The 144,179-nt window shown below is 41.9% G+C and overlaps 3 protein-coding genes across 5 annotated transcripts; 2 read left to right on the top strand and 1 right to left on the bottom strand.

Moving 5' to 3' along the window:
* The first annotated feature begins 15,314 nt into the window (after positions 1 to 15,314).
* LOC110494320 (beta-1,4 N-acetylgalactosaminyltransferase 1) lies at positions 15,315 to 46,792 on the top strand. 2 transcript variants are annotated; one of them, XM_036950400.2, is made up of 12 exons: positions 15,315 to 15,417; positions 31,449 to 31,541; positions 31,801 to 32,023; positions 32,131 to 32,307; positions 32,596 to 32,702; positions 33,271 to 33,308; positions 33,455 to 33,635; positions 33,772 to 33,864; positions 34,000 to 34,187; positions 34,372 to 34,512; positions 40,170 to 40,410; positions 41,007 to 46,792. In XM_036950400.2, the coding sequence occupies exons 3-12, from the start codon at positions 31,809 to 31,811 to the stop codon at positions 41,222 to 41,224; spliced, it is 1,599 nt and encodes a 532-aa protein (XP_036806295.1). In that variant the 5' UTR covers positions 15,315 to 15,417; positions 31,449 to 31,541; positions 31,801 to 31,808; the 3' UTR covers positions 41,225 to 46,792. The 2 variants fall into 2 exon arrangements, with proteins under 2 accessions (XP_036806295.1, XP_021424951.2); XM_021569276.3 differs by lacking the exon at positions 15,315 to 15,417 and adding an exon at positions 15,756 to 16,251.
* A 10,757-nt stretch (positions 46,793 to 57,549) lies between these two features.
* Positions 57,550 to 60,013, top strand: LOC110495185 (transcription factor Sp5-like). Its single transcript, XM_021570502.3, has 2 exons — positions 57,550 to 57,960; positions 58,347 to 60,013. Exons 1-2 carry the CDS (start codon positions 57,886 to 57,888, stop codon positions 59,502 to 59,504), a joined length of 1,233 nt encoding a protein of 410 aa, XP_021426177.1. The 5' UTR covers positions 57,550 to 57,885; the 3' UTR covers positions 59,505 to 60,013.
* A 1,244-nt stretch (positions 60,014 to 61,257) lies between these two features.
* On the bottom strand, positions 61,258 to 143,516 carry LOC110494319 (rho guanine nucleotide exchange factor 25). Of its 2 annotated transcripts, XM_036950397.2 has the most exons (16): positions 142,908 to 143,516; positions 113,506 to 113,825; positions 113,125 to 113,229; positions 92,048 to 92,175; positions 91,589 to 91,655; positions 91,224 to 91,327; positions 90,648 to 90,717; positions 86,834 to 86,923; positions 86,521 to 86,613; positions 85,986 to 86,036; positions 85,670 to 85,747; positions 69,910 to 70,101; positions 69,528 to 69,708; positions 65,812 to 66,017; positions 64,713 to 64,820; positions 61,258 to 62,640 (listed from the first exon to the last, which is right to left on the bottom strand). In XM_036950397.2, the coding sequence occupies exons 1-16, from the start codon at positions 142,999 to 143,001 to the stop codon at positions 62,524 to 62,526; spliced, it is 2,004 nt and encodes a 667-aa protein (XP_036806292.1). In that variant the 5' UTR covers positions 143,002 to 143,516; the 3' UTR covers positions 61,258 to 62,523. The 2 variants fall into 2 exon arrangements, with proteins under 2 accessions (XP_036806292.1, XP_036806294.1); XM_036950399.2 differs by lacking the exon at positions 64,713 to 64,820 and having other exon boundaries at positions 142,908 to 143,511.
* Between the last annotated feature and the right edge of the window lie 663 nt (positions 143,517 to 144,179).

Below are 144,179 nucleotides of genomic sequence, written 5' to 3'. Positions count from 1 at the left end.
ACTGAAAGTAAAGGGGCTGAATAATTTTGCACGCCCAATTTTTCAGTTTTTGATTTGTTAAAAAAGTTTGAAATATCCAATAAATATCGTTCCACTTCATGATTGTGTCCCACTTGTTGTTGATTCTTCACAAAAAAATACAGTTTTATATCTTTATGGTTGAAGCCTGAAATGTGGCAAAAGGTCGCAAAGTTCAAGGGGGCCGAACACTTTCGCAAGGCACTGTATACAGTACTGTGAAAAAGTATTTTCCCCTTCCTGATTTCTTATTTTTTTTGCACATTTGCCACACTTAAATGTTTCAGATCATCAAAAAATTTTAATATTACACAAAGATAACCCAAGTAAACACAAAATGCAGTTAAGTGATAATAAATTAAATTAAGGGAAAAAGCTATCAAATCAAATCAAATTTATTTAAATAGCCCTTCGTACATCAGCTGATATCTCAAAGTGCTGTACAGAAACCCAGCCTAAAACCCCAAACAGCAAGCAATGCAGGTGTAGAAGCACGGTGGCTAGGAAAAAACCTAGGAAGAAACCTAGAGAGGAACCAGGCTATGTGGGGTGGCCAGTTCTCTTCTGGCTGTGCCGGGTGGAGATTATAACAGAACATGGCCAAGATGTTCAAATGTTCATAAATGACCAGCATGGTCGAATAATAATAAGGCAGAACAGTTGAAACTGGAGCAGCAGCACAGTCAGGTGGACTGGGGACAGCAAGTAGTCATCATGTCAGGTATTCCTGGGGCATGGTCCTAGGGCTCAGGTCCTCCGAGAGAGAGAAAGAAAGAGAGAATTAGAGAGAGCATATGTGGGATGGCCAGTTCTCTTCTGGCTGTGCCGGGTGGAGATTATAACAGAACATGGCCAAGATGTTCAAATGTTCATAAATGACCAGCATGGTCGAATAATAATAAGGCAGAACAGTTGAAACTGGAGCAGCAGCACGGCCAGGTGGACTGGGGACAGCAAGGAGTCATCATGTCAGGTAGTCCTGGGGCATGGTCCTAGGGCTCAGGTCCTCCGAGAGAGAGAAAGAGAGAAGGAGAGAATTAGAGAACGCACACTTAGATTCACACAGGACACCGAATAGGACAGGAGAAGTACTCCAGATATAACAAACTGACCCTAGCCCCCCGACACATAAACTACTGCAGCATAAATACTGGAGGCTGAGACAGGATGGGTCAGGAGACACTGTGGCCCCATCCGAGGACACCCCCGGAGACCTCCGAACCTTCATGGCCCTATGTGACAAAGTAATTGCCCCCCCTTGTTAAATCATGAAAAATAAATATGGTTTTGGAGTGGCCTAGTCAAAGTCCGGACTTGAATCCGATTGAGATGCTGTGGTGTGACCTTAAAAAGGCGGTTTATGCTCGAAAACCCCCCATTGTGGCTGAATTAAAACAATTCTGCAAAGAAGAGTGGGCCAAAATTCCTCCACAGCGGCGTGAAAGACTCATTGCCAGTTATCGCAAACGCTTGATTGCAGTTGTTGCTGCTGAGGGTGGCACAACCAGTTATTAGGTTTAGGGGGCAATTACTTTTTCACATAGAGCCATGACGGTTCAGATCGCTTTTTTTCTCTTAATAAATGAAATCATCACTTAAACTGCATTTTGTGTTTACTTGGGTTATCTTTATGTAATATTTAAATTTGTTTGATCTGAAACATTTCAGTGTGACAAATGTGCAAAAAAATAAGAAATCAGGAAGGGGGCAAATATTTTTTCACAGCACTGTATATATATCCAGTCATGTGAAATCCATAAATTAGGGCCTAATGAATTTATTTCAATTGACTGATTTCCTTATATGAACTGTAATTCAGTCAAATCTTTGAAATTGTTGCATTTATATTTTTGTTCAGTGTACTTACCATGTTTGCTAACCCTTTAACCTTAACTTTATCCCCCAGCCTAGCTAATGTTAGCCACCTTGCTAACATTTGCCAAAACAAATTGAAATTTGTAACATGTCATACGTTTTGCAAATTCATAAATTGTACAAATTGCAATTTTGTAACAGATCGTATGAATTGCAATACAACATGGATGATGGACAACCACAAATTATTCATACCATACGAAACACATCATACTAATTAGAGTCACAGATATACATTTACAATGTTACGTCGACCCCTGACTCCAAGTTGGTTCAACCTACTCTCTTTACATAGAACCAAATGCTTGTAGGCCTAACCAAAGCAACTCCGTTTCCATAAGGGTGAGGGATGTACCTTTTACTCAAGATTGTAAATGGTTTCAGTGCCCTCAAGGTTCATGCACCTCACCTGGATCAGGTACTAATTATTTTGCTTACTTAGACACATCCAATGCTTTTCACCATGACACAAAGGGAACCCCTGAGAGCAGTGTGTGTGTGTTTTGCATAATGCCTACTCAGAGGTGGAGTGGTTGTTCTGCTTTGCATAGCTGCCTAGTTCTACTGGTTATTGGGGATGGAAATTAGGTGTGTCAGAAGTGTTCATCTCCATGTCTGGACTGCTGGAGTATATAGCAGTCCATTTTCATTGTGTGCTTTTAAGGGAGAGGAAGATCAGATGCATTTTATTTACTTAGTGGAGCTAATTATTCAAGCATGGTGATTTATAAGAACAGATGCTTAAGATAGGGCTGAATAGGCTAATAGCAGGCCTGTGGTGTAATGCTGTATAATGTGTAGGCTATAGTGAAATGTAGGCCACTGTTAGGGCAAACATGGTCTCAAATCACTGATGCAAAAGAGGTGCTGTGCATATTGACTGAGAATATGGCATCATGGGAATCCTCTCCATATTTCAAGGTTCTGAAAAAACATTTACAGGCTAGGCTAGCGCAAGAACAGTATGGCTACCTGAAAATAGTTGATGGCTATACAGAATCAAACAGCCAAATGAAAAAATGTAGGAAGGTGGGTTGGCTTCATCAAATCAAATTTTATTGGTCACATACACATGGTTAGCAGATGTTAATGCGAGTTTAGCAAAATGCTTGTGCTTCTAGTTCCGACAGTGCAGTAATATCTAACAAGTAATCTAACCATTTCATAACAACTACCTCATGCATACCAATCTAAGTAAAGGGATGGAATAAAAATATGTACATATACAGTTGAAGTCGGACATTTACATACACCATAGCCAAATACATTTAAACTCAGTTTTTCACAATTCCTGACATTTAATCCTAGTAAAAGTTCCCTGTCTTAGGTTAGTTAGGATCACCACTTTATTTTAGGAATGTGAAATGTCAGAATAATAGTTGAGGGATTTATTTGATCTTTTATTTCTTTCATCACATTCCCAGTGTGTCAGAAGTTTACATACACTCAATTAGTATTTGGCAGCATTGCCTTTAAATCGTTTAACTTGTGTCAAACCAAACATTCCTCCTGACAGAGCTGGTGTAACTGAGTCAGGTTTGTAGGCCAGTTTTGCCCACACATTTTTTGTAGGTTTGAGGTCAGGGCTTTGTGATGACCACTCTAACACCTTGACTTTGTTGTCCTTAAGCCATTTTGCCACAACTTTGCTTGGGGTCATTGTCCATTTGGAAGACTCATTTGGACCAAAATTTAACTTCCTGACTGATGTCTTGAGATGTTGCAGCATATACAGTTGCAAACCGTAGTCTGGCTTTTTTTATGGCGGTTTTGGAGCAGTGGCTTCTTCCTTGCTGAGCGGCCTTTCAGGTTATGTCGATATAGGACTCGTTTTAATGTGGATATAGATACTTTTGTACCCGTTTCCTCCAGCATCTTCACAAGGTCCTTTGCTGTTGTTCTGGGATTGATTTGCATGTTTTGCACCAAAGTACATTCATCTCTAGGAGACAGAACGCGTCTCCTTCCTGTGCGGTATGATGGCTGTGTGGTCCCATGGTGTTTATACTTGTGTGCTATTGTTTGTACAGATGAACGTGGTACCTTCAGGCGTTTGGAAATTGCCCCCAAGGATGAACCAGACTTGTTGAGGTCTACAATTTTTTTTTCTTAGGTCTTGGCTGGTTTCTTTAGATTTTCCCATGATGTCAAGCAACGAGGCACTAAGTTTGAAGGTAGGCCTTGAAATACATCCACAGGAACACTCAAATGATGTCAATTAGCCCATCAGAAGATTCTAAAGCCATGACATCATTTTCTGGAATTTTCCAAGCTGTTTAAAGGCACAGTCAACTTAGTGAGTGTAGAGCTACTGAGTTTGGACGTCACACACAGAGTGATGGAGTGCTGCATCAGATGACATGGCCTCCACAATCCCACAACCACAACCAAATTGAGATGGTTTGGGATGAGTCGACCTGCAGAGTGAAGGAAAAGCAGCCAGTGTTCAGCATATGTGGGAACTCCTTCAAGACTGTTGGAAAAACATTCCAGGTGAAGCTGGTTGAGAGAATGCCAAGAGTGTGCAGCTGTCATCAAGGCAAAGGGTGGCTATTTGAAGAATCTCAAATATAGTTTGATTTCTTTTACACTTTTTTGGTTACTAAATAATTCCATATGTGTTATTTCATAGTTGTGATATATTCACTATTATTCTACAATGTAGAAAATAGTACAAATAAAGAAACCCTTGAATGAGTAGGTGTGTCCAAATTTTTGACTCATACTGTATGCCAGCAGTGACAGTGGCAAATAAAATCTAACTACATGAATCCAGCATATTGAAGCTATTCTATAATGCCTTGTAGAAAAGAGTAAAAATAAAAGAAAAACCCTTAAATTAGTAGGTGTTCTAAAACTTTTGACCGGTAGTGTATACAGTAAAAAAATGTGTTGAATTAGTAAAAAAATCTTCACGACAGAATTTCTTGAAGTTTTTAATTAATTAATTTGCAGAGTAGCATAAATATTATTTATTCCATGACATCTACACATTTGTGACAGCCTATAATATAATTTCCCTTAGAAATGCATAGTTTTGGATAGAATTACAATAATAAATAGTCAATATAGTAGATAGTAGGCTTTTAACAATGAGACCAACGTTGAGGAAGGTGGTCATGATCTCGCTGTTGGACCAGTCTCGCCAAAAGCACAGGTCTATGTGGGTCTAGGGATGGTTGAAGTCCTGAAAGCAGGCAGGAGAGTTCCACCGTCTCATTCAAGAGTTTTGACTGTTTGGAGAGGAATTCCATGGCTACTTCTGTCTGGACTGAAGTCAGTTTGATTAACTGCTCCAGATGGATTGATTGCCAGGATGGATACCATCAGCACAGTTGAATGCCAGGAGATGTCTCCGGTAAGCTAAATTCAAGTGAATTTTTAGAGTTTGATACCATAATTGGTAAACCCAGCTGCGAGTTGCCCAGTGACGCGAGCCTACCAGATGAGCTAAATGCCTTTTATGCTTCGAGGCAAGCAACACTGAAGCATGAATGAGAGCACCAGCTGTTCCAGACAACTAACTGTGATCACGCTCTCCGTAGCCGATGTGAGCATGCCCTTTAAACAGGTAAATATTCACAAGGCTGCGGGGCAAGATTAATTACCAGGATGTGTACTCAGAGCATGCACGGACCAACTGGCAAGTGTCTTCACTGACATTTTCAACCTCTCCCTGACCGAGTCTGTAATACCTACATGTTTATAGCAGACCACCACAGTCCCTGTGCCCATGAAATCCAAGGTAACCTCCCTAAATGACTACCGCCTCGTAGCACTCATGTCGGTAGACATGTAGTGCTTTGAAAGGCTGGTCATGGCTCACATCAACACCATCATCCCGGAAACCCTACAGCCACTCCAATTTGCATACCACCCCCAACAGATCCACAGATGACGCAATCTCAATCGCACTCCACACTCCCCTTTCCCACCTGGACAAAAGGAACATCTATGTGAGAATGCTGTTCATTGACTACAGTTCAGTGTTCAACACCATAGTTCCAACAAAGCTCTTCACTAAGCTAAGGACCCTGGGACTAAACAATTCCCTCTGCAACTGGATCTCAGGTGGTAAGGGTAGGCAACAACACATCTGCAACGCTGATCCTCAACACGGCAGGCCCACAGGGGTGCATGCTTAGTCCCCTGCTGTACTCCCTGTTCACCCACAACTGCGTGGCCAAGCACGACTCCAACACCATCATTCAATTTGCTGACAACACAACAGTGGTAGGCCTGATCAGCGACAAGAATGAGACAACCTATAGGAATGTCAGAGACCTGGGAGTGTGTTGCCAGGACAACAACCTCTCCCTCAATGTGAGCAAAACAAAGGAGCTGATTGTTGACTACAGGAAAAGTAGGGCTGAACACGCCCCCATTCACATCAACAGGGCTGTAGTGGAGCGGGTCAAGAGTTTCAAGTTCCATGCTGCCCTCAACATTAGGCCTATTAATTTTCCTAAAGTTGGTTTAAAATCCTTTTTTAATTATAAAATTTTACAAAATGAAAATAAAGTTGGGGTGCCTTCTGTCCTGATGAAGGTAGGCAAGTCTTCTCCAGGACCCCTTGTTGTTCAAGACAACCCTTCTAAGAGTATAGAGGTCTACAGTTTATTGCTACAGTCATAGACTGCATTGTACTGCTACAAGGCATTGTTAATGATGGTGGTTGTTGAGTGAAGGGCTTAGGGTCCCAAAGACCCTCCCCATTACTGATTAAGGGGACCTTAATTGTTAAGGTCCCCTTAACTTCCAGTGAAACTGGAGGGCCCGCAATTCAAATAAATAATCAGAAAAATTATGGATATTAAGCATTTAGGAACATACTTATATATATCAGTTAAAAGCTTAAATTCTTGTTAATCTAACTGCACTGTCTGATTTACAATAGGCTTTACAGTGAAAGCATGCCGTGCCATGAGGACGGCGCCCCACATCAAAATATTTTTCCACCAGCACAGGTTTCATAAATTCACAAATAGCGATTAAATATTCACTTACTTTTTGAAAAGCTTCCTTGATTTGTCATCCAAAGGGTCCCAGCTACAACATGTAGTGTCATTTTGTTAAATAAAATCCTTCTTTATATCCCAAAAAGTCTGTTTAGTTGGCGCCATTTATTTGAGTAATCCACTCATTCAACATGCAGAGAAAGGAATCCAAAAAGCTACCACTAAATTTTATTAAAACAAGTCAAAATACGTTTCTATAGAATCCTCAGGTACCCTAAAATGCAATTAAACTATAATATTTAATACGGAAAGAAGTATGTTCAATAGGAAAACGATATTAGCAGGTGCGCGCGCGCATAAACTAATTTCCAAGTCTGTATAACAGTACTAAAACTCATAATTTTTCCTCGTTTGGGAAGAAACAAGCCTGAAACCTTGAACAAAGACTACTGACATCCAGTGGAAGCCATAGGAAGTGCATACTATGAGCTGGATTACATTTTTCCCTATACGTTCTAATGGAAGAGCATGGACTCTCAAAAACAGAACATTTCTGGTTATTTTATCTTTGGATTTTCTCCTACCATATCTATTGTGTTATAGTCTCCTACATTATTTTAACAGTTCTACAAACTTCAGAGTGGTTTCTTTCCAATGGTACCAATTATATGCATATCCTGGCTTCAGGGCCTGAGCAACAGTCAGTTTACTTTGGGCACGTCAGTCAGGCAGAATGGAGAAAAATATACCCTAGCCTGAAGAAGATTTAAGATTTATTTGTTTAACTGCAGGTATAATAGATAGATAGTTACTGTTGCTAAACTCAGCAAAAAAAGAAATGTCCCTTTTTCAGAACCCTGTCTTTCAAAGATAATTTGTAAAAATCCAAATAACTTCACAGATCTTCATTGTAAAGGGTTTAAACACTGTTTCACATGCTTGTTCAATTATCTATAAAAGCAATTATGAACATGCACCTGTGGAACGGTCGTTATGACACTAACAGCTTACAGACGGTTGGCAATTAAGGTCACAGTTATGAACACTTAGGACACTAAAGAGGCCTTTCTACTGACTCTGAAAAAAACCAAAAGAAAGATGCCCAGGGTCCCTGCTCATCTGCGTGAATGTGCCTTAGGCATGCTGCAAGGCGGCATGAGGACTGCAGATGTGGCCAGGGCAATAAATTCCAATGTCCGTACAGTGAGACGCCTAAGACAGCGCTACAAGAAGACAGGATGATCGTCCTCGCAGTGGCAGACCATGTGTAACAACACCTGCACAGAATCGGTACATCCGAACATCACACTTGCGGGACAGGTACAGGTTGGCAACAACAACTGCTTGAGTTACACCAGGAATGCACACTCCCTCCATCAGTGCTCAGACTGTCCGCAATAGGCTGAGAGAGGCTGGACTGAGGGCTTGTAGGCCTGTTGTAAGGCAGGTCCTCACCAGACATCACCGGCAACAACGTTGCCTATGGGTCAAATCCACCGTCACTGGATCAGACAGGACTGGCAAAAAGTGCTCTTCACTGACGAGTCATCGTTTTGTCTCACCAGGGTTGTTGGTCGAATTTGCGTTTATCGTCGAAGGAATGAGTGTTACACGAAGGCCTGTACTCTGGAGCGGGATCGATTGGTAGGTTTAGGGTCCGTCATGGTTTTAGGTGGTGTGTCACAGCATCATCGGTCTGAGCTTGTTGTCATTGCAGGCAATCTCAAAGCTGTGCCTTACAGGGAAGACTTCCTCCTCCCTCATCCTCCCCCCTTCAGCACGACAATGCTACCAGCCATACTGCTCGTTCTGTACGTGATTGTCTGCAAGACAGGAATGTCAGTGTTCTGCCATGGACAGCGAAGAGCCCGGATCTCAATCCCATTGAGCACTTCAGGGAACAGTTGGATCGGAGGGTGAGGGCTAGGGCCATTCCCCCCCAGAAATGTCTGGGAACTTGCAGATGCCTTGGTGGAAGAGTGGGGTAACATCTGACAGCAAGAACTGGCAAAAAATGGTGCAGTCCATGAGGAGGAGATGCACTACAGTATTTAATGCAGCTGGCTGCCATACCAGATACTGACTGTTACTTTTGATTTTGACTCACCCTTTGTCCAGGGACACATTATTCAATTTCTGTTAGTCACATGTCTGTGGAACTTGTTCAGTCTCAGTTGTCTCATACAAATATTTACACATGTTAAGTTGCAGAAAATAAACACAGTGTAACGCTCAATGAGTGAATAGGTGTGGAGTCAGGCGCAGAGAGCAAAGGATGCGGGAAAAACACGCTTTAATGTCCAAAAATAATCATAGGAACAAAAATAGTATACCACACCAGGTATAACTACAGAACAAAAAGTACCCTATCGTGAAAATACAAGGACAGCGAGAAACCCAAATGAAAACACTAACCACTCTAACACATACAGATGAACAAGCCCACACAAACAGAAGCGGGCTGAATGAACTTAAATAACCCAACCCTAACAACCAAACAAGGAACAGGTGAAACCAATTAGACAAAACCAAACGAACACAGAACAAAGGATCGGTGGCAGCTAGTAGACCGGCGACGACGACCGCCACCCGAACAAGAAGGGGAGTCACCTTCGGTAATATTCGTGAGTATCCCCCCCCCCCCCGACGCGCAGCTCGCCGACGCCGGCCTCGGGGACAACCCGGGGGCCGAGGCGCAGGGCGATCCGGATGGAGGCGATGGAACTCTCTCAACATAGATGGATCCAGAATATCCCCCACCGGGACCCAGCACCTCTCCTCCGGACCGTACCCCTCCCAGTCAACGAGGTACTGCAGGCCCCTCACCCGGCGTCTTGAGTCCAGAATAGCTCGTATCGTGTACGCTGGGAACCCCTCGATGTCCAGAGGGGGCGGAGGGACCTCCAGAACCTCACCTTACTGCATGGGACCAGCTACCACCGGCCTGAGGAGAGACACAGGAAACAAGGGGTTAATGCGATAATACGAAGGAAGTAATAATCGATAACAAACCTCGTTTATTCTCCTCAGGACTTTAAATGGCCCTACATACTGCGGACCCAGCTTCCGGCAGGGCAAGCGGCGGGGCAGGTTTCGGGTCGAGAACCCGACCCTGTCCCCCGGTGCAAACACTGCGGTGACGGTCAGCGCTCTTCTTCTGCCGTCCACTCGCTTGGCGTAATGACTCCTGGACGGCCCTCCAGGTCTCCTTAGAGCGCTGCACCCATTCCTCCACCGCAGGAGCCTCAGTCTGGCTCTGATGCCATGGTGCCAGGACCGGCTGGTACCCCAACACACACTCAAATGGTGACATGTTGGTAGAGGAGTGGCTTAGTGAGTTCTGGGCCATTTCTGCCCAGGGGATATATCTCGCCCACTCCCCTGGCCGGTCCTGGCAATACGACCGCAGAAACCTACCCACCTCCTGGTTCACTCTCTCCACCTGCCCATTACTCTCCGGGTGATACCCTGAGGTCAGGCTGACCGAGACCCCCAGACATTCCATAAATGCCCTCCACACACGGGAGGTAAACTGGGGACCACGATCAGAAACTATATCCTCGGGCACCCCGTAGTGCCGGAAGACATGGGTGAAAAGGGCCTCCACAGTCTGCAGGGCCGTAGGGAGACCGGGCAACGGGATAAGACGGCAGGACTTAGAGAACCGATCCACAACGACCAGGATCGTTGTGTTCCCCTGAGAGGGGGGAAGGTCAGTAAGAAAATCCACCGATAGATGGGTCCACCACGGCCGTTGTGGAACGGGGAGGGGTTGTAAATTCCCTTGTGGCAGGTGCCTAGGAGCCTTACTCTGGGCACACACCGAACAGGAGGAGACAGAGTCGCACACCCCTCACCAAGGTGGGCCACCAGTACTTCCTCCTAAGACCTCGTACTGTCCTTGAAATACCTGGGTGACCCAACGAGGGTAGACTATGAGCCCATCGAATCAATTTATCACGAACAGCGAGCGGCACGTACCTACGACCCTCCGGACACTGTGGAGGCGCAGGTTCCTCCCTTAGCGACCGCTCGATGTCCGTGTCCACCTCCCATACTACTGGTGCCACCAGCTTAGCCGCCAGAATGATGGGAGTAAGATCGATGGACCGGTCCTCAGTGTCATAGAGGCGGGACAGCGCGTCGGCCTTAGTGTTGAGGGAACCTGGTCGATACGAGATAGTAAAACGAAATCTGGTGAAATACATGGCCCACCTTGCCTGACGAGGATTCAGTCTCCTAGCTGATCGGATATACTCCAGGTTACGGTGGTCAGTCCAGATAAGGAAAGGGTGCTTAGCCCCCTCAAGCCAGCGTCTCCACACCTTCAGGGCCATAACCATAGCCAACAACTCCCTGTCCCCCACATCATAATTCCGCTCCGCTGGCCCGAGCTTCTTCGGAAAAAAAGCACAGGGGCGGAGCTTCGGTGGCGTACCCGAGCGCTGTGAGAGCACCGCTCCAACCCCAGCCTCGGATGCGTCCACCTCTACTATGAACGCCAAAGAAGGGTCCGGATGCACCAACACCGGCGCCTCAGTGAACAGCGCCTTCAACCTACGGAAAGCTCCGTCCTCCTCTGCTGACCACTGCAAACGCACCGGCCCCCCCTTCATCAGTGAGGTAATGGGAGCTGCTACCTGACCAAAACCCCAGATAAACCTCCGGTAGTAATTGGCAAACCCTAAGAACCGCTGCACCTCCTTTACCGTGGTCGGAGTCGGCCAATTACGCACGGCCTTGATGCGGTCACCCTCCATTACGACCCCCGAGCTGGAAATGCGATAACCCAGGAAGGAAACGGCTCGTTTGGAAAACTCACATTTCTCCGCCTTCACATACAGGTCATGCTCCAGCAGTCGCCCAAGAACCTTGCGCACCAGAGACACATGCGCGGTGCGTGTAGCGGAGTAGATCAAAATATCGTCAATATACACTACCATACCCTATCCGTGCAGGTCTCTGAGAATCTCATCCACGAAGGATTGAAAGATAGCTGGAGCATTCTTTAACCCGTACGGCATGACGAGGTACTCATAATGGCCAAATGAGTGGAAAACCGCATTTAGCACTACATCTCCCTCCCGAATACGCACCAGATTATACGCACTTCTGAGATCCAGTTTCGTGAAGAACTGCGCTCCGTGAAATGATTCCACTGCCGTAGCAATGAGCTTCTAAAACCGTTGGAATTATGTCTGTAAGTATAGCAGAACTCACAGGGCAGGCATTCTTCCAAACTAGTTTTGGGATCATGAAAGTTGGGGCAACTTTGACGTGATCGCCCCCACCCTTCCCAACCAGCTATGGATCTGGGGACACTTTCTATGTCTTCCACTAGATGTCCTCATTCAATTGAGCGTTTAATCGTTCAAATCCCGCGAGTTTTGGCCATATGGGAGTGAATTGAGTGCGTGTCGCGAGAAAATCCCTGTGCGTTAGGGCGCGAATTGGTCCCATTCATTCCTTTGTTCCAGCACTCCGGAGGAGAACTAACAATGACCGGTTGAATTGAAAATTGTTTTGTACGTTTAGAACATCCTAAAGCTTGATTCTGCACTTAGTTTGACCTGTTTAGTCGACATATAATATGTAATTTTGAAGTTTTGATGCGCAACTTTTCGGGACCAGAGGCCATTTTGGGTGCATTTCAGCTGATATTGTTAGCAGATGCTAATACAAAGACACAAGACTTGAAACCAAACGATGTTTTGGGTAAGTATGAACCCTTCCAGTACATTCTGAACGAAGACCATCAAAGGTAAGGGAATATTTATGCTGAAATTGTGTGTTTCTGTTGACTCCAACATAGCGGAGAAATATTGCTTATGTCTGAGCGCCGTCTCAGAATATTGAATAGTGAGCGATTTCTGTAACGTTAAAAATAAATGTAACAAAGCGATTGCATTAAGAAGCAGTGTATCTTTCTAACTAAATGTAGAACATGTATATTTAGTCAAAGTTTATGATGTCTATTTACGTTATCTTGCGGCGCTATCTATATTTTCTGCGGACATTTTTCAGTATTTTCTGAACATGAATTCAATGTAAATGGACATTTATGGATATAAATGGCATATTATTGAAAAAAAAATGTACTGTGTAACATGTCCTATTACTGTCATCTGATGAAGATTTTCAAAAGGTTAGTGAATGATTTATTTTTTAATCCTGCTTTTATAATTTTATATTTTCTGGGACAAAATGGCTGCCTCTTGTCTTCGTTTCGGTGGTGGTCTAATATAAATATGTGGTGTGTTTTCGCCGTAAAACATTGAAAAAATCTGACATGCTGGGTAGATGAACAAGGTGTTTATCTTTCATTTGAGGTATTGGACTTGTTAATGTGTGGAGGTTAAATATTTCTAAGAATATTTTTGCGTTCCGTGCGCCACGTTCCAGCTGAATGTGGGAGGGGTCGTTCCCAAAAGGAAACCCTCACCAGTCAACAGGATAATCAATACACGGACGCAAACCACCATCCTTTTTCTTCACAAAAAAGAAACTCGAGGAGACGGGTGACATGGAGGGCCGAATGTACCCCTGTCCCAGAGCTTCGGTGACATATGTCTCCATAGCCAACGTCTCCTCCTGGGATAAAGGATACACATGACTCCTGGGGAGTGCAGCGTTTACCTGGAGGTTTATCATGCAACACCCCTGTCGATGGGGTGGTAATTGGGTCGCTATCTTTTTACTGAAAGCGATAGCCAAATCGGCATACTAAGCGGGAATGCGCATGGTGGAAACCTGGTCTGGACTCTCCACCGTTGTCGCACCGATGGAAACTCCTACACACCTGCCTGAACACTCATCAGACCACCCCTGGAGAGTTCCCTGTTTCCACGAAATCGTTGGATTGTGAATAGCCAGCCAGAGAATCCCCAGCACCACCGGAAACGCAGGTGAATCGATAAGGAACAGACTAATCCGCTCCTTATGATTCCCCTGCGTAATCATCTCCAAAGGAATTGTGGCCTCCCTGACCAGCCCTGACCCTAATGGTCGACTATCTAAAGAGTGCAAGGGAAAAAGGGGGTCTACTTTTACTAACGGAATCCTCAACCTCTGAGCGAGTCCGCGATCTATAAAGTTCCCAGCTGCGCCTGAATCGACTAGCGCCTTATGCTGGAGAGAGGGAAAAAATGTAAGGAAACAAATTAATAAAAACATGTGACCAACAGGAAACTCTGGGAGAGTGTGGTGCTGACTCACCTGGGGTAACCGAGGAGTGTTCTGCCTGCCCTCTCGACTCCCAGATGAACTCCTCCAGCACCGACCTGAAGTGTGCCCTCTCCGGCCACAACTGGTACAGGAGGAGCCTCTTCCTCCGATCTCCCTAGATGCGGCCCCTCCTAGCTCCATCGGGATAGGAGCGGGAGGGTCAGGAGGTGGAACTAACAGGAACCTTTCAGAACGTCCGTGAGCAGCTAGCAGATGGTCTAACTGGATCAACAGGTCTATCAGTTCATCCAGGCTAAGCGTAGTGTCCCGACAAGCCAGCTCCCTGCGGACATCCTCTCTCAGGCTACACCTGTAATGGTCTATCAGGGCCCTGTCGTTCCACCCTGCTCCAGCGGCCAAGGTCCGGAAATCCAGCGCGAAGTCCTGCGCACTCCTCGTCCCCTGCCTGAGATAGAACAACCTCTCACCCGCCGCTAGGCCCTCCGGAGGGTGATCGAACACGGCCCGGAAACGGCGGGTGAACTCTGGGTAGTTGCCCCTCGCTGAGTCGGGCCCGTTCCAGACAGTATTGGCCCACTCCAGGGCTCTACCCGTAAGGCAAGAGACGAGGACACTCACGCTCTCCTCCTCCGAGGGAGCCGGCCGAACGGTGGCCAGGTAGAGGTCTAGTTGAAGCAGGAATCCCTGGCACCCCGCCGCTGCACCATCGTACTCCCTCGCAGGCGTAATGCGCAGAGCGCTGGAACCAGATCCCGCTGGGGGAGATGGTAGAGTTGCTGGTGGGAGGGTAGGTGGGGTAGTAGGGAGACCACTCCTCTCCCAACGATCCATCCTCTCCATCATTTGATCCATCGCTGATCCGATGCGATGGAGGATGGACGTGTGATGAAGGACTCTCTCCTCCATCGTGGGGAGAGGGGTGGTCGCTGCTCCTGCTGACTCCATCATAAAGGTGTGGGCTTCTGTAACGCTCAATGAGTGAATAGGTGTGGAGTCAGTCGCAGAGAGCAAAGGATGCGGGAAAAACACACTTTAATGTCCAAAAATAATCACAGGAACAAAAATAGTATACCAAACCAGGTATAACTACAGAACAAAAAGTACCCTATCATGAAAATACAAGGACAGCGAGAAACCCAAATGAAAACACTATCCACTCTAACACATACAGATGAACAAGCCCGCACAAACACGAAGCGGGCTGAATGAACTTAAATAACCCCACCCTAACAACCAAACAAGGAACAGGTGAAACCAATTAGAAAAAAACAAACGAACACAGAACAAAGGATCGGTGGCAGCTAGTAGACCAGCGACGACGACCGCCACCCGAACAAGAAGGGGAGTCCCCTTCGGTAATATTCGTGACACACAGTTGACAGTGAGAGGACTTTTCTATTTTTCAAGGCGTTAAGCCTCGATCACATCACACCACACCGACAGCTATTCTTTTTGTGGTACACCACAAGTACATTCAGTTCCAATGGAACGCAGCCTTCTCTTGAAATAGCCATCAATATGCTCATAATGCATGCGTAAAATAATTGTGTAGAAATCTGCTTACATACCACTTATTTGAATCCAACAGTCACACTGTTTTAATTTCTATAGATGATATACTTAACATTCATCTTCTGCTACCATTTCTGTCAAGCTGTCTAGCATACAGTTTGAGCATATGTTCAATTGGAAATGAATGTACTTCTGGTGTACCATAATGAAAATGGTGTGGTGTGATTGAGGCTTAACGCTGCTGCATGGGTTGCATGCGGGTTGCATGCGGTTGTGGACGCATGGAGGAGATACGCTTCGATCACACCGACTTTAGTTCAACATTTACCTTATCCTACCATTTCTGTCAAGCCGTCTGCACATACAGTTTGACGCATACGTTAGATAAATTCAACGTATGCACCACACCCAATGAACTACAACTACCTCTGCAACGCAATGCTGCAAGGTAAACGCAGCGTTTTATTGGAAATGAATGTCATTGCAAAGCAATGCAAAGACACTGTCGGTGTGATCGAAGCTTTACCTTCATTCTGCTGCGATTCCAATTGGGCGCTCGTGGCATATCCCTCTCGCGTCCTTTTAAGCCACGAGTCTTGTCGGAAAAACGCAGAGGCGAGGTGCAAGTACACAGCTGCTGGGACGAAGTATATAATCTATTGGAATTAAAACAGTGTGACTGCCGGATTCAAATAAATGGAATGTAAGTAGATTTTTACACAAATATTTTACGCATGCATTATGAGCATATTGATGGCTATTTCAAGAGAAGGACAATCTGATTACTAGAGATGTTAAGGTAAGATTAATGTTTCATTTCGTCTTTTTCAATGTGTCCTTTTAATTAAAATGTTGTAACGAGACAATCATGAAATGCGTACCTTTCAAAGCATTTATGTGTGTTATACACAATCTACCCTATCTATCCTAAATATAGCTTTAATATCATAAGAGGCGTTGGCGACTTACGAGCGCAATTGCAGCAATATTTTATTTGTAGTGAGGAAATCTCCATTAAAGCCTAATAGACAAGCAGGCTAATCAGACCTGTATTTGTCTACAGTATGTGCAGTCACCACCCGGTTAGCTGAGAGGCCTGTGAGAGAAAGGCTGAATCAAATCATATTATATCTCAATACTGGCCATTGACGTGCGTTGGCCTGAAATTGCTCCACATTATGATTAGATCTGAACGACACCATAAGTGCGTTTTTCCTCATTTGGGCTGTGGGTTGCGGCGTTGGAAGAATATCGGAGCGCAAGGATAAGATGTTGTCGATGATTGAAGGTAAAATAAGCATCCTGTAATTTAGTAGGGAGGAACACAGATGGTGCTAGACATCGCACCGGCATGGATACAGGTAGCCAACCCACCTTCCTACATTTTGTTTCATCCCTGTTTGATTCTGTATAGCCCATATGCTCTTTTTCAGGTAGCGGTCCTGTTCTTGCGCTAGCCTATAAACTGTAAACGTGTTTTTAAGAACCTTGGAATATTGAGAGGATTCCCATGCTGATAATCATATTCTCAGTCAATATGCAGAGCACGTCTTCTGCATCAGTGATTTGAGACCATGTCTGTCTAGATAATGGCTGCACAGGAGGATGCTGCGGGGAGAACGGCTCATAATAATGCCCGGAACGGAGCAAATGGAATGGCATCAGACACATGGAAATCATGAGTTTGATGTATTTGATACCATTCCACCAATTCTGCTCCAGCATTTACCACGAGCCTGCGCTCCCCAATTAAGGTGCCACCAACCACCTGTGAGTGGCCTACATTTCACTATAGCCAACACATCATACAGCATTACACAATAGGCCTACTATTAGCCTACTCTACATAAGACTGTTTGCAAGAAGGTTTGTGTCTCCTAATTAGCCACACCCTAATAATGCATATGTTCTTATAAATCACCATGCATGCATAATTAGCTAAACTAAGTAAATTAAATGCACCTGTTTTTCCTCTCCTCTCTCTTAAAAGCACACATAGGCCTACAACACTAGGCTATATACTCCAGCAGTCCAGTCCAGACATGGAGATGAACACTTCTAACACACCTAATTTCCATCCCCAATAACCAGTAGAACTAGGCAGCTAAGCAAAGCAGAACAACCACTCCACCTCTGAGTAGGCATTATGCAAAACACACACACACTGCTCTCAGGGGTTCCCTTTGCATCATGGTGAAAAGCATTGGTAATTGGATGTGTCTGTAAGTTAGAAAAATAATTAGCACCCAACCCAGGTGACGTGCATGAACCTTTTAGGGGACTAAAACCTTTGTCTTGAGTAAAATGTCCATCCCTTATGGAAACCGGGTTGATTTGGATAGGTTTACAAGCATTAGGTTATATGCAAAAAGAGTTGGAAAATCAAAACTTTTTCAAATCAAAATCTAGGACACTCCAATTAGAATAATATTATGTTTCAAATGGCATGTTATATTTTGTATATGTATTAATTTTGGTATGTCCATCATCCATTTTGTATAATATGTCACAAATTACAATTCGTACACTATGGTATGAATTTGCAAAACGTCTGATATGTTACAAATTCCAATTTGTTGTGGCTAACGTTAGCTAGGCTAGGGGTTGGGGATTAAGGTTAGGGTTATGAGTTAGGTTAAAGGATTTGGGGAAGGGTTAGCTGACATGCTAAATAATTGCAAAGTAGCTAAATAGTAGTAAGTTCATGCAAAGTTGCTAAAATGCTAATGTTGTCCGAGATGAGATTTCAACAAGGTTGAGATAGAAAGAGCCCAGCGCATCTACTCGGGATCTGGAACTAGTAATGATTCAGACAGACAGAAGACGCTGATCTTCAAGGTCTTCCGGTACAACGACTGCCAAGCCATTCTACAAGGAGCCAGAGCAGCAGAGCACATTCACCACGTCGGTAAGGTACTACCGCACGCACACCTCCCAATGCCGCAAAACCTTCAACGAGGTCCGGAACAAACTCAGACTAGGGGCATCCAGTCACTCCTCGTCTATCCAGTAATGCTACGGCCCACAAACAGGACAGAGTGCCTGTCATTCACCACAGCACAAGACGCCGAGGAGTTTGTGGCATCACCGGGAGAGGACAACCACGAGCACCGCAGTGAGCACCACGCCGCTGGTCCTGTTTAGAGGAATACTAAACAACGGGGCCATGCAAGCACCGGGGAATAAGTGAACTGGTCAAGAGGATTTATCCACAACTTCAAGGAGTTTTAAGGAACATTTGATTGAATTACTTGTGATCATTATGAACTTCGACAATGGAGCACCAGCAAGCTAGCTAGCTAGTGAACTAGCTTTCGGGCTAGCTGGATGATTGGGACAGTAACGTTAGCAGCTAGCTAAGTCATCATCATAGTGTTCAGTGTCAGTGTTCAGTATAACCTATGTTGTTGAAAGTTTATATAGATTCTATAAACTCATTGTATTTTACAACTGAGTTACGTTTACAACGTTTGTGTGATAACTTTATCTGGTGGTAGCTGGCTAGCTCACTTGTCTCATGTTGCTATGCCAACAAATGCATAGCTAGAGAAGTCAGCAATCGCTATTACCACATAATTATTTTTCCAGTTAGTTCTTCATGTTTGTGCTACGTTAAGGCTTAATCATTCAGTCAATTGAGTATTTCTTGCCGTTCTCATATCTCTATTGTGTCAGTTAACTAGGCAAGTCAGTTAAGAACACATTCTTATATACAATGACAGCCTACTGTAGTAAGGTGACCAGATTTCTGAAATGAAAACCGGGGACATTTCCAGTTCGGCGGTCAATATATAATTAAAATATCCAATGTTATTATCTATCAAATAAAAAAAGGGGGACAATTCCGGTTTCATGTATTTAGTCTAACAGGCACACTGATCGACAGAGAAAACAACTATATTACAGAAACACACCGACAAGACAGAACTGTCCAATTTGAACAGCCATTCAGTGGTCCTGGTAGTCTGGGTAGTATAAGTGCAGAAGAGAACATGAGCAAAATTGAAAAAACAGACAATAGTATATGTGAAATACTTAACAACATAATAAAGAAATAAGATGCTGATGAGATTGGTAACTACATAATATACTTATACCAACCTAATCTGTATATTTCTCAGAATGTATTTTCTTCAGGATTGCTCTGTCTTTGGCCAGTTTCTCCATGAACTTCAACCTCCCCTGCCAGGAGTTCATCTTCACAATAAGCATGGCCTTGATGGTAGGAACAGTGAACCTATTTCATGCTGCTGTCCATAGAGTATTCATTTGGGAGAACACTCTCGACTGGTGTGTTACTTCCAGACGCTAATCTAGCCAGGTTAGTGTGTGGGATGTCATTCTCTTTGAAGTCGGTAACCACCGTGCTCCATCTCTGACTGAGCGCTGTCTCAGATGTTTTCCATTCTTCAAGCGATCCCCCCTTTAGGAACTCTTGCAGGCCAGTAACCTCGTTACACAGTGCCTACTGCCTTCACGCAGAAGTTGCCTTTTTAAAAGGAGACGATGTAAATCTTTTAGATTATCTGTGTGCTTTCCCCATGCTTGCAAGTAGTTCACAGCCATAGTGAAGAATGATTGGGATGTTTTGAGAAAGCTGTCTTTAGACTTGGCTCCATTTTCCTCTAGCTCTCTCAGAAGTCCTCTGACCAAAACTGGAATGAAGTTGTCATCAGTCAATTTTGCCTCAACGTTTCTCAGAATTGCAGCGGACTCCACAGCACAGTGGTCCTGGTCTCCAAGCATCTTGATCGTGTCACTGAATACGGTCAAGTTTCCATGGACAAAGGCCAGCCAAAGTTCAGTCAGTGGATCTTCGAACATTGTTCACAGGACAACAGGGCATTTGTCTTCAGAAATAAAAAAGGATTTCAATGGCACATACATTTTCAGCACTCTTTCTAGAGCAGGGAGCATGGACATCCAGTGAACATTGCTGTGTCCTAAAATGTTATGGTACTCCTGGCCAACAAACTCACAAAAGCCCTTCATTCTTTCTACTCTGACGGTGAAAATCTGAACATATTCCAAATATCTTTGTGATCAGGTACTCAACATCATATCCAAAGCTGTTCTGGCCGTGTTATGACAACCTAAGCCAACCACAGGACAACCTAAGCCAACCATCTCCCGCTGCAGAGCATTTTTAACTTTGGTATGGACATTGACCCTTCCCAGCCTATTCAGTCCTCCAAAGCTGGTATTTGTTGTCGGCAGAGAATGTTTTCCAGGTTACATTTTTGGATGACCACCAGGACCTCAGCTGCAATTTTCTCTGCTGTTTCTCCATTCAATTAAACAAAATCAAGCAGTTTTGTTTCCACAGATGTGCTGCCATTGTAACAGTACAAGTTTAGACCGTCCCCTCGCCCATACCCGGGCGCGAACCAGGGACCCTCTACACACATCAACAACTGACACCCACGAAGCATCGTTACCCATTGCTCCACAAAAGCCACGGCCCTTGCAGAGCAAGGGGAACTACTACTTCAAGGTCTCAGAGCAAGTGACGTCACCGATTGAAACGCTATTTAGCGTGCACCGCTAACTAAGATAGCCGTTTCACATCCGTTACACCATCATATATCTTACATATATCTGACTACTATTGGCAGCAGCTTTACATGTCCATGATTGGACACATCAATGGACAGGGACACACAATCAACCTGGTCTAGGTCCTGTGTTACCAAAGTAGTTGCCCATGTTGCTAACACGTTACTCACTATGGTGTCACATTTTGTCCTAGCACATGTAAACTTTGGCTCATAAAGCTTCCGTGTCAGTTGTGCTGTGCAGTCCATAGATCTGTAACTATGATTGTGTCACATAGTGTGGTATGCAAAGACACCCTCCTGCACTGCTAAACCATATTTTTCTTGGGAAGGCTCTATCTTCTTGAAGAATGTGGTGACAGAGGACATACCAACACGTGCAATGAGAGGCTTTATGCTTTTTCATCTGCTGATGTTCTACCACTGCCGTTCTTCTCCGGCTGCCAATTGAAAGAGAGGAATTACAAAGAGTGCAGTGAACCATTTTATTGTCTTGACCTGAGCGTATAAATGGAAATTCTCTCATGTTTTTCATAAAGTGCATTTTCGTTTCTTGGAAAGAGTCATTGTATCTCCTCTCTGTTCTTCACTCTCCTTGTGTCACTCTTCTTACTCTCAACTTAAATAGCATACTATTAGATCAAATACTTTGGTTAACAGATTCCCATTGCTTGCCTCATTTCTGTATTCTATCTCAAAAACATTGTTTGGAATAATAAATTGGCAGGCTCTGTAATCATCTTTACCTTTCTTCCTCTGTCTCCTTCACTCTTCTTCCCATCCAGTCTTCCTCCTCTCCTTCCTCTCCACTGCTAATGTTATCCATGAACATTTCTAACTATATTTCCACACTACTTATTATAATGACAAAGCATTAAAATTGTAATCTACAAAAATATTCTTAGAATTCATTGTGCATTCATTTAATACAATCATATTTTCAAAATAGCCCGTCCACTGCATGTTTACATGTGAACGTTTTTTAACCTAGCTATAACAGTAGCTAGCAAACTTAGTCTGCATAGTTAACGTTAGCTAGCATAACTTATTTAAAACCTTACAGTGCAGATCATCTATCTATTTAAAAAACTATGACATAATAACGTCACTAGCTAGTGTCTCAAACGATTGTAAGTAGTTAGTAGAAGAATAGTGAATGAAGCTGCTATAGCGAGCAGCCCCCTCTGCTGGACAAAACAATCACAACGCAGTTGAGACGTCAACCGGTAGTCTCTGCTGCCCGGTCTTTCTTGCCAAGTAAAATATTTCACTTTGCGGTCTGTTTTTAACGCGCAGTTAAAAACGTGGACATTTCCGGGGACGGCTCCAGCTCCAAAAACGGGGACTGTCCCAGGACAACGGGAACGTCTGGTCACCCTATACTGTAGGGATGGTGCCAGGTTTCCTCCAGATGTCACGCTTGGCATTCAGGCCAAATAGTTGAAACTTGTTTTTTTATCAGACTAGAGGTGTCATGCCCTGATCTGTTCCACCTGTCCTTGTGATTGTCTCCACCACCTCCAGGTCTCGCTTATTTTCCCCAGTGTATTTATCCCTGTGTGTCCTGTCTCTCTGTTTGTCTTGTATGTTTCCAAGTCAACCAGCGTTTTCCCCATTCTCCTGCTTTTTGCATTCTCCTTTTACTAGTCCTCCCGGTTTTGACCCTTGCCTGTTTCTGGACTTTGTACCCACCTGCCTGACCATTCTGCCTGCCTTGACCACGAGCCTGTCTGCCACTCTGTAGTCTGATCTGGTTTTGACCTTTTTGCCTGTCCACAACCATTCTCTTGCCTACTCCTTTGGATTAATAAACAATGTAAGACTCCAACCATCTGCCTCCTGTGTCTGCATTTGGGTCTCGCCTTGTGCCTTGACAAGAGGATCTTGTTTCTCATGGTCTGAGAGTCTTCAGGTGCCCTTTGGCAATCTCCAAGCAGGCTGTCATGTGTGTTTTACTGAGGAGTGGCTTCCTTCGGCCCACTCAACCATAAAGGCCTCATTGTTGAGGTGCTGCAAAGATGGTTGTCCTTCTGGAAGGTTCCCATCTCCACAGAGGAACTCTGGAGCTCTGTCAGAGTGACCATCGGGTTCTTGGTCACTTCTGGGCCCTTCTCCCCCGATTGCTCAGTTTGGCCGGGCGGCCAGCTCTAGGAAGAGTCTTGGTGGTTCCAAATTTTAGAATGATAAAAGCTATTGTGTTCTTGGGGACCTTCAATGCTTGGAAATGTTTTGGTATCATTCCCCAGATGTGTGCCTCGTGACACAATTCTGTCTCGGCGATCTACAGACTATTTATTTCAAACTCATGGCTTGGTTTTTGTTCTGACATGCACTGTGTGCCTTTCCAAATCATGTCCAATCAATTGAATTTACCACAGGTGGACTCCAATCAAGTTGTAGAAACATCTCAAGGATGATTGATGGAAACCGGATGCACCTGAGCTCAATTTTGAGTCTCATAGCAAAGTTTTCTGAATACTTATGTAAATATGGTATTAACATTTAAAAATTAAATAAAAAATGTCTTAAAGTTTCATAACCTGTTTCGCTTTTTCATTATGGAGTATTGTGTGTTGATTGCTGAAGATTTTTTATTTAATCCATTTTAGAATAAGGCTGTAATGTAACAAATGCTTTTGTTCTCTGTGGCGTTGCATGTTTAATCTGTGGTCTCATTCTCCCCCAAATTAACTTCTTTGTGACAGGCTATTGGTCTAATTTTGACTATCGGAGGAGGCAATGGTAACATGGAACTCATAAAATGTATAGTTGGGAGGACATATATTTTTCTAATTGAGATTCAAAAGGCACTCACATCTGAGCTATCTTTTTTGCAGGTGCATGGTAACAGTTGAATAAAATGAGAAAAAATAAGAAACCCCCACACTGCTCTTGAGAGTAACACTGCTCTTTAATAAGCTTTAAGTATTAGCCTCCTGGCCTTCGTCAATGCTCGGTTTCTAAGTAGTTCTTCCTGCAAGTAGTGTGAATAGAGGGGTATATGGTAATGCTTAAGTAGGTGGTTTGTTTCTTCACTGGGATCATGGGTGGTAGTTGCACACTTCCCATAGCTGTGTTAAGAGGTAGTATAGCTGATTTGGACCAGTTGATCTTGTAATCAGGCCATGAGCTGAATGCTGTGAAAATATACATTATTGGCTGGAGGGTTTTCGGAGTGTTTGCAACAGAGCAGTATGTAATCTGCATGCAGAGAAATTGCTTGTTAAGTTTGTTTGATTTTGATATGTGAGGAAGACATTTTGACTGATGCTTTGTGCTAGCAGTTCAAGAGAGAGCAAATAGCATAGGAGAGGTGGGACAACCTTGTTTTATCCTCATTGTATGGTAAATGGCTTAGAATGGATAGTGCCAGTACAAATAATAGAAGGATTCACATACATATGTATAAATCTAGCCCCATGACTAAAATGTTAAAGAACAAGCCATACATTTTCCCATTCTAAGGGGTGAAAGGCTTTCTCTGCATCTAATGATAACACAGGGTATCCAGATTGGAAGACTCGGCAACGACATGAAACAGGCGGAGCATGTTATCGGCTGTCAGACAACCCTTAATAAACCCTGTTTGGTCAGGATGTATGAGCTTGTCAATAACTTTCTCTAGGCGCATGGCTAGAACTTTGGCATACAACTTATTTCCTGTTCCGATTAAACTGATTGGCTGAAAATTTGCACAATTTGTGAGGTATTTTCCTTTCTTAGGGATTAGGGATATAATAGCTGTATTAATGTCTCTGTGGATTAGTCCTTTTTCAATAGCAATGTTAAGCAATTCAAGAATAACTGGTCCTAGCTCATCGCAAAAGTTGAGAATGAGTTCAGGAGTTATTCCATCAATACCAGGCACTTTATCTTTCTTCATATATTAAAGAGCAGCTTTCAGTTCAGATAAAGTGACATGTTCCTCTAATAAAACTGTTTCTTCCTGAGAGAGTTTGGGCAGCGTAAGGTTCTCCAGAAACTGCTGACAAGCAGAAGTATCAAAGCTATGTGAGGAACCGTATAAATCGGAATATTATGCTCTAAAAGTTGTTTATTTCTGTAGGATCCTTAGTAGGGGATGAGATCAGCTGTATTGACGTTGTTTTAAGCTGTAGCGCCAGTAAGTGGCTAGGCCTACTCTCCTGAAAATTGTATTTTTGTCGCACCCTCTGCATAATGAATTCTGCTCAACGTCGCAACAGGTCATTAAGTTCAAGTATACTTGTTTTTAGCTCAATTTCTCTCTCTGAATAGTTGTTTTTGACAGTCTTCAAGCATTTTACAATGACTTTACAATTTACTGATCTCCTGACATCTTAATTTATGTAAAGTATTATTAAACCTCCATTTCATTGCATACTTTTTCATTGGGAAGATTTGAATATTTACAAAAAATGTGATTATTTTCAGATAGAACGGCCGGTAATGTTTTTATAAATTCCATGTTACCTGTAATATCAGTCTTAAATCTAGCAGAAAAGCGTATATTGTCCTTAGTTGTGGGATTATGAAATCTCCAACAGTCATTAAGATTAAGATACTTAAGAAATTGTTTAAGTGCATTGGAAGCATTCACTCGTGATGAGCTATGAGATAGATCTGGACCTTCTATCTTAGAATCAATAATGACATTCATGTCAGTTCCAATAATAAGCGTATAATCTGGTAAATTGAGCAGGCTTCTGGTTACAGAAGGGAGAAAATATTTGTCATATGAGTTAGGAGCATAAATAGATACAAATGCTATTTCCTTCCATACAGTGTGGAACATATGTAAGTAAATCTGTTTTATCATTTCCACTTTTTTTCAATTGTAAGGTGTAGAATGCGTTTGTAGAATGAGCACCCCTTTTGATTTAGATATGAAGCAGGAATCAGCTTCCAGTTTGTAGTATTGGTTTTGACGTCTATGGACATCACCCTCCAAAAGATGTCTCTTCCAATAGAGCACTGTCAACTTTATTCCTATGTAATAAGTCAAGACATTTCATTCGCTTATTTGGCTCATTAGAACTGCTCAGATTACAGGAAATGATCATTAAATTAGCCAAAATCCATCTGTGGTGATGTGAATACCAGTTTGATGGATAAAAGAGAAAAGTAACTTATGATAGCTATAAAATGACTGTCTAGTTACCAACTAAATAATTGTAAACCAGATATTCCAGAAAAAACAGCAAACATATCTACTATATATAACATTACAAAACTCTTCAGATTGCCATTCCATCCCAATGACCCTGCAAAATGTATTACAACAATTGAAACAAAGAATCCCTCCCCTCCATGACAGGTTAGGACACAGTCCTCAGTCCTCCCGCTCCTCTCAATATTAGACCCGTGACTAAACACAGCGGTGTCTCACTAAAACCCTCCCAATACCTCTGAATGTCTCACTCCATTTCCTAAATATATTGCATTAGGTGTTGTTTTGGGGTATCTGTACTTTACCATTTATATTTTTTACAACTTTTACTTTTACTTCACTACATTCCTAAAGAAAATAATGTACTTTTTACTCCATACATTTTGCCTGACACCCAAAAGTACTCATTACATTTTGAATGCTTAGCAGGACATAGAAAATGGTCCAAATCATGCACTTATCAAGACAACATATGGTCATCCCTTCTGCCTCTGATCTGGTGGACTCACTAAACACAAATGTGACTTTTGTAAATGATGTCTGAATGTGCTCCTGGCTAACTATACATTTTTAAAAAATGGTGCCGCCTGCTTTGCTTTAATAGAAGGAATTTGAGATTATTTATACTTTTAGTTATACTTTTGATACATAGGTATATTTTAGCAATTACATTTACTCTGGATACTTAAGGATTTTTAAGAACCAAATACTTTTAGACTTACTCCAGTATTTTACTGGGTGACTTATACTTGAGTAACTTTCTATTAAGGTATCTATACTTTTACTCAAGTATGACAATTGGGTACTTTTTCCACCACAGAATAGTAGGCAACACCCTCACCTATTGCACCTATTATATGTGTGGTTTTTAGTCCTACTTATGGGTGATGCTGATAGTGGCTAATATTTAACATGATAGAAATAGGAGACAGAGAAAGTCGTGGTAGCCTATAACTAAGATATTCAAGACTGCCCATCTCTTAAGGATCGTACCCATTTTTTCAATTTACGCCTAAAATTTGGGTGTCATTTAACTGCCTGTAGCGTAGGACCTGAAGCAAGGATATGTGTATTCTTGATACCATTTGAAAGGAAACACTTTAACGTTTGTGGAAATATAACACATTAGATCTGGTAAAAATAATATATTAAAAAAAACAATGGTTTTCAAAAAATGTTTTGTTCCATCATTGAAATACAAGAGAAAGGCCATACTTTCAGATAGGAATCTAGGTGTCATTTAAATGTTGTGTCTGTGTGTATGCAAAGTTTCAGACTGATCCAGTGAAGAATTACGTTACTGCACAATATTTTGTGTCAAGTCTGCCAGGAGTTTGCCCAAATGTGCTGAATTGGTCAATTGATACATAAGTACATAACTGTAGAGAACATACAAAAATACTGTGGTAATATTTATTTTTTAGTTTACACACTCCTAGTAATGTCATACATGATGGCTCATTAGCTTATACACTAACTTTCACACATCTAAATGGCAGGGTGGGGTGGGTGGGAAGCCAGTGACAGCAGTGGGATCAAACTGTAGAACCTAGTTCCTACATTTGAACATTAAAATTAATTTTATCAAACAAAATGCTACATTTTATCTCTGGGACCCTCAGGATGACAAATCAGAGCAAGATTACTGAATGTAAATATATTATTTACCTTCAGAGGTGAATGTATCAAACCAGTTGCCTAAGTTTTTTGTTGTTGTGCACTCTCTGCAAACAATAGCATGATATTGTTTTCATTGTAATAGCTACTGTTAAATTGGACACTGCAGTTAGATTAACAATAATTTAAGCTTTCTTCCCATATAATACATGTCTATGTCCCGTAAAGTTGGCAGTTGTATACAACGTCATTCCAGTCACATTAGCGCACGTTAGCAACAACTGTCCCGGTTTAGAGGTTAAAAGGCCATAGATTTTCAATTCTGCATAATGGCACAGCATTTCATAAACCTTACTGTTGGAAAGTTGATGGGTGACTTTTTCAGTTTTCTGTCATATGGCTGGTTTCACATTTGTCTCCAGCAATTATAATGTAAAATAGATCTAAATAAAGTGTCATTTTATATTTACAATTCCCTTGTGGAAACAGATTCCCTTATCAAAACAGATTACTAATTTACCTAGCTCTGATCAATAGCTCTTAACAAGTTGTAAATTACAGTGCATGGAGAATTGTGTTATTTCTATCGGGGGAAAAATTAAGTAGATGCTTTTTCCACTTGGAACCGGGAGGTTGGTTAGACCTTATTCATGGTTTTCTTGCACGTAAAGATGGTGGCATTATTAGGGAATTCAGTCAAGGTCAGAAATCGGGTATCTGTAGACACCTCCGCCACACCTTCATCTATTTGATCTTCACCCAAATGAATAGCGGGTGAATAGCATGCTTTTCACATGCTTAAGTTCAAGGTCAGAATACTCATAGGGAAAAAAGGCTCATAGGGAAACAAATTACGTTCCATTTACGCACGCTTAACTCGGGTCGGAATCTGCCCCTAAGAGCGTTGGGCCAGTAACTGAAAAGTCGCTGGTTTGAATCCCCAAGCAGACTAGGTGAAAAATCTGTCTGTACCCTTCAGCAAGGCACTTAACCCTACATGTAAGTCGCTCTGGATGAGAACATCTGCTAGATGACTAAAATGTAATGGCCTTTTCCCTATTTTGATCTCTTCCTACTGCCCACACTAAAGGCAGGATGGGCATCCCTGCTCAGTCCCACCGGCCATACCATTCCCACAGGAACAATAAGAACCTGACAGCTGATGGATCTCCCACATTATTGACTGTTCCATGTCATCATGCACTTAGAAAAAAAGGAGATATCTAGAACCCAAAAGGGTTCCCCGGCTGGCCCCATAGGAGAACCCTCTGAAGAAATATTTTTGGTTCCAGGTAGAAGCCTTTTGTCTTCCATGTAGGACCCTTTCCACAAAGGGTTCTACATGGAACCCAAAATCAAAAAGGGTTCCAACTGGAACCAACAAGGGTTTTCCCTGGAACCAAAAAGGGTTTGCTTATGGGAACAGCCAAATAACTATTTTTGAACCTTTTTTCGAAGAGTGTGGTGTAGAGGATTCAAGGTGCTGTCCCACCTCTCCCCAGAGGTAGACTTGGAGCAAGAAAAACTCTCAACTCCTCACCTGCGGTTTGGTGTTGGGATGTGATGGTGATCTATGTCCTCTCCCTACCCCCTCTACACACTCTCGCTACCCCCTGTGTACACACACTCTCGCTACCCCCTGTGTACACACACTCTCGCTACCCCCTGTGTACACATACTCTCGCTACCCCCTGTGTACACACACTCTCGCTACCCCCTGTGTACACACTCTCGCTACCCCCTGTGTACACATACTCTCGCTACCCCCTGTGTACACACATTCACTCTCCCTCACTTCTATACACACACTCCAACCAAATTAATCAGTACAGCTATAGTCTAAAGGGAAATCTGTGTGCTCTGTGATAATGATCACTGAAATGAATGACTGGCCGACTGCCTGGCTGGTTACAGTATATTACATCATTCGTTTCCATTGGAAACATTGTTGTGCCTTCTTAAAGTAGAAATATTCATAGTGTCAATAAAATGCCCCTGACTTATTTGTCTACATTGAAAGTTAAAAACAGGTATGGACTTCTGTTTTTAATTTCATAGACTATATAACTTTTTTATCGTGCTTTGTGAAAAATGTATTTTAAAAAACCAAGCCTAAGCCTAATGGCAAGGGGTCAGGCTACTTCCTTTACAGCCCTTCTGTAAATCATTTAGACCAGTCAAGGTACCACAAAGTAGGATTATTTGTATGTCCTTTGTTTGGATGGATGTACAAGGTACTCTTCCTTAAAGCCACACTCTATAATGGTGTGCATATCATTAAAGAGTGGGTTACCAACAAACACATAAACAATGAAGCAAAAGGCATTCCATGAAATTTTACATGAAAATAGCACTTGATTTTTATGAAGCAGTATGTAACGCTCAATGAATGACATTCTACATTAGAGCAACATTATGTATCTGAACATGATTTAAAAGCTTTTTGTTATTTGATAAAGTACTATTTTTTTTTAGGATCCTAATTTGCCTCTTCAAAAGCATCAGCTACTCTTCCTGGGGTCCACATGAAATGTGAAATAACACAAAGTACAGAACATTATTAGTCAAGGACTGAGATATATATATATATATATATATATATATGACATTTTAGTCATTTAGCAGATGTTCTTATCCAGAGCGACTTAGTGAGTCATCTTAAAATGGCTAGGTGAGAACCAAATATCACAGTCGAATATACAATATACAAACATTCCAGCTAAACGATGGATATGTAATATTTTGCAAAAAAACAAACATTTTAATACACACCTAAAATCTATAAATTAAAAATTGGAGAATAGTAATATTTTACACACATGTGAAGGTACCCATAGGCAATCATTTCTGGTGAAAAAAACGTGAGGAATGGGTGGCTATATCATTTTAGAAATAAACTGTTCATATCTCTCATGAATAAAAATACTAAAATCTTAGTAATATAATTCACCGCCACAGAGACATGATAGTCTGACAGACGATTATGACATCCAAGCTTCATATGAGCCAATTCAATGAGGCTTGTATATTTCATCATCAGTCGGTGCTTCAGTGACAGTCGCAGCGACCCCTGAATTCACTGCACTGGTGTCAGAAGTGGCATATCGCTACAGTAGATGCATTCTTCAAAGGAAGTAGGTAATGTAGCGACCTAAGTATGACCCAGAGTGATCTTTCATTTCTGTTTTTAAAACTGAGTCATTAGAATTGTTTGATTATCTGAACACTCTAGGAATTATCATAAAAACTATCACCAACCTGGAAAGTGTTATCTCTCCTGTGTAGAGCCTTATCTTTCCCCCTGCTGTAGATGTTGCTCAGCATCTCTCTTGTGTTAGCTGAATGGTTTTGATGACGGTTGTGTTAACAGCTCTTTATCACTATGAAAGGCCATCATATCTGCTAAACATCCTTACCTTTGATGTACCTACATGTTGCAGTTTCCTCCCACCTAAATCTATTGTTTTTATTTTCACCAATGTTAATATTATTCACTGGGCCATTTATAATACAATGTCCTGAGAAGTTACTTCTGTTATACTGCTGAAAAAACATAACTGATTTGTTATTGCTTTGCAGATGGGGAAAGTCCTTGCCTGTTCATTATGGGATTTTGGGGAATGCTATGGCCTACAGGAGACATCTTCTCTCTGAGTGGATACAGGCAATAGGGTATGATACCAGCTCTCTCTTTTCCTGTAATGGGTGTATAACAAATACAAAATTGTTTAGAATGTTAAATCAGATGTCATGTGATACTCTCAGCTGCCATTTGCTGTATCTGAAGATAACTGAATCATGGCAGCATTCAATTCATCCAGCAATTAGGCTAATCTTGTCACCTCAGATATGGTCACATACTGTTGGACTTCACCACCAAAGCAAGTGGTGACCGCAGCACGTTCCTGTTTGTCCTTGTGTGCTTTGCCAGTTTTTAGGATGCGTTCCCTGAGGAAGACAGTGTTGTTGGCCATTGTGGCATCAGTGGTGTTGGTGGTTGCCCTCCTCCATTCTTGGCCCACCAGGGCCTACACCACAGTGGATGTCCGCCAGAGACCAGGGCCTATAGTAGAGAGGCACCTGGAGGAGAGGCTCCCAGAACCGGACCAAAGATCTGCCAACATCCCCTATCACCTGAAGGAGAGTGTTGCAGGGTCAGTTTGAAATAAGGCCTTTGAAATAATTCCGATATTGTATTTCATTGTCATTTTCATTGTCATTTAATTGATGGAGTCCTATTGTCCCTTTCATCTCTCTCCAGTCTGTTGGCACGTAACGGGTGCGTGTGTGAGGGTGAGAGTGGTGGCGTGACCCTGCCCTTTGCCCAGCTGCTGTTCCCACGGGTGTCGGCCCACCCCCTGCACACTGCTTTTGATGCCTCTGAGCTGGAGGAGATGAAAAGACGGAGGGCCAAGGAGTACCAGGGCTTCCAGATGAGGTGAGAGCACAGAACTGTATACCAGCACAGAACTGAAACGACATCCCATATATCATCTCAGTTATTCCTTACACTAGGGGAAGATGCTGTGTCCTTTCATGTGATTTATTTCCAAGCTTGTACATTCTTAGGCTTAGGTTAAAGTTACTGTAGTTTTTTTGAAGGATATGATGTCAACATTACCCCATCTTTGAAACAAATAGCCTAATAGAGTTCATGAAGCTTCATTCTAGCTGTAATAGCTGTGAATACTGATTATTCACCTGATGTGTATTTGTCCCCCTCCAGGTCTCAGACTCCGGTAGATATGCTCATTGTGGCCGAGGCCAACAATCCTCTGCAGTACCCAACACAGGGGGTGGAAGTACGGCCCCTCAAAACCATACTCATCCCAGGTCTGATTTCTAACAGGGATTAGTTTAGTTTTACCTTGATATAAACGGGAAGGTTCCTTGATATTTAAAACCTCAATTGTCAAGGAAACCTGATATAATATGGGAAACACAGAAAGTGAAGTGTAGTTAGATGAAGCAACACATTCAGGGAAAGACTGTCCTCTTACAACAATACATAATAAAAAAAAACTAATGTACAAGTAATCTCGATGCTTACAACAATTTAATAGATCTTATTCACCAACGTATCGGTCTCAAATTACCTTTATCAGGGTATTCTTACAGGGAGGTAAAACTCAGTCTTTTAAAGAGGCTGACAATAGGTGTTCCAACCATCTAACATGTACTATTATTACAACCGCTGACAACTCCTATTTCTACCATTACCATTATTACTACCTTGATAACCTGCTGTTCTGGAAGACTGTTTTAGAGCAGAGAATAGGATTTTGTTGCACAACAGAGAAAGAGTTTACTCCAGCTGACAGTTGATGCAGTGTATTTGGATTGGATGAACATCCAGCAGCTTCATCAAATATGCCAGTAAATATATGCCAAATGTTTTCAGGGCTTGCCTTACAAGACCTTCCCAGAGAGCTGTACACAGTAAGTAGACAGATAATTTTTGGTTTGAGTTATCATTTCCAGTACTATTTCATCTGTCTGGTCTTTGTCAAGTAAAAAACGGCATATTTCCTTATTGCTTTATCTTCTTTGTTCCCTGTCTCCCTCTTAATTATTTTCCTTCTTAGGTCAACTTCACCTCCACCCTGGGAGTGTTAAATGTGGCAGCGGAGGTTGAGGGGGTAAAGGTCAAAGGTGACGGGGAGATGCACATGACCCTGATGAGCAGCCTGCTGCCCAACCTGAACCGGCAGTTACAGTTTGTCTCCTACACCAACACACTATTCCACCCTAGTACAGCAGACACAGGTGAGGCCAGACACACCTGACTTTCTGCTGTACTACTGCTTTCTGGGTTGTGTCCATTAACAAAGACCTACACCAAATGCTGTCTGTAATATATTTGTGGTAATGAGGTTGAAAATACTCTCGCTATGTCTTTCAGTGCAGTTTGAGACCGAGGGACACCAAGCCATGTTCACCATCAAGATCCGTCATCGTGTAACTCCAAAACTCTACAACACAGGACCCAAAGGGGGTATGTGGACAAATACAACTGTCGACTGCATCTCACAACAGCACAACACTTAACTAAAAAATAAACTAAATCCCATCGGAGATCAACGTGTAATGTCAAAGACCCTAACTTTGTCTCTCTCTGTTCCCAATCTAGAATACAACATCAGTGCCCTTGTTACGATAGCAACCAAAACTTTCCTGCGCTATGACAAGCTCCAAGATCTCATCGACAGCGTGCGACGATACTATCCCGCTGTTACCATAGTAATAGCTGATGACAGCGAAAACCCCAAGACTGTCTCTGGCCCCTACATCGAACATTACATCATGCCATTTGGAAAGGTATTTTTTTTAAACATTGCTGCCTCTTTTTAATGTATAGGAACCAGTGTACCTGTCACATATTGTTTTTTGTCTAGCAATAACATTGTTTGCTTAAATAATAGTTGACTAAGATTTCCTTAGTTGTCTTATCGCAGCTTTGGCTTCCTCTGTCCCACATCCTGTTCTCTGCCACAACAACTAGGGATGGTTTGCAGGACGGAACCTAGCTGTTTCCCAGGTGACCACTAAATATCTGTTGTGGGTGGATGATGACTTCATCTTCACGGCCAACACCAAGCTGGAGAAACTAGTGGACGTACTGGAGAAGACCACCCTGGATCTGGTGAGGGGGCACAGGCCATGCCATACTGTATTGCTGACCTGGGTTCAAATACTATTTGAAATATTTCAAATACTTTGAGCGTTTGTGTTAGCCTGCCTGAAGAGAGAAGGGTTTGCCCTTTTGAGACTTTTCAGTTGCTTCCATTGCAACAGGTAAGCTCAATTAAGCACAGGTGAAACCATTTCAAATAGTGTTTGAACCCAGGTGTGTTGTATTGCTGCTAGTGATTTTAATATAGCATGGGACTGTTCAATCCTACCCTCCTTTTATGAGTTTTTTTGGTGGTGACATAATTTGCTGACCCTTCTGTAAAAAACACAAGAATTTCACATGAACACATGATCTCGTGTGATCTAATTTGATCACATAACAACATGTGAAGCAACATGTGAAGTAACATGTGATAACATGAAACTACAGTCGTGGCCAAAAGTTTTGGGAATGACACAAATATACATTTTCACAGTCTGCTGCCTCAGTTTCTTTAGATATTTGTCAGTTGGTACTATGGAATACTGAAGTATAATTACAAGCATTTTATAAGTGTCAAAGGCTTTTATTGACAATTACATGAAGATGCAAAGAGTCAATATTTGCAGTGTAGACCCTTCTTTTTCAAGACCTCTGCAATCCACCTGGGCATGCTGTCAATTAACTGACTGATGGCAGTCCATTCTTGCATAATCAATGATTGGAGTTTTTCAGAATTTGTGGGTTTTTGTTTGTTCACCCGCCTCTTGAGGATTGACCACAAGTTCTCAATGGGATTAAGGTCTGGGGAGATTCCTGGTCATGGACCCAAAATATATCGATGTTTTGTTCCCCGAGCCACTTAGTTATCACTTTTGCCTTATGGCAAGGTGCTCCATCATGCTGGAAAAGGCATTGTTCATCACCAAACTTTTCCTGGATGGTTGGGAGAAGTTGCTCTCGGAGGATGTGTTAGTACCATTCTTTATTCATGACTGTGTTCTTAGGCAAAATTGTGAGTGAGCCCACTCCCTTGGCTGAGATGCAACCCCACACATGAATGGTCTCAGGATGCTTCACTGTTGGAATGACATAGGACTGATGGTAGCGCTCACCTTGTCTTCTCCGGACAAGATTTTTTCCGGAAGCCCCAAACAATCGGAAAGGGGATTCATCAAAGAAAATGAGTTTACCCCAGTCCTCAGCAGTCCGATCCCTGTACCTTTTGCAGAATATCAGTCTGTCCCTGATGTTTTTCCTGGAAAGAATTGCTTCTTTGCTGCCCTTCTTGACACCAGGCCATCCTCCAAAAGTCTTCGCCTCACTGTGCGTGCAGATGCACTCACACCTCCCTGCTGCCATTCCTGAGCAAGCTCTATACTGGTGGTGCACCATTCCTGCAGTTGAATCAACTTTAGGAGACGGTCCTGGCGCTTCCTGGACTTTCTTGGGCGCCCAACAATTGAACCGCTCTCCTTGAAGTTCTTGATGATCCGATAAATGGTTGATTTAGGTGCAATCTTACTGGCAGCAATATCCTTGCCTGTGAAGCTGTTTTTGTGCAAAGCAATGATGACGGCACATGTTTCCTTGCAGGTAACCATGGTTGACAGAGGAAGAACAATGATTCCAAGCACCACCCTCCTTTTGAAGCTTCCAGTCTGTTATTCAAACTCAATCAGCATGACAGAGTGATCTCCAGCCTTGTCCTCGTCAACACTCACACCTGTGTTAACGAGAGAATCATTGACATGATGTCAGCTGATCCTTTTGAGGCAGGGCTGAATGCATTGGAAATGTTTTTGGGGGATTCAGTTCATTTGCATGGCAAAGAGGGACTTTGCAATTAATTTCTATTCATCTGATCACTCTTCATAACATTCTGGAGTATATGCAAATTGCAATCATACAAACTGAGGCAGCAGACTTTGTGAAAATTAATATTTGTGTCATTCTCAAAACCTTTGGCCACGACTGTACACGACAACAGGTGATCACATGTGAAAACACAATCTCGTGTGAAATAAATGTGACAACATGGTTAGGCAAAATTTCAACATGTGATACCATGACACTGTATTTTTACAACTAAATGATGTGAAAGGACAGTATGATGCTGTATGTTGATTACTTGGGACTCAACCTCACTTGGGATTTGAACTCACAACCGCTTGGTTGCTAGCTACCTTAAGTTCCTGTTGCGCCACCAATTATGTGGATATAATGGAAAGTATTCAGAGCCCTTGAATTGTTCCACATTATAAAATTGATTAAATAAAACAAAAAATCCTCAGCAAAGGAGAGATCCTTGATGAAAACCAGCGCTCAGGACCTCAGACTGGGGTGAAGGTTCACCTTCCAACCGGACAACGACCCTAAGCACTCATCTAAGACAACGCAAGAGTGGCTTCGGGACAAGTCTCGGAATGTCCTCGGTTGGCCCAGCCAGAGCCAGGACTTGAACCCGATCAAATTTCTTTGGAGAGACCTGAAAATAGCTGTGCAGCAATGCTCCCCATCCAAACTCCCCAAATACAGCTGTGCCAAGCGTCATACCCAAGAAGACTCGATGCTGTAATCGCTGCCAAAGGCACTTCAACAAAGTACTTAGTGAAGAGTCTGAATATTTATGTGAATGTGATATTTCAGTTTTTTTATTTGTAATAAATTTGCTAAAATTTCAACAAATCTAATTTTGCTTTGACATTATGGGGTATTGTGTGTAGACTGATTAGGGGGGAAAAAACTGTTTAATCAATTTTAGAATTAAGGCTGTAACAAAATGTGGAAAAAGTCAAGGGGTCTGAATAGTTTCCGAAGGCACTGTATATTTATTGCTAAGAATACACTGCACTTTGCCCAAAGTTACAGTAAAAACAAAGTAAATGTATATGAAAACATGGTGTTATTTCTATAAAATTACAGTATGCTGCTGTATTTTGATTTAATTTACTGTAATTGTATAATTTTGTACCGTGACCACAACAGGGTCATGTTACAGTGCAGCTACACTGCCAGATGTGTCAGCATGAAAGAGTTATAGGCCACAGACTTATTGGCAAGAATGAATTTCTGCACTTTGTTGAAAGCCTCCCAGAATCAAGTAAATAATTGTCCAATTATCACAACCAACGTAACAGTAATGTAAAACTAGCAGTCCTCAAGGACACTTTACATTGTAGAGCATACATTCATTCTTTGGGGATTAAACATACATTGTAGAGCATACATTCATTCTTTGGGGATTAAACATACATTGTAGAGCATACATTCATTCTTTGAGGATTAAACATACATTGTAGAGCATACATTCATTCTTTGGGGATTAAACATATTGGTTGGGAGTGCATCAATGTTTCTGCAGTGCCAGCAGGTTCATACATGTTATGGTTAGAGTACACTAGTGTTCTCTGGGATACAAAAAGGTCAGAGATGCACTTCACAGTTCGGTACCTTGTAGGTATAATGGGACATTTTTTTACATAATATTTTGTATATAAAGTATGATCATCACTGCACTTTAAGTTATAGGTGGGGGTAATGTACTGGAGGGGCATTAGCATATTTTTCGGGCATGGTCAAATATATGCATTTGTGCGAACTGTCAGTTATTCTCAGTTCTGACTATTGTCTCATCATTGATTACATTTATTTAATTCCTCAATTTGAAGGTTTTCTGTGTAGCTGTATAATGTTGGTGGTGCATATTAATCTGCTTTACTGTTACACCTGAATCACTATGATAAATCTAATTAATTTTTTTAGTTTATTATTAACAAAGCTGAGATGTACTTTATAGTCCAAACGGTAGGAATATAAGTGAAATCAGTTACTGACACCGACGTGGTGGTGTAGCAGGATGATCGGAATACTGTTAACCAAGAGGTTGTGAGTTCAAATCCCGAATAAGGACATGTTGAATAATAATTACTGTATAAAATGAACACACACAGTGTAGTTGTGTGTTAAAATCACTGTGTGTGAGTGTATCATAATGAACATTTTAATCCACAAGTGACTCTTCATGTGAAGTGTTCCATAAACTGGAGAGGAAGAAAATCCCATGCTACAGAAGGCTATATCCGTCTGTTAATACAGTACTAGTAAAGGCCCAGTGTACAACTTCTAGGGAAGAAAAACGATATATTTTTTTAAATGTGTATTTTATTATGATTTTTCAGGGGGTGCTGCAGCACCTTTGGCATCCCTATTTCCCGTGACTATGAATGATCAAAATAGTTATACTCTTTTTTTATTTTTTATTTTAGTTGGTGGTGTCTGTGAGATATTTTACTAAGACATAATTCAACACTTTCTGTGCAACAGTCAAGGCCAGTTCAGGAGCATTCTCTGGACTCACTGGGAGCTACTCTGCAGAGCCAAAAACAGCTCCTACTCGATTCAGCACATTCCGACTTGGGTACTATGAGGGAACACAATCAGCACTCCAGTCGTTTGCCAGACACACACAAGTTCAATTAACGTTTGAAAATGATTTGAGTTTACAGTACATCATGAAAAGAGTATTGAAATAAACTCCTATAGTAGCTGTCTTGTGAAGATGACAAATTAGGAAAATGAGGAAGTGGCGTTCCCCTCTGTTGATGACCTAACTAGCCACATCCTGTCTCTCGAAACACAGTAGCTTTGCCTTTAAAAGCTACAAGCGAGAAGATTGAATCCCGGCCTTGTTCTCCAGTTACAAAAGAAAACAAACCCAGACACTAGCCACTTTAATAATCTCTCTGTATCTTGCATTACTCATCTCATATGTGTATACTGTACTCTATACTATGCAATACTTTATCTTAGTCCAATGACGCTCTGATGTATGTGTATATATATATATATATATATATATTCATTCATAATCCATTCCTTACTTAGAGTTATGTGTATTTTGGGTATATGTTTAGGAAACTGTTAGATATTATTTGTTAGATATTACTGCACTGTTGGAACTAGAAGCACAAGCTTTTTGCTACACCCGCAATAACATCTGCTAAACACGTGTATGTGATCAATAACATTTGATTTGATTTGAGATGCAAGCAATTTTGACAACACACTCTCCATCTCCCTCTATTCTTCACGGGCATATTCTTGCTTTGTAGCACATGCACACCACAGCAATATTATGCATGAACAAAAGTAAAAAGTTAACAAAGTAAACACAAAAGCCCCAAAAATCGGACATCCACATAAGGATGAATGAAGGGGGTTTTGTTTGGAGCCCGAATCCAACTCTGATACCTTACTATGGGCTGGGGGAATAGAATAGACCTCTTGTGTGCCACAGACTGGGACTCCAGCTCTTGAGCGGGAAGTCTATGGGTTACACATGTCAGCAGCTGGTCTGGTGTATACGTTTAATGAGTTCTTTCTTCGGCCCACAAAAGCACAGCCAGAAAAACATAAGAGGCAGATATTTCTCCGTTTTCTGCTTCTTATTTTAGTTTTGTTTGTTGATTGTGTCCTTTGGAATGAAGTGATCCAACGGGTCCAAAGGTTTCCATCGGTTTCCTTGTATATCAAATCACTACAGCATGCACTCAATATCAATTTCAGACTATTGGAAGTATCCCTGATGTTCGTTTATTCATTGTACACACTACACAGTATTTGTGAAAAGCTGGTGTGTATGTGTGTGTCAGGATCAGTTAATGCATTGTGTGTGTGTGTTTTAGGTGGGTGGTGCAGTGCGGGAGGCCACAGGCTACACTGCCACCTACAGGCAGACCATCTCCATTGAGCAAGGGGAGGAGGAGGAGGGCGACTGCCTTCACATGCGGAGGGCCTTCCACCACATCATACAGGGCTTCCCAAACTGTGTGGTCACTGACGGGGTCATCAACTTCTTCCTGGCACGCACAGACAAAGTCCAGCAGGTGGGCTTCGACCCCCGCCTGGCCAGAGTGGCTCACCTGGGTGAGTATGGCCCCAAAGCACAGCACCACACAGGGTGTACCTGTCCATAACATAAGCTGCACCTGTGGTTAAATTGAGCAACCTGGAGCTGGGCTCCTGCACCTTACTGGTCCAAAGAGGAGTAGGATAGAAAGTAGGATAAAAGTACTAGCCCCAGCCCTAATCCTAGCTTCATGTCTACAACCTGGTTCAACCCTAGCCATAACCTTAACACTAATCCTGACATAACCCTAACCTTGTGTTCAACACTGGTTCAACCCTCATCCTAACCCCTCCAAATAGGGCTCCTCCACCCCTGAATTCCCAATTTAACCCCTGAGCTGCACCATCTACATTTGGAAGAAGGTCATATAAGTAACAGTACTTCAAAACCAAATGGAAGAGAACATTTGGATACTTGGGCACAAAACCACAAAACCCATTTTTGCAGTCTTAATAGTCATTAACAGTTATCCAAAAGGTTGAGGAGGGAACAAAATAGCTTCTTCTCATGTTGGTGAGTTGCATTTGTTCATATAAATTGTGTGATACCTGAAGTGCCCTCAGCATAAAAACAAACCTCTTTCCTTTTGCTCTGACCCATTGGTTCTTTTCAGAGTTTTTCATTGATGGCCTTGGCTCGCTTCACGTGGGATCCTGTGATGATGTCATCGTAAATCACGCCACCAAGATCAAGCTTCCCTGGGTCAGCCAATCAGAGAGTGACAAGACTTACGCCAAGTTCCGCTACCCACCAGCCTCCTCGGACGCCACACACACCAAAAATGGCCTCCTCTATTTTAAGAACCACTTCCAGTGTTTGACTCACAATTAAATGTCATGTTTTTTTACCTGTAGCTTCTCCTCTCGTTCGAGATTCCTGCTCTTCCTGAGTTGCCAAAGAAGCCCTTGCCCGATGTGTCCCATCAGATAAGATTTTAGACAACCACATTAATGCTTTCCCTTAAAAACAGCCTTGCTTGTTTCACTCTAGAGGGATTGTCATTCAAACAGAGCAAAGCCGTCATTTCTCGTAACTTTGCTCTTCACTTGTGTACTCTTGATTGTAAACTCAAGGTAGAGATAATTTTAAGGCATTTAAGGTGCATTCGCCCCTTTGACATTTTCCATATTTTGTTACATTACAGCCGTATTCTAAAATGTATTAAATTGTTTTTCCCCCCTCATTAATCTACACACATCTTGGGGCGGCAGGTAGCCTAGTGGTTAGAGCATTGGGCCAGTATTCGAAAGGTTGCTAGATTGAATTCCCGAGCTGACAAGGTAAAAATCTGTCGTTCTGAACAAGACAGTTAACCCACTGTTCCTAGGCCATCATTGTAAATAAGAATTTGTTCTTAACTGACTTGCCTAGTAAAATAAATATTGACATAGCAAAAACAGGTTTTTTAATTTTTTTTGCAAATGTATTAAAAATACAAAACTGAAATATCACATTTACATATGTATTCAGACCCTTTACTCAGTACTTTGTTGAAGCAACTTTGGCAGCAATTACAGCCTCTAGTCTTCTTGGGTATGCTGCAAGCTTGGCACGCCTGTATTTGGGGAGTTTCTCCCATTCTTCTCTGCAGATCCTCTCAAGCTCTGTCAGGCTGGATGGGGACTGTCGCTGCACAGCTATTTTCAGGTCTCTCCAAAGATTTTTGATCGGGTTCAAGTCCGGGCTCTGGCGGGGCCACTCGAGGACATTCAGAGACTAGTCCTGAAGCCACTCCTGAGTTGTTTTGGCAGTGTGCTTATGGATGTTGTCTTGTTGGAATGTGAAACTTCGACCCAGTCTAAGGTCCTGGGCGCTCTGGAGCATGTTTTCATCAAGGATCTCTCTCTGTACTTTGCTCTGTTAATCTTTCCCTCGATCCTGACTAGTATCCCAGTCCCTGCTGCTGAAAAACATCCCCACAGCATGATGCTGCCACCACCATTCTTCACCGTAGGAATGGTGCCTGGTTTCCTCCAGACTTCACGCTTGGCATTCAGTTCAAAGAGTTCAATCTTGGTTTTGTCAGATCAGAGAATCTTATCTTATCCTTTAGGTGCCTTTTGGCAAGCTCCAAGTGAGCTGTCATGTGCCTTTTACTGAAGAGTGGCTTCCGTAAAGGCCTGACTGGTAGAGTGCTACAGAGATGGTTGTCCTTCTAGAAGGTTCTCCCATCTACACAGAAGAACTCTGGAGCTCTGTCAAAGTGACTATCTGGTTCTTGGTCACCTCTCTGACCAAGACCCTTCTCCCCTGATTGCTCAGTTTGGCCAGGCGGCCAGCTCTAGGAAGATTCTTGGTGGTTCCAAGCTTCTTCCATTTAAGAATGATGGATCCCACTGTGTTCTTGGGGACCTTCATTGGTGCATAAATTCTTTAGTACCCTTCCCAGATCTGTGCCTCGACCCAATCCTGTCTCGGAGCTCTATGGACAATTCCTTCAACCTCATAGCTTGGTTTTTGCTCTGACATGCACTGTCAACTGTGGGAACTTTATAGACAGGTGTGTGCCTTTCCAAATCATGTCCAATCAATTGAATTTAATAAATGGAAACAGGATGCACCTGTGCTCAATTTGAGTCTCATAGCAAAGAGTCTGAATACTCATGTAAATAAGGTATTTCTGTTTTTAATTTTTTTTTTATACATTTGCAAACATTTCTGAACCTGTTTTCACTTTCACATTATGGGGTACTGTGTGTAGATTGATGAGGGGGAAAACGAATTGAATACATTTTAGAATAAGGCTGTAACGTAACAAGATGTGGAAAAAGTCGAGGGGTCTGAATAGTTTCCTAATGCAGTGTATGTGTGTTGTGTACCTCAAATCTTATCTGACGCTTTGCCACTGAGTCCTTTTGTTAAAGAGACAGAGAACAAAAAGATGCTGAATTCCTATCGATGGCACAATTGGTTGACATTTAGGAAAAGGAGCAAGAAGTAGCATTAGCCGCTTACAGGACTTAATGAGGTGAAAAAGTTTCCATACTGTTGCCAAGAGATCAGAGATGTGTGTAGTCTGTCATTCCTGTTGTACTACACAGTTTGAGCTGGACTGAGCTCTATGGGTCAGCCAAATGGGGACTTAGGAGACTGAGGATGGGATTGACAGTCAGTAGAGAGGACACTTCTTAGCATGTGAGAATCTCTCAGACACAGCACATGGAAGATGAACACATTCAAGACTCTAAATGTGTGGTTAATTCACCCTGGTTGGTTGTGCCAAAGGGTTTCCAGGTGGTTTGAGGTTGAATTATATTTTTGTTTGGTTCGTTTTCCTGCCCCTTACCAGTGGTGTAAAGTACTTAAGTAAAAATACTTTGAAGTACTACTTAAGTAGTTTTTTTTTGGGGGGGGGGGGGTATTTGTACTTTACTGTTTATATTTTTGACAACTTTTACTTTTACTTCACTACATTCCTAAGGATAATTATGTACTTTTTACTCCATACATTTTCCCTGACAACCAAAAGTACTTGCATTTTAATGCTTAGCTGTACAGGAAAATAGTCCAATTCACACATTAATCAAGAGAACATCCCTGGTCATCCCTGCTGCCTCTTATCTGGCGGACTCACGAATCACAAATCCTTAGTTTGTAAATGATGTCTGAGTGTTGGAGTGTGCTTCTGGCTATCCGTAAAAAAAAATAATAATAATTGTGCCATCTGGTTTGCTAAACATAAATTATTTATACTTTTACTTTTGATACTTAAGAATATTTTTAAGGATCAAAAGTAAAAGTTTTCCACCACTGCCCCTTACCCAGAACCCTCTGTGTCACTGTCACCCCTGACTGGCCCATGCTTGAGGAGAATGAGGCTCATCCATCTGATCTGGGATCTAACCTCGGAACAATATCCCTATTTCTCCTGGTCTGCTGCAATATGTCTATCTGGGTTCTATCCCACTCTGTTTTCTACTCCAAGCATCATAAAAAGGAACACTTCTGTCCATGCATGCCTTTTAATGGGAGTTGAGATTGATTGATTGCATTTTTACAGTGCCTTCAGAAAGTATTCATACTCCTTGACTTATTCCACATTTTTTTACAGCCTGAATTCAAAATGGCTTAAATATTTTTTTCTCACTCATCTACAGTACACACAATACCCCATAATGACAAAGTGAAAATATATTTTTTTAAATTTTTGCTAATTTATTGAAAATTAAATACAGAAAATATCTCATTTACATAAGTATTCACACCCCTGAGTCAGTAGTTTGTAGAAGCACCTTTGGCAGCAATTACAGCTGTGAGTTTTTCTGGGTATGTCTCTAAGAGCTTTCTACACTTGGACTGTGCAAAATGTACCCATTATTCTTTTCAAAATACTTCAAGCTCTGTCAAATTGGTTGTTGATCATTGCTAGACAACAATTTTCAGGTCTTGCCATAGATTTCCAAGTAGATTTAAGTGAAAACTGTAACTTGGCCACATTCACTGTCTTCTTGGTAAGCAACTCCAGTGTAGATTTGGCGTTGTCTTTTAGGTTATTGTCCTGCTGAAAGGTGAATTTATCTCCCAGTGTCTAGTGGAAAGTAGACTGAACCAGGTTTTTCTCTAGGATTTAGCCTGTGTTTAGCCCCATTCTGTTTATTTTTTTATCCTGAAAAACTCCCCAGTCCTTAACGATTACAAGCATACCCATAACATGATGCAGCCACCACTATGCTTGAAAATATGGACAGTGGTACTCAGTAATGTGTTGTATTGTTTTAAAAACAAAATGTGCTTTGTCACATTTTTTGCAGTATTACTTTAGTGCTTTCTTGCGAACAGGATGCATGTTTTGGAGAAAAAAAATTATGTTCAGGCTTCCTTCTTTTCACTCTGTCAATTGGGTTAGTGTTGTGGAGTAACTACAATGTTGCTGATCCATCCTCAGTCTTCTCCTATCACCCGCCATTAAACTCAGTAACTGTTTTAAAATCACCATTGGCCTCTTGGTGAAATCCCTGAGCGGTTTCCTTCCTCTCTGGCAACTGAGTTAGGAAGGACGCCTGTATCTTTGTAGTGACTGACTGGTTGTATTGATACACCATCCAAAGTCTCATTACTAACTTCACCTTGCTCAAAAGGATATTCAATGTATTTTTTACATTTTATTTAGGGCACAGAGATGAGGTAATAATTCAAAAATCATGTTTAACACTATTATGGCACACAGAGTCCATGAAACTTATGTAACTTGTTAAGCAAATGTTTACTCCTGAACTTACTTAGGCTTGCTATAACAAAGGGGTTAAATACTTATTGACTCCAGACATTTAATCTTTTCATTTTTAATTAGTTAGTACAAATTTATACAAACACAACAGCATTTTGACGTTATGGGGTTGGGTGTGTGTGTGTGAGCCATTTTAACTTCAGGCTGTAACACAACAAAATGTCTAAATACTTTCTGAAGGCACTGTATATGCTGCCTTGAACAGAAGGGTTGGTTTGGCCAAAGTGCTCAATTCTATATGGAAATAAACACATATTGAAAGAGTAATGGTAAGAATGACACAGTTTGAGTTTTGAGACTCAGTAAGGTACAGTAGAAACACTGTGCGTATAACACAGAAGGAAATGTTTGGAGAGACAATGTTAGGATGACACACAGTGTGATGATATGAATGATAAGGAAATGGTCACAGTCACACCAAAGTATCAAGGCAGCAAAACCTTTTATTTTGACAGTTCTTCTACCAAGGGTAGAAGTGGTGTATCTGTGGTGTGGCCATGCCCATGCCGACAGCAGGATCACATGATGTTATTTTGTACCATGACCACAAGATGGCCCCCTTGCATGGGAATATTGTTTCTTAAAATCAAACAAAATCATTTCTGTGGACAGTCATTTGTTATGAACTACCACTGCCAGAAATAGATTAGATAACTTTTTATTTTGTCCTTTTTGAATGGAGGAATATTTTAACAGATAATATTTTGTGTGATATGTCTGCTTTAGATTTTTCTTCCCTGAAGGTGGATATTTAACACTCAGTGAGATCTCAATTCAGTCGAACTCTGATTGCAGTAGCCTATTTGGGCAGTAGCTCCTCTTCCATGAGTAATGTCTGTGACTCATACCAGATAGTCTCCCCAAGCAGATGCTTCCAGTTTTCAATATGAGAAGTGTGCTGCATGTGTGTGGGGGCAGTACTTCGTAAACAAAGACACTGCGTAATGTAGGGTTTGATTGAATTCAACTCTCTTGACTTAAATTAGTTGAAAAGATTTGGACAGTGATTTCCATTGTTCAACTGAGGATGTTGGTTAAACATTTTTCTGCCTGCTTCTGCCTAGAACCACTGGTCTGAATATTCCAATCTGACAGCTATAATCACAACAACCTGCTGCATTATAGCTCTATTTTCTTTTAAACATGATTGTAAAGTCTGATGAAAGATACCATTGATGCATGGTACTGTGTTGATTTCATCCAACATTTTGTAGAATGTTCTGGTTTATAGCAAAAGGAAGCTTCTGAGTTAGAGAAAATCAACTTTAAAAATGTATCCATCCATAAACATTTGAACATCCTGTACACCTGTGTTAGTATGAATGACATGGCACGGGGTGTTCTACTTAGGTCTGGATTTACCACTTTCTCACCATCTTCCGAGAAGAAGAAAACTATCAAGAAAGAAGTCATTCACCAGATTTTCTTATAATAATTTTAGGAAAGGAATACACACACTTCAGACATAACACAGGCCTTTCCACCTGTAGTGTTCCCTTGTATGTCTCCCACTCTCCTTTTTCCTTCTCATTTGAAGATCAATCAAACTGCAAGAAGGTAAATAATTCCACATCTTTGATCTGGGAGAACACAAGTGAGAGTTAATTTCCATTTTTGATTTCTCTCATTCTGTTTATTCTAATCTAGAAGGATTTGATGCGCCAGCCTCTGGATCTACCTTGGTGTGCAAATCAGCTGGAATCAGTTAAAAGAGAAACATGTTGCTCCTGTGGCTGTCGTGGACAAGAGAGCGTACAGTACAGATGCTCTAAAGTTCATTAAATATTTAGACCACTGATTCATTAGCCAGCCATTCATGTTATATATCACATGCAACAAGTTGTGGAAGGAAAAACAACGTGTCGGCTGTGTAGTTTCTGCCCCTGCCTAAGACGAGGAGACTGAATGACATATCTATGAAATATGTGTGCACATGGAATACATGAATATATTGATATGTGGATAGGTGAAATATTATACTTACCACTTTGTCATTACTGATGTGTAATTACTGGGTTTTGCGTGTTGTTATAGATGAAAATTACATGTATTTTCAATGCCCTTTGGAAACACCAAACCCCAAAGGATACAGATGCATCTTATCCTCATGCACAGTCCTAGGTGAACAGTGATTGATTTGTCCAATTTGGTTAGAAGCGTGTCTCCGTGCTTTGAAGCCACGCTTAGCATTCATCCCAATCATGTGTTCTGACACGTTGAAATGCAACATCTGCCTTTTCAGTCCCCCGTCATACAATTAGCGAGAAAAGATCATTGGATTGGCTTGCTACCATTTTGCATACGAACAACAAAGCATTTGCATTGAGTATAGATGGTGCTTCAGTTTACCTTATATCCTGGGTTTACAAACTGAACTTCTCAAAATTACTTTTTTTAAATAGTCAATGAGCCCCCATAACATTGGGGGTCAAGAAATTGACCTAATCAGGAGATTTTGGTGGCCCAAGATCATCTCCAGTATGATATTGTCCACCAGCCGGCAATCAACTCTTTTTTTCTCTACAGTGTACACTCCCATACGTGTTTATTTGGACAGTGAAGCAAAAACTTTTAGTAAGTTTCTATACTCCAGCATTTTGGATTTGAGATCAAATGTTTCATATGAGGCGACGGTACAGAATGTCACCTTTTATTTGAGGGTATTTTCATACATATCTGTTTTGCAATTTAGAAATGAAAGCACCACCATTTGAAGGTGTCATAAGTATTTAGACAAATTCACTTATAGCCTATTAAAGTCATCAAAAGTGTAGTATTGTGTCCCATAATACTATAGCACACAATGACTACATCAAGCTTGTGACTCTACAAACTTATTGGATGCATTTGCAGTTTGTTTTGGTTGTGTTTCGTATTATGTTGTATCCAATAGAAATGACTGGTATATAATGTATTGCATTTAACTTAATTTCATATCTTTTAAAAAATAAATTATTTAACCTTTATTTAACTAGGCAAGTCCGTTAAGAACAAATTCTTATTTACAATGACGACCTAGGAACAGTGGGTTAACTGCCTTGTTCAGAGGCAGAACGACAGATTTTTACTTTGTCAGCTCGGGGATTCAACGCTCTAAACACTAGACACTACCTGTCGCCCCAGGTAGCCTAGGATTTAGTTCTGAGGATTTAGTTCACAGTGCGGGTGTCAAACAATCTGAAAAGATTTGGCATGGGTTCCTAGATCCTCAATGTTATACAGCTGCACCATAGAGAGCTGGTTATGGCTCATATCAACACCATCGTCCCGGGAAACCCTAGGCCCACTCCAATTCACATACCGCCCCAACAGATCCACTGATGACGCTCAATCGCACTCCTTATTGCCCTTTCCCACCTTGACTACAGCTCAGCGTTCAACACCATAGTGCCCACAAAGCTTAACACTAAGCTAAGGACTCTGGGACTAAACCCCTCCCTCTGCAACTGGATCCTGGTCTTCCTGACGGGCTGCCCGCAGGTGGCAAGGGTAGGCAACAACACATCTGCCAAGCTGATCCTATTGTTTAACTTTTTTTATTTTTTTATTTTTTTTTAACTTTAGTTTATTTAGTAAATAGTTTCTTAACTATTTTCTTAACTGCATTGTTGGTTAAGGGCTAGTAAGTAAACATTTCACGGTAAGGTTGCACATGTGACAAATAACATTTAATTGTATTTGCATTGTCAGTCAAAAACAATATGCTTACATGGAACAGTTGTAGGTCTATGTGTTTTCTTTGTGTTACTGATAACATTGAATCGTGGATTCTGTGAGAATATACATAATATGGTACAGTAGAGAGAGAATATTCTAAGCAAACCTGGGACAGAATTATGGGGCTTTGCATGTTGGTTCTTTACATCAGCTTCGTATCATTTCACCCTCCATTCCTTCCCTCAGTCTCCACCCTCCCTCCCCTCAGTCTCTCCCCTTCCTCCCTCCCTTGTCCTGAGGAGGGAGAAGAGAAGGAGCATGCCAGGTGATTGGTGAAGTAAAATATTGATGTGGAGTATCAAAGAGTTGAGTGTTACTCCCCATGTATTCCAAAACTAACCCGGGTGTCCCCTTTGATCAGGGGGTCTCTGATCTGGCTTCTGAAGTTGTAACCAACCCCCAAAAAACAAAATACAAAACAAACTTCAAGCTCCTCCAATACCCATGAACGTTTTCTATTTGACAGATGGAGCAGTTTGTGTTATCCAACTCAGTGATATACGGTGCATTCGGAAAGTATTCAGACCTCTTGACTTTTCCACATTTGTTACGTTACAGCCTTATTCTAAAATGGATTAAATAAAAAAAATCCTCATCAATCTTCACACATTACCCCATAATGACAAAGCGAAAAAAGGTTATGTTTGCAAATTTCTTAAAATAAAAAACACAAATACCATCCAGCCAAGTGGCGCAGTGGTCTAAGGCATCCCAGGCTGTGTTGCAGCCGGCTGCGACTGTGAGACACGAGGCGGCACACAATTGGCCCAGCGTTGTCTGGGTTAGGGGATGGTTTGGCCGGCTGGGATGTCCTTGTCCCATTGTGCTCTAGCAACTCCTTGTGGCGAGACAGGTGCATGCACGCTGACTAAGGTTGCCAGCTGTTGGCACATTGGTGCGGCTGGCCTGGGTTAAGCGAGCAGTGTGTCAAGAAGCAGTGCGGCTTGGTGGGGTCGTGTTTTGTAGGATATTTTTCTCTCAACCTTCGTCTCTCCCATGTTCGTATGGGAGTTGCAGCAATGGGACAAGACTGTAACTACCAATTGGATATCACAAAATTGGGGTAAAAAGTACAGAAAGTTTTTTGCTGTGAGACCTGAGGTCAGGTGCATCCTATGATCATCCTTGAGATGTTTCTACAATTTATTGGACATGATTTGGAAAGGCACATACTACATTTCCATATTTTATTAACCGTAAAGGAAAACTCCACCCAAAAACTATATTTTCGTATTTGTTTCATTAGTCCATTGTTGACATAGTCCCAGTTGTCAGTGCTCAAATGTTCAAGATATGTAACTTTCAAAATACAGAAATCATCCCTGTATGATGCATTTTGAGTCATATGTTTAATTTTGCATAATAGAAGGATGATTTCTGTATTTTGAAAGGTACAAGTCTTGAAAACTTGAGCGCTGATAAGCAAAACATTTTGGGATGATTTCAACAATGGACTAATGAAACAAATACCAAAATATAGTTTTATGGGTGGAAATTTCCTTTAATATAACAGATCATGAATTACCTTAATATAAAATGTGTATATGAAATAATCTTTAAAATATGAATTATTCATGAATCACGCAAGCACTTAGGAGAGAGAGGTCTGGCGTATAGGGATGCTAATGAAATCACATATATGATTTGATCAAAGCATTTATTTTAAATGAAATTAAGTTGTTTTGATTAAGTCCAAAACAGATCTGATTCCTCTACAAAATCAGGATGATACACGGAGCTACACTCTCTGTAGTGCTGTTTAATATTCCACTAGAATTCAGAGTAATGTTTTCCGCCCATCATATAAAACCGACCAGGCCCTCTTCAGCATGCAACTGTTGACAGGTAAGGATAGCCATATAGCCTAGCCTAATTATCTCAAATCTGCATCTGTGAGTTACCTTGAAGATTACAGTATGTGACATGTTAATGATCTTACAGAAGGATACAGAAAGGAATCTTGGAGAAAGCATGCAGGGTTTTTTCAAAAGATCTAACCTCTCTATTCTCCTCTATTCAATAGACTTACTGCAAGGGTGTTGTCTCACAATCTCTATTCTCTGTCCAACTGTGTCACTGCTGAAAATCAGCCCAAAACCCATGTGTCATTGTGTCAACTGATTTCCCTTGGTTCTGTGGTATAGTCTACTACAGTTTAGTGAGAGGGTGGTTGGATGGGTGGGTCAGGTTTAGGATGTGTGGTCATGGTGATGGTGGCCTATTCAAGGCAACACCAGGGGTGTGAAATCAGCTTTATGACACAGACAGCAAAAGCCCTGGTGAGTGACTGGCTTTAAAGATGGTGCAGATGGCCAAAGCAGCTGGGAACATTACAGGCTGATCTGGTTTAGAATGGCCCTTCAGGCTGGGCAGTTATGACATTATAAGGTTCTGAATACTCCCTCGGGAATGGATGGATTTCACACTAAAGACAGACTGCAATCTTTCTGTAAGCTGTTCTTGTTTTGTCGTTCCCAACTTCCTCTAATGCCCATGTGTATGATTTTCATTATGCATACTTTTTCAATTCTGCGAGTGAGTGTGTCTACTTATGTCTTTTGTATGTAATCTCACAGCAAGCAAAAAAATCCAACTGGCCATAAAGTTTTCTAATTCAGGAGATGCATAACATCCCAATCTCTTTTGTCTGGACAGTGGGCAGTGCCAGAGGGTTTCCAAAACAAACCCATCCAAGTATTCTCAACCATCACACGCAGAAGCTTGAGATCAAGAAGAAGAAACAACAAAACCATATTTTCCTCACTCATTCACTGACTACATGAATCAAGTGTTCACGTTGGAGGTGCCAAAGGAGGGAATGTCAACATTTCAGTCAGGACCTCTCTCATTAATGCCAGAGAGAGAGGTATGAAAGCCTGTTTGTTGATGTGGTACCCTACCCCTCCACCCAGCCTGTTCTAACAGCCTGGTCTCATAGACTAGATGTAACATAGTAAATGTAAATCCAGAACACTCAAATTAATATATCTTAGATTTGGAATGGTTACATAAGACAGAGGGTTACTTAAGGAAAGTAGAGTGATTGGTAGGGGTGGATGGGCAGGTGTATAACATGAGTGTCTAGCAACCCAAAGGTTGGATGTTTGAATCTCATCACGGACAACTTTTGCATTTTAGCAACTTTGCAACTACTTACTACTTTTTAGCTACTTTGTAACTACTTAGGGGAAGGGTTAGCTAACATGCTAATACTAACCCTAACCCCTAGCCCTAACCCCTATCTTAGCTAACCATAGACACCTAACTAACATTAGCCACCTAGCTAACGTTGGCCACAAACAATTGGAAGTCATAACGTATCATACAGTTAGCTACTTCTTAACATATTGTACTAATTGTAATTTGTAACATATCATACGAACTGAAATTCGTAACATATCATATAAAATGGATGATGGACGTAACCACCGGTGTGATTAATACCTCTGAGGGTTTAGAGCTTGAGGTTGTCATCTTACACAAGTACTTAGGAGTAGATGGTTCACTGTCCGTCTCTCAGCACATAACAAAGCTGCAGGCTAAAGTTAAATCTAGACTTGGTTTCCTCTATCGTAATCACTCCTCTTTCACCCCAGCTGCCAAACTAACCCTGATTCAGATGACCATCCTACCCATGGTAGATTACGGAGATGTAATTTATAGATCGGCAGGTAAGGGTGCTCTCGAGCGGCTAGATGTTCTTTACCATTCGCCATCAGATTTGCCATCAAAGCTCATTATAGAACACATCACTGCACTCTATACTCTTGTGTAAAAACTGGTAATCTCTGTATACCCGTCACAAGACCCACTGGTTGATGATTATTTATAAAACCCTCTTAGACCTCACTCTCCCCTATCTGAGATATCTACTGCAGCCCTCATCCTCCACATACAACACCTGTTCTGCCAGTCACATTCTGTTAAAGGTCCCCAAAGCACACACAAGGTGAAATAGTTTGATTTTTTTTTTTATATTAAAATCCCTGGGTCGCTCCTCTTTTTATTTTGCTGCAGCTAGCCAATGGAACGAGCTGCAACAAACACTCCACCTGGACAGTTTTATCTCAATCTCTTCATTCAGACTCAATCATGGCCACTCTTACTGACAGTTGTGGCTGCTTTGTGTGATGTATTGTTGTCTCTACCTTCTTGCCCTTTGTGCTGTTGTCTGTGCCCAATAATGTTTGTACCCTGTTTTGTGCTGCTACCATTTTGTGTTGCTAACATGTTATTGTTATGTTGTGTTGTTACCATGCTGTGTTGTCATGTGTTGCTGCCTTGCTATGTTGCTGTCTTTAGGTCTGTCTTTATGTCTGAGATCCCCAAAGATTGGAAAGCCGCCGCGGTAATCCCCCTTTTCAAAGGGGGAGACACTCTAGACCCAAATTGTTACAGACCTATATCCATCCGGCCCTGCCTTTCTAAAATCTTCGAAAACCAGATTAATAAACAGATCACCGACCATTTCAAATCCCACCGTACCTTCTCCACTATGCAATCTGGTTTCTGAGCTGGTCATGGGTGCACCTCAGCCACGCTCAAGGTCCTAAACGATATCATAACCGCCATCGATAAAAGACAGTACTGTGCAGCAGGATACATCGACCTGGCCAAGGCTTTCGACTCTGTCAATCACCGCAGTCTTATCGGCAGACTCAACAGCCTTGGTTTCTCAAATGACTGCCTCGCCTGGTTCACCAACTACTCCTCAGATAGAGGCCTGTTGTCCGGACCTCTGGCAGTCTCTATGGGGGTGCCAGAGGGTTCAATTCTTGGGCCGACTCTCTTCTCTGTATATATCAATGATGTCGCTCTTGCTGCTGGTGATTCTCCGATCCACCTCTACGCAGACGACACCATTCTGTATACATCTGGCCCTTCTTTGGACACTGTGCTAACAAACCTCCAAATGAGCTTCAACGCCATACAACTCTCCTTCCGTGGCCTCCAACTGCTTTTAAATGCAAGTAAAACTAAGTGCATGCTCTTCAACCAATTTCTGCCTGCACCCTCCCGCCCGACTAGCATCACTATTCTGGACGGTTCTGACCTAGAATATGTGGACAACTACAAATACCTAGGTGTCTGGTTAGACTGTAAACTCTCCTTCCAGACTCACATTAAGCATCTCCAATCCAAAATGAAATCTAGAATCGGCTTCCTATTTCGCAGCAAAGCCTCCTTCACTCTGGCCGCCAACTGACTATCCTACCGATCCTTGACTTCTGTGATGTCATTTACAAAATAGCCCTCAACACTCTACTCAGCAAACTGGATGTCGTCTATCACAGTGCCATCCGTTTTATCACAAAAGCCCCATATACTACCCACCACTGCGACCTGTATGCTCTTGTTGGCTGGCCCTCACTACATATTTGTCGCCAAACCCACTGGCTCCAAGTCACCTATAAGTCTTTGCTAGGTAAAGCCCCGCCTTATCTCAGCTCACTGGTCAACATAGCAACACCCACCCGTAGCACGCGCTCCAGCATAAAAAAAAAACATATCTGAAGCTTGAGTCTTATATCTCCCTCTCTAACTTTAAGCATCAGCTGTCAGAGCAGTTTACCGACCGCTGTACCTGTACGCAGTCAATCTGTACATAGCACACCAGACCACCTCATCCTCATATTATTACTACCCTCTTGCTGTTTTGCGCTCCAGTATCTCTACTGGCATTTCATCATCTGTACATATATCACTCCAGTATTAATGCTAAATTGTAATTATTTTCGCCCCTATGGCCTATTTTTTTGCCTACCTCCCTACTCTTCTACATTTGCACACACTGTACATAGATTTTTCTATTTGTTATTTTCTTTTGTGTTATTGACTGTACGTTTGTTTATGTGTAACTCTGTGTTGTTGTTTTTGTCACACTGCTTTGCTTTATCTTGGCCAGGTCGCAGTTGTAAATGAGAACTTGTTCTCAATGGCCTACTTGATTAAATAAAGGTTAAATAAAAAAATAATCAAATTATATAGTGTTGTCTCTCTTGTTGTTATGTGTGTTTTGTCCTATATTTATATATTTTTTAATCCCAGGCCCCGCAAGGAGGCCTTTTGCCTTTTGGTAAACCATCATTGTAAATAAGAATTTGTTCTTAACTGACTTGCCTAGTTAAATAAAAATACATTTAAAAAACATCTAACCTGGTTGTTTCTAATGATCCCTGGGATCTCTCCCCGCCCGTGCCTTGGGAACCCAGGGAAGCTGGAGATCAGGGAGAGTTCCATCTGGATCCAGGTGTATTTAAATGATGCTCCGCAGCACAGAGCAACAGCTCTGCATTGTGCGCTTCACAGTTCAAAGTGAGAAGAGAGAGAGTCGTTAGCACTTCAAAGACGGTCATCTGGGATCAGTGAGAGAAACGAGTTAGAAGGAGAGGGGTTGGAGGGGGAGGGGGAGGGGGAGAGGGGGCAGTGGGACAGGAAATGCGAAGCAATGTAATTGACATCCTCTGTAGCGATGATGAAACACACCGCTGCGGCTGTATGAATGAGACCCAGGACTACTGCTTCAATATTGATCTACAAGTTTCTGTTTGGTTCTTATTTGCTTGGCTTTATCCATAGATTGATATGTGAATCAAACATCTTATACCCTATTGTACAATAACCTCTAAACATAATTTACAACATTTTCTATTGGATTTAATTTCCATATTCCAATTATGTGAAGAATTCATGACAAACGTTGAAGAAATCTGCCAAAAGAGTTTGTGTTATCCACTGGTGTGATAAATGATTGCTCCATTGTCTTACATAGATGGAGGTGTCACTCCTACGCCACGCTCGTCCCTCAATCAGTGCAGGCGGGAATCGACGCGCTATCGATGCCGTAAGAATGGGTTTCCACTAGCTACCTTTTATATTATAAAACTCTTTACGATCAAAACAATCATGTTTCGAACGGCACTTATGGACTTATAAGATGTATAAAACATAATATATAACATAATGGCCTCTTAACTGTGCCCAATTACTCTTGAACAGCTAATAATGGCTCTCTAGGTTTATTGGCACAGGGAGAGCCTGTCCCTCACATCTGTTATGACCATCTTGTCAAATCACAGTCCTTAGTGTAGAGCTAGGTATAGGCCTATGTGGGATGCCATAGAGATGTTGGGACTGACAGAAGAAGCAAACTAGATCTACCTAATACATCCTTTACAATGAAATGTCCTTTGTCCTACCAATTTCGAAGAATACACCTTGAAATGGAAATGCGAGTAAAAGAGATATGGAAGAATAAATTGACAAATAACTACACAATGGTTATTGGCTCCTGAAATATGGTGTTATAGTTATATAGTAAAGAAATAAAACAAATACACATGCCAGAAAATAGGCTCAATCGAAAGAAAATAAAGTCTGTTGTAAATTGAAAGCACTTTGCTTTGCCAATGTAACTTGACACTTCTTGCAGAGTCCTTTGAAGAAGCAAAATGGTCACCACGTAGAAAATGTTGCATCTGCGATAAGATTTGATATTGGCCTTCACTTGAACCAGTGGGAGGGAGCTCGTCAGAGGGGAGGAAAACCTTCAGTTTGCTTGACTTTCAGATGCTATTGGGGCTCTTTGATCCTGGATTATTATACAGAATTAAGAAGGAAACCCCCCAAAAACGTCAACCACCAGCTCAAATCACTTCCAAACACTTTGCAATGAAGTATCCGCCTAGTAGGCATACCCCACTGGGTATGTTCAATGTCTACTTTTCATTTACGTTTGGTTGAGTTGTCAACTAACGTGAATTAACCAAGAAATCAACTATCTCTCTCTCTCCCTCTCTCTCTCTCTCAATTCAATATTAATTTAAATTCAAAAGGGCTTTATTGGCATGCGGAACAGATGTCTACATTGCTAAAGCAAGTTAAATAAACAATAAACAAAAGTGAGAAGAAACAAATTTACAACATCAACCAAAAAATATAAAAACTTAACAGTAAACATTGCACTAAAAAGGTTAGAAAAACATAAAGACATATCTACGTAGCCTACAGTGTTTTTTCACAATGTGCAAATAGTTGTAGTAGGAATAGTGGGGGAGAAAAAATAATTTATTTATCTCTCTCGCTCTCTCTCTCTCTCTCTCTCTCCCTGACACACACGCACGCACACACAGTTCCTACTTTTCTGTAGGCCCACTCGTGAAAGGGATCCCGCAGAGGACATCTCTCCATAACAAGATGCTGCCAAGAATGTGTCGATTGGTCTCGTCGCACTTCAAAGGATATAGCGTTCGAGGCAATCAGTGAAGACAAGGTTGCTGAAAGTTTGTCACCTAAAATTACTGGGAGAGATAGATTGCAGAAGGGATACCACCGGAGCCCGGATTTTGGAATTGTTTCTACAATCTGTTTTTATTCTATGGTATTTTTATTTCTTCACGATAATTTATAGAACACGTTATGGGGTTTATTTATTTTTTCAGTAAAGGAGTCTGACTGGATGAGAATTCAGACACTGCCAAATCTCGTTTTCTAGATAAGATTTTGTTTCGGTGCGCTGCGACCAGTCAAAAAGCTACATTGGCCGCAGATGCGCTTAGTGGAGACACAAAAACTGATGGCCGCTTTGCCGGGGACCGATCACTTTCTACAACCTTTCTTACAGGTGAGGAGGAAAATATGTTTGGAATAATTTTGGAGCAAATTTGGTATAGGAGAGACATTTCAGTGTTACTTAGAGTACATTTTTAAAGTGCCACGTGCCATAAGTGATTCATTTTCTCCCAGTATCTTCTTAGGAATTCGTCTGGTTTATTCATTTGTTAACAGTATTTTACTGTTACTTTAGTTTAGTTCATTAAATACATAGAAAAAGTATAACATATATTTTAGAAATAGAAATGTTGTGGTCCACTGTAAAAGGTCACCACTGTTCTATTGTTTCTCGGTAATCACTATAATATATTGATTTTGTATCTTGTTTTTTACTCAAGAGTATCAAATTCAATAGTGTACAGCATGTCAAACATCCATTATTTCTCTACTCCACAGCACCGCATAGCCAGCTCCTCTCCTGAGAACGAGCCCCATCCCCTATCCTCCTTCCTGGCCAGAACCTGTGGCCAAGCCCATCTGGGAGGCAGTGGAGTGGGGCAGGAGCGGCAACACCATCCTTATGAGGGGACCATGAGCTCCATGACTGGGATGCTCCAGCTGTGGGGAGGGGATGTGGTCCAGAGCTCTAGTCTTGGGGTCCAACAGGTGGCAACTCTGACAGTGCCAAAAGTATCTTTTCCTGGCCACATCCAGAGTGGACTGGGCCCTCACCCCCACCACCACCACCACCACCTCCATGAGCTGCCTCTCACCCCTCCGGCTGAGCCCTCCTCCACCCCGACTGCCCACGCCTTTGATCTCTCTCCAGGAAAGATGCTCGCTCCTCAGGTCCAGGGTAGCTCTCATACCCCATACTTCCACCACCAGAACAATAGTATTGGGCAGAACTTTCCTAACTTCCTCCAAGTTTCCACAACAAGACACCCCTACCACCCTAGTGGGTATACAGAGGAAGGTCAGCAATGGTGGAGCCTGCCGCAGACAACCAGCAGCCCCCATGGCCATCACCAACCTCACAGCCACCCCCACCATCACCACCCTCACCCCTTTGCCCTGGGCAGACAGCTGGTGTTGGGGCACCAGCCTCAGATCACGGCCCTCCTCCAGGGCTCATCCAAGGGCTTGCTGGGCTCCACACGTCGCTGCAGGCGCTGCAAGTGCCCCAACTGCCAGTCCACTTCTGGGGGTACAGGGGCTCCAGCAAACCCAGAAGAACCAGGCCGGAGGAGGCTCCACATCTGCCACCTGCCCGAGTGTGGCAAGGTGTATAAGAAGACGTCCCACCTGAAGGCCCACCTGCGCTGGCATGCTGGGGAGCGGCCCTTCCTCTGCAGCTGGCTCTTCTGCGGGAAGAACTTCACACGCTCGGACGAGCTGCAGAGGCATCTGCGCACACACACGGGGGAGAAGCGTTTCAGCTGTCAGGCATGTGGGAAGAGGTTCATGCGGAGCGACCACCTAGCAAAACATGAGAAGACCCACCAGGGTAAGAGGGGACAGCCAGACACAAGGGATAGCCAGGGCCCCCAGCAGGAGGCTCCACAGCGACCGGGTGGTAGCAGAGGACCAGACAGGAACATCAAGAAGGAGTAGAGAAAAGACCAAGAGAGGTAAGCCAAGGGACTCACAGTCAGTGTGCTGTATTCTGAGACCCCCAGCGCCAGTCTCTGTGTGTGGAGTCCAGGTGATGAGACCCTCAGAAAGACAGGAGGGCCAGTGTGGAGACTGAGAGTCAAGGGCAGACCAGTGATTCAATGGCCTTTCTCTTGAAAAAAAATAACTTCGTGCAAACACACAAACTTTTACACTGTCAAACCATTGTCTTGACAACGTGTTTGTCATGGTCATTGTAGCCAGCATTGTCCCCGGGCCACCAGCAGGAGGCCTGTGATCTTCAGAGGCCGTTCTGTTCAGCATGCCTGCCTGCCTGTGTGGAGACTCGCAATAAAAGCAGGAGGACTGAGGTGATTGAATATCCCTTTCTCATGGACCCCTAATGGAGATAAGTGGTCTCAGAGAATGACCAAAGACATCAGAGAGGAAGTCAGAGTACAAAGATTCATGGAAATAATGCTGTTTACTATGGTTATTTTCATTCAGTCTGCCAGCAGAGTATTTTCAGTGTTACGATTTTCAATAATAAACACTAATTACACCACAATGCTCTTTTGACTATTGTGTTTATATTTTAGACAGTTTGTGTTATGTGTATCTGTTGCCGGGTATATCATTTTTCATGTATCTTCAATTGTCAAATAAAACTAACCAACAAAAAAAAACACTAGAATTTATTGTGCTATTAATTAAGCCTATTTTTGATAAGTTAAAAGTATTGGCTTATTGGCTTATTTTTAAGTGTGTATTTTTTAAAACATTTTTATTGTAATTATAAAACGTCTTATGAATTAATTTGAAATGCATAGGATAAATGACATTGCAAATTCATTGGAATTTGGTTGCCAGAAAGTTCAAATAGTAGTGTGATTCGATAGACATTGATCTACATTACATGAGCATACAATCTCAAATAAGCAAAACTAAGTTAGAGTAAAAAACAGCTTGATTTCATTAAAATAAAACAAAAAAAGATAACACTTTTCAATAATGATAGATCAAATGATTGTTTTGCGATGTTGTCAATTGTTGTCAGTTACTATTTAGCCAGATAATAATCTCTCTATGGGTAGAGGTATAGCAACAGAGAGCTCTAACAAGGAAGCAAACTTCCTTGTTTATTGGCCCCCAGCTGATACCAGTGTCCTTTGATTTAGCCGTGGTGACAGTTTATCATCCCACCCTTCCCCGTTCGCATTTTTTCCATTCTTGCCAAATCTGACATACATTGCCAGAAACCTCAGCATTCCACCTGAAAAGCTATATTTGAAGATGTGTGTGAGCATCTTCTATCCTCAGGTAGCCAGCCATATGCAATCTACCATCAGGAGCCCTATATTGAGCATTTAAAGTTGTCCCTCAACTCACCATTTGATGGCGCTAAATACCTACAGTATTTTTCCAGTACACTCAAAGACTGTCATGTAGGCAAAATGAACCGCAAGCAAACACCTACGAATGTGTGAAACGTTGTTCCATTTGATGCGGAATACATCAAATTACTCTTGCTTATTGGCCCTATTGTTCACTTTTGTATTGTTTTGTGGGATTGTTGAGAGTGGTAGTATTCATTTCACAAAGGCAACAGTTAAGTGTGTAAGCTAGGTGAAGGAAATGGGCAAGGACGTTCCGGGTTTTTCAGGATAAGAACTCTCACTACCAGTTCCTTTTTGACGGTCTTATAACATGACCACGACCAAGATCACAAGAATGATAGGGGGACAAACAGCAGTGCAGTGTTGCATTTTGTTTTTATTGATATGGTCCCACAGAATATTATTTACATTCATAATGACATTGACAGATGAACAACCCCTTGAACTTTGTTCCCTTTTCCTCTCTCTCCTTCAGCTATGAGTGGGCTTTGTGTGAGTTTCCGTGTGTTTTCTTCAGATAACGTTGGAACAATGGCAGTGTTAAAGTAGCCGCTAAAATGAAGGAAAACGTATCAATTATTACTGTGCTGCTTCTGTATGCATAGAGTAGACAGTCATGACTGCAGCTGCTCAACTCCTAGACAGATTCCGTCCCACAATCCATTTCAAAACTGTATAAGGACCACAATGTCATTGCTGTATGTCAACACTCTTCACCCAAAGGCTGCTTCATGACATAGTGATGAGGATGAATTCAGGATAGGAGCGTACTGGTTAGCTATATAAAAAGAGAGACAGAGAATAGACATGCCATTATCGCCCACTAGTCTTTGCTTCCCTTCTTGTACAACGTGATCGAAGCTGTCACACGTAGCAGTAGCATAATGATAATATGGTTTGCCTGTTTAAGATTAAAGCAACAGTAAAGAGTTGGCGACTTAAGAAGCGGTCCCAAATGTCTCATTTCTTTATGAAACCAAATTGTGTTAAAAATGTCACCATATGAAGTTCAATCATGTATTAACTCTTGACAAACTTAGGGGTACTGTACTGTAGAAACCATTTGCAATGTGAACAGCTACCATCGCATCACAGATGCAATGTAGCAGTCACACATACATACCAACATGCGCACACAAACACACTGTCAACATCAGAGACCACTGGTTACTTTTCAATTTCTCTCACAGAAACACCATAGAGGGCTGCAATTCTGCTTCACTTCTGACATCACAATAGTAAGTAGAGGTTTCAAAATAGTAGAAAATATAATATAAAGACAGAAATACACACAAAATAATCCTTATTACAAGCTAGAGATACCATAGTAATAGTAATATAGCAATATTAGGGTAATCACAAGGAGTGATCCCGCCCCAGGCCCCCTGCCTGTCCTCTGTGGAGTAGAGCCAGGCTAGCCAGGGGTCTCTCAGCCTGCCCCTCATTAACTCCAGGGTGAAGTCTCCTCTAGGCACAGATCTAGGATCAGCTTCCCCATCGCCCAAACCGAACCTTAGCCATTACTGGGGATAATGCAAAACTAAACTAATATCAGCATCTAGGGGCAGCTTCACCATACACCCCCTCATTCAGTATGTGAGGCCAAAGGTCATCACACATCATCAGCACTCATGCTCATGCAGAGAGAGATCTGTCAGCTGATCATGGTTGCCAGAGTGATTTGGTGCATAATCTCCTCCCTCCCCCGGCATGGGTCCATGGTATCTGTCAGTACCCCCCTGAGAAGACAGGATAAGACAGAGGCAGCATGTTCAGTTACATGCACATAGTGAAGTCATACTAGGGCCAAGAGGCTTAATATGTCAATTACATTTATATCAAAGCCTTTAAAACCATTTCCTGCAGTCAAATGACCTAGTGGCCTCATGGGTGGAATGTTATTCATAATTTTCATGATTTCATAATTAATACACTTTTTTTATGATTTTAATTTCTATGTCAAACAGTTTTGTTATATTTGCCTCTTTGATATATATAAAGTGTAATATTGGGTTGCAAACTCAAAATTGAATACATTTCAACTCTATATCTGACATGGTACAGGGTTTTTAAACCCATAACCATGTGTATACTTTAGTTTCAAAGTACATTTAAGACTACCAAGAAACACTGTGTGATTTAGCCCACTGCAGTAAAATGTTATTGAGACCCTTGCAGAGAGGAAAGAGGAAAGACAAACGTGGTGGTATGTTGAGTGGTTCTAAAGCAAGATCCTGTCCTTACATCAACCCTGGGTGGAGACAGGAAGAGTGACCTTACTGCACTCTAGCAGTACAAGGTTGCAGTCTGAACTCACTTAGCCTTCTGCCCTAAATCAACCTATTGCAGGAAATACAAGTATGATACAGAATTGTTATTTATTTTACTAGGCAAGTCAGTTAAGAACAAATTCTTACTTTCAATGACAGCCTAGGAACAGTGGGTTGCCCCCAATGATATCAGTCCTCTCACCTCTATATTAATTGTAGGTTTCCAAATACACCAGAACAGTTTCAAATCTATCCACTGATAGGGCAACATTAAACTTTTTTTCAAAGGCCCGAAGGGTTCTCTATTTGTCTGTCTACAAGGGAGACAGAGGAGGAACTAAAATGAAGTGTGGAAACAGCTTGATAAGCCTCTCTGATAGGAGTCCTGTAATCAAACCCATTTCCTCCACATTTATTTTTTAACCTTTATTTAACTAGGCAAGTCAGTTAAGAACAAATTCTTATTTACAATGATGGCCTACCCCTGCCAAACCCTAACCCGGACAACGCTGGGCCAATTGTGCGCCGCCCTGTGGGACTCCCAATCACGGCCGGTAGTGATACAGCCTGGGGAGAGTCTGGCTAAATAGAATAAACTACCAGCCAGGGCACTAAGCTAGTTATCCCCAGGAACTGAAACATCTGTTCCCATGTATTCCCATAAATAAATCAAAAAAGAGATATGTGATCATGTTATTTTCCAATATAATCTATTTTTGGCTTGAAAGAAGGGAAAGGGAATACCTAGTATGCATTCAGCCAAAATGTCTCTTCCGCATTTAACCCAAACCCTCTGAGTCAGAGAGGTGCGGGGGGCTGCCTTAAACGACGTCATGGGCACCCATGGAGCAGTTGTTGTTGGGGGTTAACGCTCAACGGCAGAACAGCAGATTTTTCTGCCTTGGCAATTGTGGATTCAAACCAGTGACCTTAGCGTTAATGGCACAACGCTCTTAACCACTAGGCTACCTGCCGCCTTAGTTGTGATCAATTTGCAGTGTACAAATTATTATAAGTATGTTCCGGCCTCCCGACCATCTGCTCTGACAAAAAAAATTGGCCTGCAGCTGAGTCTAGTTGCCTACCCCTGCTTTATGGGTTCTATAGTGTTTTTATAGGAACTGACCACATATCAGTGTGACAGCCTGCCAGGGTGCTGTTAGTATTGTAACCCTGGCTGGGAACAACAACAGGATATCTCCCATTAGGAAAGAATGAGAGGGATGCCCCAGTCATTTCCCTTTAGCACTGACAACCACAACAACCCCAGGCCAATGTCCAGGGGGATTATATGATAAAACAGTAAAGAGCTATTTATAAACTAAACTATTTGCTGATCTGTTTGTGATCTGAAGTGATGAAAGAGTTTATGGGAGCATTGGGAGGTTAATGACAGAGATCCTACTTATGGTGGTGAGTCCTAAGTTAAATAACTCACACTTTCCTGTACTGTAAATCAATTATATTTCTGTAGAAATTTGTGGTCAATCTCAAAATAGGACTTGGGGATAATAGTATTTCCCTGCAGTGTGGTTGAGTACCTGCAAGCTGTGCTGGGCAGGGGGGCGCAGGCCATTGCTAAGCTGTTGAGGGCTGGTCAGAGGGAGATGGGAGGGATGGGGTGTCGCAGGGCTAAGATACAGCGGGGACTGAAGGAGATAAAAGATAAAAGAGGATTGAATAACAAAGAGAGAGAGAGAGGGAGAGAGAGATGAACCTGGAGAAGAGTTCAGTAAGCAAACTGGTCCTGGGGCTCTGTTCACAAACACAAACAGACCCCACAGAGCCCCAGGATAGCAACAAAATTCGACCCAACCAAATCATGAGAAAGCAAAAAGATAATTACTTGACACATTGAAAATAATTAACAGAAAAACAGAGCAAACTAGAATGCTATTTGGCCCTAATCAGAGAGTACACAGTGGCAGAATACCTGAGCACTGTGACTGACCCAAATTAAGGAAAGCTTTGACTATGTATAGACTCAGTGAGCATAGCCTTGCTACTGAGAAAGGTCGCCGTAGGCAGACCTGGTTCACAAGAGAAGACAGGCTATGTGCACACTGCCCTCAAAATGAGGTGGAAATGGAGATGCACTTCTCAACCTCCTGACAAATGTATGACCATATTAGAGACACATATTTCCCTCAGATTACACAGACGCACAAAATTCAAAAACAAATCCAATTTTGATAAACTCCCATATCTATTGGATGAAATAACACAGTGTGGAATCACAGCATCAGGATTTATGACCTGTTGCCACAAGAAAAGGGCAACCAGTGAAGAAAAAAAACACCATTGTAAATACAACCCATATTTAAGTTAATTTATTTTCCCTTTTTTACTTTAACTATTTGCACATTGTTACAAGACTGTATATAGACATAATATAACATTTGAAATGCATTTATTATATTGGAACTTGTGTGAGTGTAATATTTACTGTTTCCCATGCCAATAAAGCCCCTTGAATTTAATTTCATTGAGAGAGAGAGAGAGAGAGAGAGAGAGAGAGAATGTGGGATTTAAATTAAATATATTTTATCCAGTAGTTGCTGACACTATTTAATCTTCACTTGCTATGACTATCAGATCAGCCTAGTGAGTGTATTGTTGCAGTCAGTTGGGTAGTAGTACCTGTGTGTCTGCAGGGGGCTGGCTGGGCAGGTGGAGGGAGGGCAGGGAGGTATTGTAAGAACGCAGGTTGGGTAGCCGGTGGCGGTCAATGGAGGCAGAGGAGTGGGGTCGCAGGCCAGAGGTCGGTACAACGGGAGCATTCATGGCTCCTCTCAGGCTGTTGGACTTACTCTCCCTGCGCTGGTACTCTATAGGAGACTGGAGAGCTACGGTACACAGGAGATAGGAGACGACAGGAGGATAGTTGGAGGGATAAGAATTGAGACAAAACCAGAAAGTTGACACCTAACAAATGGCACCACTAATTTATTTATTGAGCATCTATAAAATGTATCCATAAGGGAGAATCAATCAAGTAATGCAGTTAATCATTTAATAAAATGAATCAATCAATTCATTCATTCTATAAAACACAGCTTAAAAATATCCTGAAATCCTCAATTTCCCATGGACATTTACCTGTGTGTGAAAAACTAGAGAAACAAATGTCTGTCCCAAATGGGACCCTACTCCCCATTTAGAACACTACTTTTGACTAGAGTCCTATGGGCCCTGTTCAAAAGTAGTGCACTAAATAGGGAACAGGATCCCATTTGGGACACACAGAGTGCATCCGGAAAGTATTCAGACCCCTTGACTTTTTCCACATTTTGTTACATTACAGCCTTTTTCTCAAATTTATTAAATACATTTTTTTCCTCATCAATCTACACACACTACCCCATAATTACAAAGCGAAAACAGGTTTTTAGAATTGTTTGCTAAATTTATAAAAAATAAAACAAAAATACCTAATTTACATAACTATTCATACCCTTTGCTATGAGACTCGAAATAGAGCTCAGGTGCGTCCTGTTTCCATTGATCATCCTTGAGATGTTTTTACTACTTGATTGGAGTCCACCTGCCATAAATTAAATTGATTGGACATTATTTGGAAAGGAACACACCTGTATATATAATATCCCAGAGTTGATAGTGCATGTCAGATCAAAAACCAAGCCATGAGGTCGAAGGAATTGTCCATAGAGCTCCGAGACAGGATTATGTCGAGGCACAGATCTGGGAAAAGGTACCGAAAAATTGCTGCAGCATTGAAGGTCCCCAAGAACACATGGGCCGCCATCATTTTTAAATTGAAGACGATACGAAGCACCAAAACCCTTCCTAGAGCTGGCCGCCCAGCCAAACTGAGCAATTGGGGGAGAAGGGCCTTGGTCAGGGAGGTGACCGAGAACCCGATGGTCACTCTGATAGATCTCCAGAGTTCCTTTGTGGAGATAGGAGAACCTTCTAGAAAGACAACCATCTCTGCAGCACTCCACCAATCAGGCCTTTATGGTAGAGTGGCCAGACGGAAACCACTCCTCAGTAAAAGGCACATGACAGCCCGCTTGGAGTTTGCCAAAAGGCACCTCAAGACTCTCAGATAATCAGAAACAAGATTCTCTGGTCTGATGAAACCAAGATTGAACTCTTTGGCCTGAATTCCAAGCATCACATCTGGAGGAATCCTGGCACCATCCCTACGGTGAAGCATGGTGGTGGCAGCATCATGCTGTGCGGAGGTTTTTCAGTGGCAGGGACTGGGAGACTAGTCAGAATTGAGGGAAATATGAACAGAGCAGAGTACAGAGAGATCATTGATGAAAACCTTCTCCAGAGCGCTCAAGACCTTAGACTGAATCGAAGGTTCACCTTCCAACAGGACAACAACCCTAAGCACACAGTCAAGACAACGTAGAAGTGGCTTCGAGACAAGACAAGTTTCTAAATGTCTTTGAGTGGCCCAGGCAGAGCTCAGACTTGAAACTGATCGAACATCTCTGGAGATACCTGAAAATAGCTGTGCAGCAATGCTTCCAATGCAACCTGACAGAGCTTGAGTGGATCTGCAGAGGAGAATGGGAGAAACTCCCCAAATAAAGGTGTGCCAAGGTTGGGTTTTTTTTGCAAAAATTTCTAGAAACCTGTTTTTGCTTTGTCATTATGGGGTATTGTGTGTAGATGATGAGGGGGGAAACTATTTCATCAGTTTTATCAAAATGTGGAATAATTTCCGAATGCACTGTATGTACAGTGGGGCAAAAAAGTATTTAGTCAGCCACCAATTGTGCAAGTTCGCCCACTTAAAAAGATGAGAGAGGCCTGTAATTTTCATCATAGGTACACTTCAACTATGACAGACAAAATGAGAAAAAAAATCCAGAAAATCACATTGTAGGATTTTTTATGAATTTATTTGCAAATTATGGTGGAAAATAAGTATTTGGTCAATAACAAAGTTAATCTCAATACTTTGTTATATACCCTTTGTTGGCAATGACAGAGGTAAAACGTTTTCTGTAAGTCTTCACAAGGTTTTCACACACTGTTGCTGGTATTTTGGCCCATTCCTCCATGCAGATCTCCTCTAGAGCAGTGATGTTTTGGGGCTGTTGCTGGGCAACACAGACTTTCAACTCCCTCCAAAGATTTTCTATGGGGCTGAGATCTGGAGTCTGGCTATGCCACTCCAGGAACTTGAAATGCTTCTCCTGTGTGTGAAGTCACTCCTTCGTTGCCCGGGCGGTGTGTTTGGGATCATTGTCATGCTGAAAGACCCAGCCATGTTTCATCTTCAATGCCCTTGCTGATGGAAGGAGGTTTTCACTCAAAATCTCACGATACATGGCCCCATTCATTCTTTCCTTTACACGGATCAGTCATCCTGGTCCCTTTGCAGAAAAACAGCCTCAAAACATGATGTTTCCCACCCCCATGCTTCACAGTAGGTATGGTGTTCTTTGGATGCAACTCAGCATTCTTTGTCCTCCAAACACGACGAGTTGAGTTTTTACCAAAAAGTTATATTTTGGTTTCATCTGACCATATGATATTCTCCCAATCTTCTTCTGGATCATCCAAATGCTCTCTAGCAAACTTCAGACGGGCCTGGACATGTACTGGCTTAAGCAGGGGGACACGTCTGGCACTGCAGGATTTGAGTCCCTGGCGGCGTAGTGTGTTACTGATGGTAGGCTTTGTTACTTTGGGCCCAGCTCTCTGCAGGTCATTCACTAGGTCCCCCGTGTGGTTCTGGGATTTTTGCTCACCGTTCTTGTGATCATTTTGACCCCACGGGGTGAGATCTTGCGTGGAGCCCCAGATCGAGGGAGATTATCAGTGGTCTTGTATGTCTTCCATTTCCTAATAATTGCTCCCACAGCTGATTTCTTCAAACCAAGCTGCTTACCTATTGCAGATTCAGTCTTCCCAGCCTGGTGCAGGTCTACAATTCTGTTTCTGGTGTCCTTTGACAGCTCTTTGGTTTTGACCATAGTGGAGTTTGGAGTGTGACTGTTTGAGGTTGTGGACAGGTGTCTTTTATACTGATAATAAGTTCAAACAGGTGCTATTAATACAGGTAACGAGTGGAGGACAGAGGAGCCTCTTAAAGAAGAAGTTACAGGTCTGTGAGAGCCAGAAATCTTGCTTGTTTGTAGGTGACCAAATACTTATTTTCCACCATAATTTGCAAATAAATTCATTAAAAATCCTACAATGTGATTTTCTGGATTTTATTTCTCATTTTGTCTGTCATAGTTGAAGTGCACCTATGATGAAAATTACAGGCATCTCTCATCTTTTTAAGTGGGAGAACTTGCACAATTGGTGGCTGACTAAATGCTTTTTTTGCCCCACTGTATGTGGCCCGTGGTGGTAAGCAGCAGTACCGTTGAGGAAGTTCCTCTGGGTCTCCAGGATCTGGACAACGTCGTTGACCCAGGCCCTCCGAGTCTCCTGGGACGAGGCCTGCAGAACGAAGCGTGCAACGCTCCCATCAGACCCGCGGGACGTCAGGACCAGACGACATGGGTCCTCCTCACAGTGGTCCTCCACACCCAGACAACTGAGCTGCAGCACAGAGAGACAGGGGTCACACACATTTACATTTTAGTCATTTAGCAGACACTCTTATCCACAGCGACTTACAGTTAGTTTGTGCATTAATCTTAAGATAGTGGGACAACATCATATCACAGGCACACAGTAGTAAGTACGCTCTTCCTCAATAAAGTAGTTATCAGCAAATTCATGTACACAGGTCATTCTCACCTTGATGCTGTTTTTAAAGGTGTACCCTGGCAGAGAGAAGCCCTTCTTCCTATCGATTGGTTCACTGATAATGACCAGCTGTTCAAACAGGAAGACCCGCCTCTCTTTGGCACGGGACAGGAAGCTGCTGTCCTGCTCACTAACTGTAAAGGTGTCCTGCTGGAGCAGTTTCCCCTGGGCTGTGATCTTCCCCTGAGAGACACAGAGAGAGAGAGAGAGAGAGACACAGAGAGAGAGAGAGAGAGAGAGAGAGAGAGAGAGAGAGAGAGAGAGAGAGAGAAGAGAGACATACACATAAGTAAGGGAATACCCCCCTGATTTGGACAAAAACAAATGGCGGGATATTGGCATTGGACAAACCATATACACGATGGCCAATACCACCCAATTTGGCGTTGATTCATGCAAAGTATATTGCAAATGCCATATGGCAATTGCCAATTGTAACACTTCAAAATTCCAATAGGGGGCGTGTGCGTTCCACCGGGGCATTTCATATTGCAAATGGCACCCAAGTCAACATCCAAAAGCCAAATTTTGAAAAATGAAATTTTTAAAAAAAAACTTAAAACCCCTTAAAAAAGTGCTTTCTGGACCTTTTTTCGAAATTCTTTCGAGTTTTTTGTCAATTACACATGTGTAAGAACTGTATGAGTATACTTTTGTCATCATATATATATTTTTTTTAAGTACATGCGCATAAGGCATATGTTTTGTCCATTTGCAATATGATTTCATAGGAAGTCAAAAGTCAAAAGTCAAAAATGTCAAAATTTGGTAAAAAACTTCACACATCCTTAAAAAAGTGCTTTCTGGACCTTTTTTCAAAATTCTTTCGATTTTTGTGTCAATTACACATGTATAAGAACTTTATCAACATACTTTAGTCATACTTTATTATCATATATATATTTTTTTTTTTACTTGTGCATAAGGCATATGTTTTCTCCATTTGGAATATGATTTCATAGGAAGTCAAAAGTCAAAAGTCAAAAATGTCAAAATTTGGTAAAAAACTTCATACATCCTTAAAAAAGTGCTTTCTTGACCTTTTTTCAAAATTCTTTCGATTTTTGTGTCAATAACACATGTATAAGAACTTTATCAACATACTTTAGTCATGCTTTATTATCATATTTTTTTTTACTTGTGCATAAGGCATATGTTTTCTCCATTTGCAATATGATGTCATAGGAAGTCAAAAGTCAAAGTCAAAAGTAACGATTTTCCTCCGTGCAACTGATGATCTAAAATGTGCAACAAAATTTTTTTGATTTTTTTTGTTTATGTTTCCTTACTTTTTCAAAGTCACTGTGCATTTGCAATATGTTTTAATGGGCAGATACCATCACGAATTTGTCATGCTCAAAATTCAAACTTTACTTTGCTCAAACTATACCTTGGTCAACTTGTATTACATATTTCTTTTTGTTTTACTTGTGCATAAGGCATATGTTTTCTCCATTTGCAATATGATGTCATAGGAAGTCAAAAGTCAAAGTCAAAAGTAAATATTTTCCTCCGTGCACCTGGTGATCTGAAATGTGCACCTGGTGACCTGAAATGTGCACCTGGTGATCTAAAATATGCAACTGGTAACCCCCCAAAAAAATTTTGGGATGTTTTTTTGTTTATGTTTCCTTACTTTTTCAAAGTCACTGTGCATTTGCAATATGTTTTAATGGGCAGGTACCATCACGAATTTGTCATGCTCAAAATTCAAACTTTACTTTGCTCAAACTATACCTTGGTCAACTTGTATTACATATTTCTTTTTGTTTTACTTGTGCATAAGGCATATGTTTTCTCCATTTGCAATATGATGTCATAGGAAGTCAAAAGTCAAAGTCAAAAGTAAATATTTTCCTCCGTGCACCTGGTGATCTGAAATGTGCACCTGGTGACCTGAAATGTGCACCTGGTGATCTAAAATATGCAACTGGTAACCCAAAAAATAAATTTTGGGATGTTTTTTTGTTTATGTTTCCTTACTTTTTCAAAGTCACTGTGCATTTGCAATATGTTTTAATGGGCAGGTACCATCACGAATTTGTCATGCTCAAAATTCAAACTTTACTTTGCTCAAACTATACCTTTGTCAACTTGTATTACATATTTCTTTTTGTTTTACTTGTGCATAAGGCATATGTTTTCTCCATTTGCAATATGATGTCATAGGAAGACAAAAGTCAAAGTCAAAAGTAAATATTTTCCTCCGTGCACCTGGTGATCTGAAATGTGCACCTGGTGACCTGAAATGTGCACCTGGTGATCTAAAATATGCAACTGGTAACCCAAAAAAAAAATTTTGGGATGTTTTTTTGTTTATGTTTCCTTACTTTTTCAAAGTCACTGTGCATTTGCAATATGTTTTAATGGGCAGGTACCATCACGAATTTGTCATGCTATAAATTCAAGCTTTACTTTGCTCAAACTATACCTTTGTCATCTTGTGATCTAAAATATGCAACTGGTTACCCAAAAAATTTGTTGATGTTTTTTTGTTTATGTTTCCTTACTTTTTCAAAGTCACTGTGCATTTGCAATATGTTTCAATGGGCAGGTACCATCACGAATTTGTCATGCTCAAAATTTTTTAGATGTATTTTTTTTTGTTTCTTACTTTTTCAAAGTCACTGTGCATTTGGAATATGTTTTAATGGGCAGGTACCATCACGAATTTGTTTATCGAATTTGTTTATGTTTCCTTACTTTTTCAAAGTCACTGTGCATTTGCAATATGTTTCAATGGGCAGGTACCATCACGAATTTGTCATGCTCAAAATTTTTTAGATGTATTTTTTTTTGTTTCCTTACTTTTTCAAAGTCACTGTGCATTTGCAATATGTTTTAATGGGCAGGTACCATCACGAATTTGTTTATCGAATTTGTTTATGTTTCCTTACTTTTTCAAAGTCACTGTGCATTTGCAATATGTTTCAATGGGCAGGTACCATCACGAATTTGTCATGCTCAAAATTTTTTAGATGTATTTTTTTTTGTTTCCTTACTTTTTCAAAGTCACTGTGCATTTGCAATATGTTTTAATGGGCAGGTACCATCACGAATTTGTCATGCTATAAATTCAAGCTTTACTTTGCTCAAACTATACCTTTGTCATCTTGTGATCTAAAATATGCAACTGGTTACCCAAAAAATTTGTTGATGTTTTTTTGTTTATGTTTCCTTACTTTTTCAAAGTCACTGTGCATTTGCAATATGTTTCAATGGGCAGGTACCATCACGAATTTGTCATGCTCAAAATTTTTTAGATGTATTTTTTTTTGTTTCCTTACTTTTTCAAAGTCACTGTGCATTTGGAATATGTTTTAATGGGCAGGTACCATCACGAATTTGTTTATCGAATTTGTTTATGTTTCCTTACTTTTTCAAAGTCACTGTGCATTTGCAATATGTTTCAATGGGCAGGTACCATCACGAATTTGTCATGCTCAAAATTTTTTAGATGTATTTTTTTTTGTTTCCTTACTTTTTCAAAGTCACTGTGCATTTGGAATATGTTTTAATGGGCAGGTACCATCACGAATTTGTTTATCGAATTTGTTTATGTTTCCTTACTTTTTCAAAGTCACTGTGCATTTGCAATATGTTTCAATGGGCAGGTACCATCACGAATTTTTCATGCTCAAAATTTTTTAGATGTATTTTTTTTTGTTTCCTTACTTTTTCAAAGTCACTGTGCATTTGGAATATGTTTTAATGGGCAGGTACCATCACGAATTTGTTTATCGAATTTGTTTATGTTTCCTTACTTTTTCAAAGTCACTGTGCATTTGCAATATGTTTCAATGGGCAGGTACCATCACGAATTTGTCATGCTCAAAATTTTTTAGATGTATTTTTTTTTGTTTCCTTACTTTTTCAAAGTCACTGTGCATTTGCAATATGTTTTAATGGGCAGGTACCATCACGAATTTGTTTATCGAATTTGTTTATGTTTCCTTACTTTTTCAAAGTCACTGTGCATTTGCAATATGTTTCAATGGGCAGGTACCATCACGAATTTGTCATGCTCAAAATTTTTTAGATGTATTTTTTTTTGTTTCCTTACTTTTTCAAAGTCACTGTGCATTTGCAATATGTTTTAATGGGCAGGTACCATCACGAATTTGTTTATCGAATTTGTTTATGTTTCGATACTTTTTCAAAGTCACTGTGCATTTGCAATATGTTTCAATGGGCAGGTACCATCACGAATTTGTCATGCTCAAAATTTTTTAGATGTATTTTTTTTTGTTTCTTACTTTTTCAAAGTCACTGTGCATTTGGAATATGTTTTAATGGGCAGGTACCATCACGAATTTGTTTATCGAATTTGTTTATGTTTCCTTACTTTTTCAAAGTCACTGTGCATTTGCAATATGTTTCAATGGGCAGGTACCATCACGAATTTGTCATGCTCAAAAATTTTTAAATGTATTTTTTTTTGTTTCTTACTTTTTCAAAGTCACTGTGCATTTGGAATATGTTTTAATGGGCAGGTACCATCACGAATTTGTTTATCGAATTTGTTTATGTTTCCTTACTTTTTCAAAGTCACTGTGCATTTGCAATATGTTTCAATGGGCAGGTACCATCACGAATTTGTCATGCTATAAATTCAAGCTTTACTTTGCTCAAACTATACCTTTGTCATCTTGTGATCTAAAATATGCAACTGGTTACCCAAAAAATTTGTTGATGTTTTTTTGTTTATGTTTCCTTACTTTTTCAAAGTCACTGTGCATTTGCAATATGTTTCAATGGGCAGGTACCATCACGAATTTGTCATGCTCAAAATTTTTTAGATGTATTTTTTTTTGTTTCTTACTTTTTCAAAGTCACTGTGCATTTGGAATATGTTTTAATGGGCAGGTACCATCACGAATTTGTTTATCGAATTTGTTTATGTTTCCTTACTTTTTCAAAGTCACTGTGCATTTGCAATATGTTTCAATGGGCAGGTACCATCACGAATTTGTCATGCTCAAAATTTTTTAGATGTATTTTTTTTTGTTTCCTTACTTTTTCAAAGTCACTGTGCATTTGCAATATGTTTTAATGGGCAGGTACCATCACGAATTTGTTTATCGAATTTGTTTATGTTTCCTTACTTTTTCAAAGTCACTGTGCATTTGCAATATGTTTCAATGGGCAGGTACCATCACGAATTTGTCATGCTCAAAATTTTTTAGATGTATTTTTTTTTGTTTCCTTACTTTTTCAAAGTCACTGTGCATTTGCAATATGTTTTAATGGGCAGGTACCATCACGAATTTGTCATGCTATAAATTCAAGCTTTACTTTGCTCAAACTATACCTTTGTCATCTTGTGATCTAAAATATGCAACTGGTTACCCAAAAAATTTGTTGATGTTTTTTTGTTTATGTTTCCTTACTTTTTCAAAGTCACTGTGCATTTGCAATATGTTTCAATGGGCAGGTACCATCACGAATTTGTCATGCTCAAAATTTTTTAGATGTATTTTTTTTTGTTTCCTTACTTTTTCAAAGTCACTGTGCATTTGGAATATGTTTTAATGGGCAGGTACCATCACGAATTTGTTTATCGAATTTGTTTATGTTTCCTTACTTTTTCAAAGTCACTGTGCATTTGCAATATGTTTCAATGGGCAGGTACCATCACGAATTTGTCATGCTCAAAATTTTTTAGATGTATTTTTTTTTGTTTCCTTACTTTTTCAAAGTCACTGTGCATTTGCAATATGTTTTAATGGGCAGGTACCATCACGAATTTGTTTATCGAATTTGTTTATGTTTCGATACTTTTTCAAAGTCACTGTGCATTTGCAATATGTTTCAATGGGCAGGTACCATCACGAATTTGTCATGCTCAAAATTTTTTAGATGTATTTTTTTTTGTTTCTTACTTTTTCAAAGTCACTGTGCATTTGGAATATGTTTTAATGGGCAGGTACCATCACGAATTTGTTTATCGAATTTGTTTATGTTTCCTTACTTTTTCAAAGTCACTGTGCATTTGCAATATGTTTCAATGGGCAGGTACCATCACGAATTTGTCATGCTCAAAATTTTTTAAATGTATTTTTTTTTGTTTCTTACTTTTTCAAAGTCACTGTGCATTTGGAATATGTTTTAATGGGCAGGTACCATCACGAATTTGTTTATCGAATTTGTTTATGTTTCCTTACTTTTTCAAAGTCACTGTGCATTTGCAATATGTTTCAATGGGCAGGTACCATCACGAATTTGTCATGCTCAAAATTTTTTAGATGTATTTTTTTTTGTTTCCTTACTTTTTCAAAGTCACTGTGCATTTGGAATATGTTTTAATGGGCAGGTACCATCACGAATTTGTTTATCGAATTTGTTTATGTTTCCTTACTTTTTCAAAGTCACTGTGCATTTGCAATATGTTTCAATGGGCAGGTACCATCACGAATTTGTCATGCTCAAAATTTTTTAGATGTATTTTTTTTTGTTTCCTTACTTTTTCAAAGTCACTGTGCATTTGCAATATGTTTTAATGGGCAGGTACCATCACGAATTTGTTTATCGAATTTGTTTATGTTTCCTTACTTTTTCAAAGTCACTGTGCATTTGCAATATGTTTCAATGGGCAGGTACCATCACGAATTTGTCATGCTCAAAATTTTTTAGATGTATTTTTTTTTGTTTCTTACTTTTTCAAAGTCACTGTGCATTTGGAATATGTTTTAATGGGCAGGTACCATCACGAATTTGTTTATCGAATTTGTTTATGTTTCCTTACTTTTTCAAAGTCACTGTGCATTTGCAATATGTTTCAATGGGCAGGTACCATCACGAATTTGTCATGCTCAAAATTTTTTAGATGTATTTTTTTTTGTTTCTTACTTTTTCAAAGTCACTGTGCATTTGGAATATGTTTTAATGGGCAGGTACCATCACGAATTTGTTTATCGAATTTGTTTATGTTTCCTTACTTTTTCAAAGTCACTGTGCATTTGCAATATGTTTCAATGGGCAGGTACCATCACGAATTTGTCATGCTCAAAATTTTTTAGATGTATTTTTTTTTGTTTCTTACTTTTTCAAAGTCACTGTGCATTTGGAATATGTTTTAATGGGCAGGTACCATCACGAATTTGTTTATCGAATTTGTTTATGTTTCCTTACTTTTTCAAAGTCACTGTGCATTTGCAATATGTTTCAATGGTTAGGTACCATCACGAATTTGTCATGCTCAAAATTTTTTAGATGTATTTTTTTTTGTTTCTTACTTTTTCAAAGTCACTGTGCATTTGGAATATGTTTTAATGGGCAGGTACCATCACGAATTTGTTTATCGAATTTGTTTATGTTTCCTTACTTTTTCAAAGTCACTGTGCATTTGCAATATGTTTCAATGGGCAGGTACCATCACGAATTTGTCATGCTCAAAATTTTTTAGATGTATTTTTTTTTGTTTCTTACTTTTTCAAAGTCACTGTGCATTTGGAATATGTTTTAATGGGCAGGTACCATCACGAATTTGTTTATCGAATTTGTTTATGTTTCCTTACTTTTTCAAAGTCACTGTGCATTTGCAATATGTTTCAATGGGCAGGTACCATCACGAATTTGTCATGCTCAAAATTTTTTAGATGTATTTTTTTTTGTTTCTTACTTTTTCAAAGTCACTGTGCATTTGGAATATGTTTTAATGGGCAGGTACCATCACGAATTTGTTTATCGAATTTGTTTATGTTTCCTTACTTTTTCAAAGTCACTGTGCATTTGCAATATGTTTCAATGGTTAGGTACCATCACGAATTTGTCATGCTCAAAATTTTTTAGATGTATTTTTTTTTGTTTCTTACTTTTTCAAAGTCACTGTGCATTTGGAATATGTTTTAATGGGCAGGTACCATCACGAATTTGTTTATCGAATTTGTTTATGTTTCCTTACTTTTTCAAAGTCACTGTGCATTTGCAATATGTTTCAATGGGCAGGTACCATCACGAATTTGTCATGCTCAAAATTTTTTAGATGTATTTTTTTTTGTTTCTTACTTTTTCAAAGTCACTGTGCATTTGGAATATGTTTTAATGGGCAGGTACCATCACGAATTTGTTTATCGAATTTGTTTATGTTTCCTTACTTTTTCAAAGTCACTGTGCATTTGCAATATGTTTCAATGGGCAGGTACCATCACGAATTTGTCATGCTCAAAATTTTTTAGATGTATTTTTTTTTGTTTCTTACTTTTTCAAAGTCACTGTGCATTTGGAATATGTTTTAATGGGCAGGTACCATCACGAATTTGTTTATCGAATTTGTTTATGTTTCCTTACTTTTTCAAAGTCACTGTGCATTTGCAATATGTTTCAATGGGCAGGTACCATCACGAATTTGTCATGCTCAAAATTTTTTAGATGTATTTTTTTTTGTTTCTTACTTTTTCAAAGTCACTGTGCATTTGGAATATGTTTTAATGGGCAGGTACCATCACGAATTTGTTTATCGAATTTGTTTATGTTTCCTTACTTTTTCAAAGTCACTGTGCATTTGCAATATGTTTCAATGGTTAGGTACCATCACGAATTTGTCATGCTCAAAATTTTTTAGATGTATTTTTTTTTGTTTCTTACTTTTTCAAAGTCACTGTGCATTTGGAATATGTTTTAATGGGCAGGTACCATCACGAATTTGTTTATCGAATTTGTTTATGTTTCCTTACTTTTTCAAAGTCACTGTGCATTTGCAATATGTTTCAATGGGCAGGTACCATCACGAATTTGTCATGCTCAAAATTTTTTAGATGTATTTTTTTTTGTTTCTTACTTTTTCAAAGTCACTGTGCATTTGGAATATGTTTTAATGGGCAGGTACCATCACGAATTTGTTTATCGAATTTGTTTATGTTTCCTTACTTTTTCAAAGTCACTGTGCATTTGCAATATGTTTCAATGGTTAGGTACCATCACGAATTTGTCATGCTCAAAATTTTTTAGATGTATTTTTTTTTGTTTCTTACTTTTTCAAAGTCACTGTGCATTTGGAATATGTTTTAATGGGCAGGTACCATCACGAATTTGTTTATCGAATTTGTTTATGTTTCCTTACTTTTTCAAAGTCACTGTGCATTTGCAATATGTTTCAATGGGCAGGTACCATCACGAATTTGTCATGCTCAAAATTTTTTAGATGTATTTTTTTTGTTTCTTACTTTTTCAAAGTCACTGTGCATTTGGAATATGTTTTAATGGGCAGGTACCATCACGAATTTGTTTATCGAATTTGTTTATGTTTCCTTACTTTTTCAAAGTCACTGTGCATTTGCAATATGTTTTAATGGGCAGGTACCATCACGAATTTGTCATGCTATAAATTCAAGCTTTACTTTGCTCAAACTATACCTTTGTCATCTTGTGATCTAAAATATGCAACTGGTTACCCAAAAAATGTGTTGATGTTTTTTTGTTTATGTTTCCTTACTTTTTCAAAGTCACTGTGCATTTGCAATATGTTTCAATGGGCAGGTACCATCACGAATTTGTCATGCTCAAAAAATTTTAGATGTATTTTTTTTTGTTTCCTACTTTTTCAAAGTCACTGTGCATTTGCAATATGTTTTAATGGGCAGGTACCATCACGAATTTGTCATGCTATAAAAATCCTGCAGGAATGTGAAATTGACTGGCCCGATGAACTCGGGATGGCTTTGCAGTGATTCTGGGTCATCTCAATCGCTCGTTTGGGTTGATTTCAGAATGTCGCTTTTGGTGATGTTTTTTCACTATAGAATCATATTGCAAATGTACAAGAGTCAAGTGGACAAGAGTCCATCAGTCAATTAGATATCATTCTGACCACCAAACTGATACAAACTGACACCAAACCCACTTTTTCCAACTCGTTTAGTAGCCAACTATTACATACTTCAGAGCTGGCCCAAAATTCACAACGCCTTCGGTACAAACCATAAAAAAACCATAAAACACGTAGTTACGTTCTAGCTGCGGGTCCATTTCTTATGTTATGTGTTGGCCTAGCTGAGGCGACCCCGAATCCCAAGTTTCGGCTCGATAGGTCATTTGGTGTCCGAGAAAAACCCTAATTGGTGCTGAAAATCCACTATTTTCCATGACTTGCTACGGGGTCCTTGAATGAGATATCGGACAGAAACGTTGGGGTCTGTCTATATGGGCCGAGACGTTCGCAATGCACCTAGTCTTGCGACTCTGGGACATTTCTAAATGTCGTCATTTTCGTGATGCAAAAATGAATTGAAGTTATTTCAAATGTACGAGGCTGTTTCTCGGTCCGAGAACCTTCTAGAGCCACGTAACTCACCACGCACCATCTACGTGAGGTCTAGAACAGGTTTCTAAAGTTTCGGAACTCTAGGTCCGACGGTTCTTTTTTAGCTCCAACAAAGCTAACTATTGGAGCCACTGTCTGTCTCTACGCACCCCAATACGTCCCTCCATCCAAGTTGTGTTTTAGTGCAATTTTTTTTTCCTTTGATTTTTTTTGGGAAAAATGACTGATTTACAGTTCATGGGGGTTGCCTAATCACACATATGAAGTTTTGGAAAGATCAGACTTTTTTAACCCTTCGAAACAGCCCCTGAGACACCAATTATGGCACTTCCGGTTGGCACAGGAAGCTATAAGTCACCACATATCCTCATTGGGGTATGCTGTTACAGAATCCTGAGTTTTAAGTCCTTACGTTAAGAATTGACTGATCTACACAGGGTTGAATGCACTATGTCTATCAAACTGCATGCAGTGTATGGGTAAACACTTTTAGGGGCATTTTAACCACTTCCGGTTGGTCCAGGAAGCTTAGAATCGACACAGGTAGACCTCATAGTGGCCTGATGGACTGGTACCGAAGACAGGTTCATACGGCATTCATAACCCACATAGGCCTCAGGTTGAAATTAGGGGTGCAGGCAATGTATTCCTATGGGGAGAGATGACACTGTAATCTGTGAGATCAAAAAACACTGTTTTACTGTTAAGGGTTAATGCCACACGGTCAAGGTTAGGCTTGTTGAGATCGGGAGGACCTTAGGAACATTCATGTGGTGCAATTTTTCTTCTCACTCTAACGGTTCTCTCACTGTCACCCAAAAGCAAATGACATTGTGGTGCAGGCTTCATTTTGGGCCTACTATTCTAATGCTCGCTGCGCCTAGACCGAGCGAGCTACGGTCAAGCGGGATATCTCGCTGAACTCGGTACGGCCTAGGGATTATGGTAATGCCATTTCCTGCTCTCTGTGTCTTTAAGCACCGCACTTTATCACTCCATCCTTCCTGTGTGTGTGTCAGGGAGCTTTTCTTTGACATCTGTTGGGATTAATGACTGATTTACAGTTCAGAAGGGTTACCTAGTCACACATATGAAGTTTTGGAGAGATGTGACTTTTTTAACCCTTCGAAACAGAGAGTGTGACCCAATTAAAGGCACTTCCGGTTGGCACAGGAAGCTATAAGTAAACACATGTCTTGATTTACATAGCCACTTACAGAATCCCGAGTTTTAAGTCTTTACGTTAAGAATTGACTGATCTACACAGGGTTGAATGCACTGTGTCTATCAAACTGCAGGCAGTGTATGGGTAAACACTTTTAGGGGCATTTTAACCACTTCCGGTTGCTCCAGGAAGCTTAGATTCGACACAGGTAGACCTCATAGTGGCCTGATGGACTGGTACCGAAGACAGGTTCATACGGCATTCATAACCCACATAGGCCTCAGGTTGAAATTAGGGGTGCAGGCAATGTATTCCTATGGGGAGAGATGACACTGTAATCTGTGAGATCAAAAAACCCTGTTTTACTGTGAAGGGTTAATGCCACACGGTCAAGGTTAGGCTTGTTCAGATCGGGAGGACCTTAGGAACATTCATGTGGTGGAATTGTGCTTCTCACCCTAACGGTTCTCTCACTGCCCCCCAAAATCAAATGACATTGTGGTGCAGGCTTCATTTTGGGCCTTCTTTTTTTCAAGTTTGCTGCACTCAGAACGAGCTACGGTCAAGCGGGGCGTCTCCTTGAACTCGGCACAGTCTGGAGACTATGGTGATGCCATTTTTTGTGTTGATTTCAGAATGCCATTTTGGTGATGGTCCCTCTCCGTTTAAACATATTGCAAATGTACAAAAGTCAACTAGCAAGTCAGTGTCCATCAGTCAATTAGATGTCATTATGACACCAAATGGATATCAATTGACACCAAACCCACTTTTTCCTACTCATTTAGTAGCCAACTATCACATATGTCAGAGCAGTCCCATAATTCACAGCGCCTTCAGTTGAAAACATAATAAAAAGGTAAAACACATAGTTACGTTCTAGCTGCGGGTCCAGTTCGGACATTATGTGAAGTCCTATGTGAGGCGACCCCGAATCCCGAGTTTCGGCTCGATAGGTCATTTGGTGTCCGAGAAAAACCCTAATTGGTGCTGAAAATCCACTATTTTCCATGACTTGCTACGGGGTCCTTGAATGAGCTATCGGACAGAAACGTTGGGGTCTGTCTATATGGGCCGAGACGTTCGCAATGCACCTAGTCTTGCGACTCTGGGACATTTCTAAATGTCGTCATTTTCGTGATGCAAAAATGAATTGAAGTTATTTCAAATGTACGAGGCTGTTTCTCGGTCCGAGAACCGTCTAGAGCCACGTAACTCGCCACGCACCATGGCCCGGAGGTCTAGAACAGGTTTCTAAAGTTTCGGAACTCTAGGTCCGACTGTTCTTTTTTAGCTCCAACAAAGCTAACTATTGCGGCCACTGTCTGTCTCTACGCACCCCAATACGTCCCTCCATCCAAGTTGTGTTTTAGTGCAATTTTTTTTTCCTTTGATTTTTTTGGGGAAAAATGACTGATTTACAGTTCATGGGGGTTGCCTAATCACATATATGAAGTTTTGGACAGATCTGACTTTTTTAACCCTTCGAAACAGCCCCTGAGACACCAATTATGGCACTTCCGGTTGGCACAGGAAGCTATAAATCACCACATGTCTTGATTGACATGGCCACTTACAGAATCCCGAGTTTTAAGTCTTTACGTTAAGAATTGACTGATCTACACAGGGTTGAATGCACTATGTCTATCAAACTGCATGCAGTGTATGGGTAAACACTTTTAGGGTGATTTGAACCACTTCCGGTTGGTCCAGGAAGCTTAGAATCAACACAGGTAGACCTCATAGTGGCCTGATGGACTGGTACCGAAGACAGGTTCATACGGCATTCATAACCCACATAGGCCTCAGGTTGAAATTAGGGGTGCAGGCAATGTATTCCTATGGGGAGAGATGACACTGTAATCTGTGAGATCAAAAAACACTGTTTTACTGTTAAGGGTTAATGCCACACGGTCAAGGTTAGGCTTGTTCAGATCGGGAGGACCTTAGGAACATTCCTATGGTGGAATTTTTCTTCTCACCCTAACGGTTCTCTCACTCTCACCCAAAAGCAAATGACATTGTGGTGCAGGCTTCATTTTGGGCCTTCTATTCTAATGGTTGCTGCGCCTAGACCGAGCGAGCTACGGTCAAGCGGGATAGCTCGTTGAACTCAGCACAGTCTGGAGACTATGGTGATGCCATTTTTTGTGTTGATTTCAGAATGCCATTTTGGTGATGGTCCCTCTCTGTTTAAACATATTGCAAATGTACAAAAGTCAACTAGCAAGTCAGTGTCCATCAGTCAATTAGATGTCATTATGACACCAAACCCACTGTTTCCTACTCATTTAGATGCCAACTATCATATATGTCAGAGCAGTCCCATAATTCACAGCGCCTCTAGTTTAAAACATAATAAAAAGGTAAAACACATAGTTACGTTCTAGCTGCGGGTCCAGTTCGGACATTATGTGAAGTCCTATGTGAGGCGACCCCGAATCCCGAGTTTCGGCTCGATAGGTCATTTGGTGTCCGAGAAAAACCCTAATTGGTGCTGAAAATCCACTATTTTCCATGCCTTGCTACGGGGTCCTTGAACGAGCTATCGGACAGAAACTTTGGGGTCCGTCTCTATGGGCCGAGCCGGTTTCAACGCACCTAGCCTTGCGTCTCTGAGACTTTTCTAAACGTCATCATTTTCGTGATGCAAAAATGAATTGAAGTTATTGCGAATGTACGAGGCTGTTTCTCGGTCCGAGAACCGTCTAGAGCCACGTAACTCGCCACGCACCATGGCCCGGAGGTCTAGAACAGGTTTCTAAAGTTTCGGAACTCTAGGTCCGACCGTTCTTTTTTAGCTAGAACAAAGCTAACTATTGCGGCCACTGTCTGTCTCTACGCACCCCAATACGTCCCTCCATCCAAGTTGTGTTTTAGTGCGATTTTTTTTTCCTTTGATTTTTTTTGGGAAAAATTACTGATTTACAGTTCATGGGGGTTGCCTAATCACATATATGAAGTTTTGGACAGATCTGAATTTTTTAACCCTTCGAAACAGCCCCTGAGACACCAATTATGGCACTTCCGGTTGGCACAGGAAGCTATAAGTCACCACATATCCTCATTGGGGTATGCTGTTACAGAATCCTGAGTTTTAAGTCCTTACGTTAAGAATTGACTGATCTACACAGGGTTGAATGCACTATGTCTATCAAACTGCATGCAGTGTATGGGTAAACACTTTTAGGGGCATTTTAACCACTTCCGGTTGGTCCAGGAAGCTTAGAATCGACACAGGTAGACCTCATAGTGGCCTGATGGACTGGTACCGAAGACAGGTTCATACGGCATTCATAACCCACATAGGCCTCAGGTTGAAATTAGGGGTGCAGGCAATGTATTCCTATGGGGAGAGATGACACTGTAATCTGTGAGATCAAAAAACACTGTTTTACTGTTAAGGGTTAATGCCACACGGTCAAGGTTAGGCTTGTTGAGATCGGGAGGACCTTAGGAACATTCATGTGGTGGAATTTTTCTTCTCACCCTAACGGTTCTCTCACTGTCACTCAAAAGCAAATGACATTGTGGGGCAGGCTTCATTTTGGGCCTACTATTCTAATGGTCGGTTATTGTGTTATTTCAGAAAATCATAGAAAATCACAGAAATGTTGCAGAGCTCCGCAGCACACTTTAAAAATATTCGTATGAACACCCTGCAACTGGATCTGTAACCGTTGAAAAAAAAAAACGCCTCTTTGTGACCATCACCAATTTGTCATTGTTCCGTTTCTCTTAAATGACGATAGATAAATGGCTGGTTCTTTTTTTATTGACACCGGAGGCTCCTTGGCTTTGACCCGAAGTGGAAAAATAATTTCTCTACTTCCATTTTAAGCCTTTAATCCCAGAAAAATGGCCGTAGCTCAAAAACCGTCGAGGCCTAGACGCCATCCCGTTCGGGGCCAACTGCCCGTTACGCCAACCCTACGCTCGCCAAGTTTCGGCTTCGAAATATTTTCAGTTTTTGAGATAAGGCCCCGTCGCGATTCGTGATGTTTTGCCAAATTGCCATATGATTCCGTATGCCATCTGGTGGGAGTGTCCGGGACGGCGGAAAAACGGTCCGAAACTTGTTTTTTTTTTTAAACGGAAACCGAAAGTCCGACAAAGTTCATTCGACGACTTCCCGGTAGGTCCGGCCCTACCGCACGTCCCGACGCCGACCGCAAATTTTACAAACGATTTCGGACGTCGGGTAAGGGACCGTACATTTGCAATATGGACTTTCTCACTGATCATACACGAAATGCCGAAATGTTCCCTTAATGTATGAAAACACAACATCATGTGGAGAACAGAGTCTGGTGTTGGTATCTCACCTCAAAGCCCTGCAGTCTGCCCACGTTCATCATATCATTACATCGCTTGGGCACGAAACACATCACCTCCACCGCTCTCTGTGGGTAGAGGAGGAGGGGTGGAGATAGGGAATGAGGGACATGAAATAGAGAGAGAGATGGTGTGGGATTGCAAAGACAATTATGGTTTGTAACTGAAAAGAGTACCTTTTTTTCCGCTTTCTTCAATAGAGCAGGGAGATTAAACTGTGTGTGCAGTTTATAGTAATATCACAAGTGAGTATTGGAAATGTTTTGACCATGACGGTTTGTACCATAGTTTTGGGAGAACTCTCACCTCCAGCTCTGAGGTATCCCTTCCTGCTTTGGTGTAGTACTTCAGGAAGTCCTGAGGGATCCAATTAGAGGACAGTTTATTGAATGTTTTGGAGGGACTCTAAAAGGATTAGTCTACAAAATAGGACTGAGCTATATCTTGTGTTTCATCACGTAAGAGTTACATATTATCCACTGTGAGATTAGGGAGCTGATGAGAGGACCTGTGACTCTTGGGACAAAAGCTTTCAACATTAATCTCTAAATCACAGCTAAAGCTTCCACAATGCTGCGGGATGGCCTGCTTATTCTCCAGTGACTCCCAATCTATTTCTGCCTTTCTGCCTTTCTTTTTCATCATCTCATGCAGTGACAGGTCACTCAATACATCTCTATTACGTGAAGACTCAAATCATCTAGGGCTAGATGACATCATGCTAATTGTATTCTAAACATTCTAAACACACACACACACACACACACACACACACACACACACACACACACACACACACACACACACACACACACACACACACACACACACACACACACACCTTGAGCAGTAGTTGGTATTTCATGATCCTCTGTACTGGTTTGATAAGCAGGTCGTTGAGTTGTAGTCTGTGGCCCAGCTGCTGCCTCAGCTCCTACAGAACCAGATAGGTTAGCTCCTCATAGCAACATATACAGAACTAAGGGCAGGTTTGGGTCAGTCAGACATAAACCAAGATAAAGAATGAGCACTGAAGATACACACAGTCAAAACCAGAGTTAGATAAATAAGAGGAATTGGGCTAGAACAATGTCTAAGTGGGGTTAAACTGCTCTTAAACTGTCCATGTAGTTGTACTGTGAAGAGTCACTCACCTCAAAATAGGTCTCGATATACTCTGAGACAATGTGCTCTGACTTGGGCTTGTTCTGACAGTACACTACGTACATGTGGAGACGCCGCTCCTAGAGGTCCAAAAACAAACACAGAGATGATGAGAGATCGATACCAGATGGTGGCGCATGTGGTCCGTGTGTGTGTGTGTGTGTGTGTGTGTGTGTGTGTGTGTGTGTGTGTGTGTGTGTGTGAGAGAGAGAGTGGTAGTGTGAGCAGGTCTGTGTGTGTGTGTTGGTGTGTAGGTTAAGTGCCTTTCCCAGCATGGCTGCTCTAAACCTCTTATCCCCATAAGTTTGACTCTGTTCTCCTTACCCTCCAGGCTCTTTTGAAGTCTGTTAAATAAGAGCAGGAACTTTGCCTTATTAAATGGTTCCGGCGGCTTGGTGGGAACCATTTAATTCGCCCTTGCTTAATTAAACATGTTGGAGTAATGAAGGAACTGGGACGACAGAGAGAGAGAGAGAGAGAGAGAGAGAGAGAGAGAGAGAGAGAGAGAGAGAGAGAGAGAGCGAGAGAGAGAGAGAGAGAGAGAGAGAGAGAGAGAGAGAGAGAGAGAGAGAGAGACTGAGGTGGGAGAGAGACTGAGGTGGGAGATAGATACAGTAAATAGAGAGGAAGACAGAGGGGGAGACAGCAAGGCACTGTGAAACTACACAAAATCAATTGAAGTGCTCCCTCTGTTTATTACTCTCTTTTTCTCTCTCCCCTGCTGCTGTTGTGTGGGAGAGGGCTGGTGTGTGTATCACATAAAATAAAATTGCATTCGATGTGCAGTGGTACGAGGTAATTGAGGTCGATACTGTATGTACATATAACTAGGAATAAAGTGACTAGGCAGCAGTGTATTTTTAGGGCCTTCCTCAGACACCGCCTGGTATAGAGGTTCTGGATGGCATGGAGCTCAACCCCAGTGAGGTACTTGGCTGTACGCACTACCCTCTGTAGCGCCTTGTGGTTGGAAGCCCAGCAGTTGCCATATCAAGTGATGATGCAGCAAGTCAAGATGCTTTCAATGGTGCAGCTATATAACTTTTTGACGATCTGAGGGTCCATGCCAAATCTTTTCAGCCTCCTGAGGGGGAAGAGTTGAAGGAGAGGTTGTTGTCCTTGCACCACACTGCTAAGTCTCTGACCTCCTCCCTATAGGTTGTCTCATTGTTGGAGCTCCTGGGCACAGGGACTATGGTGGTCTCCTTGAAACATGTAGGTATTACAGACATTTCAGGTGTAATTTAAAAATGTCAGTGAAGACAGTTGCCAGCTAGTCAGCACATGTTCTGAGTATGCGCCCTGGTAATCCGTCTGGCCCCGCAGCCTTGTGAAAGATAACCTGTTTAAAGGTCTTACTCACATCGGCTACAGAGTGAGTGATCAAACAGTCATCCGGAACAGCTGGTGCTCTCATGAATGGTTCAGTGTTGATGCCTGGAAGCAAGCATAGAAGTAATTTAGCTCGTCTGGTAGGCTCGCGTCATTGGGCAGCTCCCGACAGGGTTTCCCTTTGTAATTCGTGATAGTTTGCAAGCCCTGCCACATCCGACAAACATCAGGGCTGGCATAGGAGGATTAAATCTTAGTCCTGTATTGACGCTTTGCCTGTTTGATGGCTCATTGGAGGTCTTAGGGGGATTTCTTATAAGCGTCCGGATTAGTGTTCCGCTCCTTGAAGTGGCAGAACTAGCCTTTAGCTCAGTGCGGATGTTGCCTGTAATCCATGGCTTCTGGTTGGGATATGTATGTACGGTCACTGTGGGGACAACATAGTCGATGCGCTTATTAATGAAGCCGGTGACTGATATGGTAAACTCCTCAATGCCATCGGATTAATCCTGGAATATATTCCAGTCTGTGCTAATGAAACAGTCCTGTAGCTTAGCATACGCTTCATCGGACCACTTCCCTATTGAGCGCATCACTGGTACTTCCGGTTTGAGTTTTTGCTTGTAAGCAGGAATCAGGAGGATAAAGTTATGGTCAGATTTGCCAAATGGATGGAGGGAGAGCTTTGTATGAGTTTCCGTTTGTGGAGTAAAGGTGATCTAGAGTTTTTTCGCCTATAGTTGCACGGGTTACATGCTGGTAGACATTAGGTGAGCTGGATTTCAGTTTCCCTGCATTAAAATCACAGGCCACTAGGAGTGCTGTCTCTGGATGAACATTTTCCTGTTTGCTTATGGCCCTATACAGCTCGTTGAGTGCGGTCTTAGTACCAGCATCGATGTGTGGGGGTAAATAGACAGCTACGAAAAATATACTGTGGATGAAAACTCTCTTGGTAAATAGTATGGTCTACAGCTTATCGAGCATTACCTCTAGAGTTCATTAATATTAGAGATTGCACACTAGCTGTTGTTAACATAGAGACACACACCTCCCCCTTGAGCTTCCACGAAGCTGCCGTTCTGTACTGCCGATGCATAGAAAAAACAGCCAGATGTATATTATCCATGTCCTTGTTCAGCCAAGACTCAGAGAAACATCGGATATGACAGTTCTTCAGGTCCTGTTGTTTGGATAGTCTCGAACAGAGCTCGTCCAGTTTGTTTTCCAGTGATTGTACATTCGCCAATAGAATCGAGCGTAGAGGCGGTTTATCTACTCGCCGATGTAGGGGTGACCGCACGTCATTCTCTCTTACACCGTCTCTTTCTCTTCCGACTCCCTGGGATTAAAGTCTGTTTTTGCCTATAGAAAATAATATATGAATGTGTGTACGTGTGGAAAGGTGAGCAACTTTAGTTTTAGCAGTGGGGGAGACATATTGTTATTATATTTTTGATTTTATTATCCAGTCGGATAAACACTCCAAACAGCCTACCCGACTGCTGGGAGGCTACATGGTCCTAAAGCACACCGTTGGCTCGTTTTGTATCGCGTTTTGTATCACCAAGAATAAACTGGGGTGACAAAAATGCAATTTCGGAATGGGGGGGGGGGGGGTGCCCCTGCATGTACACGGACTGTTTCCTGCCACGGTCCTGCTCTTCCTCTCACTTGGACCAATTTTTACTGTGAGATCCTGATCTCAGCACACAAAGCACAGCTGTGTGTGTGTGTGTGTGTGTGTGTGTGTGTGTGTGTGTGTGTGTGTGTGTGTGTGTGTGTGTGTGTGTGTGAGAGAGTTTGTTTGTGTGTGGGTGTGCACTAAGTACCAACACAGCTGTTTATTTGCTTTCATTGTCATTTATTGAGCTATTCTGGCTTATTTGGTTCCACAGTTTCATCAACAGTCTGGCGTTTTAACACTGACTCTTTGTAATTGGATCTGTGAGCTGTGACCACAGCATAGTAAAAAGCTCTGTTGATAATTATGCTGCACTTATTATTATTCTACTGGCTTTCCCCTGTCCTCTCCTCCAGGCAGCCTGAACAATCAAGACATATCTTGCGGCAGTCAGAGACAGAGACTCTAAACACAGTTCTCTGAAGAGACCAGTACTTCTTACCAAACACACAGAAAAACACAGAGATAAACCCTGGAACTTCATTCCAAATACAAGCAAACACAATCAAAGACAATGTAAGGAGCTAGGTTTTCATGGTGTGTCTGCAAATAAAGAGTCACACTTGTGCAAACTCACACACACTCATTTGCACAAAGACACACACACACACAGACGTGCAAACACATACGTCCACTCACACGCATGCACACACACTAGACACACACACACACACACACACACACACACACACACACACACACACACACACACACACACACACACACACACACACACACACACACACACACACACACACACACACACACACACACACACACAGACTCACATGCTTGATGAAGAGTTGGGCCAGTCTGTTGGGCTCAGCCACACACTTCTCCAGCTCCCCCAGAAGATAGCTACGACACACAGAGCAGAGGAGGGGGTCAAAAACCAGTACCCACTCTTCTACACACACAGGCAGAGGAGGGGGTCAAAAACCAGTACCCACTCTTCTACACACACAGGCAGAGGAGGGGGTCAAAAACCAGTACCCACTCTTCTACACACACAGGCAGAGGAGAAGAGACATAGACACACACACAACTACACCGAGAGTAAAAACCATTAAGAACACCTTCATAATATTGAGTTGCATCCCCTTTCGGTCATTCGGTGTGACAGAATAAGACTGTGATAGTGCTGATAAATATGCTCCAGTCTCAGTGTGCACTCCAAAACAGGAAACACTTCAGATTAAGGGTGCTCAGTATACACGTATACAGGTACAGTACACACACACACACACACACACACACACACACACACACACACACACACACACACACACACACACACACACACACACACACACACACACACACATACACACACACACACACACACACACACACACGAGACCTACTCTTTATGCCAGTCATAGATCTGGTGAATGTTCCCGAACACTATCTTGTCTTTGCCCTTCATGTCTTCTGGGATCCCCTGACTGGCCATGCTGGCCATGTAGCCCTGGGCAGAGCAGAGGACACACATACACACATACATGCATAGATCAGTGCTGAGGGGTCACACACACCACCGCAGGAAGGAAAATACGGCTACTTCACAGAAGAGCATCTGGCTATAGTCATCTTTGTGTATATGGTAGAGAAAATAGGGCAACTGCTATGAAATAACAAAAAATTGAGACTTGAAGTGTACTTTAGATCATACAAATAACTAAGAAAGGTGTCTGCATCAAACTTGGTAGATGATAGATTTGTCACACACCTCCACTATGAATCCCAGGTCGTCAACATACATCTTCTCTGTCTCTATCAGCTCTGTCAGCACATATCTGGGGGAAAGGGGGGAGATAGACAGAGAGAGTTGGCTGCAGTAATAGAGGGCAGCCATTAAACAGTGTGACTTCTCTCATAACAGTGAGGGATGGAGTTCTCCCAGAGTGGAACCTGCACTTCCATCACACCGTTAGCTCTCATCATCATAGGAATTGCGCCCCAAATTACGCCCTATTCCCTATAGTGTGCTACTTTTAACAAGGAGTGCACTGTGTAGGGAATAGAGTTCCAGTTGGGGAGCAACCAGAGACTTAATGGCTGAAGCACCAGGAGCACTCAGATGCTGAATTATACTGTGGTGTAAAACTGACAGTCCAGTCCATTAATGAGATAGGGGCTATGAAGACTGGACACAGTGTTGGTTGACGTGGAGGTCACCACCACCTACATGCTCTTCTCTAAGGCACTCCTCCTGTCCTCTTCACTGTCCATTGTGGCTGACCATTGGCTGGTTGAGTCATCAATCAGGGAGGAGCCATCTTCTTCTTCCGAGAGAATGGTGGAAGATTGATGGTTCTGAAAGCAGAGGGCGGAGAGGTGAGCTCATGTATTCACTCCAGGTCCATTGACTATATGCATATGTCTGCTGTACAAAGAGAGCATAGAGTCCAGGCCAGACAGACCAACCGACCGACCGACAGACAGACAGACCAACAGACCGACCGAAAAATAGACCCTTCATTAACTGGACCTCATCTGCGGCTGGCGGCTGGTTCCTAATCTAGGAAGCAGACGTCCATGGGAATGTGAGCGAGGAAATAAGGAGAACAAGGCCAGCACCCTGTGGGTTGTTCCAGGAGGGAGACTCCTCAGGACAAGGCCAGCACCCTGTGGGTTGTTCCAGGAGGGAGACTCCTCAGGACAAGGCCAGCACCCTGTGGGTTGTTCCAGGAGGGAGACTCCTCAGGACAAGGCCAGCACCCTGTGGGTTGTTCCAGGAGGGAGACTCCTCAGGAAAAGGACAGCATTCTGTTGGCTGTTCCAGGAGGGAGACTCCTCAGGAAAAGGACAGCATTCTGTTGGCTGTTCCAGGAGGGAGACTCCTCACTACTTATCCTCTCGGAAAAATACTGCCTGCTCTGCCACTCCAAACCCACAGTAATCCGATAGCAACAAGCATTTTTCCTTCTCTCTCCCTCTATTAATTTTTCTCTCTCCCTCTCTCCTTTTTATTGAAACTGCTGAGGTTATTTTAGAGTTTTACATGTACTGGAGAGAGTGAGGGAGGTGTTGAAAGCGAAATGATAAATAGAGTCAAATAGTCATATACACAGAGGGAGAACGAGGGGTACATTTTGTGTGCCAGAAAGGGGTTCCCTAGGTCATTGTTTCCAAACTCCAGTCCTCGAGTACACCCAACAGCATACAGTGCATTTGGAAATTATTCAGACACCTTGACTTTTTCCAAATTTACTTGCATTACATTGATCAAATAAAATGTAATCCTTCATCAATCTAAACACAATACCCCATAATGAAAAAGCAAAAACAGGTTTTTAGAATGTTTTGCAAATGTATTAAACATTTTAAGCTGAAAGAGTTCCATCTTGGTTTCAGCAGACAAGATAATTTTGTTTCTCATGGTCTGAGAGTCCTTTAGGGGCCTTTTGGCAAATTCCAAGCAGACTACCATGTGCCTTTTACTGAGGAGTGGCTTTCGTCTGGCCACTGGAAGGAGCTCTGTCAGAGTGTCACTCTACATCTGGCGATGACAGAGATGGTCGCCTCGCTTTGCGTTTTTAGGAAACTATGCAGTATTTCGTTTTTTAATGTATTTGTTACACTGTTACCCCAGGAAATCTTAAGTCATAATATTGGAAATATTGGATATAAGAGCAACGTCGGATACGTTGGATCGGATACCAGCAGGCGACCCAAAACAACAGCGCCGCAGAAGGGGCAAACAGAGCGGTCTTCTGGTCAGGCTCCGTAGACGGGCACACCGCCCACCACTCCCGAGCATACTACTGGCCAATGTCCAGTCTCTTGACAACAAGGTTGATGAAATCCGAGCAAGGGTTGCCTTCCAGAGAGACATCAGAGACTGTAACGTTCTTTGTTTCACAGAAACATGGCTCACTCAGGATACGTTATCAGAGTCGGTACAGCCACCTGATTTCTTCACACATCGCGCCGACAAAAACAAACATCTCTCTGGTAAGAAGAAGGGAGGGGGTGTATGCCTTATGATTAATGAGTCGTGATGTGATCATAACAACATACACGAACTCAAGTCCTTTTGTTCACCTGACCTAGAACTCCTTACAATTAAATGCCGACCGTATTATCTACCAAGAGAATTCTCTTAGATTATAATCACAGTCGTGTACATCACACCCCAAGCAGACACCTCGATGGCCCTGAAAGAATTTCATTGCACTCTATGTAAACTGGAAACCACATATCCTGAGGCTGCATTTATTGTAGCTGGGCATTTTAACAAGGCTAATCTGAAAACAAGGCTCCCTAGATTTTATCAGCATATCAAATGCACGACCCGGGCTGGAAAAATTCTGGATCATTGTTACTCTAACTTCCGCGACGCATACAAAGCCCTCCCTCCCCCTCCTTTCGGCAAATATGACCACGACTCCATTTCGTTGCTCCCAGCATATAGACAGAAACTAAAACAGGAAACGCTCATGCTCAGGTCTGTTCAACACTGGTCCAACCAATCTGATTCCACGCTTCAAGATTGCATCGATCACGTGGACTGGGATATGTTCCGGATAACGTCGAACAACAACATTGATGTATACGCTGATTCGGTGAGCGAGTTTATTAGCAAGTGCATCGGTGATGTTGTGCACACGGTGACAATTAAAACCTTCCCCAACCAGAAACCCTGGATTGATGGCAGTATTCGCGCAAAACTGAAAGTGCAAACCACTGCTTTTAATCGGGGCAAGGTGACCGGAAACATGACCGAATACAAACAGTGTACCTATTCCCTCTGCAAGGCAATCAAACAAGCTAAGCGTCAGTATAGAGTCACAATTCAATGGCTCAGACACAAGAGGTATGTGGCAGGGTCTACAGTCAATCACGGACTATAAAAAGAAAACCAGCACCGTCGCGGACCCTGATGTCTTGCTCCCACACAAACTAAACAACTTCTGTGCTCGCTTTGAGGACAATACAGTGCCACCGACACGACACACTACCGAAACCTGCGGTCTCTCATTCACCACAGCCAATGTGAGTAAAACATTTAAACGTGTTAACCCTCGCAAGGCTGCGTCCTCAGAGCATGTCAGACCAGCTGGCTGGTGTGTTTACGGGCATATTCAATCAATCCCTATCCCAGTCTGCTTTTCCCACATGCTTTGAGGGCCACCATTGTTCCTGTCCCCAAGTAAGCTAAGGTAACTGAGCTGAACGACAATCGCCCCGTAACACTCACTTACGTCATCATGAAGTGCTTTGAGAGACTAGTCAAGGATCATATCACCTCCACCCTACCTGATACCCTAGACCCACTCCAATTTGCTTACCGCCCCAATAGGTCCACAGACGACGCAATCGCAATCACACTGCACACTGCCCAAACCCATCTGGACAAGAGGAATACCTATGTAAGAATGCTGTTCATCGACTACAGCTCAGCATTTAACACCATAGTACCCTCCAAACTCGTCATTAAGCTCGAGACCCTGGGTCTCGACCCCGCCCTGTGCAACTGGGTTCTGGACTTTCAAACGGGCCGCCCCCAGTTGGTGAGGGTGGGAAACAACATCTTCACCCCGCTGATCCTCAACACTGGGGCCCCACAAGGATGTGTTCTCAGCCCTCTCCTGTACTCCCTGCTCACCCATGACTGCATGGCCATGCACGCCTCCAACTCAATCAACAAGTTTGCAGACGACACTACAGTGGTAGGCTTGATTATCAATAATGACGAGACGGCCTACAGGGAGGTGAGGGCCCTCGGATTGTGGTGTCAGGAAAATAACCTCACACTCAACATCAACAAAACAAAGGAGATGAACCTCAGGAGGCTGAAGAAATTTGGCTTATCACCAAAAACACTCACAAACTTTTACAGATGCACAATCGAGAGCATCCTGTTGGGCTGTATCACCGCCTGGTACGGCAACAGCTCCGCCCATAACCGTAAGGCTCTCCAGAGAGTAGTGAGGTCTGCACAACGCATCACCGGGGGCAAACTACCTGCCTTCCAGGACACCTACACCACCCGATGTCACAGGAAGTCCAAAAAGATCATCAAGGACAACAACCACCCAAGCCACTGCCTGTTCACCCTGCTATCATCCAGAAGGCGAGGTCAGTACAGGTGCATCAAAGCTGGTACCGAGAGACTGAAAAACAGCTTCTATCTCAAGACCATCACACTGTTAAACAGCCATCACTAACATTGAGTGGCTGCTGCGAACATACTGACTCAAATCTCTAGACACTTAATAATTAAAAATTGGATGTAATAAATGTATCACCAGCCACTTTAAACAATGCCACTTAATATAATGTTTACATACCCTGCATTACTCATCTCATATGTATATGTATATACTATACTCTATATCATCTACTGCATCTTGCCATCTTTATGTAATACATGTATCACTAGCCACTTTAAACTATTTCACTTTTATGTTTACATACCCAACATTACTCATCTCATATGTATATACTGTACTCGATACCATCTACTGAATCTTGCCTATGCCGTTCTGTACCATCACTCATTCATATATCTTCATGTACATATTCTTTATCCCTTTACACTTGTGTGTATAAGGTAGTAGTTGTGGAATTGTTAGGGTAGATTACTCGTTGGTTATTACTGCATTGTCGGAACTAGAAGCACAAGCATTTCGCTACACTCGCATTAACATCTGCTAACCATGTGTATATGACCAATAAAATTGTATATTTTTGATTTAAAAAAATATATTATAATTGTTATTTGTTTTGATTTGAGTGACCATCGGGTTCCTGGTCACCTCCCTGACCAATGCCCTTCTCCCCCGATTGCTCAGTTTGGCCGGGCGGTCAGGTCCAGGAAGAGTCTTGGTGGTTCCAAACTTCTTCCATTTAAGAATGGCCACTGTGGCCCCTGTGTTCTTGGGGACCTTCAATGTTGCAGAAATGTTTTGGTGCCCTTCCCAAGATCTGTGCCGCGACACAATCCTGTCTCGGAGTTCTACGGACAATTCCTTCGACCTCATGGCTTGGTTTTTGCTCTGACATGCACTGTCAACTGTGGGACCTTATATCGTAGGGTGTGTGCCTTTCCAAATCATGTCCACTCAATTGAATTTACTACAGGTTGACTCCAATCATGTTGTAGAAACATCTCAAGGATGATCAATGGAAACATGATGTACCTGAGCTCAATTTCGAGTCTCATAGCAAAGGATCTGAATACTTATGTAAATAAGGTATTTCTGTTTTGTTTTGTAATTCAAAATTCAAAAGGCACTTGCACATCTGAGTTATCTTTTTGCAGGTGCATGTTAGCAGATGTATAAGATGAGAAAAAAGAAGAAACATGCACACTGCTCTTGATAGTATCACTGCTCTTGATAGTATCACTGCTCTTGATAGTATCACTGCTCTTGATAGTATCACTGCTTGTTAATAAGCGTTACGTATCGGCCTAAAGGCCTTCGTCAGAGCTTTTGTGAGTTTTTATTAGCACCCTTATGTAGCCATAGCTCCACCCACATCTGTTTAATGCATCGAATGGTGTTGGAGTCGAGGGAAAATAAGGAAGGGTTACCAAATATAACAATGCGCATTACATAAATATTCTAACGTGTGTACATAAAATGTATTAAATACGCCTGTAAATCCACAATGAGGACATCGACCCATCAAGCAAGTTTTCATAAATCACTGGGTACAACATCTGTACCGATACGTAAAGCTCATTAAAGAACAGTAATACTATCAAGAGCAGTGATACTATCAAGAGCAGTGATACTATCAAGAGAAGTGATACTATCAAGAGCAGTGATACTATCAAGAGCAGTGATACTATCAAGAACAGTGATACTATCAAGAGCAGTGATACTATCAAGAGCAGTGATACTATCAAGAGCAGTGATACTATCAAGAGCAGTGATACTATCAAGAGCAGTGATACTATCAAGAACAGTGATACTATCAAGAGCAGTGATACTATCAAGAGCAGTGATACTATCAAGAGCAGTGATACTATCAAGAACAGTGATACTATCAAGAGCAGTGATACTATCAAGAACAGTGATACTATCAAGAGCAGTGATACTATCAAGAGCAGTGATACTATCAAGAGCAGTGATACTATCAAGAGCAGTGATACTATCAAGAGCAGTGATACTATCAAGAACAGTGATACTATCAAGAACAGTGATACTATCAAGAGCAGTGATACTATCAAGAACAGTGATACTATCAAGAACAGTGATACTATCAAGAACAGTGATACTATCAAGAGCAGTGATACTATCAAGAGCAGTGATACTATCAAGAGCAGTGATACTATCAAGAGCAGTGATACTATCAAGAGCAGTGATACTATCAAGAGCAGTGATACTATCAAGAACAGTGCGCATGTTTCTTTTTTTAATCTTTTTTTTTTTATTGTTCCTAAAACCTGTTTTCACTTTGTCATGATGGGGTATTGTGTGTAGATTGCTAAGATGTTTTATTAATTTAATCCATTTTAGAATAAGGCTGTAACGTAACAAAGTGTGGGAAAGGGGAGGGGGTCTGAATACACTCCGAATGCACTGTACATTTTTGTTGTAGACCCAGACAAAGTCACATGATTCTACTCATTGAGAACTTGATGATTAGTTGACAAGTGTACTTGTCCAGGGCTACAAGTTAGGGAACACTGGCCTAGGTGATATCAGGCTGAAATAGTGAGAGTCTTCACCTCATACACAGGGTCATCTCAGAATAGGAATAAGAATATAATCTTATGTTTCTAAGCCGCCTCTGTATTTATTTGCACCACCACTCAATCCCTCTCTCTACCTTACTACACTAATCCTCCCATTCAGTCAGCTTATGGACAATCCCTCTCTCTACCTTACTAAACTAATCCTCCCATTCAGTCAGTTTATGGACAATCCCTCTCTCTACCTTACTACACTAATCCTCCCATTCAGTCAGTTTATGGACAATCCCTCTCTCTACCTTACTACACTAATCCTCCCATTCAGTCAGTTTATGGACAATCCCTCTCTCTACCTTACTACACTAATCCTCCCATTCAGTCAGTTTATGGACAATCCCTCTCTCTACCTTACTACACTAATCCTCCCATTCAGTCAGTTTATGGACAATCCCTCTCTCTACCTTACTACACTAATCCTCCCATTCAGTCAGTTTATGGACAATCCCTCTCTCTACCTTACTACACTAATCCTCCCATTCAGTCAGTTTATGGACAATCCCTCTCTCTACCTTACTACACTAATCCTCCCATTCAGTCAGTTTATGGACAATCCCTCTCTCTACCTTACTACACTAATCCTCCCATTCAGTCAGTTTATGGACAATCCCTCTCTCTACCTTACTACACTTATCCTCCCATTCAGTCAGTTTATGGACAAGCACTCTCTCTCTCCTGGCCTTGTGCTGTCCCCCTTCATCCTCCCTTATGCCCCTGTACGTTAGCTCACATGCCCTCTCACTCTATCTCAATGAACTGGCATCTCCACGTTCTCCTTTTCTTTCTCTCCTTTAATCAGTTTTTCAATGCTGGGTAAAGTCCTCCTTCCATCACTTCCACCTTCTCAGTGACCAGTCATGATAAACATCCCAAACTGACACACACACACACACACACACACACACACACACACACACACACACACACACACACACACACACACACACACACACACACACACACACACACACACACACACACACACACACACACACACACACACACACACACACACAAATGAGCGCTGATGTCCATAATGTCCGTAGTGCATTTGGCTCATGCTTCCTCATATCCTAATGTTACCACTGACAGGCAGCTCACAGACAGTAGGTATATTCACCAGTACCTAATCTGTGTAAGGGAATACCCCCCTGATTTGGACAAAAACAAATGGCGGTATATTGGCATTGGACAAACCATGTACACGATGGTCAATACCACCCAATTTGGCGTTGATTCATGCAAAGTATATTGCAAATGCCATATGGCAATTGCCAATTGTAACACTTCAAAATTCCAATAGGGGGCGTGTGCGTTCCACCGGGGCATTTCATATTGCAAATGGCACCCAAGTCAACATCCAAAAGCCAAATTTTGAAAAATGAAATAAAAAAAAAAAAACTTAAAACCCCTTAAAAAAGTGCTTTCTGGACCTTTTTTCGAAATTCTTTCGAGTTTTTTGTCAATTACACATGTGTAAGAACTGTATGAGTATACTTTTGTCATCATATATATATATTTTTTAAGTACATGCGCATAAGGCATATGTTTTGTCCATTTGCAATATGATTTCATAGGAAGTCAAAAGTCAAAAGTCAAAAATGTCAAAATTTGGTAAAAAACTTCACACATCCTTAAAAAAGTGCTTTCTGGACCTTTTTTCAAAATTCTTTCGATTTTTGTGTCAATTACACATGTATAAGAACTTTATCAACATACTTTAGTCATACTTTATTATCATATATATATATTTTTTTTTACTTGTGCATAAGGCATATGTTTTCTCCATTGGCAATATGATGTCATAGGAAGTCAAAAGTCAAAGTCAAAAGTAACGATTTTCCTCCGTGCAACTGATGATCTAAAATGTGCAAAAAAATGTTTTTGATTTTTTTTGTTTATGTTTCCTTACTTTTTGAAAGTCACTGTGCATTTGCAATATGTTTTAATGGGCAGATACCATCACGAATTTGTCATGCTCAAAATTCAAACTTTACTTTGCTCAAACTATACCTTGGTCAACTTGTATTACATATTTCTTTTTGTTTTACTTGTGCATAAGGCATATGTTTTCTCCATTTGCAATATGATGTCATAGGAAGTCAAAAGTCAAAGTCAAAAGTAAATATTTTCCTCCGTGCACCTGGTGATCTGAAATGTGCACCTGGTGACCTGAAATGTGCACCTGGTGATCTAAAATATGCAACTGGTAACCCCAAAAAAAAAATTTGGGATGTTTTTTTGTTTATGTTTCCTTACTTTTTCAAAGTCACTGTCCATTTGCAATATGTTTTAATGGGCAGGGACCATCACGAATTTGTCATGCTCAAAATTCAAACTTTACTTTGCTCAAACTATACCTTGGTCAACTTGTATTACATATTTCTTTTTGTTTTACTTGTGCATAAGGCATATGTTTTCTCCATTTGCAATATGATGTCATAGGAAGTCAAAAGTCAAAGTCAAAAGTAAATATTTTCCTCCGTGCACCTGGTGATCTGAAATGTGCACCTGGTGACCTGAAATGTGCACCTGGTGATCTAAAATATGCAACTGGTAACCCAAAAAAATAATTTTTGGGATGTTTTTTTGTTTATGTTTCCTTACTTTTTCAAAGTCACTGTCCATTTGCAATATGTTTTAATGGGCAGGTACCATCACGAATTTGTCATGCTCAAAATTCAAACTTTACTTTGCTCAAACTATACCTTGGTCAACTTGTATTACATATTTCTTTTTGTTTTACTTGTGCATAAGGCATATGTTTTCTCCATTTGCAATATGATGTCATAGGAAGTCAAAAGTCAAAGTCAAAAGTAAATATTTTCCTCCGTGCACCTGGTGATCTGAAATGTGCACCTGGTGACCTGAAATGTGCACCTGGTGATCTAAAATATGCAACTGGTAACCCAAAAAAAAAATTTTGGGATGTTTTTTTGTTTATGTTTCCTTACTTTTTCAAAGTCACTGTGCATTTGCAATATGTTTTAATGGGCAGGTACCATCACGAATGTGTCATGCTCAAAATTCAAACTTTACTTTGCTCAAACTATACCTTGATCAACTTGTATTACATATTTCTTTTTGTTTTACTTGTGCATAAGGCATATGTTTTCTCCATTTGCAATATGATGTCATAGGAAGTCAAAAGTCAAAGTCAAAAGTAAATATTTTCCTCCGTGCACCTGGTGATCTGAAATGTGCACCTGGTGACCTGAAATGTGCACCTGGTGATCTAAAATATGCAACTGGTAACCCCCAAAAAAAATTTTGGGATGTTTTTTTGTTTATGTTTCCTTACTTTTTCAAAGTCACTGTCCATTTGCAATATGTTTTAATGGGCAGGTACCATCACGAATTTGTCATGCTCAAAATTCAAGCTTGTGATCTAAAATATGCAGCTGGTTACCCAACATTTTTTGGGATGTTTTTTTGTTTATGTTTCCTTACTTTTTCAAAGTCACTGTGCATTTGCAATATGTTTTAATGGGCAGGTACCATCACGAATTTGTTTATCGAATTTGTTTATGTTTCCTTACTTTTTCAAAGTCACTGTGCATTTGCAATATGTTTCAATGGGCAGGTACCATCACGAATTTGTTTATCGAATTTGTTTATGTTTCCTTACTTTTTCAAAGTCACTGTGCATTTGCAATATGTTTCAATGGGCAGGTACCATCACGAATTTGTCATGCTCAAAATTTTTTAGATTTATTTTTTTTTGTTTCTTACTTTTTCAAAGTCACTGTGCATTTGGAATATGTTTTAATGGGCAGGTACCATCACGAATTTGTTTATCGAATTTGTTTATGTTTCCTTACTTTTTCAAAGTCACTGTGCATTTGCAATATGTTTCAATGGGCAGGTACCATCACGAATTTGTCATGCTCAAAATTTTTTAGATGTATTTTTTTTTGTTTCTTACTTTTTCAAAGTCACTGTGCATTTGGAATATGTTTTAATGGGCAGGTACCATCACGAATTTGTTTATCGAATTTGTTTATGTTTCCTTACTTTTTCAAAGTCACTGTGCATTTGCAATATGTTTCAATGGGCAGGTACCATCACGAATTTGTCATGCTCAAAATTTTTTAGATGTATTTTTTTTTGTTTCTTACTTTTTCAAAGTCACTGTGCATTTGGAATATGTTTTAATGGGCAGGTACCATCACGAATTTGTTTATCGAATTTGTTTATGTTTCCTTACTTTTTCAAAGTCACTGTGCATTTGCAATATGTTTCAATGGGCAGGTACCATCACGAATTTGTCATGCTCAAAATTTTTTAGATGTATTTTTTTTTGTTTCTTACTTTTTCAAAGTCACTGTGCATTTGGAATATGTTTTAATGGGCAGGTACCATCACGAATTTGTTTATCGAATTTGTTTATGTTTCCTTACTTTTTCAAAGTCACTGTGCATTTGCAATATGTTTCAATGGGCAGGTACCATCACGAATTTGTCATGCTCAAAATTTTTTAGATGTATTTTTTTTTGTTTCTTACTTTTTCAAAGTCACTGTGCATTTGGAATATGTTTTAATGGGCAGGTACCATCACGAATTTGTTTATCGAATTTGTTTATGTTTCCTTACTTTTTCAAAGTCACTGTGCATTTGCAATATGTTTCAATGGGCAGGTACCATCACGAATTTGTCATGCTCAAAAAATTTTAGATGTATTTTTTTTTGTTTCTTACTTTTTCAAAGTCACTGTGCATTTGGAATATGTTTTAATGGGCAGGTACCATCACGAATTTGTTTATCGAATTTGTTTATGTTTCCTTACTTTTTCAAAGTCACTGTGCATTTGCAATATGTTTCAATGGGCAGGTACCATCACGAATTTGTCTTGCTCAAAAAATTTTAGATGTATTTTTTTTTGTTTCTTACTTTTTCAAAGTCACTGTGCATTTGGAATATGTTTTAATGGGCAGGTACCATCACGAATTTGTTTATCGAATTTGTTTATGTTTCCTTACTTTTTCAAAGTCACTGTGCATTTGCAATATGTTTCAATGGGCAGGTACCATCACGAATTTGTCTTGCTCAAAAAATTTTAGATGTATTTTTTTTGGTTTCTTACTTTTTCAAAGTCACTGTGCATTTGGAATATGTTTTAATGGGCAGGTACCATCACGAATTTGTTTATCGAATTTGTTTATGTTTCCTTACTTTTTCAAAGTCACTGTGCATTTGCAATATGTTTCAATGGGCAGGTACCATCACGAATTTGTCTTGCTCAAAAAATTTTAGATGTATTTTTTTTGGTTTCTTACTTTTTCAAAGTCACTGTGCATTTGGAATATGTTTTAATGGGCAGGTACCATCACGAATTTGTTTATCGAATTTGTTTATGTTTCCTTACTTTTTCAAAGTCACTGTGCATTTGCAATATGTTTCAATGGGCAGGTACCATCACGAATTTGTCATGCTCAAAATTTTTTAGATGTATTTTTTTTTGTTTCTTACTTTTTCAAAGTCACTGTGCATTTGGAATATGTTTTAATGGGCAGGTACCATCACAAATTTGTTTATCGAATTTGTTTATGTTTCCTTACTTTTTCAAAGTCACTGTGCATTTGGAATATGTTTTAATGGGCAGGTACCATCACGAATTTGTTTATCGAATTTGTTTATGTTTCCTTACTTTTTCAAAGTCACTGTGCATTTGCAATATGTTTCAATGGGCAGGTACCATCACGAATTTGTCATGCTCAAAATTTTTTAGATGTATTTTTTTTGTTTCCTTACTTTTTCAAAGTCACTGTGCATTTGGAATATGTTTCAATGGGCAGGTACCATCACGAATTTGTCATGCTCAAAAAATTTTAGATGTATTTTTTTTTGTTTCTTACTTTTTCAAAGTCACTGTGCATTTGCAATATGTTTTAATGGGCAGGTACCATCACGAATTTGTCATGCTATAAAAATCCTGCAGGAATGTGAAATTGACTGGCCCGATGAACTCGGGATGGCTTTGCAGTGATTCTGGGTCATCTCAATCGCTCGTTTGGGTTGATTTCAGAATGTCGCTTTTGGTGATGTTTTTTCACTATAGAATCATTTTGCAAATGTACAAGAGTCAAGTGGACAAGAGTCCATCAGTCAATTAGATATCATTCTGACCACCAAACTGATACAAACTGACACCAAACCCACTTTTTCCAACTCGTTTAGTAGCCAACTATTACATACTTCAGAGCTGGCCCAAAATTCACAACGCCTTCGGTACAAACCATAAAAAAACCATAAAACACGTAGTTACGTTCTAGCTGCGGGTCCATTTCTTATGTTATGTGTTGGCCTAGCTGAGGCGACCCCGAATCCCAAGTTTCGGCTCGATAGGTCATTTGGTGTCCGAGAAAAACCCTAATTGGTGCTGAAAATCCACTATTTTCCATGACTTGCTACGGGGTCCTTGAATGAGATATCGGACAGAAACGTTGGGGTCTGTCTATATGGGCCGAGACGTTCGCAATGCACCTAGTCTTGCGACTCTGGGACATTTCTAAATGTCGTCATTTTCGTGATGCAAAAATGAATTGAAGTTATTTCAAATGTACGAGGCTGTTTCTCGGTCCGAGAACCTTCTAGAGCCACGTAACTCACCACGCACCATCTACGGGAGGTCTAGAACAGGTTTCTAAAGTTTCGGAACTCTAGGTCCGACGGTTCTTTTTTAGCTCCAACAAAGCTAACTATTGGAGCCACTGTCTGTCTCTACGCACCCCAATACGTCCCTCCATCCAAGTTGTGTTTTAGTGCAATTTTTTTTCCTTTGATTTTTTTGGGGAAAAATGACTGATTTACAGTTCATGGGGGTTGCCTAATCACACATATGAAGTTTTGGACAGATCAGACTTTTTTAACCCTTCGAAACAGCCCCTGAGACACCAATTATGGCACTTCCGGTTGGCACAGGAAGTTATAAATCAACACATATCCTCATTGGGGTATGCTGTTACAGAATCCTGAGTTTTAAGTCCTTACGTTAAGAATTGACTGATCTACACAGGGTTGAATGCACTATGTCTATCAAACTGCATGCATTGTATGGGTAAACACTTTTAGGGGCATTTTAACCACTTCCGGTTGGTCCAGGAAGCTTAGAATCAACACAGGTAGACCTCATAGTGGCCTGATGGACTGGTACCGAAGACAGGTTCATACGGCATTCATAACCCACATAGGCCTCAGGTTGAAATTAGGGGTGCAGGCAATGTATTCCTATGGGGAGAGATGACACTGTAATCTGTGAGATCAAAAAACACTGTTTTACTGTGAAGGGTTAATGCCACACGGTCAAGGTTAGGCTTGTTGAGATCGGGAGGACCTTAGGAACATTCAAGTGGTGGAATTTTTCTTCTCACCCTAACGGTTCTCTCACTGTCACTCAAAAGCAAATGACATTGTGGTGCAGGCTTCATTTTGGGCCTTCTATTCTAATGGTTGCTGCGCCTAGACCGAGCGAGCTACGGTCAAGCGGGATAGCTCGTTGAACTCAGAACAGTCTGGAGACTATGGTGATGCCATTTTTTGTGTTGATTTCAGAATGCCATTTTGGTGATGGTCCCTCTCCGTTTAAACATATTGCAAATGTACAAAAGTCAACTAGCAAGTCAGTGTCCATCAGTCAATTAGATGTCATTATGACACCAAATGGATATCAATTGACACCAAACCCACTTTTTCCTACTCATTTAGTAGCCAACTATCACATATGTCAGAGCAGGCCCATAATTCACAGCGCCTCTAGTTGAAAACATAATAAAAAGGTAAAACACATAGTTACGTTCTAGCTGCGGGTCCAGTTCGGACATTATGTGAAGTCCTATGTGAGGCGACCCCGAATCCCGAGTTTCGGCTCGATAGGTCATTTGGTGTCCGAGAAAAACCCTAATTGGTGCTGAAAATCCACTTATTTCCATGCCTTGCTACGGGGTCCTTGAACGAGCTATCGGACAGAAACTTTGGGGTCCGTCTCTATGGGCCGAGCCGGTTTCAACGCACCTAGCCTTGCGTCTCTGAGACTTTTCTAAACGTCGTCATTTTCGTGATGCAAAAATGAATTGAAGTTATTGCGAATGTACGAGGCTGTTTCTCGGTCCGAGAACCATCTAGAGCCACGTAACTCGCCACGCACCATGGCCCGGAGGTCTAGAACAGGTTTCTAAAGTTTCGGAACTCTAGGTCCGACCGTTCTTTTTTAGCTCCAACAAAGCTAACTATTGCGGCCACTGTCTGTCTCTACGCACCCCAATACGTCCCTCCATCCAAGTTGTGTTTTAGTGCAATTTTTTTTTCCTTTGATTTTTTTGGGGAAAAATGACTGATTTACAGTTCATGGGGGTTGCCTAATCACATATATGAAGTTTTGGACAGATCTGACTTTTTTAACCCTTCGAAACAGCCCCTGAGACACCAATTATGGCACTTCCGGTTGGCACAGGAAGCTATAAATCACCACATGTCTTGATTGACATGGCCACTTACAGAATCCAGAGTTTTAAGTCTTTACGTTAAGAATTGACTGATCTACACAGGGTTGAATGCACTATGTCTATCAAACTGCATGCAATGTATGGGTAAACACTTTTAGGGTGATTTGAACCACTTCCGGTTGGTCCAGGAAGCTTAGAATCAACACAGGTAGACCTCATAGTGGCCTGATGGACTGGTACCGAAGACAGGTTCATACGGCATTCATAACCCACATAGGCCTCAGGTTGAATTTTGTGGTGCAGGCTATGTATTCCTATGGGGAGAGATGACACTGTAATCTGTGAGATCAAAAAACACTGTTTTACTGTTAAGGGTTAATGCCACACGGTCAAGGTTAGGCTTGTTCAGATCGGGAGGACCTTAGGAACATTCCTATGGTGGAATTTTTCTTCTCACCCTAACGGTTCTCTCACTGTCACTCAAAAGCAAATGACATTGTGGGGCAGGCTTCATTTTGGGCCTAATATTCTAATGGTTGCTGCGCCTAGACCGAGCGAGCTACGGTCAAGCGGGATAGCTCGTTGAACTCAGCACAGTCTGGAGACTATGGTGATGCCATTTTTTGTGTTGATTTCAGAATGCCATTTTGGTGATGGTCCCTCTCTGTTTAAACATATTGCAAATGTACAAAAGTCAACTAGCAAGTCAGTGTCCATCAGTCAATTAGATGTCATTATGACACCAAACCCACTGTTTCCTACTCATTTAGATGCCAACTATCATATATGTCAGAGCAGTCCCATAATTCACAGCGCCTCTAGTTTAAAACATAATAAAAAGGTAAAACACATAGTTACGTTCTAGCTGCGGGTCCAGTTCGGACATTATGCGAAGTCCTATGTGAGGCGACCCCGAATCCCGAGTTTCGGCTCGATAGGTCATTTGGTGTCCGAGAAAAACCCTAATTGGTGCTGAAAATCCACTTATTTCCATGCCTTGCTACGGGGTCCTTGAACGAGCTATCGGACAGAAACTTTGGGGTCCGTCTCTATGGGCCGAGCCGGTTTCAACGCACCTAGCCTTGCGTCTCTGAGACTTTTCTAAACGTCGTCATTTTCGTGATGCAAAAATGAATTGAAGTTATTGCGAATGTACGAGGCTGTTTCTCGGTCCGAGAACCGTCTAGAGCCACGTAACTCGCCACGCACCATGGCCCGGAGGTCTAGAACAGGTTTCTAAAGTTTCGGAACTCTAGGTCCGACCGTTCTTTTTTAGCTAGAACAAAGCTAACTATTGCGGCCACTGTCTGTCTCTACGCACCCCAATACGTCCCTCCATCCAAGTTGTGTTTTAGTGCGATTTTTTTTTCCTTTGATTTTTTTTGGGAAAAATGACTGATTTACAGTTCATGGGGGTTGCCTAATCACATATATGAAGTTTTGGACAGATCTGAATTTTTTAACCCTTCGAAACAGCCCCTGAGACACCAATTATGGCACTTCCGGTTGGCACAGGAAGCTATAAGTCACCACATATCCTCATTGGGGTATGCTGTTACAGAATCCTGAGTTTTAAGTCCTTACGTTAAGAATTGACTGATCTACACAGGGTTGAATGCACTATGTCTATCAAACTGCATGCAGTGTATGGGTAAACACTTTTAGGGGCATTTTAACCACTTCCGGTTGGTCCAGGAAGCTTAGAATCGACACAGGTAGACCTCATAGTGGCCTGATGGACTGGTACCGAAGACAGGTTCATACGGCATTCATAACCCACATAGGCCTCAGGTTGAAATTAGGGGTGCAGGCAATGTATTCCTATGGGGAGAGATGACACTGTAATCTGTGAGATCAAAAAACCCTGTTTTACTGTGAAGGGTTAATGCCACACGGTCAAGGTTAGGCTTGTTGAGATCGGGAGGACCTTAGGAACATTCATGTGGTGGAATTTTTCTTCTCACCCTAACGGTTCTCTCACTGTCACTCAAAAGCAAATGACATTGTGGGGCAGGCTTCATTTTGGGCCTACTATTCTAATGGTCGGTTATTGTGTTATTTCAGAAAATCATAGAAAATCACAGAAATGTCGCAGAGCTCCGCAGCACACTTTAAAAAGATTCGTATGAACACCCTGCAACTGGATCTGTAACCGTTGAAAAAAAAAACGCCTATTTGTGACCATCACCAATTTGCCATTGTTCCGTTTCTCTTAAATGACGATAGATAAATGGCTGGTTCTTTTTTTATTGACACCGGAGGCTCCTTGGCTTTGACCCGAAGTGGAAAAATAATTTCTCTACTTCCATTTTAAGCCTTTAATCCCAGAAAAATGGCCGTAGCTCAAAAACCGTCGAGGCCTAGACGCCATCCCGTTCGGGGCCAACTGCCCGTTACGCCAACCCTACGCTCGCCAAGTTTCGGCTTCGAAATATTTTCAGTTTTTGAGATAAGGCCCCGTCGCGATTCGTGATGTTTTGCCAAATTGCCATATGATTCCGTATGCCATCTGGTGGGAGTGTCCGGGACGGCGGAAAAACGGTCCGAAACTTGTTTTTTTTTTTAAACGGGAACCGAAAGTCCGACAAAGTTCATTCGACGACTTCCCGGTAGGTCCGGCCCTACCGCACGTCCCGACGCCGACCGCGAATTTTACAAACGATTTCGGACGTCGGGTAAGGGACCGTACATTTGCAATATGGACTTTCTCACTGATCATACACGAAATGCCGAAATGTTCCCTTAAGGTATGTTAAAGGGATGGCAGAGCTCCTGATGGACCTAGTGAAGCAGCCTATTCATGGCACGTCAGCCCGGTGACGTCTCTGCTGACCGTGGAGGGGAGGTAAAGGTAGGGCAGTGATGAGAGCCCTAAACATTTACATATTTATTGACCCTCCTGAGTCATGGAGAGTTTCAGTGGTCAGAATGTGCCATTGTGTAAACTGTGGAGTTCTGGTAAAAGTTAAGAGGAAGGAGTGAATGAGTAGACATTTCTAGCCCTGGCCTAGTCCCCCTATCACTTCCTAAAGCCTTCCTCTATTTCCTCTAATTCCTTCCTCTGAATTCTCCAGTTTCTCCAAGCCTGATCTAGACTAATCCAAAATACCCTATTCTGAGCTCCAGTCCTCCTTTACCTCCCTCTTCCCTTCCCTTGACAGCCTCCCAGCCTTCCCTGGTTTCTGTTCTATCCACAATTACCCACTTCTCCTCCCTCCACCTCTCTCTGCCCCTAGGTCTGCTTCCTATCCCTGTTCTATCCAGCATCCCTGTAGGCCCTTACTCTAACCCCCACACCATAGTCTACCACGGACCTCTACTCTACTAACCCCACTCTACCCACTCCACCCACCCCTCCAGTCCTTCACCCCCAGCCCTGACCCTGTTTTCAGCTCTCCAGTGAATCTGTGGAGGCAACAGGCTGTCCGGGGCTGACTGCTGCTTTGCTACTTGATCACTTCCAAATGCGGCCTGGAATAACCGACACTATTGATCCCACTGGGCAATGGCTTTCAAAAGGTTGTTTCCCAGCTATCACATGTACGTTTTTGGGTTCCCATTGGTTGTGGAGACGAAGATATACGTTTCCTGCCCGGAAAAATATTTATTTTAAATGTGAACGTTCTTAGAACCGAAGTGAACATTTTGCCTGTTCTGGGATGGTACATTTTTAGTTATATGGTGGTTCAGAGAATTGTATACTATGGTTCCCTGAAAGTTTTCCTGGATGGTTTTATTAACGTTCTGAGAATGGTTGAGAATGTTCCAAAGCCAAGCAACTATCATGCACCCCTTACAGAATGTTGTGGGAAGGTTGTATACAAAATAACCATTGGACAACCACTCTCTCACCAAGCTCTAAGAAACATATGGTTCTCAGAACATTACGTGCTAGCTGGGTTAGTTTTAACCCACCAAGCTGTAAGAAACATATGGTTCTTAGAACATTATGTGATAGCTGGTTAGTTTTAACAGATGGCAACGTTTTTTTTTGGTGCAGTCTGGACCAGGCTTGATTTCAACGTCAACAAACGTCCAGTCCGACTTGCCCAAACATAGACATATATAATTGGTTCAGGTTTGGTCCGGGCTGGACCGGCATTGCTTTCAATGTCCACAGACGTCCGGTCCGGACCGGCCTATATTCGGTCCAAACATACAGAATACAGTACATTACAGTACAGTACAGTACACAGTACGGTAAAGAAAAGTTGAATATAGTACAGTACAGTACAGTAAAGAAAAATAAAGTATGGTGTGCTGTATTGTACCCTACTTTACTTTAATGTACTCTACTGAACTAAACTCTACTGTACTGTACTCTACTGAATTAAACAATACTGCACTGTACTCTACTGTACTGAATTAAATTACTGTCCTGTACCGTACCATACAGTACTGTACTGTTCTCCACTGTACTAAACAGTGCAGTACAGTACTGTAATGTTCAAACTTGGGAAACATAGCCTAGAAGTCTATGATTTGTTCAGACTTGGACACCAACCAAAATGTGTACTTGTTTGGTGGCGGGGCTCATTACAATAATACACAGCATACTTTGTAATGGTTTGTTTTTACAATTACATTTTGGTCATTCAGTAGACGCTCTTATCCTGAGCAACTTACAGTACAGTCAGTGCATTCAACCAATGTATCACAGTCATAGCATGAAAATAAATCTGTAACAGTTACAGAGTATGTCATTGTAGTTGAAGTGGTCTGTTGATTTAGTCTGTGGACTTGACTACTTCGCACATCATCGCTGTCAGTTTTAAAGCTTTTTAAAAAAAACGAACTTAAGTACATGGGACAAATGGGAGCAATAATAAATATTCTGTTGCAATCTTTAGTTGGCTCCTTTACCTGTATTAAGAGGCTTGAAAAATGATTCTGATATCATTTTTACTTAATTGAGAATGTATTTGCAATTTGGACATAAAATAAATGACTGAAAAATAAGTATTTTCAACTTTCATCCAACACCTAAAATTCACCTGAGTTCAACATCCGTAAAAATACATACAGTACCAGTCAAAAGTTTGGACACACCTACTCATTCAAGGGTTTTTCTTTATTTTTACTATTTTCTACATTGTAGAATAATAGTGAAGACACCAAAATCATGAAATAACACATGGAATCATGTAGTAACCAAAAAAGTGTTAAACAAATCTAAATATATTTTATATTTGAGCTTTTTCAAAGTAGCCACCCTTTGCCTTGATGACAGCTTTGCACACTCCTACTGATTCCATATGTGTTATTTTATAGTTTGGATGTCTTCACTATTATTCTACAATGTAGAAAATAGTAAAAAATAAAGAAAAACCCTTGAATGAGTAGGTATGTCTGGTACTGTATTTTCGACATCTGGAGAATACACATTTTCGACGTCTGGAAAGGATGTCTTTTCACCTTTCATTCAGCACCTAAAATGTCATTTTGCTTACTGGGAAGGTGGTCGACAGGTTTCTCCTGTTTAGAGATAGAGGGAGAGAGTGTGTATTTGTGTGTGTTTATGTGTACAATGATTGACAAGGCAAATTTGTTCTTGGAAGTTAAGGTTTGGGTGAAGTTGAGCCAAATATACTGAATATGCTGTACAGCATTCCCAGATTGTATTTGTGGGAGAAATTGTTTTGTTTGATAAACATTAGAATTCTCCTCTGGTTTGGTTGATGACTCTAGCATTGCTTATGTGATCTGTTTCTATGTTCATGCTCTAATTTCCTATTTTTTTGTTGCGATAATCAATAAGCTGTTGCCCAGGTTACATGAGGAGAGACTTGTTGTTTCTGACTTTACATCTACTTATGGTCCATTCTCCTTCACTTCCTCTGTGGGTCAGGATTCTCTCGTTCTCTTTCTCTCTCTCCCTCCCTCTTTGTCTCTCTCTCTCCCCCCTCTCTCCCTCCCTCCTTATTAAATATTAATGGGGGTTTCAAAGGGAGTTCTTTCAGCTTCAGTGCCAGTGCTTGACTAACAGGGACATGAGTGATCTGACAGCTGTAGTCTCTCTCTCTGTTCTCTCAACCAACACAGAATCAGTCTTTGAGTTCAGAGCTCTAACAAAGGACTGCAGTGTCCACTGTCTGTGTACTCCTGTGTACTCCTTACCAGAATATGTGTGTCCCTGTTCTGCAGCAGGTCAGATAGGTAGCTATGGCAGAGGGTGTGTGCTGGGGAGTATGCTGCTGGACTCACCAGACCATCGTTCCACCCCTGCACAACATACACAACATAACACACACAAACACACTTAATATATTCTGGTTACTTCGTAATGCATATTGTCGTTGGTAGAGCCAGGAGTTTGTCCTGAACAGGTGATGTAACTAAAACCATAAACTGCAGTTTTATAAAAACCCTTGTGTGGATTCCCAGGCTATATTTTGTATTTGTATTTATTATGGATCCCCATTAGCTGCTGCCAAGGCAGAAGCTACTCTTCCTGGGGTCCAGCAATATTAGGGCAATTATACTATAGTGAAGCCTCACCAGGTCTCCATCAGTGCAGGGGAGGATGGTGTAGTTCTCCCCCTGCTCCAGAGGCCTTCCTAGGGCCTGGCCGAGAGGTAGATGGGTAGAGGGTTGCTTCCCATCCAGCCTGTGGACCTGATTGACCCCCTTCCCATCCCCTCCTCCCACACTCAGCTTGCAGACGGGCATGGTGAGCCATTTCTTCAGGGCACTGACAGAGTGCCGCGATCCCCCTGGGGAGGAGGGAGAGCAGGGTCTGGAGCTGCCCGAGGCCTGGGGGGCTATGGAGCCTACGGATAGGGTAATGCTGCCCTCACTGCCCGCCGCCGAGTATGACTCTACAGAGGAGAAAGAGAGAGAGATACATGTTTTGGTTATTCAGATATTGAGGTTATTGAGTCCGACAAAATTGATGGACGGCTCCCACAGGTTTTCCTGTTGGTTATTTCCTTTGAATACCTTGGAATTATAGACTAATGTAATAACATGACTCTACTAACTTCAGCAACCAGGCCCTTTTTCTAACCCACACAGAGCTCTCAGGTAGATATTGCCTTTCCACCTCACAAAAATGTGCTTCAATTTCCTGTTTTAAGCCAATAAAGTATTTCTACCAATGCAGCACAGGGAGTCACATGCTGGGACGAAATAAACCACATTCTCTGACTGTGTGGAAGTGACAGGTGGAAACTCACTCCACAGAGTAAGGAAACAAACTAAAAGAACTAGATACTTCAGACATGTATTTGGACAGTGTTTATCTACAGCAGCGCTATCTGTGTGTTTGCTGTGTACTTACTACAGCACAATGGAAGGCAGTAGATGAAGAGAAGGGTACTGCTTTGAGGCAGGCTTAGATAATAGTCAGCGAGAGGTGGGCCGTGGGGAGTAGGAGGCGTTCTAAATTAAGCTTTGGCGAGAACTGTTGATTAGACATCCAAAATGAGTTCATACACGACAGCCATCGAGTCAGCCTGCCGATGTGATGTCATCACTTAGAGTGAAAAGGAATGTCTGCAACTCTAGTAAGCTCCGTTGGTGATGTAATCAGACACAGAAAAAAGACAATGTTTCGATCCGAGTTGGATCTTCATTAGGTTATCATGATCCAACTCAGATGGAAACGTTGTCTTTTTTCTGTGTCTGATTACATCACCTTGGGAGCTTACTAGAGTTGTGGATTTTTATTTTATTTTTATTTTATTTAACCAGGCAAGTCAGTTAAGAACAAATTTTCAATGACGGCCTGGAAACAGTGGGTTAACTGCCTGTTCAGGGGCAGAACGATGGGGGTTTGAACTCGCAACCTTCCGGTTACTAGTCCAACGCTCTAACCACTAGGCTACCCTGCCGCCCCGGATACATTTGATACTTTCTTCTTCTGCACCCGATAAGTTGGATGTACATATTTATTATTATTTATTTATTTTATCACTGAGAGAGAGACAGGAAGAGGAGGAACAGGAGATTTACCAGGATTTATTGCCACAAAATAAAATAAATAACTGCGAGAAACCGTAAATTATAATACATTATTTATGTGAACAGCATGGCTTGGAATGTAACTGTTAAATGATATGCAATCTAAATCTGTCTTTTCTACGGCCTCTGCATGATGAATCATCAACGCTCGGGGTGGGGACAGACAGCGCATCTCACTATAGAGCGCAGTTCACAACACATGTAGACCTATCATCTCATCATGGTAACTTTTTTTCTTGTGACAGGTAGGCCTGCATTTTCTGCAGCATAGTCTATGCTAATGTCTAATTTCCCCGGCTCCATCTGGCTTTAGGGGGTCACCTTATTTTTGAATTGTAAAGATTTTAATCTTTTTTTGCAGCTGCAGAGTTTTAAAACAACCTATCACTCAAATATCATTGCTTTAATTCCAGTCCATATAATGCAGTATAATACAATACAGTACAGTAATACAGTTCACACTCAAAAATCTTAGCCTTCTTGTCACGCCCTGACCATAGAGGGCTGTTTATTCTCTATGTTGGTTAGGTCGGGGTGTGATTAAGGGTGGGTTCTCTAGGGGAATTATATGTCTATTTTGGCCTGGTATGATTCCCAATCAGAGGCAGCTATTTATCGTTGTCTCTGATTGGGGATCATATTTAGGCAGCCATTTCCCCGTTGTGCTTTGTGGGATCTTGTCTAGGTATAGTTGCCTGCGATCACTACTCTGAGCGTCACGTTTCGTTTGTTCACTATATTGTTTTTGTTCTTTAAGTCCCTCTAAAAGGGATGGAAACATACCACTCTGCATCTTGGTCCAATCATTATGACGAGCGTGACACTTCTGCAGCTAGTTTCATGTATTTCCCCAAGAGAGCATATAGCTAGCTACATCTTTTATGCTTTTATGTTGTGCTTAATGTGCAGTAGCCTATATCATACAGTATATGTATTGGATAACGGCACAGTCATTTGAGCTTTTTTGGGCTTGGGATCATTCAATGTCTAATGTAGAGTTCATAAAATGTATTTTATGTATTGATCATTGAATGTCTTTAATTTAAGGCTCATAAAATGTATTTCATGTATGGATCATTAAATGTCTTTAATGTAGGGCTCATAAAATGTATTTTATGTATGGCTCCTCAGGCTCAGGTAGCATTTGGTTAGAATTTTCGACCAAATCTCAAATTAAATCCAGACAGGCCTATTTCTATGCTTTATAATGCTTTTGAATGACACTTCTGGTTTTGGCGGGAAATACTGGGTTACCCGGGAGAAAAGGGATTATTCTCAGGATGGAACATTTGCAAAATACTGGGAAAATATTCAACCCTAGTGTGGAATGAGTCCACATGGAGAAAGGGGTAAACATACTGGAGTTGGTTTATGTTAAGACATACTGTATATGTCCTCAAAGAGAGTATGGTTACCATGTTGCAATGAGCCCAGCCCACCTCGTCCTCTCTCTCAGTGGGGTAAGGAGTTGATGTTTACTGAATGGTGTATACTGGCTGACCCCAATGTATATTTGGATTCCAGTGAGACATTGCAATGACAGTGAAAATTAGGAAAGGAAGGGGTATGAAGGGGGGGGAGAAAGAGTGAGAGGAATTCAGAGGCAGGAGATGGAGCGATGAGCACACAGTAAAATAGTTTGAGAGGACAGAAGAAGACAAGATGGAAGAGTCTGGTTCTCTTGGAAGACGAAAGAGGCCTTGAGAAAACACACAGTCAGCAAGAGCAGGCTGACCGAGACACTGTCTGTCTGTTCTGTAGTGATGAAAAAGAAGCTGATGTACTGTAAATCACGACAGCCAAAGTAGCCATAATCACACACTCGGTCCTACCAATAATATCCTGTCCTCCTAGCATAGCATTAGTGGGCTAATAGAAGTGTTGTCACACACTCACACCACAAAATGAATTCAGCTCACTAAGCCTCTAGTCTAGGGAAAACAGCATGATCTCCCACACACTGCCCCAACAATAACGTGTGATTCTGTTCTGCTGATCTTAGTGAAGGCTTAAGCTCTTTGTGGCTCTTTTCTGTCACCTTGGCTACCTCCCAGAATCTAACTATGTCCTGTCAGCATATTGATGTAAGCTGTAATCATAATAACAGGGCCTCAGGGGCCCAGAGAAAAGCGGAGACTCAGAGCTCTACACTAAATGTCTGACGCAGCCCTTTTTTAGGAGACCATGCTGCCGGTAACACCATTAATAACGTGGCAATATTTTTGGCCCTGTTCTCTTTGGTGGAAAATGGCCGAACTGTTCTGCTAAATTTGGGTTTTGAGTTTATTTATCTACAAACATTTATGTCTGTTAAAATTGGTTGCACCTACGTCAACTTTCCCCCTCTTTATATGAAACAGTTGCTGCAATACACGTCATACTTTTACAGGTCAAGTAAGATGGACTGAAGATGAATCTGTTAAATAACGACACATTTCCCAGGAAAGTGCAGCCATTCATTTTAAACCCAGAACTCAGATGGGCCATTGTAATTATAGTAATGTATCATCTAGCACTTGCTGCCGTGCTGCTGTGAACAACACAAACTAATTTCTATAATGGGCTGATGGATGGCGGGGAGGATTAAAGAGGGGAGGAGTGAGAAATTATATTACAGTTTTTCTCAAATGCTAAAACACAATTTCTGAAACGTTTCTCCATTTCCTGAAAACATTCAACACAAAACCTCATCTTCGAGCACTATTTACATAACCTCTGACTCCTCTTGCAAAATGAAACATTCACCTCAAAACAGTTTTACCTGTGTTCAAAATCAAACACTGCTCTCAAATCATAAACAAAGTGATCAAAATTATATAACACTCTCAAGCAGTCAGTAAACAATACACCGGAAATAGAAAACACATTGTTCAAAACATACAATTCTCAGGGAGAAGTACATTTTTAATAAAAATAAAAAATCATATTTTTCTGTCGTTGTCCTTTGATGAAATAAAACATGTTCTATCATAGTAGCTCAAAATTGATCAGAAATTACTACTCTGCTTTGCTCTTTGCAATTTTGTTTTATGTTCTTCCTCCTCCTTGTACCCCTATTTTTACAGTACTGTACCCTGCATCTCACAAACTTGTCCTTTGTCTCTGTGATACTGTAATTCTATGAACCTGCAACCAGTCAAAATCTATTGAGCAGTTAGTACTGTTAATAAATGGAAAGCACAATGTTCAGGGCCATACAATTTGTCCATTGTACAGTATACAGCCTACAATGCACTGTACTACAGTATCCATTCTCAGACTTTCTCCTTCCCACCTTCAACAACCTGTTTGCTCTCTGAACTGGCTTATATTAGTTGTGTCGCATCATTTGAAACAGGTTAAATCAATTGAGTGGTTGTGTTCAATCAGTGACATATGTTCTCTACCACTCGCCACTTGTGTTTACCGGTATGGATGACATGTGCATTAGAGTGCAGAATGTGTTTTGAGAATGAGAATGTGTTTAGAGTTTTGCAGAAAAGTCTAAGTGAGATCTGCAAATTGTGTTTTATCATGTGAAATGGTTTAAGGTATTGACAACAGACTGCATAATTAGCTAAATGAGTCCAGGCAACTGAGAACTTTGTTCAGCCAATGGGTTTTAGTGTTTTAGCAATTGAGAAAAACTGTAATTCAGTTTGATCTGTCCTAGCCCCACACTGAACCTTTGAGTCGCCAAATAGTATGCGAGACCAGTGATGACAGAGTGTCAGTGAATAGGAAAATTGGTGGTAAATGCAAGAATGTTGCCCATATGTCATATCCACATGGGAGGCTCAGTGGAGAGAGGCGAGTGAGAGGGAACGCTGTGACAGGAGCAGAGAAGTGCCAGTGGATGGAACACTCTGAACCACTGAGAGAGAGAGAGAGAGAGAGAGAGAGAGAGAGAGAGAGAGAGAGAGAGAGAGAGAGAGAGAGAGAGAGAGAGATTGGGTTGGGGCAGAAGAGGGGCAGTCCAGTCCCATCACACACACCACAGACAGTCAGGCTGTGTGTGTGTTCACCACATACCCTACCCTATCGTACAGTTCCAGGAGACCAGCAGTAGGCTAGCCTAGTGGGAAATCAGACCTACTGGTTAAAACAACACACACACCCCAGCTGCCAGAGAGCTAAGCAAACTGGAAATCATCCTCCCTCCCCTCCCTTCCACTCCCCACCTCACCTCAGGTGACTCCATGAAACACTGTACGTTGAGCGCATGAACACACACACCACCCTGAGCAAGGGGCACATCTCCCCAGCACTCTGAACAAACAGCCATCTGGCCTCCTAAGGTCATAATGGAATTTAGATATGATGTTGTTTATTCCCTTTCCCATTTGGTCACGAGGCCACTAAGAGCAGGAACGTCTTTACAGTAGCGTTAGATACTGTAGGTACAGTACGCTGGGTACACTCTGGTAAGTGTCTCATTTGAGAAGCGGCTTTCTCAGAAGCGGTGGCTTTTAGCGGTGATTAGACCTGGTGGTGACGTGCGAATCCTGGGTGAAGCGAGCAACTGGGATCACGGTGTTTGTTTGAGATGCTTACTTTACGTAATCAGCCTTTTTCCTTTCAGTGGAGAGCGTGTTTGTGTGTGTGTTTTGAATGGCGGAATGTTTTAGTACCCTACTCCAGGTGACAACAGAGGGTTCTTAAATCCACCTTGACACACCTATCCAATAAGTTCATCTATACATTCATATGAAGAATGCCACTGTCAACTCCAGTGCAATGCATCAAATGATTGCTCTTTAATATTATATATGTGGTGTCTTAAAGATTATATACGGCTGTCATGGTGTTCTTTGGCTTGCAAGCCTCCCCCTTTTTCCTCCAAACATAATGAGGGTCATTATGGCCAAACAGTTCTATTTTTGTTTCATCGGACCAGAGGATATTTCTCCAAAAAGTATGATCTTTGTCCCCATGCGCAGTTGCAAACCTTTAATATGGCGGTTTTGGAGCAGTGGCTTCTTCCTTGCTGAGCAGCCTTTCAGGTTATGTCAATATAGGACTCGTTTAACTGTGGATATAGATACTTTTGTACCTGTTTCCTCCAGCATCTTCACAAGGTCCTTTGCAGTTGTACTAGGATTGATTTTCACTTTTCGCACCAAAGTATGTTAATCTCTAGGTGGTACGTGGTACCTTCAGACTTTTGGAAATTGCTCCCAAGGATGAACCAGACTTGTAGAGGCCTATCATTTATTTTCGGAAGTCTTGGCTAATTTCTTTAGATTTTTCCATGATGTCAAGCAAAGAGGCACTGAGTTTGAAGGTAGGCCTTGAAATACATCCACAATTGGAGGTACACCTCCAATTGACTCAAATGATGTCAATTATCTTATCAGAAGCTTCTAAAGCTATGACATCAATTTCTGGAATTTTCCAAGCTGTTTAAAGCCACAGTCAATTTAGTGTATGTAAACTTCTGACCCACTGGAATTGTGATACAGTGAATTATAAGTGAAATAATCTGTCTGTAAACAATTGTTGGAAAAAATTATTTGTGTCATGCACAAAGTAGATGTCCTAACCGACTTGCCAAAACTATAGTTTGTTAACAAGAAATTTGTGGAGTGGTTGAAAAGCGAGTTTTAATGATTCCAACCTAAGTGTATGTAAACGTTCGACTTCAACTGTACACATGTAAGGTGACTAGGCATCAGGATATATGGTAAACAGTACTGAAGCAGCAGCGGAAATGATGATTGTTTGTGCATGTGTGGAGGGTCAGTATAAATGTGTGTGCATGTTATGAGTGTGTTGGAGTGTCAGTGTGCGTGAGTGTGTAGAGTCCTGGGAGTGTGCTTAGAGACACTGAAGACCTTGAAGCTCTCGACCCGCTCCACTGCAGCCCCGTCAATGTGGATGGGGGCGTGCTAGCCCACTCCTCCCATTTCCTGTAGTCCACAATCAGCTCCTTGGTCTTACTGACGTTGAGAGAGATGTTGTTGTCCAGGCACCACACTGCCAGCTCACTGACCTCCTCCCTGTAGGCTGTCTCATCGTCACCGGTGATCAGGCCTACACCGTTGTGTCATCAGCAAACTTGACGATGGTGTTGGAGTTGTGCGTGGCCATGCAGTCGTGGGTAAACAGGGAGTGCAGGAAGGGACTAAGCACACACCCCTGTGGAGCCGCCATGTTGAGGGTCAGCGTAGCGGACGTGCCTACCATCACCATCTGGGGACGGCCCGACAGTAAGTCCAGGATCCAGTTGCAGAGGGAAGGGTCCAGTCACAGGGTCCTAAGCTTGGTGCTGATCTTGGAGGGGACCATGGTGTTGAACGCTGAGCTGTAGTCAGTGAACAGCATTTTCACATAGGTATTCCTCTTATCTAGGTGGGTGAGGTCAGTGTGGATTGAGATTGCATCATCTACAGCTCTGTTGGAGCGGTATGCAAATTGGACTTGGTCTAGGGTGTCTGGGATGATGGTGGTGATGTGTACCATAACCTTCCTTTTAAAGCACCTCATGATTACAGATGTGAGTGCTACAGGGCGTTAGTCATTGTGGTATGAAGCTTTAGAGTTCTTAGGAACAGGAATGATGATAGTCAGACTGGGACAAAGAGAGGTTGAACATTTCTGTGAATATGCCTGCCAGCTGATCTGCGTATGCTCTGAGAATGCTCCCTGGAATATCGTCTGGCCCGAGGCCTTGCGAGTGTTGACCTGATTAAAGACCTTACTCACGTCGGCCTCGGAGAGTGAGATCACCCAGTCCTCTGGGTCGGTGTGGCCCGCAAGCACGGTACGTGTTGTTATTGTCAAAGCGTGTATAAAATGCATTGAGTTCGTCTGGAATAGAGACATCGTTGGGCAGATCATGGATGTGTCTTCCTCTGCAATCCGTAATAGACTGTAGCCCTTGCCACATGCAGCGGGCATCAGAGCGTGTGGTGTGTGATTCTACCTTATTCCTATATTGTTCTTTTGCTCCTTTTATGACTCTGCTGAGGGCTACTTGTACTTGTTCCTGTCCTCGGCCTTAGCTTCAGGGTTGTCTGAGATAGCCTTGTGTGTGGTAGCCCTGTCCTTTAGTTTAGTGCCAATTTTTGTGTTAATGCAGGGCTTTTGATTGGGGAAGCAGATAACCTTCACTGTGGGGACAATATCAGCGATGCATTTCCTTATGAAGCTGGCGTTGGAGGTGGTTAGCTCGTCTATGTTATCGGTGGAGTCTCAGAACATAATCTCCCCTAGCAAAGCAGTCCTGTAGCATAATCTCTGATTATGATGACCCTTTATCAACAGAGTGAGTCACGGTTATTGCTTCTGCTTGTTAACAGGAAGCAGGAATATGGACTTATGATCTGATTTGTTGAATGGCGGATGAGGGAGGATCTTGTATGCTTGCTTGTGGGTATAGCAACAGTGGTCTAGGACTTTATTGACAATAGTGGTGAAAGAGACGTGTTGATGGAAGTTGAGCATCACATGTCTTAATGATGCAGAATTAAAATTGCCGGTGACAAGAAAGGCAGCCTCCGGATGTAAGTTTTACTGCTTGTTTATAGCCTCGTGCAGTTTGTTAAGTGCCAGCTTGTTATATATCTTGTCCTGAGGTGGAATGTATACAACAGTCACGATAACAACTGAAAACTCCCTCGGGAGGAAGAAGGTTTTGGCTTTTGACCATCAGATATTCCAAGACAGGTGAACAATGAGTAGAGACTACCACTACGCTCGATTCAGCACACCATTAGTTGTTGATGAAGAGGAAAACCCCTCCCCCTCTCGATTTCCCTTACTCTATTGTCCTGTCAGCTCGGCGAATAGAGAGTCCATTGAGTTGGATAGCCATGGGGAGTATCTTGTCCGAAAGACATGTTTCAGAAAAGCAGAGAATATTGCAGTTAATCGAGTCCCATTGGTAGCAAATCTGAGTTCGGAGGTCATCCATATTATGATCAAGTGGCTGTACATTGGCCAATAGACTAGAGGGAAGAGGTGGTCGGTTTTCCCTTTGCCTTAATCTCTCTAGGACTCCCTCTCTCTTGCCTCTAACGCAGGCGTTTCCTCTTGATACCCCGAACATTGGGTTGTAATTACAGAAAGAGCCCAGGGCAGAGGAGTCTAAATTGAAGCCGGAATTGGGGTAAGTAACTGCCAATCTGATGTTAAAAAGTGATCATCGGTTACAAGAAATGATAGGGGATACATTTTGTGAAAGTAAAGTAAAGGAAACACCAAAGTAGATAAGTTGGGTCAGAGGTCGCAAAACAGCAGCCATCCAGTACGGCACCATCTTATTAATATTACAGTATTACAATACGCTAGGTACGCTCTAGTAAGTGTCTCATTCATCAGAAGTGGTGACCTTTAGCGGTGACGTGCGAAGCCTGAGTGAAGCGAGTGACCGGGTTCATGGTGTTTGTTTGAAATGCTTACGTTATGTAATCAGCCTTTTTCAAACAGAGCAACAGCTGGGACGCCATCCGGATCACAACCGGAATGTCATGAAAATGACGTTTCCGGTCAGTGTGTGGGTTTGTGTGTGTCAGAATGTTTCGTACAATACTCCAGGTGTAGACAGAGGAGTCTTAAATTCAACTTGGCACACCTATCCAATACGTTCATCTTACATATGAAGTGCCACTGCCAACTCTAGTGCAACGCATCAAAATATTGCTCTTTAGTATTATACAGTGCCTTCGGAAAGTTATCAGACCCCTTGACTTTTTCCACATTTTGAAACGTTACAGGCTTTTTCAATAAAATGTTTTTATTTTTATCCTCCGCAATCTACACACAATACCCCATAACAACAAAGCAAAAACAGGTTTTTAGAAATGTTTTCAAATGTATTAAACATTTTAAACAGAAATGTCTTATTTACATAATTATTCAGACCCTTTGCTATGCGATTCGAAATTGAGCTCAGGTGCATCTTGTTTCCATTGATCATCCTTGAGATGTTTCTACAACTTGATTGGAGTCCACCTGTGATAAATTCAATTGATTGGACATGATTTGGAAAGGCATACACCTGTTTATATAAGGTCCCACAGTTGACAGTGCACGTCAGAGCAAAAACCAAGCCATGAGGTAGAAAAAATTGTCCGTAGAGCTCTGAGACAGGATTGTGTCAAGAGACAGATCTGGGGAAGGGTACTAAAACAATTCTGTAGCATTGAAGGTTTCCAAGAACACAGTGGCCTCCATCATTTTTAAATGGAAGAAGTTTGCAACCACCAAGACTCTTCATGGATCTGGCCGCCAGGTCAAGCTAAGGTGACCAAGAACTCCTCAGTAAAAGGCACATGAAAGCCTGTTTGGAGTTTACCAAAAGGCACCTAAAGACTCTCAGACCATGAGAAACAAGATTCTCTGGTCTGATGAAACCAAGATTGAACCATTTGGCCTGAATGTCAAGTGTCACCTTGCACCATACCTACAGTGAAGCATGGCGGTGGCAGCATCATTCTGTGGGGGTGTTTTTCAGCGGCAGGGACTGGGAGACTAGTCAGGATCAAGGTAAAGATGAACTGAGAAAGTACAGAGATCCTTGATGAAAACCTGCGCCAGAGGGCTCAGGACCTCAGATTGGGGCGAAAGTTCACATTTCAACAGGACAACCACCCTAAGCACACAGCCAAGACAATGCAGGAGTGGCTTCGGGACAAGTCTCTGAATGTACAAGAGTGGCCCAGCCAGACCTCGAACCTGATCGAACATCTATGCAGAAACATGAAAAAAGCTGTGCAGCAATGCTCCCCATCCAACCTGACAGAGCTTAAGAGGATCTGCAGAGAAGAATGGGAGAAACTCTCCAAATACAGGTGTGCCGAGCTAGTAGCGTCATACCCAAGAAGACTCGAGGCTGTAATCGCTGCCAAAGGTGCTTGAACAAGGTACTGAGTAAACGGTATGAATACTTATGTAAATGTAATTCCATATTTTTTATTTTCATAAATTAGCAAACATTTTCTACAAAACAGTTTTTTCTTTGTCATTATGGGGTATTGTGTGTAGATTGATGAGGGGGAGAAAACTATTTTATAAATTTTAGAATAAGGCTGTAACGTAACAAAATGTGGAAAAAGTCAAGGGGTCTTTCTATATACTTTCTGTATATGTGGTGTTTGTACACTCGGTGTACAAAACATATTGAGTTGCACCCCCCTTTGCCCTCAGAACAGCCTCAATTCATTAGGGCAGGGACTATACAAGGTGTTGAAAGCATTCCACCAGGCCCATGTTGACTCCAATGCTTCCCACAGTTGTGTCAAGTTGGTCTGATGTCTTTTGTGTGGTGGTCAGTCTTGATACACATGGGAAACTGGTTAGTGTGAAAAACCAAGCAGCGTTGCATTTCTTGACACACTCAAATTGGTGCACCTGGCACCTACTAACATACCCCATTCAAAGGCACTTAAATCTTTTGTCTTGCCAGTTCACCCTAAAGTGTCACACCCTGATCTGTTTCACCTGTCTTTGTGCTTGACTCCACCCCCTCCTCAGGTGTCACCCATCTGCCCCTTATCCCCTTTGTATTTATACCAGGGTCCTCTGTTTGTCTGTTGCCAGTTCGTCTTGTCAGGTCTTACCAGCCTGTCTTCCTGTTTCTCAAGTTCTGTTTCCTAGTTTTTCCCAGTGCTGACCATTTGCCTGCCCTGACCCCGGGCCTGCCTGTCGCCTGTACCTACCTGACTCTGACCTGAATACAAACCTCTGTCTGTCCTCAACCTGCCCTTTGCCCAGTGTTTATAATAAACAATCTGAGAACTGTACTATCCGCCTCCTGTGTCTGTATCTGGGTCATATCCTGAGTCGTGATATAAAGAAAATGAAAAAGTCCAGGCCCTGATCATAAACAGAGGGCATTATTTGGTGTGTGTTAGGAAAGTGTGTCAGAATGTGGTGAAGCAGTGAACACAACATACTGAGTATTGCTTCATCTTGACAATCCATCCAGAGCAGCTGAACCAGGACAGCTCCCCTGGTTCCATCTAACTCACAGCAGAGGCTTTCACACTGAGAACAGCGAGGGAGTGCCAACACAACCACACTTTATCCCCATCATTTCCTTTTTAGTTACTCTGTATCAGGTTTATTTTTACATTTACCGGAAGTGATGAGCTCATACACGCGCACACACACACACACGCACACACACGTAATGGGTAATAAGTCTGAGTTTATGTGCTGCAGTAGTTTAGGAGTCGGAGAGATGCTAAATTCACTGGGAGGGCTCTGTGTGTTTCAAAGCACGTTTTGCAAAACATTTCCATAACATACTCAGTCTTTCTCACTTTGTGTTTATAAACAGATCACTAATTTTTGAGCCGAGGGAAGAGAGGATGGGGAGGAGAGGAGAGAAAGAAAATATTGTGTGTGTGATTAACAAAATGAGTGAGCAATTGGGTTGCTTGAGCAAGTTCGAGGAAAAGTCAGTGGCCTGGATAAGTACAAGTACTGCATAAACATATCACCAGCATTCAATTGAATTGCCAAGAATTTCTTTCAATTGTGACCTATTAAACTGTTAATAGGGGAGACTGGGGTTGGTTGTCTAATGGGTTGGTTTTCAAAGTGCTTATTACTCCCAATCTAGAGGGTTATGTTTAATAATTTTAAGATTAAAATGTGTGAATTACTTGAAAGAACTCATCCACCTGCTCAGTTCCTGTCAGCGTGACAAAATAATGACATGAGTGGAATTTGTGTTTTTCATAGGATAGTATAAACATACACAGTGCCTTCAAAGTATTCAGACCCCTTGACTTTTTCCACATATTGTTACGCTACAGCCTTATTCTGAAATTGATTCAATTGTTTATTTTCCTCATCAATCTACACACTATACACCATAATGACAAAGCAAAAACACGTTTTTAGAAATTTTGAAAAACGTAAATATTACATTTACATAAGTATTCAGACCCTTTACTCAGTACTTTGTTGAAGCACATTTTACAGCCTCGAGTCTGCAGCGATTACAGCCTTGTGTCTTCTTGGGTATGACGCTACTAGCTCGGTATACCTGTATTTGGGGAGTTTCTCCCATTCTTCTCTGCAGATACTGTCAAGCTCTGTCAGGTTGGATGGGGAGCGTTGCTGCATAACTATTTTCAGGTCTCTCCAGAAATGTTAGATCAGGTTTAAGTCCGAGTTCTTGGCTGTGCCACTCAGGGACATTCAGAGACTTGTCGCGAAGCCACTCCTGCATTGTCTTGGCTGTGTGCTGAGGGTGGTTGTCCTGTTGAAAGGTGAACTTTCGCCCAATCTGAGGTCCTGAGCCCTCTGGCACAGGTTTTCATCAAGGATCTCTATTGTACTTTGCTCCATTCATCTTTCCCCCGATCCTGACTAGTCTACCAGTCTCTGCCGCTGAAAAACATGCCCATAGCATGATTCTGCCATACCGTAGGTATGGTGCCAGGTCTCCTCCATATGTGACGCTTGGCATTCAGGCCAAAGAGTTCAATCTTGGTTTCATCAGACCAGAGAATCTTGTTTCTCATTGTCTGAGAGTCTTTAGGTGCCTTTTGGCACACTCCAAGCGGGCTGTCATGTGCCTTTTACAGAGGAGTGGCTTCCGTCTGGCCACTCTACCATAAAGGCCTAATTGTTGGAGTGCTGCAGAGACGGTTGTCATTCTGGAAGGTTCTCCCATCTCCACAGAGGAACTCTAGAGCTCTCTAAGAGTGACCAGTGAGTTCTTGCTCATGTCCCTGACGAGCTCTAGCAAGAGTCTTGGTGGTTCCAAACGTTTTCCACTTCCAATGATGGAGTCCACTCTGTTCTTGGGGACCTTCAATGCTGCAGAGATTTTTGGGTAAACTTCCCCTGATTTGTACTTTGACACAATACTGTCTTGGAGCTCTACAGACAATTCCTTCGACCTTATGGCTTGGTTTTTTCTCTGACATGCACTGTCAACTGTGGGACTTCATACAGACAGGTGTGTGCCTTTCCAAATCATGTCCAATCAATTGAATTTACCACAGGTGGACTCCAATCAAGTTGTAGAAACATCTCAAGGATGATCAGTGGAAACAGGATATACAGTTGAAGTCGGAAGTTTACATACACTTACAGTAGGTTGGAATCATTAAAACTCGCTTTTCAACCACTTCATAAATGTCTTGTTAACAAACTATAGTTTTGGCAAGTCAGGTTAGGACATCTACTTTGTGCATGACACAAGTTATTTTTCCAACAATTGTTTACAGACAGATTATTTCACTTATAATTCACTGTATCACAATTCCAGTGGGTCAGAAGTTTCCATACACTAAGTTGACTGTGCCTTTAAACAGCTTGGAAAATTCCAGAAAATTATGTCATGGCTTTAGAAGCTTCTGATAGGCTATATGACACCATTTGAGTCAATTGGAGGTGTACCTGTGGATGTATTTCAAGGCATATCTTCAAACTCAGTGCCTCTTTGCTTGACATCATGGGAAAATCAAAAGATACCAGCCAAGACCTCAGAAAAAAAATGGTAAACCTCCGCAGGTCTGGTTCAAATCAATCCCAGAACAACAGCAAAGGACCTTGTGAAGATGCTGGAAGGAGTCCTATATCGACATAACCTGAAAGGAAGAAGCCACAGCTCCAAAACCGCCATATTAAAGCCAGACTACGGTTTGCAACTGCACATGGGGACAAATATCATACTTTTTTGAAAAATGTCCTCTGGTCTGATGAAACAAAAATAGAACTGTTTGGCCATAATGACCATCGTTATGTTTGGAGGAAAAAGGGGGGGGGGGGGGGGCTTGCAAGCCGAAGAACACCATCCCAATCGTGAAGCACGGGGGTGGCAGCATCATGTTGTGGGGGTGCTTTGCTGCAGGAGGGACTGGTGCACTTCACAAAATAGATGGCATCGTGAGGGAGGAAAATTATGTGGATATATTGATGCAACATCTCAAAACATCAGTCAGGAAGTTAAATGGACAATGACCCCAAGCATGCTTCCAAAGTTGTGTAAAAATGGCTTAAGGACAACAAAGTAAAGGTATTGGAGTGGCCATCACAAAGCCCTGACCTCAATCCTATAGAAAATGTATGGGCAGAACTGCAAAGCATGTGCGAGCAAGGAGGCCTACAAACCTGTTTCAGTTACACCAGCTCTGTCAGGAGGAATGTGCCAAAATTCACCCAACTTATTGTGGGAAGCTTGTGGAAGGCTACCCGAAACGTTTGACCCAAGTTAAACAATTTAAAGGCAATGCTGCCAAAAACTAATTGAGTGTATGTAAACTTCTGACCCACTGGGAATGTGATGAAAGAAATAAAAGCTAAAATAAATCCTTCTCTCTACTATTATTCTGACATTTCACATTCTTAAAATAATGTAGTGATCCTAACTGACCTAAGACCGGGAGTTTTTACTAGGATTAAATGTCAGGAATTGTGAAAAACTGAGTTTAAATGTATTTGGCTAAGGTGTATGTAAACTTCCGACTTCAACTGTATGTGCCTTCAGGCCACTACTCTACTACCACATATCTACAATTCAAAATCCATGTGTACGTGTATGTAGAGTGCATGTCTTATCATGTTTATGTGCCTGTGTGTGTGTCTCTTCACAGTCCCCGCTGTGTTTTTAAATCTGTTTTTTAAATCTTATTCTACTGCTTGCATCAGTTACCTGATGTGGAATAGAGTTCCATGTAGCCATGGCTCTATGTAGTAATGTGCGTCTCCCATAGTCTGTTCTGGACTTTGGAATTGTGAAGAGAGGTCTGGTTGATGCTGATGCCTGGCCGACGTAAGGCATTAAGCTCTCTAATAGATCAGTGTTATCTTGGTGGTGCAGAAGTGGATCGTATCAGTCAGAAGTCAGATTATAACAGCGATGTAGAATATAGAATGTAGATATTCTAAATACATCTGTGAGACGTCTTGACAATTAGCAAACAATGTCTAAACTGCATCTTCCAGATGCATCATGTATACATCCGTTGGGCAGAGGAATCTGTGCCATCTGGGTTTGTTGCCTCTCTCTCATTTCTTGTCTCACACCCACACATTTCTTTCTATCACACCCACATGCATACACACACATTTCTTTCTATCACACCCACATGCATACACACACATTTCTTTCTATCACACCCACATGCATACACACACATTTCTTTCTATCACACCCACACGCATACACACACATTTCTTTCTATCACACCCACATGCATACACACACATTTCTTTCTATCACACCCACATGCATACACACACATTTCTTTCTATCACACCCACATGCATACACACACATTTATTCAAACTGCCATATGTCGTTCTCAAGGCATTAAATGCTGAATTTTGTTAGGAATATCCTTCCATCAAAAGGCTTCCTAAGACTCTGCATATTATATTGCTTTATTTCCTGTTATAAAAAGGAAAAAGCTACAAGCAAACATTGTGACAACCAACCCCGTACTTTGCAACAAACATTGTGACGACCAACCCCGTACTTTGCAACAAACATTGTGACAACCAACCCCGTACTTTGTGACAACCAACCCCACAATGGGGCTGGTTGTCAAAAGTGGACAGAGTGTGTTTGATGGCTTATAACTCCATGTTGGAATACTATATGAGAATAAAGACAGTCCCCAATTCAACCCAATATCTTTCATTCATTGAAAAGGGTCTTGTAAGATATACTGGTGCTGAGAACTACACATGAGAGTAAAATGTGTGACAAGCAACACTGGTTTCCCCTACAGATTTTTCCATGATGAAAGGAGGGGACTTGATTTCGCCTTATAAGCTGATGACAAAGAGAGAAAATGCAGTGACATCACTGGGCACCCCCCCCCCCCCCCCCCCCCTATTTATGCACACAAATGATTGCATCTCTGACACTGAGGTCACTGACAGACAACAGCTGCTGAACAATGTTCACATTAACACACAGACAGTCACATTACACTTCCTTAGATGAACTGGGAGAAGGGTGGGGGGATAAAGAGAGAGAGGATGAGAGAGTGAGGGAGAGACAGAGAGAAGGGGAAAGAGAGCGAGAGAGAGAGAGCGAGAGAGAGAGAGAGCGAGAGAGAGAGAGCGAGAGAGAGAGAGAGCGAGAGAGAGAGAGAGCGAGAGAGCGAGAGAGAGAGAGAGGGAGAGTGGGGAGGGATAGATATAGTCTTGAGATGACTAACAAACACCAGGGGGTTGGGAAGGGAATAGAGGTCAAGGATCAACAGGAAGACACAGAGGAATAGAAAACTACAAGTACGAGGAGAGTGTCCAAAGAGTGGAGGATGGAAAGACAGAGGAGAGAGAGAGTGGAAAGGGTGGAAAGGGTGGAAAGACAGAGGAGAGAGAGAGTGGAAAGGGTGGAAAGGGTGGAAAGACAGAGGAGAGAGAGAGTGGAAAGGGTGGAAAAACAGAGGAGAGCGAGAGTGGAAAGGGTAGAAAGACAGAGGAGAGAGAGTGGAAAGGGTGGAAAGACAGAGGAGAGAGAGAGTGGAAAGGGGGACAGAAAGCTCCAAGAAGAGACAAATCGGACCCTAACACTCAGCCATGTCAATAACACACACACAAAATCAGAACCAGGCTTACCACGGGACAGAGAGAGAGCTAGGAGGGTGGTGGATAAGAAGACCCCCCCCCCCCTCTCTCTCTCTCTCTCTCTCTCTCTCAGAATATACACACTATAATACCATGGTGATGGTGACCTCACTCAGACAGGGTTATTTTAAAACGCCAGGCAGGCAGTGTTAATTATCACTGTCACATTAACACGAGCATTTTCTCACTGTTTGACAGGCTTTATGATAATTACAGTAGAAAAAATAGGAGCTCATCCAAGAGGAATGGTGGTTGAATACACTGGGGATCTCCATCATGGCCTAGAGATGATGCTGTCCTCCTACATTAACTATTAAATTAGTATATTACGACTCCCTCACGACACAATGCTTGCTAGAGTTATCCCTCTATAGTGTGCACATAAGTTTACAGTGCCTTCTGGAAGTATTCAAACCCCTTGACTCTTTCCACATTTTGCTACCTTACAGCCTTATTCTAAAATGGATTAAATTGTTTTTTTCCCCTCTTTAATCTACACACAACACCCCATAATGTCACAACAAAAACAGGTTTTTAGACATTTTACCAAATGTATCAAATATAAATAACTAAAATATATAAATATAAATATAAATAACTAAAATAATATACAGTGCCTTGCGAAAGTATTCGGCCCCCTTGAACTTTGCGACCTTTTGCCACATTTCAGGCTTCAAACATAAAGATATAAAACTGTATATATAAATATATAAATATAAAACAAGTGGGACACAATCATGAAGTGGAACGACATTTATTGGATATTTCAAACTTTTTTAACAAATCAAAAAATGAAAAATTGGGCGTGCAAAATTATTCAGCCCCTTTACTTTCAGTGCAGCAAACTCTCTCCAGAAGTTCAGTGAGGATCTCTGAATGATCCAATGTTGACCTAAATGACTAATGATGATAAATACAATCCACCTGTGTGTAATCAAGTCTCCGTATAAATGCACCTGACCTGTGATAGTCTCAGAGGTCCGTCAAAAGCGCAGAGAGCATCATGAAGAACAAGGAACACACCAGGCAGGTCCGAGATACTGTTGTGAAGAAGTTTAAAGCCGGATTTGGATACAAAAAGATTTCCCAAGCTTTAAACATCCCAAGGAGCACTGTGCAAGCGATAATATTGAAATGGAAGGAGTATCAGACCACTGCAAATCTACCAAGACCTGGCCGTCCCTCTAAACTTTCAGCTCATACAAGGAGAAGACTGATCAGAGATGCAGCCAAGAGGCCCATGATCACTCTGGATGAACTGCAGAGATCTACAGCTGAGGTGGGAGACTCTGTCCATAGGACAACAATCAGTTGTATATTGCACAAATCTGGCCTTTATGGAAGAGTGGCAAGAAGAAAGCCATTTCTTAAAGATATCTTTAAAAAGTGTTGTTTAAAGTTTGCCACAAGCCACCTGGGAGACACACCAAACATGTGGAAGAAGGTGCTCTGGTCAGATGAAACCAAAATGGAACTTTTTGGCAACAATGCAAAACGTTAGAATGGCCAAGTCAAAGTCCAGACCTGAATCCAATCGAGAATCTGTGGAAAGAACTGAAAACTGCTGTTCACAAATGCTCTCCATCCAACCTCACTGAGCTCGAGCTGTTTTGCAAGGAGGAATGGGAAAAAAATTCAGTCTCTCGATGTGCAAAACTGATAGAGACATACCCCAAGCAACTTACAGCTGTAATCGCAGCAAAAGGTGGCGCTACAAAGTATTAACTTAAGGGGGCTGAATAATTTTGCACGCCCAATTTTTCAGTTTTTGATTTGTTAAAAAAGTTTGAAATATCCAATAAATGTCGTTCCACTTCATGATTGTGTCCCACTTGTTGTTGATTCTTCACAAAAAAATACAGTTTTATATCTTTATGTTTGAAGCCTGAAATGTGGCAAAAGGTCGCAAAGTTCAAGGGGGCCGAATACTTTCGCAAGGCACTGTATATATTTCTGGTTTAAAGTCAAGGCGTCTGAATACTTTCCGAAGGCACTAGACGTCCAGTCCCTGTCCAAATGTCTGTCTGTGTGTGTATTTACACACACCTTCGATTTGCAGTGTCTCTGTCTCTGCAGCATGGACAGAGCTGATCTTTAATCGTCCCCCCCCCCCCAACACACACACACACACTGGGCAATAAGCTCTCTAATAGATCAGTGTTATCTTGGTGGTGCAGAGGTGGATCGTCCCAGTCAGATTATAACAGCCTGGTGTTCTTTACTGCACTACGGCACAGAGCACTTGTTCATATGGCACCTCCCTGCACTTTGATGAATACAAAGGCACCCTATTCCTATGGGTCCTGGTCAAAAGTAATGCACGATATAGGGGATAGGGTTCCATTTGGGACGCAAACCACTTATTTTACAACCTATCACTACCACAATCTAGCCTGTACTGTGAAAGAGACAATTCACTGTCTGTCTGCCGTCTGTCTGTGTTCTCATCATGTGGCTTCCATTACTCTGGATCTATCTCTCCACATGGCTAGCTTAATGCTTTTGATGGCTCATAAACCAAGAGAGACGGCCTTATGATGAGAGCAAAGACAAATCGCCCTCTACACTGACGCTAACTGACACTGGACCAAATGCACTATTGTACTCATCTGGCCCAGTGTGAGAATAATTTAATATCAAATCAAATTCATTTATAAAGCCCTTCTTACATCAGCTGATGTCACAAAGTGCTGTACAGAAACCCAGCCTAAAACCCCAAACAGCAAGCAATGCAGGTGTAGAAACCCAGCCTAAAACCCCAAACAGCAAGCAATGCAGGTGTAGAAACCCAGCCTAAAACCCCAAACAGCAAGCAATGCAGGTGCAGAAGCACGGTGGCTAGGAAAAATCGAATCAAAGTTTATTTGTCATGTGCGCCGAATACAACAGATGCTTACTTACAGGCTCTAACCAATAGTGCAAATAGTCCGGGTAACCATTTGATTACCTGTTCATGAGTCTTATGGCTTGGGGGTAAAAACTGTTCAGAAGCCTTTTTGTCCTAGACTTGGCACTCCGGTACCTCTTGCCATGCGGGAGTTTAGAGAACAGTCTTTGACAATTTCTAGGGCCTTCCTCTGACACCGCCTGGTGTAAAGGTCCTGGATGGCAGGCAGCTTAGTCCCAAATCAAATCAAATTTTAGAAGCTGTTTTTCAGTCTCTCGGTCCCCGCTTTGATGCACCTGTACTGACCTCGCCTTCTGGATGATAGCGGGGTGGACAGGCAGTGGCCCGGATGGTGTAGGTGTCCTGGAGGGCAGCTAGTTTGCCCTCGGTGATGCGCTGTGCAGACCTCACTACCCTCTGGAGAGCCTTACGGTTGTGGGCGGAGCAGTTGCCGTACCAGACGGTGATACAGCCCGACAGGATGCTCTCGATTGTGCATCTGTAAAAGCTTGTGAGTGTTTTTGGTGACAAGCTGAATTTCTTCAGCCTCCTGAGGTTGAAGAGGCGCTGCTGCGCCTTCTTCACCACACTGTCTGTATGGGTGGACCATTTCAGTTTGTTTGTGGTGTGTACCCAGAGGAACTTAAAACTTGCCACCCTCTCCATTACTGTCCCGTCGATGTGGACCCAGTGATGTACTGGGCCTTACGCACCACCCTCTGTAGTGCCTTGCGGTCGGAGGCCGAGCAATTGCCGTACCAGGCAGTGATGCAACCAGTGATGCAACCATGCTCTCGATGTTGCAGTTGTAGAACCTTTTGAGGATCTCAGGACCCATGCCAAATCTTTTTAGTTTCCTGGTGGGGAATAGGCTTTGTCGTGTCCTCTTCACGACTGTCTTGGTGTGTTTGGACCATTCTAGCTTGTTGTTGATGTGGACACCAAGGAACTTGAAGCTCTCAACCTGCTCCACTACAGCCCCATCGATGAGAAGGGGAGCGTGCTCGGTCCTCATTTTTCTGTAGTCCACAATCATCTCCTTAGTCTCGGTTAAGTTGAGGGATAGGTTGTTATTCTGGCATCACCCGGCTAGGTCTCTGACCTCCTCCCTATAGGCTGTCTCATCGTTTTCGGGGATCAGGCCTACCACTGTTGTGTCATCTGCAACTTAATGATGGTGTTGGAGTCGTGCCTGGCCATGCTGTTGTGGGGGAACAGGGAGTACAAGAGGGGACTGAGCATGCACCCTGGGGAGCTCCAGTTTTGAGAATCAGCGTGGCAGATGGGTTGCTACCTACCCTCACCACCTGGGAGCGGCCCGTCAGGAAGTCCCCGATCCAGTTGCAGAGGGAGGTGTTAAGTTCCAGGATCCTTAGCTTAGTGATGAGCTTTGAGGGTACTATGGTGTTGAATGCTGAGCTGTAGTCAATGAATAGCATTCTCACATAAGTGTTCATTTTGTCCAGGTGGGAAAGGGCATTGTGGAGTGCAATAGAGATTGCATCATCTGTGGATCTGTTTGGGCGGGATACAAATTGGAGTGGGTCTAGGGTTTCTGGGATAATGGTGTTGATGTGAGCCATTACCAACCTTTCAAAGCACTTCATGGCTACGGACGTGAGTGCTACGGGTCTGTAGTCATTTACGCAGGTTGCCTTTGTGTTCTTGGGCACAGGGACTATGGTGGTCTGCTTGAACCATGTTGGTACTACAGACCCAATCAGGGACATGTTGAAAATGTCAGTGAAGACACCTGCCAGTTGGTCAGCACATGCCCGGAGCACACGTCCTTGTAATCTGTCTGGCCCCGCAGCCTTGTGTATGTTGACCTGTTTAAAGGTCTTACTCACTCCCTAGAAATATAATTTGTCACACACACAACAATGATAACGTGTACATTTTTTGGGCTGTTGATAAAGTATATATATACAGTTTATCCGGAAAGTATTCAGACCCCTTAACTTTTTCCACATTTTGTTACGTTACAGCCTTATTCTAAAACAGATTAAATTGTTTTTCCCCCCTCGTCACTCTACACACAATACCCCATAAAGACAAAGCAAAAACAGGTTTTAGACACTTTTGCAAATGTATAAAAAAATTAACACTGAAAAATCACATTTACATAAGGATTCGGACCCTTTATTCAGTACTTTGTTGAAGCACCTTTGGCAGCAATTACACCCTCAAGCCTTCTTGGGTATGACGCTACAAGCTTGGCACACCTGTATTTTAGGTGTTTTCTCCCACTCTTCTCTGCAGATACTCTCAAACTCTGTTACTGTAGCTTGGATGGGAGCATTGCTGCACACTTATTTTCAGGTCTCTCCAGAGATGTTAGATCGGGTTCAAGTCCGGGCTCTAGCTAGTTCACTCAAGGACATTCAGAGACTTGTCCCAAAACTACTCCTGCGTTGTCTTGGCTGTGTGCTTAGGGTGGTTGTCCTGTTGGAAGGTGAACATTCGCCCCAGTCTGAGGTCCTGAGCCCTCTGGCACAGGTTTTCATCAAGGATCTCTCTGTACTTCGCTCTGTTCGTCTTTCCCTCAATCCTGACTAGTCTCACAGTCCCTGCTGCTGAAAAACATCCCCACAGCATGGTGGTGCCACCACCATGCTTCACTGTAGGGATGGTACCAGGTTTCCTCCAGACGTGATACTTGGCATTCAGGCCAAAGAGTTCAATCTTGGTTTCATCAGACCAGAGAATCTTGTTTCTTATGGTCTGAGAGTCTTTAGGTGCCTTTTGGCAAACTCCAAGCGGGCTGTCATGTGCCTTTTACTGGCCTGATTGGTGGAGTGCTGCAGAGATGGTTGTCCTTCCAGAAGGTTCTACCATCTCCACACAGGAACTCTGGAGCTCGTCAAAGTGACCATCAGGTTCTTGGTCACCTCCCTGACTAAGGCCCTTTTCCACCGGTTGCTCAGTTTGGCTAGGCGGCCAGCTCTAGGAAGGGTCTTGGTGGTTCCAAACTTCTTCCATTTAAAAATGATGGAGGCTACTGTGTTCTTGGGGACCTTCAATGCTGCAGACATTTTTTGGTAACCTTTCCCCAGATCTGTGCCTTCACATATTCCTGTCTCAGAACTCCATGGACAATTCCTTCAACCTCATGGCTTGGTTTTTTCACTGACATGCACTGTCAACTGTGGGACCTTGTATAGACAGGTGTGTGCCTTTCCAAATCATGTCCAATCAATTGAATTTACCACAGGTGGACTCCAATCAAGTTGTCGAAACATTTCAAGGATGATCAATGGAAACAGGATGCACCTGAGCTCAATTTCAAATCTCATAGGAAAAGGTTTGAATTCTTATGTAAATATATATATATATATATATTTTTATACATTTGCAAACATTTCTGAAAACCTGTTTTTACATCGTCACTATGGGGTATTGTGGGTAAATTGATGAGGAAAATGTGTATTTACTCCATTTTAGAATAAGGGAAAGGGAAAGGGGGGATAATAAGACTGTAATGTAACAAAATATGGAAAAAGTGAAGGTGTCTGAATACTTTCCGAATGCACTGCAGATCATCTCTATACTGACATGTTAAAAGGTTAACACGAGCACCCCAAATAGGTTGTTAGAGCGGCAGTCTGTGTGCATGCATGTATGCATGTGTGTGTATGTGTGTGCTGGTTTTTATTTGAGGATGTGTGCAGGAAGGATGGAGGACTAGACGGATGTAATCCTCAGTCAGCCAGGCAGCAGTTCTGCCTCGAGCCTGAGCACCTTTATATTTAGCCAGCGGTAAATTAGGAAATGAATCAAAACAGCGCTGGCAGAGAGAGAGAGAGAGATTATCTCTACACTGTATAAACACACTTAAACATGTACACACACACACACACAGCCGTGGTTACAAGAGTAATAACATTTGCCTGGTTACTGTATTAGAAATGAATGTGTCTGCTTTGGCAGGGAAGGAGCTCTGTGACATCTTTAACTCATGGAGAGGAGAGCTCTCCTGTACGGCTCCTTTGCCAGGGCAGGATCACAGCACTGCTATACGGTGCCAAAAGCAGAGCTTTGATGACATGAGAGGACCTCTAGTCAAAAAGAGGAGAGAGTATCACACCGGTCAAAGGTCTATGTTCTATTTAAACTCTAGTAAAGTCCACAGCATACTAATAGACCACAGTGGTCAGCAACCTATTATGTTATTTTCCCCAATAACCAACTGTTTGCCGTAAAGATATATGTGCCTCATAACTAGACGGGAGCCACACCACAGAACCTGTAGCCCCAAAGTTAGAGCACATAAGCATTTTTCTATCCACCAGCCATCAGCTCTGGGCTTCTGTGGACAGTCAGAAAATAATTAACATAACATTTCTTCACCACAGCGCCCCATAAATCCTGTTTCTATTCTTGGAAACAGGACATTTTCTTTTTAGAAAAGGATAGCTGCTCAGAGTGTGTGTATGTGTGTGTGTGTGGGGGGGGGGGGGGTTACGTTTTTTGGGGTGAAGGAATGTAGGCAGAGTGACTCTGTGACTCAAGCGTTTCCATGATCCAATGATCCGAGAGCAGCACATTCCGAGACACTGCAGAGTTCCAGATGCGAGCATATCGCTGACTCTGTGTTTGTCTGTTTAGACCCTCCATCACTGAGCAGAGTCACAGCATCTATGTAAACGCTCCATCACTGAGCAGAGTCACAGCATCTATGTAAACGCTCCATCACTGAGCAGAGTCACAGCATCTACGTAAACGCTCCATCACTGAGCAGAGTCACAGCATCTATGTAAACGCTCCATCACTGAGCAGAGTCACAGCATCTATGTAAACGCTCCATCACTGAGCAGAGTCACAGTATTTACGTAAACGCTCCATCCCTGAGCAGAGTCACAGCATCTATGTAAACACTCCATCACTGAGCAGAGTCACAGCATCTATGTAAACGCTCCATCACTGAGCAGAGTCACAGCATCTATGTAAACGCTCCATCACTGAGCAGAGTCACAGCATCTATGTAAACGTTCCATCCCTGATCAGAGTCACAGCATCTATGTAAACGCTCCATCCCTGATCAGAGTCACAGCATCTATGTAAACGCTCCATCCCTGATCAGAGTCACAGCATCTATGTAAACGCTCCATCCCTGACCAGAGTCACAGCATCTATGTAAACGCTCCATCCCTGATCAGAGTCACAGCATCTATGTAAACGCTCCATCCCTGAGCAGAGTCACAGCATCTATGTAAACGCTCCATCACTGAGCAGAGTCACAACATCTATGTAAACGCTCCATCACTGAGCAGAGTCACAGCATCTATGTAAACGCTCCATCACTGAGCAGAGTCACAGCATCTATGTAAACGCTCCATCCCTGATCAGAGTCACAGCATCTATGTAAATGCTCCATCCCTGAGCAGAGTCACAGCATCTATGTAAACGCTCCATCACTGAGCAGAGTCACAGCATCTATGTAAACGCTCCATCCCTGATCAGAGTCACAGCATCTATGTAAACGCTCCATCACTGAGCAGAGTCACAGCATCTATGTAAACGCTCCATCCCTGATCAGAGTCACAGCATCTATGTAAACGCTCCATCCCTGATCAGAGTCACAGCATCTATGTAAACGCTCCATCCCTGATCAGAGTCACAGCATCTATGTAAACGCTCCATCCCTGATCAGAGTCACAGGGCTCTATTTTCGACTGGCTTTAAGGCAGCGCTAGTGTCAAATTTTACATTTTCCATCCCTTGCACCACGGTTGGAAAGGTGTCAGTGACTTTAGGTAGTCTGTTTAGAAACATCTAGTTATTTACTAAAAAGACTGGTTATTGTTTTTATTTATAATTTTGTTTAAAAAATGCATTTTTCACTTTCCTCTGTTGGACCTAACTGTCAAATCGCGGGAATTCGTCAACGGTGCAGAATCCACTTGTAGGCCATTTGACTTTAGTTTGTTTACCTTTCACGTGGCAAACTCACTGCTAGCCATATCAACGGCAATGGTAGGCTATAGCGATATACATTTGGGAGCAGTGAGTGAACATTCCCCCTTTCTCTTTATATTGGATCTTTTTCCAGCTCCTGTGAAAAGTTTGGATGTGGCTTAAACCCTCCATATACCTTGTCTTAATATTATAGGACCACGGGAGGAATTATGTTGCCTGTAACTGTATTTAAACATAGCCTATTTAAAACAAGTTGTTGTTTCGTTTCATAAGAATTTGATTAGAATTGTTCACCATCTTGCTTATTGACAACGTTTGGCAAGTCCATAGCTCAGACATAATGCATTTTTACAGTAGGCCTATATCAGTGTGAATGATATGTTTAATCATATATTTCCATATTGAAACCATGAAATTACTTAGAAAAACGTGGACAGTAAACATATTTAACATATTAAAAAATATATGGAATAGGCCTAGATTTAGTTTCTGTAGGCTATTTAACAAACTACTGTAGGCTATAATGAACTAATGCACATAGCATCTATAAACAACTCAGCTACCAGGAAGCATCTCTAAACATCTCAGCTGCCAGGAAAACATTTGAAACAACTCAATTGGCTAGTTCAGCTATCTGTCAAAAAATAGGCAGATTGTAACTTGATCCTACTGCTACGATTGTATAGGTTTATCTAGCCAGCTAGCTAGCATAGTAGCTAGATACTGTAGCTAACGCCACAGATGAAAGGATTAGTTATCCTACTCTTTCCTAACAAGCTATCTGCTTAGCTAGTTTGCTTATTGCATGCATGTCCGGGCACGTACACAAGCCTCACTATTAGTGAATTAACTAAACTAATATTTGTAAAAGGAGATCAATTTCTGAATACTGCACTTTTCTGTTGGAGAATGAGATCGCTTGCTGCTGCTTATTCTCCCAGCTAGATATTCCTCTGCATTCTGCAGTGTTTGTGACTCAGGCGATGAGTGGCGGCTGGCACAACAGCAGCCTTGCTGTGTAGATGGACTATAGGCAAAATCTATAGAGAATTGCTGATAGACTCGAAGTGGCCAAAATCGGCCCGGGATATTATCTCGGCCGATTATTGGTCGTTCTCTACTTAAAACTTGTTTATTAATCAAAACCCAGACCTTTCACACCACCACACCAATCATCCCCACTGTGAAAATAACAAAAATATTTCTGACACACCCTCGGATCCTATAGCTCTATCGCTAGATAGATAGTTAGGTTTGTTAAAATAGAGCCCACAGTGTATATGTAAACCCTACAAAAAAAAGGGGGGGGGGGGTGTCAATGCAAATAGTCTGGGTAGACATTTGGTTAACTATTCAGCAGTCTTATGGCTTGGGGGTAGAAGCTGTTAACGAGCCTTTTAGACCTAGACTTGGCTCTCCGGTACCGCTTGCCGTGCGGTAGCAGAAAGAACAGTCTATGACTAGGGTGGCTGGAGTCTTTGACAATTTTTAGGGCCTTCCTCTGACACCGCCTGGTATAGAGGTCCTGGATGGCAGGAAGCTGGCCCCAGTAATGTACTGGGCCGTACGCACTACCCTCTGTAGCGCCTTGCGGTCGGATGCAGAGCAGTTGCCATACCAGGCGGTGATGCAACCAGATGGTGCAGCTGTAGAACTTTTTGAGGATCTGGGGACCCATGCCAAATTCTCCTGAGGGGAAATAGGCGTTGTCGTAACCTCTTCACGACTGTCTTGGTGTGTTTGGACCATGATGGTTTGTGGGTGATGTGGACACCAAGAAACTTAAACCCAATAGCTAACTTTATATATAACCTAACTGATATTCTCTCTAACACTATGTCTAAAATGATATATTTTCACACACTGCACAGCTCACAGCATACGACTAGCACTGTGTCTCCTGCAAACACCAGAGTAGAGCAAACACATCCAGGACCCAAATGTGTTTAATTTAATTTCCTTTGGAGGAGTTGGTGTCTGAGCAAAGAGCAAAACATCACTATCAATTCTCCTCTACTGTCTCTGCCCGTAGAGAGAGCAGGAGAGAAGAGTACAAAGGAATGAGGAGACAAGAGTAAGAAGGACAGACAGACTGATACAAAAAGAGAATGAAAGTGTAGGAGAAAGATGGAGTCATAAGAAGAGCGGTATTCAGATTCCATTGGGTTCAGGGGGAAGGTTACGCTCAGAGTTGGTGAGTAAAGTTGAGGCTGTAAGAGGTCCCAAATCAGTAGCAGTGCATCAGTAAAAGTGACACACACCATCTCTGTTTCAATATCTGATCACAGAACAACAGCATGGGACAGTGGAGAAGAGTAAGCTACACTTAATGGTGCCCCTTTACTAGTGTTACCTGGCCTGAAAACAGATTGAATATCAACCAACAAACGATTGAGCTCTGCTGATTCTCTTGCATCATCTGATCTCACTTTTATCACTTTTATCTCTTGCCATCCATCTCGGAGGGAAAAACACAGACTTCACGACTGCACAGACCACCTGACGTATAACTGGGAAAGCAAACTAAACTCCCATCTCATCTGAGACCAGGAAAGTGAAGAGAAGTAGCTAGGTTAAAATGATGGACATAATGTAGAGATGTACCAACCTCGGACACGGGCATAGCAGCAGCCACACATGGCCAGCACTTTTCGGAACAGGTGTTGACATCCGCACCCCCGCTGATGGTGACCCCCCTTCATGCTGATTCACTACCGCTTGTCCCGAAAAGTCCAGGGACGGGCATGGCACAGGACACACACACTCACCCACAAATACACAAACGCATTCCTGTGGTAATCCCCAGAAGAGATCAGTATAAAAAAAATCGAACAATAGGAAAGAAAGCTTGTTCCACTCTCTGTTAAGTCACAAAGCAGGAGGAGGATATCCAAAGACGAGATGTGGAAAAGTGAAAGAGGGAGGGAGAGAGACGTGGAGAAACAATATGCTTTCCACGACTCACTGAGCTCTCTCTGTGGTTAGATAGTGGGCTAACATTCTGTATGTGAGAGAGAGAGAGAGAGAGAGAGAGAGAGAGAGAGAGAGAGAGAGAGAGAGAGAGAGAGAGAGAGAGAGAGAGAGAGAGAGAGAGAGAGAGAGAGAGAGAGAGAGAGAGAGAGAAATATAAGGAGAGAGGGAGGCAGGAAGAGGAGATGGGATGGAGAGAGGAAAGGAAGGTGGAGTCTACAGCTCTGCTCGCTGGCTATTCCAGCATGTAGTTCCCTCCTCCCCTTGTTTTTTCCTCTCTTTTTTATCCTTCCCATTCTCCCTCTCCACACCATACAGGTTTCATTCTCATTTACCCAGGGTCTGCTTCTCTCACCCAGACATTACCTTGGCAGCCCTGCCTCACTCTTTCTCTTCCTATGTCCTCCATTTGTGGAAAGTATCTGTTGTTTATAATACTCATTGTTAATTGGCCTCATGGTATACCTGTTTACTGTATACTTTCTGTTCTCCTTTATTCCTGGTAGTGTTGTTAAGGTCTCAATGTAAGTGCATATATCTCTGCCTAAATGTTTGATTAGAGTATAAGGAATGATACAGTTCAATATTTATAACTGGGTGTATATAAAATGTCTAGTCCAGGGCGACATCTTTGAGGAGGCTCATTTATTTACAGACGCTTGAATGTAAACACGTGCGCATATCAACAGCATTCAGCAGCACACACACATAGGTGCACACACACACACACAAGTTTAACACAGGCATGCACAAACCCTAATACACACAAACAAAGATAACCACATAGTTCACACACTCACAGACACACTAACACATACTTGACTTGAGTGGGAGGGCAACTAAAAAAAGGATGGGAACGACTTGGGCTTTCAGTGACATTTTTTTTGCGCTTTTTTTCTGAGATCCTAAG

This window comes from Oncorhynchus mykiss, chromosome 17, assembly GCF_057628025.1.
Source record: "Oncorhynchus mykiss isolate SJ-2025 chromosome 17, ASM5762802v1, whole genome shotgun sequence".
Classification (NCBI taxonomy): Eukaryota; Metazoa; Chordata; class Actinopteri; order Salmoniformes; family Salmonidae; genus Oncorhynchus; species Oncorhynchus mykiss.
This window is presented reverse-complemented; position numbering and strand designations above follow the sequence as displayed.

Coding starts and splice junctions, on each gene's coding strand:
- LOC110494320 (XM_036950400.2), top strand. CDS start 31,809: ATGCGTTCCCTGAGGAAGACAGTGTTGTTGGCCATTGTGGCATCAGTG. Junction 32,703..33,270: donor CAAAACCATACTCATCCCAG/GTCTGATTTCTA, acceptor AAATGTTTTCAG/GGCTTGCCTTACAAGACCTT. Junction 34,513..40,169: donor AGAAGACCACCCTGGATCTG/GTGAGGGGGCAC, acceptor TGTGTGTTTTAG/GTGGGTGGTGCAGTGCGGGA.
- LOC110495185 (XM_021570502.3), top strand. CDS start 57,886: ATGCGCTTAGTGGAGACACAAAAACTGATGGCCGCTTTGCCGGGGACC. Junction 57,961..58,346: donor TTCTACAACCTTTCTTACAG/GTGAGGAGGAAA, acceptor TCTACTCCACAG/CACCGCATAGCCAGCTCCTC.
- LOC110494319 (XM_036950397.2), bottom strand. CDS start 143,001: ATGAAGGGGGGTCACCATCAGCGGGGGTGCGGATGTCAACACCTGTTC. Junction 91,656..92,047: donor AGTGCCTTAGAGAAGAGCAT/GTAGGTGGTGGT, acceptor CCTTTCCCCCAG/ATATGTGCTGACAGAGCTGA. Junction 69,709..69,909: donor CCTTTAAAAACAGCATCAAG/GTGAGAATGACC, acceptor TCTGTGCTGCAG/CTCAGTTGTCTGGGTGTGGA.